At 38.7% G+C, this 144,179-nt stretch overlaps 1 protein-coding gene across 4 annotated transcripts; it reads left to right on the top strand.

The window, feature by feature from the left end:
• Window positions 1-44,846: 44,846 nt before the first annotated feature.
• LOC145993944 (uncharacterized) lies at window positions 44,847-123,983 on the top strand. Of its 4 annotated transcripts, none has more exons than XM_083129914.1 (19): window positions 44,847-44,966; window positions 50,009-50,315; window positions 55,388-55,685; window positions 62,999-63,136; window positions 73,077-73,189; window positions 77,035-77,123; window positions 78,479-79,577; window positions 82,693-82,813; window positions 83,994-84,295; window positions 85,687-85,778; window positions 88,513-89,215; window positions 90,020-90,214; window positions 98,649-98,705; window positions 107,920-108,053; window positions 112,028-112,194; window positions 113,886-114,023; window positions 115,681-116,534; window positions 118,241-118,372; window positions 121,617-123,983. In XM_083129914.1, the coding sequence occupies exons 2-19, from the start codon at window positions 50,102-50,104 to the stop codon at window positions 121,742-121,744; spliced, it is 4,974 nt and encodes a 1,657-aa protein (XP_082986040.1). In that variant the 5' UTR covers window positions 44,847-44,966; window positions 50,009-50,101; the 3' UTR covers window positions 121,745-123,983. The 4 variants fall into 4 exon arrangements, with proteins under 4 accessions (XP_082986040.1, XP_082986037.1, XP_082986041.1 ...); XM_083129911.1 differs by having other exon boundaries at window positions 118,238-118,372; XM_083129912.1 differs by lacking the exon at window positions 44,847-44,966 and adding an exon at window positions 45,053-45,109 and having other exon boundaries at window positions 118,238-118,372.
• Window positions 123,984-144,179: the final 20,196 nt, after the last annotated feature.

Genomic DNA, 144,179 nt, shown 5'->3' with positions numbered 1-144,179 from the left:
AAGCTGCGTAAAGGTTGTTTTAATCAACATATTTTAATGTTGGTGAAGGTTGTGTGTGCTGGGCGCATTTTCCCCACTTTTCATTGTGGTTACTCTTGAGAGGGCGCATTTTTCCCACTTTTATTGCGAGAGCGCAATTTTCCCGGGCGCATTTTTCCCGACACCGTAGACTTACTGGGGGATGATGTGAATACAATTAAGAATAATGCTAAAATATTTTTCAAAACTGCTAAAGAGATAGGTTTGGAAGTTAACAAAGAGAAAACTAAATATATGCTTACAGGTCGAAACCAAGTGTTAGGTAATAATCAAAATCTAATTATTGATAACAACTCGTTTGAACCAGTTTCCAAATTCAAATACTTAGGAGTAATATTAACAAATGAAAATTATATTAAAGAGGAAATAAAAAGTAGGCTTAATTCAGGAAACGCATGTTACTTCTCTCTTCATAAACTTTTGTCTTCTCGTTTAGTATCTAAGAAACTAAAAGTTAAAATATACAAAACAGTAATTTTGCCTGTAGTATTATATGGATGTGAAACTTGGTCCCTTACATTGAAAGAGGAACATAAATTGAGTGTATTTGAAAATAAGATCCTTAGGAAAATCTTTGAACCTAAAAGGGATGAGGTGACAGGTGAATGGAGAAGGTTACATAATTTAGAACTACATAATTTGTATTCATGTCCAGATATTATTAGAATAATTAAATCAAGAAGACTTAGGTGGGCAGGCCATGTGGCACGAATGGGAGAGGAAAGAGGAGTTTACAGGATTCTTGTTGGGAAATCTGATGGTAAGAGACCTGTAGGAAGGCCAAGACGAAGATGGAGGGACAACGTTGAGATGGACCTAAAGGAAATCGGTAGGGATGGAAAAGAGTATATAGAACTTGCTCAAGATAGGGAAAGATGGAAGGCCTGTGTTGCTGCAGCCATGAACCATAAGAAGGCTAGGGAGTTAGTTAGTTAGTTAGTTAATAATATTATTATTATTTCGAATAAAATTTATTTTTGTTAGTTTATAATATTTATTATTGTATAATAACATTTATAACCGTGGCAATAATACTTATTATATATCTACTATTCAAATATTATCATTTGCCCAACCCCCCTGCAAAAATTTCTGGCGACGCCCTGTCATTTAAGAGATACATTTAAAGAATATATGGACACTAGCTTGTCTTCTTTGAAATATCTGGAAGAAGTTCATGTAATTCGAGCCGTGAAATTGTATTGACATTTTATGACAAATACTATTGTTTTCTGTGATTTACAGTCTGTACGTTACAGCAATCCTAGTAATCACTGCTATGTCCAACAAAATTACGAGATAGCGTTTCACCAGACCTTTGTTCACTGCACACTAAGGTTGTGCGGGACAGAATTTTTTGGGTCGGGACGGGAAAAATTCGCAATTTTCCGACAAAGTCGTCTACACCTAATTTTTACCTCCCTTTCTGGTACAAAAACTAACAAATTTCCCATACGCTCCAGACATTTACAATGCATAAAACGTCAAGAATTAATGACTTTCTAAAATGACCATTCGGTATTTCCCGACTAAGTCATTTCCCGAAGTAGGAATCGGGACGCGAATTTTTTTCCCGATCCCGGTCCCGACTTTTCGGGATCCCGCACACTCCCGCACACCCCTAGTGTGCGGAATGCAAAATTTTTAGTCGGGATAAGATTGGGAAGGGAATTTTTCTTTAGGTCGGTATTGCTGCTACAACCATTTTTCGTCGTCTTCTCCTTCTTCTTCTTCTTCTTCTAAGAGAACCAAACCCAACAAGCCTAACCCAATTGGCCTAACCTAACCACCACAGATTATTTACTACCCCAAAAATCTACCAGCCAATGGGAATGCTTGAAACAGTTGTAGCAGCAATCACTAGCTCTATCTAAATCCCAACGTACTGAAGAAAATCGTCATTTCTTGACTAAGTTGGGAATTTTTCGATATGACAATGACCTTCCATGTAACGAGTTGGATTTACATTTTTCTGAATTTACGTCGCTTTTTTACCTATCCAGGCTAACCGCGACGATCAGTGTGGATGATGATGATCAGATGAAAATGAAGAAGGGGTATTCACTACAACACGCTCATGCCCAAGACAGAATTCGAAATTAGGTCCGTCCGGTGACAATTCTAGTTATAACACTATCATTGATTAGTACTGGTTTAAGTCACCTGGCGACTGTTCTGGAAAACCATATTATTTGTAATAAAATATTGAATTTCACCATTCGGATTACATGATTTTTTCAGATTTCTCAGGGTGGCACGTAACTCCCTCTGATCCCCCCACACACACTGTACGAGTGCGGGTGCCCTTAACTTGACACCTGAGGTATTTAAAAAATAAGCTGCTATTTTCCTCGTTAAAACCGTAAATATGCAACACGGTCATGTCTTTTATTGAGAGGTGGCGGATAGTAGGGGGAAATTAGAGAGGAAGGCAAGATAGAAATTATGGGGGGGAGAGCCAAAAATTCACGTCGCCTGCGTGCCCGGCATAGTCTGCACTTCGTAAATTTGCGATCGACGAATCAGGATATTTGCACTCCTTCCATCACACAGAGGCAAGTAATATAACCTATTTCTAATTCTAACCTATGGAGGTAATCAGGTATACTTGTCGAATATGTTATTGTCAGGCCCGTAGCTAGATGGGGGGCAGAGGGGCAACTGCCCTCCTGAGATCCTGCTTTGCCCCCCCCCCTTCTGTGAAAAATATAGAACACATTCCTATCCGGAATTGTCACTATTCTTTATATACGTATATCGTATATTGCTCTAGCATTTCAACAAAAATACACTTATGGATTTGATGATTTATTAATGTAGGCATGTTGGATTCCGTAATGTTGTACCAGAATTGGGAAAAAATCCTTTCCAGATCCAGATTTCGGAAAATGTTTTCCCCATTTTCAGTATCTAGAAGAGTTGGGACATTCTGAATGGTCTTGTCTCGTATTATTAAAGGTGAATGATGTGTTTTCTTGAATGTATTTTAATGAAGCAGGGTGCGAAATCATTAACAACTGCTGGGGGGGGAGAAAGTTCTTATTCTACAAAGGCCCCCTTCCCACAAACATATGTGTAAATTATACGATATACATATTTGCAATGTTATTAAAATTAAAAATAAATTATTCAATTAGAATATATTATGATTATTAATTACATAAAGGAAATTAATTTGTTACTTTTATACATATCAGATAGTGTAAAGCAGCTAACTAATTCGTTCTAGTTTTTGGACTTTTAATCACAGTTATTTTTTAAAAGAGATTTACCTACGTTTCGGAGGCTGAATCTGCCTCCATCTTTAGGGTAGCGTGTAGTCTGTTAGATCAGTGGTTTCCAACTTCAGAAGGTCCGAGGGCCAAAATTATATCCAGCAGTTGATTGGCGGGCCGCATTTTTTTGGGGGGGGGAGGGGACGGGGATTAAAAATTACAAAAATTGTAAGTACTGAACTGAAAATGTAGTGCTTTCGCATGACCTAAGTTTCTAAAATGAGGCAAAAAAACAATGGAATCACAAATCAAAATTGTATAATTACAATTTATTTAAAAAAAAAAAACAATACTTATGGATGAATTGAAAGAAATGAAAAACACACCATACAAATAAGAATCCTTCATAGTAAGTGTTCAATGTGAAAATTGAGGCCGATCTGCTTCTTTTATTAAAGTTGGAATGACCACTTCAATTTCTGTATTTGAAAGTCTGAGATGGTGAAGCAGTGAAGAATCTACCAGTCGACTTCTGTAACGGTTCTTGATGAACTTCATTGAAGAGAAAACACTTTCACACGTGTATGTGCTGCCGAACACCGATGTCATTCTTTGCCCGAAACTACGAAGGTTTGAAAAGCGTTCCTTTGAAAGGTATTTGAAAAACTCTGGTTTCTTATCTTGCCTGGTTTGCAGGAACACATCGCCTTGCAAATCACACAATTCAAGTTGGAGAGAAGCTTCTTGTTCTTCGATATTAACGCCAAGAGGATTGCTAAATAGCTGGATGCTGCTTTTAAGTTCTTCAAAATCTTTAAATCTGGAATCAAACACATCCATTATTTCTTTAATATTTTCACTGAATTCAGAAAATTCCAGTGTTACTTCATCTTCTGCTAGCCACCGACAGCTTGGAAAATGGACCAGGTTGAAAATCTTTAGTTTATTACGAAACCCATTTATGTTTCCCATTAAATCTGACACCAGCTGGTTTCTTCCCTGCAGTTTCAAGTTCAGTTCGTTCAGATGACCTGTGATATCTGTTAGAAACGCCAGTTGTTTAAGGAAATCCATAAATAGAACGCATTTTAATAAAAATACATAAAGTTAATGTATTTTGCAAACTGGTTTCGCGGGCCGCCAGTTGGAAACCCCTGTGTTAGATCATATAAATGACCTATAAATGGTTGCCTTGGAGGATTATCCTTGGTGGCCTAGGCTCCACCACATCTGTCGGTCACAAGGACCTCTATATAGTACATTAAGTTGCAGGGATTATCAGTGGCACGTCAAGGTCATCAACATTTATATGATCTAACAGACTACACGCTACTCTGAAGACGGAGACAGATTCAGCCTCCGAAACGTAGGTAAATATCTTTTAAAAAATAACAGTGGTTAAAAGTACAAAAACTAGAATGAATAAATCACCACTGATTAGCTACAAAGAAGCTAACTAATTCCTTTACTAATCGGTTAAAGATGTTAATAAATTATGAAATAGTTCAAGTGGTTTTATTATGTGTAAGTTTTTGTTTAGTTTGTGCTTTATGTTAATATAAATCAATTAGATTTCATAGTTATTATTGTTTTACTTTTATTGTGCATATTGATGTAGATTTGTTAGTGATCTCTTGTGAGAGAATGCATTCAATACTCACAACAACACTAATTTGTGTGCGTTTTCGATATTATTCTTAGTACAATATATTTTAAATTAAAAGTAATTACTTATCTTTTGTTTGTTATAACAACTCCCCCCCCCGGAAATTTTTGGTGAGGGGATTTTTCAGGCCAAGATTGTTGGTGAGGGAAATTCCCCGTCCTCCCCTCCCAGGATGATTTCGCACCCTGCTATGAAGTTTGAACTGCTCAATTTTTTGTTTTCCACGTCTACCTTTTGATAATAGCGATGCATGTTGTAGAGAAGAGGGAGTGAATATTCCATTTTTGTTACTTAACATCCCTTTTCTGCAACTTATAGTTAATCACAACGTTGAGAATAAGTGATGATATGAAATTGATGAAGAGAGACTCACAAACAACACCCATGCCAGGCTGGGGTTCGAACAGGAACTCCTGTCGTCGCAGTGCGTTGTGTAACCACCCCACCACGGAGGTCGGGTAGCGAAGGATGTAGGACTCCTTTTACTGGGTCAATTATCAAACGTGACGAGAATGTGATAGTGTTTCCCATTTATTATTTCTGTTAGAAAGCAATAAAAATTGTGGCGTGATATGAGTTACGCCACAGGTATCTTTTGGAGTGTAAATAGAAAAGGTACTAGGAAAGTTTTGCAATACACCTTTCATTTTCAAAAGCTTTCAAAATATTTTCCACCACACACTACACAATACACACTTCTTCATCCTTCAAAATCAGTCGTCGAACCAATTCTTCCATATCTCCTCAGGAAACTGGGCACACTCGTCATCCCATGCCCTTAGAAGGTTCTCTTCATTGGAAAACCTATTCCTTTTAGCCTGTTACTGACGTGAGGAAACAGTGCAGAGTCGCATGGAGCGAGGTCTGCACTATAGGAAGGATGCTCCCGCACTTTCAGTCCCGTACTCGTTTCATACTTGGGAGCGGTGGGCAGGATCGTTGTTATGGTGGAAAAGCTAAGCATCTGCCCTTGAGCGTGGACGAATGTATTTGAGAGCTTGAACTACTCTGGGCAGGCACTCCTCAGTGTACCACTTCGCGGTGACGGTCTTCTGTGTTAATAGCACCATGTCCTCCACAACTCCCCTTACAGTAAAGAAGGCGGCCCCATTCTCTTCTTTACTGATCAAGATTTTTGCACAGACACGGGCGTGTTTTCATCGTCCAAGACCCAGCTTTAGTGGGAACGTCATAATAATAAAGTCAGGTTTCATCACCTGTTAAGATGCTGTTGACGTTGCGAGATGTTGCATTTTCCTCAACACGCTTCAACTTGTCACAACGTGCGACTTCGGTTGCACCATATTACAAGACTTTCCTAGTACACTTTGTATCAATTTCAAATCTTGTAACTTATTTATCTTATGCAAACGCATCAAATATGATAAGCAACATGGTTGTGTGTTAGCCTATGCATTTTATAAAGGAAAGGGTAATATTGACTTACTGTTGGCATGATATCGTTTCCATAGCATGCTATTGCTTTTAGAATTTTAAGCGGCAGTAAAAATTAATGTCATTTGCAACAGTGAAGCTAATTGCATATGGGATTGCATAGACTAAGAATAGAAGATGATGCCATTTTTCGATGGCTTGTATTGTAGCATCGAAACAAGAACTTTCTTTTATTATTTGATTTATTTTACTTCGCTTCTTGTGCCACTTTTGGCTAATTTGCGAAGATGGGGATGAGTGATGATATAATGAAATTGATGAATTGACATCACAAACGTCCATGCCCAAGCCAGGATTCGAACCCGGGACCCCTGGCATCGCAGCGCGATGTGCTAACCACTCCGCCACGGGGGGCCGGTTCGAAACAAGAACTGGACGAGCAAATAGTTATTAAGAAAAGTTGTTCGCCTTGATGTCCTCTACATACATGGCCGTAGGCGGGGGGGGGGGGGGGTCATTCATAATTGTTCCCATGGGCGTCGACAGAAATTTGAATAATAGAAATAATAACAATAATTGTACAATAATAATTAAAATTTCATAATAATAAAACAATTTTATTCCATAATAATAATACTAATAATAATAATTATTATATTATTGTTATATCCTTGAGGGGGCTTACTCAATCCAGCAGATGAGTGAATATCCAGCACAAGTTTCTTTTTGTGTTTTTTACATTTCATACAGTGTGTACTGAAATGCACAATTATTATACTGCGTCATTAAACTTTAGATACCTTCAAGAGAAAAGCTTTAAAAGTTAGATGGAAATTTTAGTCATAAAGTTTTGGTTGTTTGACTTTAACCAGTTATTATTTTTAAAAACTTAGCCTGGTGCATGGATTGTAACCTCAATCGCGAACGTAATGCGCTACAAAACTGGAGATCCTAGGTTTGAACTCCTATCAAGGGAGATTTATTTTCGACTTTATCGGACAGGAATTTAAAAGTTGGAAAGGGAATTTTGGGACAATTATAAGGGAATCTTCAGTCAATATTCCTTGTGACGCAGGAGCAACACTGGAAAGATGACAGCAGAAGTGATAATGGACGGGTCGCGGGTGGGCGTCGATTCTGAGAATAAATCCTGTTTCACTCAAGTTTCAGAATTCCAAATGTATGAAAATTCTAGCTCGATCGTTTCAACATTTTCTCCTTGTATTTTTGTGATGCTTCGAAAAAAAAAATGAAAATTTGTTACAGATTTTGGTTTCTGAACTTCCATTAATCCAACATGTCAGAAGTTTCTGGGGGAGGGCGGTTTGAACCCTAGAAACCCCCCCTAAATACGGCCATGTCTACACACTGTGAAAATTGTCGTTGTTACAGGGTGGCACCCTGTGTATATAGGTTCAAGAAAATGACGCTACGATACCAGAGGTCCAGGGTTCGAATCCTGGTTCGGACAGGATGTTTGCGTTGCCACCCAAAAATGGGGAAAACAGAAAATGTAGCAAAAAAATGACAACCTGAGAAAAAGTTTATAACAGGGCATTCTACCGCTTAGCGGCATTCCTTTCAAGAAAAAAGTCGGTACGGCGTTTGACTGCCACATGGGATACCCGGGTTCGATTCCTAGGGTTGGGTGATCTAAGATAGGAATTTTTCCGGTCTTGTCCCTCATAAAACAGCTTCGGGGCTCACCCAGCCTCAAATCAATGGTTACGTGGGGGCAACCCTGGGGAGTACAGGCTGTCGGAGTATGGTGCTGATCACATCACCTTCAATTTGGCCGAGATCGAGAATGTGTGGGGATTTATCCCCACATCCCCTAAATGTGTCTTCATGGCACGGTGTTATACGCGTATACAGGGAGCTTTACCTTTTTCTTACAACCTAATTTTTTTGAGAAATAATTCTGTCAACTCTTCTGCTGTGGAGTGGATTTTCCTAATTTTATTCATCTTAAGCCATTCTGTTCCTGACAGAAATGAGAATCAGCATTAAATATATATATATATATATATATATATATATATATATATATATATATATATATATATATACATATACATACATACACACACACACGTAGGCGTTTGTACGCTTTGGTGGTGATAGACACCCGTGAGACCTCACGCAGCGAGGATGGAGTAAGGTGAAGGAGGTCCTTTATATAGTTGGTTTCATATTAGAGTCATTAAGGAACATATTTTTTATAATGTAAAGATGATACAAAATTCCCCTCTATGTAACTTAATATTTGAATGACTCCGTAATCCAAGAAGTCATTGAGCAATCAAGGAGTTCCTATTTGTTTGTCGGGTGTCAAAGAAATGTGTTTTCAACAATAAAATTACAATTCATACAATATTTTGCAAATTGGTTAACGTAACCAATAAGCCAACATTTTCTGTAGTGATGTAAGAGAACCTTTGAAGCAAATAGTGTCCGTGGTAAACTAAGAGACTCAAGCTTTAATGAACAAAAAAAGTAACAGACGTTGTACGTTACACATTTTTACAGAATTCATGAAAGTGTAGATAATATGTGACCATTATTATTTAATTAATTCGATTTTTCTTGCTTAACACAACAGATTGGTGTTATTGAATTCTTGTTAGATTCGTTTATGCGTAATAATCATGCATACTGGAAACTACAGGAAAACATTATGAAGCACAATTTATAAAGGGCTCCCTTAATCAGTTCTGAAGGGAGGCCCAAAACTGTTGGTATACGTGATAATCGCCTATTAACATCATCGACCTACAATTTACTTGCCTCAGATTAAATTTAAAGTAGATACAGTCCCGATTAGGTAATTTTTCTTAAATTTTATTGTTATTTGATGTTGCTCGATTATTATTATTATTTTTTTTTGTTCGTTGGAGTTTCACGATATCATCCCTTTCCAGTTAGTTATTGCTTAGTGTGTGTTGTGGGGGAGGGGGGAGCAACGCGTGCTCCTGTCTACCCCACTATATCTGACAATGCGACACAATATATTAAAAACTTGCCCCCCCCCACTAAGAATTCCTGGCTACAGGCCTGGTTATACTATAAAACTTTTGCGAGCAGGCCTCATCTCCAGGAAGCTATCAACTCGGGACAAGCCCTGGCACCTAACGACCTGTTGGGTGAGATGAGTCACATCAAGGCAGTGTTTCTGCAGGACGTACGTAGTATGTGTGACATTAAAATGTTCAAGATGTACAGCATTTTCTGTTGTTCACCATCTGAACCTATATGGCTGTCTTCGTACCACTTTCAGTCCCTTCTTCTTATGTACATGCATTGTTATTTGAATTATTGTTGCCTGTCTTAGATAACAGGAACGTGTTAATTTCACGTTGCATATAGAAATAATAATAATAAAATATATATGCACATAATAGTGAAACCTATAGGTTATGCAAAGCCAATTAAATTATGTACCAAAAACTAAATCATATATCTACTAGATATTTAAAAAAAACTCATTAATATCATAAAATGGGTGTATAACTAACCAGTTGTACAATTTGTTTTTAAAACCCTGTAACGATTCATTATGCAAGTAGAATGGAATTTTGTTGAAAAGTTTTTGACCAATTACTTCATAAGTATTTTTGACTCAGACAATCTATGATGAGATAAGTAAAGTTCTCTGTTATACCTTGTATTGTAATTATGTACATTTTTTTTATATTTCAATTCAGGCAACCTATTTTTAGTAGCTATAAATCAAAACAGAGTAAATATATACATTTATTACAGTCATTATTTTGTAATGAATAAACAAAGGTCTACAATGTTCTGAATGAAACACCCTCCCTTGCCCGGGAAGACAAATGCTACCACTACCTAGATAGAGGCGGCAAAATCTCCCTCGGACAAGCGAAATAGCGTTACGGTCCAGGTTAAGTTCGTGTGTAGGAACCGGTGACCAACAGTGCATAGTAATAAGCCATATCGAATAAAAACAAAGATATATGTACTTTCAAATTACCACCTCTTTACCTGTAGCCGGGAAGCGGCTAGCTGCATACCTGAAAATCACGGGTAGCGACATGCATACGAAAATGATATAGCCCAAAATTAACATGAAAATAAATAATATATTCTATTTGTAACCAACAAAAATGGAATTGTTACAGGTCCCCACACTTGCACTCTCACATTCTCTCTCAGATTCAATCCTCATGGGGTCATCGACACAAGAAATTATACATGACATGTACAGGTTTTATGACGACAAGCCCTAATTATTGCATTCTCAATTAATTTTATCATACTTTTTGTCTAATCAGGTCATTTGTGATTTTGCTCCAGTGCTACTTAAATCCTAGCCAGCCCTTACTCAAGTTCACCTTTTGTTTTTAAAAAAGAAACTAGTCGGCGCGGTGACCATACATTACTTGACCAGTATAAACAAAGGCGTCTCAACGGCAATTACGTTCACGTGGGCGGACGTTTTCCTTTTACCAGACCTCACGTGGTTCAAACATAACAAATAACCTCCGTTGAGTGACGCAAACATGTACTCTCTAGCAGGCGGGACTTAAACACTTCGCCGCGACGAGCAATTCACATTACCAGGCAAATACTTTAACAAATAATCACATATGCGACCGGACATAGCTAGCAGCGACACAGCGCTGACACATAAAAATGAACAAACCTCAAGTAGAATATGCAATTAAGCGGGCGGCGCTTTACTCTAATAGTACGCACTTTAAACAAATACAGAGGAGCACAAACAACAATGAATTTAAGATCATAAAAAAATATCACAAGGAATAAGAAAAATTGACCTGAGACGAATAGATTACAAATGACAAGCGCGACGGGAGTTTGATGTAAAATTTCGAGTTGAGTGGGCGTTTTCCAAATGTCGACGAATTTCAAGGGCGTTCTCTAAATCAATCGGGCGTCACGTGTTAAGGTTCACACAGATGAATACTTTACCATCTCTCAGCTTCCGGGGTGCATCCTGGCGTCTTTATGGGCGATTGAAAAACACATAGTATTCACACGGAAGGTTTCCTTGGTCGCGACGATGGAGATGCGAAGAGGATCCAAACACCTAGTTCCCCGGCTCCTCTTCCTCTCGGGATCGGTGGATCTCCGTGGTATGACGCGGTTCGGACGTCGCATCTGAGCGGTCGTTGTAGGCGTCGTCGGCGTCGACATCTCTCTCTACGTCTCTCTGTCGCGGCTGGTAAGCGTCGTCGGGACGTCAACGTGGCGGATGGTAGGCATCGTCGGCGTATCAATAGGGCGGCGTTCGACGTTCTCTCTCTCTCCATGGCGGCGGATAGGCATCATGGGCGTATCAATAGGGCGGCGTTCGACGTTCTCTCTCTCTCCATGGCGGCGGATAGGCATCATGGGCGTATCAATGGGGCGGCGTTCGACGTTCTCTCTCTCTCCATGGCGGCGGATAGGCATCAGGGGCGTAGTTTCTTCTGACCTCGGGCGAATCGACGTAACGCCCTCATCTCCTTTCTTCCTCTAGCCCGCCATAGTTTCCGGTGTTCCTTGTTTCTCAAAAATTATAAATGGCGTAAGGTAATCACGGAAGCACGTTTCGCTTCAACTTCCCCCAGCGGTTGAGGTAGGCGCACTCGTGTAGACTTACTGCCTATCACACACACTGGTGTTCGCACAACACAACAAAGTCCACTGTACACGGAAGGTAGCACAAAGGTGCTCTCGTTCCAAGAATCGCGGCAAAAACTGTATATGGAGAGGTAGCACGGAGCTGCTCTCCCTACAAGGATCGCGGTAAGACTGTGTGTCGAAAAACCATGTCCTTCGTTTTATTTAGATTTTGAAAAACGACGCTATGCGCACGTTGGAGTGACGCTTCCGAAGGGGTCAGTCCACTTTGCTCTATTGTCTCCAAACTAGGACGTACCGTGTCCGAAGTTGACTTGCGCGGATTAAGCTTCCGCCTGGCTGTCGCCCATAGCTCAATTGCAATCGCTGTCCACAAACTGATCAATTAGAACCGATTTGATCTGGCGTCCGTAATTGTCGCTTGATCGTGACGAAACTCCACATATCTGTCCTTGCACACATGCCGCTGCGCTGGTATAAGTTTCACCTGAATCTGACCGTTGGAAACCGAGATATTTAAATGTTTGTCATTACGGTCGAATTTCCTAAGCTTTAGACGCATAGCGTGACCCTTCAGGTGCTCGCCCTTAACACAAGCGGATGTCCCGTTCCTCCCGTCGGCTTGGCAAAAATCAAATATGTAATCTTACAAATTAAAACACTTAACACTTTGAATCAGCTCGTCTTTTTACCGCTACATACATGAATAATAATGATAATAATAATGACGGTAAATCTGACTGTCACAACCTCGCCCTTCTTCTTCTTCCAAGGATTTCGTAAGCGTGAAATATTCGCTCTACACAGGGACAGATTTTTTTTTGTTACAAATCCTTGAACACTCTGTATATAAAAATTGGCAAACAAATATATGAACACCCTGTATATAAAAATTGACAAGCAAATACATGAACACCCTGTATATAAAAATTTACTCTCTGAACGGCACGGACACTGTGACCTTCCAGATACATAACATATATAATAACACCCTGAATATCAAATTAATATGAAGATTATATGTACAAAACAAGGACAAGATGTGAGCATTTTACGTGTCAGCTTGCATTCCTACGTCGCTCTTACTCTCGTACAGTGCTGTCCACTCTCTGCGCTTCTCATCGGAACAGTTCCACCTCTTGCAGTTCTCTATATGTTGGGGTGCTATGGTCTTCCCAGACGTGCAGTCCACTAACTCCAGAATATTGGCGGCGAGCTTGCTCTTGCAGAAGTACGGACCATCATACATGAAAAAGAGCTTCTTGATTTTCCCTTCAATTTGAGAGCTAAGTCCGTGATTTTTTACGAATGCGAGGTCTCCAGTTCGAATCTCGGCGCCGTCTCTTGCCTGTCTTTCATTGGCCTTCCTCCTGGTTTCTCTCGTCCGTTCGACGGCCATCAGGATCTTTTGTTTGACAGTTGGGTCGCGGTTGTCCTCCTTCAATCCAAAGTGACGAATTACGTCTCTCCGAGGTGTGCTGCCGAATTGTAGCTCTGCTGGTGTGAACCCAAGGGTGTCGGATTCTGTGTTGTTTAGGAGGAGTACAATCGAGGTAACGTGCTTGCTCCATTCCTGATGCTGTTTATGGCAAAATAATCTCAAGAGGCGGTTCATTTCACAGTGCATGCGTTCGACCTTGTTTGCCTGCGGCCTGTAGCTCGGGGTCCATATGGGCTTCACTGCGTATGCTTCCAAAGTGTCCCTCCAGAGGTTACTTGTGAACTGAGCTCCGCGGTCCGTGAGAATGTAGCGCGGAGTTCCGAGGTGTACAAAGTAATTTTCTGTAAGCTTACGGAGCAGCACTCTCGTCGCGGTTGACCTGACTGGATACGCAACCAGAAAACGACTGCATCCATCCATGACTGTGAATAGGTACTTCATGCCGTCCTTGCTTTTCGGGAGTGGTCCCACGCAGTCTGCGAACAACACTTCCCGCGGTTTCTCTGCCACAAACGATGTTGGGTTTTTTGCTGCTCTGACGCGGTTAGGCTTAGTTTGCATACAAATGACGCAATCGCGCACCCATTTCTTAGCGTCTTTCCGCATCCCTTTCCAATAATAGGTACTCTCGAGGTATCTCCACATTTTCCTCCCCCCGAAGTGACCTGATTTGTCATGCGCTTCCTCCAAGATTTTCTTTCTCGCTTCAGCTGGCACATATACCCTCAGGCGCTCCGGGTTGTGGACATCCGTCTTGCACAGGATCCCGTTCGCGACGACAAAATGCTCTTTCACGCGTCGCTGGCGACGTGGATCTGCGGGTTGCTGGTCTTCCAGGATACTGAAGTACTGTGCGAGCTCGGCATCTTCGTGTTGCATTTCTATAAACCGCCCGCGGCTGAAGGTGGTCAGGTACAGGGAATCGAACTGCATCAAATTTACGTGCACTTTTGTTAATCCTTTCCCCCCAACGTATCTTGACAGGGCATCAGGCACAACATTCTCTCGCCCTTTCACATACTCCACCTCGAACGAGTAGCGCTGAAGGCGATTGCTCCACCTCGTTAGTCTCCCACTCCAGTTTTTTGCGCGGTGCAGCCATTGGAGATTCCGGTGGTCTGTTCTCACAATAAAGTGTCCTCCGGCCAGATAAACATGAAAGGTTTCGATGGCCCACACCACGGCCAGGCACTCGAGTTCTCCGACGGTGTAATTTCTCTCTGCCCCCCGCAGGGAACGACTGGCGTACTGAATCACACGTTTCTCCCCCTCCTTTTCTTGATAGAGTACTGCGCCCACGGCCGTGATTGAAGCGTCGCACTGGACATAAAAAACGTCAGAAAAATCAGCGTGGTAGAGGCGAAGCTGTTCACAGACGGCGTCCTTCAGTTTATCTAGGGCTCCTTGGTGTTGATCCGTCCACTTCCATGCCTTTCCTTGTTTCAGCAGTTCAAATAGGGGTGACGCAAGTTCGCTGAAGTTCTGTATGAAGCGCCGGTGCCACGTAAATATCCCTAGAAGGCGCTGGACTCCTTTCCTTGATGTCGGGGGCTCGAGCTTCCTTATCGTGTCAAACTTAACTGGGTCCTGCCTCACGCCTTGCGCGTCTATGATGTGGCCCAAAAATTGCACTTCCGGTTGAAAGAAAGCCGATTTCTCGAGTTTAATTGTCATTCCCGCATCTCGTAATTTACTGAGGATCAGGTTTAGATGTTCAAAATGTTCTTCCACGTTTCTTGAAAAGCACAAGATGTCATCAACATACCACAGACAGAAATCTTTCACTTCGTCTCCGAGTACTTCCGCCATGGCGTTCGTGAAAGCTTGCACGCCGTTAGAGATTCCGAACGGAACGACGGTAAACTCATATAAGTTATCCTCGAATCCGAAGGCTGTATAAGGCATGCTCTGTTCGCACAAGGGGACCTGCCAGAATCCTGATAACATATCGATTTTTGAGAACACGTGTTTTCCATGGAACAGTTGTAGGGTGTCCTGTAGTTTTAATGTTCTGACGCGTTCCAGCTTACACCTCGTATTTAGCGCGCGAAAATCTCCGCAAATTCTGAGGCTATTGTCAAATTTCTTCACCACGAGTAGAGGATTCAAATGTACTGAGCGTGATTTCCTAATTACGCCCCACTCCAGCATCTGCTGCAGCTGCCGACGCACTTCCGGTCGATGTGTAAACGCTATCGGGTAAGGCTTACTGACAACTGGACCTTCTCCCTCGACGCGGATTTCATGCGTATACTTCTGGCACTTTCCTGGCCTTTCATCAAGAACGACGGCATTATCCCTCAAAAGATTGGCGAAAACTTGCTTTTGACTCGCCGAGAGATTCTCACATGAAGCAACTGCGGCGTGCAATCTTTCCTGTACTCCTTTGTCGCGGTCGACCTCCGAACATAAAGCGACGACGGGCTGGAACTCGCCATCTTCTCCTGCGCCTGACCTCCAGAATTCGACGTTAAACTCTTCGTCGCGATTATTCAAGGTTACAAAGTGTCGACCGATGTTGAGCACAGACGCATACCGGCTCAGGAAATCCATTCCTAGCAGCAGGTCCACGGACAATGACTGGACCACCAGAACCTCAACCTCAACGTGGTGTTCATCCAGCGTTGCCTGCAGAATGGTGTGACCGAGGGGCCTCTCTCTCGCTTTGCCCGAGAAATCGATGAGTCTAAAGTCTCGTACGTGCCGAAGTTGTGGCCTGCGCACTCCCTTTGTCACGCGCCGCCAAGTTGCCTCCGAGCATAAGCTTGCCTCACTTCCCGTGTCCAGGAGCCCCATCACAATTTCATCGCCCACTCGCAGTTGTACACGTGGCGATTTCGAAGGCCAGCGGTCCTCGTGACTTTCCTCGGCTTCTTCGTCGGCGTGGATCTCCTCGTCCAGCCAAGCGGCACGAATCCTGATCGGCGTGTTCTTTGTTTCATCCGGGTGGTTCGGCTCAAGCGAAGGTGGATCAGGTGTAGTCTGCCCCGCATCCGAGCCCTGACGCGAGACTTTTATTAGTTTCCCGGATGCTGGTATCCCGACGGTCCTGGCCTGGGCGAACCGCGTCTGGAATTCGGCCTGGTCTCTTCTCTCGCTGGGCTCCGTTGCGTCCTCGCTCCACGGCGTCCTGCATCTCCCCGATCTGACTCCGGGCTGACCGACCTGCTATCCGCGTGGCGCTGATAAAATCCATCCCGGACTTGGCCGTTCTGAAAGAAGCTGTCGTTCCTCCTTGGCGACGCACGAGTCGGACCTCCACGCCGTCTCCTGCCTCTGAACGGGCGTCTTCGTTGCGGTGAAGGCGGATCTTGCAGCTGGCGGTTCCTTTCAGCCCCTGGAGCGTGGTGCTGTCCTCTCCATCCCTGCTGGACTAGATGAACGCGCGGGTGTTTATTCCGGTGCGACGAATCATCTTCCGGTCGGCGCCGCTTGCTAAACTTCTCACCCCTGGTTTTCTGCCTCTCCTCCTCGCACTGAAACAGGTTTTCCAGTGTGAGGGACATCGCGTCGGCGTCAAACACGCATGCTCCATTGAGGTGACGACGAATCTCGTGTGGAAAATGGTACACCAGAGCGGCTATTATCTCCGCCGTGGTCATTTGGGGTTGCAGAGACTTGAATTCATTGTAACGTTTCCAAAAGTACTGGGCATACGTGAGTCCTCCGCCCCTGTCGTATCGTTCGTTTCGCACCTGCATTAGCATCCTCTCGACCTGCAGGGGACGTTGAAAATAAGTGAGAAACGCTTCTTTGAACTCCTCATATGAATTGAAGTTCCCCTCGTTCCTGTCCATCCAGTTCTTGGCCCGGTCCTGCATTAAACCTTTCAGAATCAGAAGCCTATCCTCGTCTGTCAGACCTAACTCACGGGCGGTAGAATTAAATTCCTCGAGGTACGTGGAAGGAAGGATTCTGTCAGCACCCGAAAATTTTTTGAAGTGCTTCCGGTATTCGGGCGGAAACAGAGCTCTTCTGGCGGACGGTTGTAGTAACTGTAAATCCTCGTCCCTCTGCTCGCGGCGCGGACTCACCCGTGGTGACGCAGTGTCCTCTCTTCGAAGGGGGCGGGGCGTTTCTGGAGCTCGCTGGTCGCTTTCCCCGTTCGAACAAGTGGCGACGTCGGCTGCCGGTGGTGACGTCAATCTGGGCTGCCGCGACGATTGTGAAGTGCCGCTGCTAGTCACGCTCAGTTGACGCACTTTCATCTCGAGGTCCTCAATTCGTTCGGAGTTTCCTTCGGCTTGAACTAAAATTTCTCTCACTTGTCGCCCCAGGGAGTCTATGCCACGGTCACATGTCGCTTCCAGCTGCACGCATTGTCGGGCCATCTGCTGCATACCTTCCTCCTGGTCGCGCACGCTCTGAGACAGTGTTGCCATCTGGTTCTCTTGCCGGTCGATCCGCAAGTTGGTTTCGGTGATTTTGGCTTCGACACGGGATTCGCATTCCTGTACCCGAGTGACGAGTTCTTGCGTTATCACCTCACCGGAAGTACGGATGGTTTCCTGGAGGCGGTCTTCCGTCACTCGCATCTGGGTGCTGATGGCCTCTATCTTGCTTTGGGTCGCCTCCATCTTGGCTTCGATTCCGCTTCGCGTAGCTTCCATCTTTGATTCTAGCGAGGCTTCGATTCCGCTTCGCGTAGCCTCCATCTTGGCTTCGAGCGAGGCTCCCATCCGCAGTAGCATCTCGATGATCTGTTGGGAGTTGGTACCACTGAGGCTAGCTGCTTCGTTGACCCGTTCTGCACCTCCCGGAGAAACCTGTTGCGCGCTGGTCTCATTGGCTTGCCCCCCGCTGTTCGGTAGACTGGTTTCTTCTCGCGGACTTAACGGGACATCGCACCGGGAGCAAACGAGGCTAGCTGTGCCGACATTTTCACTTTCTGGGAACTCCTCGCTGCAGACATCGCAAATCACCCTTACGTCACTCATGTTCAAGTTCTCGATGCGGCGGTTGCGCAATCTCATGAAATCAAAAATTCAACCCTCGGTCGATTCTCAATGCTCGCTGACAAGCGTAAACGTGAGCGCTCACAATATATACCAATATATATTTAAACAATTCACAAACGAAAAAAGATAAGGGCGGTCGATTCCCCTTTTGCCAGAACTCAACTTAACGCCTAATGCCATATGCCAAACAAAAATTTTAAAATGCCTAACGCCTTAAGTAGCTGCCCTACTACCTTGACAAAAATAAACGCCTAATGTCTCAATTACCACCTCACGTCAAAATAAAACAATAAAATCTCACAATGAAACACAGTTACATGACACCAAAATACGCCTGACGTAGCCCTTACAAAAACGACATATGCACCTGCACTGAGGGTGCTTTCGATTTAAAATATACCGGTCCCCGTGTTCGCGGCGCCAAAAGTTGTATGATCACCTGCACTGATGATGCTTTCGATTTAAAGAAAAAACCGGTCCCCTGTTCGCGGCGCCAAAAGTTGTATGATTGAATGAAACACCCTCCCTTGCCCGGGAAGACAAATGCTACCACTACCTAGATAGAGGCGGCAAAATCTCCCTCGGACAAGCGAAATAGCGTTACGGTCCAGGTTAAGTTCGTGTGTAGGAACCGGTGACCAACAGTGCATAGTAATAAGCCATATCGAATAAAAACAAAGACATATGTACTTTCAAATTACCACCTCTTTACCTGTAGCCGGGAAGCGGCTAGCTGCATACCTGAAAATCACGGGTAGCGACATGCATACGAAAATGATATAGCCCAAAATTAACATGAAAATAAATAATATATTCTATTTGTAACCAACAAAAATGGAATTGTTACAGGTCCCCACACTTGCACTCTCACATTCTCTCTCAGATTCAATCCTCATGGGGTTATCGACATTAGAAATTATACATGACATGTACAGGTTTTATGACGACAAGCCCTAATTATTGCATTCTCAATTAATTTTATCATACTTTTTGTCTAATCAGGTCATTTGTGATTTTGCTCCAGTGCTACTTAAATCCTAGCCAGCCCTTACTCAAGTTCACCTTTTGTTTTTAAAAAAGAAACTAGTCGGCGCGGTGACCATACATTACTTGACCAGTATAAACAAAGGCGTCTCAACGGCAATTACGTTCACGTGGGCGGACGTTTTCCTTTTACCAGACCTCACGTGGTTCAAACATAACAAATAACCTCCGTTGAGTGACGCAAACATGTACTCTCTAGCAGGCGGGACTTAAACACTTCGCCGCGACGAGCAATTCACATTACCAGGCAAATACTTTAACAAATAATCACATATGCGACCGGACATAGCTAGCAGCGACACAGCGCTGACACATAAAAATGAACAAACCTCAAGTAGAATATGCAATTAAGCGGGCGGCGCTTTACTCTAATAGTACGCACTTTAAACAAATACAGAGGAGCACAAACAACAATGAATTTAAGATCATAAAAAAATATCACAAGGAATAAGAAAAATTGACCTGAGACGAATAGATTACAAATGACAAGCGCGACGGGAGTTTGATGTAAAATTTCGAGTTGAGTGGGCGTTTTCCAAATGTCGACGAATTTCAAGGGCGTTCTCTAAATCAATCGGGCGTCACGTGTTAAGGTTCACACAGATGAATACTTTACCATCTCTCAGCTTCCGGGGTGCATCCTGGCGTCTTTATGGGCGATTGAAAAACACATAGTATTCACACGGAAGGTTTCCTTGGTCGCGACGATGGAGATGCGAAGAGGATCCAAACACCTAGTTCCCCGGCTCCTCTTCCTCTCGGGATCGGTGGATCTCCGTGGTATGACGCGGTTCGAACGTCGCATCTGAGCGGTCGTTGTAGGCGTCGTCGGCGTCGACATCTCTCTCTACGTCTCTCTGTCGCGGCTGGTAAGCGTCGTCGGGACGTCAACGTGGCGGATGGTAGGCATCGTCGGCGTATCAATAGGGCGGCGTTCGACGTTCTCTCTCTCTCCATGGCGGCGGATAGGCATCATGGGCGTATCAATAGGGCGGCGTTCGACGTTCTCTCTCTCTCCATGGCGGCGGATAGGCATCATGGGCGTATCAATGGGGCGGCGTTCGACGTTCTCTCTCTCTCCATGGCGGCGGATAGGCATCAGGGGCGTAGTTTCTTCTGACCTCGGGCGAATCGACGTAACGCCCTCATCTCCTTTCTTCCTCTAGCCCGCCATAGTTTCCGGTGTTCCTTGTTTCTCAAAAATTATAAATGGCGTAAGGTAATCACGGAAGCACGTTTCGCTTCAACTTCCCCCAGCGGTTGAGGTAGGCGCACTCGTGTAGACTTACTGCCTATCACACACACTGGTGTTCGCACAACACAACAAAGTCCACTGTACACGGAAGGTAGCACAAAGGTGCTCTCGTTCCAAGAATCGCGGCAAAAACTGTATATGGAGAGGTAGCACGGAGCTGCTCTCCCTACAAGGATCGCGGTAAGACTGTGTGTCGAAAAACCATGTCCTTCGTTTTATTTAGATTTTGAAAAACGACGCTATGCGCACGTTGGAGTGACGCTTCCGAAGGGGTCAGTCCACTTTGCTCTATTGTCTCCAAACTAGGACGTACCGTGTCCGAAGTTGACTTGCGCGGATTAAGCTTCCGCCTGGCTGTCGCCCATAGCTCAATTGCAATCGCTGTCCACAAACTGATCAATTAGAACCGATTTGATCTGGCGTCCGTAATTGTCGCTTGATCGTGACGAAACTCCACATATCTGTCCTTGCACACATGCCGCTGCGCTGGTATAAGTTTCACCTGAATCTGACCGTTGGAAACCGAGATATTTAAATGTTTGTCATTACGGTCGAATTTCCTAAGCTTTAGACGCATAGCGTGACCCTTCAGGTGCTCGCCCTTAACACAAGCGGATGTCCCGTTCCTCCCGTCGGCTTGGCAAAAATCAAATATGTAATCTTACAAATTAAAACACTTAACACTTTGAATCAGCTCGTCTTTTTACCGCTACATACATGAATAATAATGATAATAATAATGACGGTAAATCTGACTGTCACAGTTCCTCATAAGAAGAACCAGAAATCTCCCTGATGGCTTTCTTTTGCAATAGCAAAACGTCATTGACCTGACAGGAATTCCCCCAAAGGATTATTCCATAAAGTATTATGCTTTGAAAAAATGAAAAATAAGAAGTTCTAATATAGTCAACAGGTACACAATTTTTTAGACTCCGTAGCAAATAAATAACTCTAGACAACTTACTACTAATATATTTAATGGGTAGATAATGGAGTCAATTATTTTCTTAACAAGGTTACAAGAAATATTATATATATCTACACTATCTGATGGTTTAAAGTTCTTAACTACATCCATAACAGCCCCAGGATAAATTTCAGAGAAGGTAAATATATCTGGCAATGGTAGCGGTGTAATACTATTTTGTACGAGCATGTCTGAGGGAGCCGTATTGGGTCTAACTATTGAACAACTTATTTCATTTAGGCAGATGTCCTTACTTTCTCAGCTCAGCTATTCTTGTTTTGAACTATTCATAACGGATTTCTAACTTTGTGTTAACAAAACATACTGAAATGAACGAATTATTTATATTTTTAAATTAAACCCTTCCAAAATTTCCAAAGCAAAATAGCCAGTCTCTGGCAGAGACGCAGTGTTGCCACAATCTGTAATCCCAATTTCCCTTTTTCGCCCATTCTTCCCCTTCATTTAAAGAATTAATAATAATAATAAAATATCGTTAACCCATCTTCGTATGTACGTACAAAATGTTAAACAATTTAACTTTTAAATGCTACGACACCAGGGGTCCCGGGTTCGAGTGTCCATTCATAAATTTCATCATATCTTCACTCATCCCCATCTTCGCAATTAGCCAAAAGTGGCAGAAAAGCGAAGTAAAATAAACCAAATCAATGAACAATAAAGTCAATAACTTTTAAATGTTGCTTTTTGGGGGGGCTAAACCAAGCCATTTTTTTCGATTTGCGATGAAAGCTAGAACATTACATTAAAGCTGACAACTGAAGATTTTCTTCAGTAAAAAGCAAAACACATGAACAGAGATTGGATTTAGGGAGGACAATGCCCCTTGTCTTCATCACACCATCAGAAGAAAAGGAAAAATATTGTACACAAAATGCTCTTCTAGTAAGACGCAGATGAAACGTCATTTCCTTTAAATATGAAGAGTTTGTGTGGAAAATCACACTTTTTGCCTTCCCATTAAAATTTTTAAATTCGGCGCATATGTATACATGTATTTTTTTTTAAATATATATATATATATAGTACATACCTGAGCAAATGTTCCACTCTGTATCCTATTTCCATTCTGGTAAATTTCACATATTATGTGGAAACTTATAAAACACAGGAAGTCTATTATTAAAATTTAATCCATTGAGTCTGAGAGGTATTGTTGGTCATTTGCACATTGTTGCCCATAACATCTCACATAACATTCTTACGAAACTAAGTTATATACACACACGCACACACACAAAACTCGCTTAAAATGCATTGTAGTTGTCAATATACGTACATTGCTTTACACAAAGCGCGGCACATCACCACTCCGTTCTGCTGTACATGTTTATCTTCAAATGTTCTGGCGTAACTTTAAAGTTTGTGCAATTCACACCTTTAGCCTGGAAAGATGATCGAACAATTGTCACTGCAGACAAAGCCTCGGTTCCAATGCGGTTTCTCTTCTTGTTTTCAACGTATGTCACTATGCTGAAAATCCTCTCGGTCTCAGCATTAGATTGAGGCAGGCTGAGTACCAGAGATGATAATTTTGCAAGGTTGGGAAACTGCACTTTGTCTTCAAAAGTCTTCAGCTGGGATATATATAATGCCTCATTTCATCAACTTCCATTGCACTTATCTTAATTTTTTTGTCTTCGCTGAGGGAATGAGGAAGATTTCTGCATTCAGAGATCACTTCGCATGTGTCAATGTAATCACGAAAGTGATTACGTAGCTGCAGGCGCGTCGCCTGATAATGTTCGCATGAACACGTGAACACACATGTGTACGTTCTAAATTACGTACATATTAAATGCACACATATATTTCTTCGAAATAATACTTTTTTGATGTTCGAGTATAGGGGCTATCCACCGGAAGGAAGTGCCTTCGCGCGAACGCCATACTTGTAGCACAACAACTTCCGGTTCCTAGGCTCACAACATGCCGCTAAAGGGAGCTGAGATTGTGTCATGTATGAAAGGAACGAATGGGTGTGTACAAGGAGGATGTAAACTACGATCAGGGCTAAATAATATTTCACAGATATCACTTCATCCATTTCTTCGAGATCTAGGGCGCCAAAATTATTGCCTTCAATCTGCCAAGCGTGAAAATGGGAAGCCCATTAGCAGGAGTAGACTCCGCAGTTATGACGACGGATGTGCAGGAACCCAAAAAGTCAGGACCGATCCAGACTTCGGAAAATCTAAATAATAGAGTTTAAAAGTAGTATATTCTCTACATACTTTTTGTTCTAAATGTCCGAAATTTATTGAAATTAGCAGTTTTTATTCCAGAAATGCAAAATCATCACCCGAGGGTGGAATTGCGTGTATAATTAACATTTTTTTTTAGTATCGGGCAATTTTGAATATTTTCCGCCCCTATAATCTCCCAATTTAGTCGGGAAATAACATTATTTTTTCCCGTTTTGAACGTGAGGACTTTAAAAATACCCTGTCCTAATTCCTTCCCAACCAAAAATTTTGTGTCCCACACCCTTTGCACTTCATTAAAGGTAGACGAGAAATCATTCAAATCTCGATTTTCGCTCTGTTTTATTCATATCAGCAAAATATTACTTTTCCTTTCAAAATATGCTCGGTCATAGTCAGTTAGGTTTACACGTTACGTTCTTGAAGAACATGCGAACTGTATTAAATTTTTGTGTATCCAGAAAAAAATATTATTTTGTGTAACCAACCAAAATAATAATATTTTTTGTGTAAGTGCGGGTACTATTATTAATTCTCGTCTTTTGCAATGGAAATCTCTTCAATATTGGTAGAGAGTAGGTCCTAGGTTTGAACACTGATCAGGCAATGTTGGTCATTAATTTTTTCAGTTTATTATTCATCTTCATCGTCATGTTTAACACAATTGGCAGAAAATTGACTTAAAATGAAATTAGCGTTTTGTATTTCTGCGTTCAAACGGGAACGAAACAAGTGTGCATTGCCGCTTCCCTCTGACTCGGCCTGACTTAAGAAAGAAGGAAAGAGCTCCTTTTCCGCTCTTTATATGTTCGTACATCTCGCACTTTTTTTTACATAAAACATAAATGTATGCATCCGAATATTTACATGCTTCAAGCGCTCTCGCTCTGTAGGAAAAATTACTTTCTATTAAATATGTAGGCTACAAATATCGCCAATGCAACGACGATCAGCAAATGGATCTCATCCTGGAATAATGCCATATTACTTCCTAGTTGCTCATCCAATTGATATGCAAAGGCCTCTACTTTGCCCTGGAATCTCTTCATCTCCTCGTCGTCAAGGGCTTTTATATGATACATTTCATCCGATATACAAGACGAGAAGAAAAGCCACAAATACGCGCTTGAATTACCCGGCCGCCGTGAACCGGAAGTTGTTGTGCTACAGTTCCACAATCGATTGTGCCGTTCGATATGTTTTTGTTTACTCGTGGATAGCCCCTACACACATGCAAATTACTGACACGACGTCTTTCACGTCTGATAACTTTTTTAGATAGTTGGTAACACTGACTCCCACGGTGTTCCACGGATTGCGATGAACACAATTGCTGTGTTGTGTGTTGTGAACTGGCAGCTAAGGAGCCTGGTTGGCCACTATAGCCCGAAAATGTTCACTGCGCTGTGCGAACATTGTGGTGCGAACCCTGATCCAAGCGGCAATACTTCTTACATTCGGCACCAGGGTGCAGCATATACAAGGCATGTCTAGGAGGACTCGAAAAGATCGGCGCTACATAGTTGCAATCTTTAGTGAGAAGTCGCTAAACCTGCCGGATTTTAAATTCCAGTGAGCGCTAAAATTCACGGAATAGTGAAGAGCGACTTTTCTTTAGAAACTAGTCTGCAGGCGTTACATAATATCTTTCAAAGTTTATATGATTTGCGCATGTGCGTCTAAGGGCAATTCAGACTGTGCAACTTTCTTTAGTATTCGACGTTTTTCATGCCAAGGAAATAACTCTCACCAACTTAAATTGCAAAGGAAAGTGCCGACTACATTTACATCAATTCAACGCGCATTTTTCTGGTAACTATAGTCAGAATAGTATGGGGTCGTATGGCCTAAATAGTTGTTGCCGAAAAAAGTTATCAATTGATATTAGCAATCATTTTTACTATTCTCTACGTTATTAGAATATGCTTATTGTAAAGAACAAAATATAACTTTCAGAAAACTAGAGCTGTATTTTTGCTACATATACGTATATATTTTCTTTTTTGAAGTTAGAACGTTGAAATAATACATGCATTTAAATTATCACAATTGAAATTAAATGCATTTTTAATGTGCATATAAACGCACATACATTGAATAAACCTGGTGTAAGTTGTTCCCCACAGCATTTTTAAAAAATAAATTTTGCATTTTTCACCAGCAAATTTGATTCAGCGATTTTTAGTTAGCGTATGTTGAAGATTTACCAACTTCTGCGTTTCAATTGTTGGCAACACTGCTGCTGTGGAAGAACTGTAAGGGGGCACGTTTGTTTTGGAAAGATGAAGTACCGTTAGTTTTTCGGGGCAAGAAAAGAGCCTATGCTCTTTGGCGACAAGGGGTAAAAGGCGGTTAGTGTCGATGTCGAGAGCAAGATATCTATTGACAAGCGGTTGGGTGAAATTATGTGCACTGGCTTTCAGACGTGCGTGTGTGTGGTGGTGTAGTGTTGTGTTTTGTGAATACTGTTAGGAGTTTGAAAGAAAAGTAATTTTCGCGAGTGAGCGAAGCAGAACGAACTCAAGTAAAAAGGATGGGCCCTAACCAGCCGGAGCTCTACATTGTACAAGAGGTAAGTACTCCCAAATGCGTTATTAAAAGAACATTCAAAAATTACTGGGAAGTACAATTGGTTATGTGGGTGCAACGTTGTGAACGCGCAATTTTGTTTTCCTTGTTTATTGTCTGGAGGCGGCAATTCATGGACAAACACAGGACACATCCTGGGCGTTTGTTACCATTTGCACATGCGACTCGCTTAAAAAGAAATTGCATCTAGATTGGAACGATTCGTTTCGTGCAATGTATAAGATCAAGGATGGTAAATATGTTTGATTGATTGATTTGTTGCTTTAAGTCCACTTTATGCAGAGTAAGGCTAATCGGGACTGTACCTACAATTTTAAGTGGGATCCGAACCACTGTGTGCCTCCACCAGGTTTCGAACCCGACACCCCTCGATTACAAGGCGACGACAGGTAAATATGTTAATGACGACGACGAACAGATGTTACTATACGCTTTAAATCGGTGGTTCCCAAAGTGTGTGCCGCGGCGCCATGGGGCACCGTGATTAGCTTACAGGGGCGGTACGAAATGTTCCAATATTTTCACTGAATCGTTAGTCAATGCTATGAATGTTTCAAATATCTGCTTATTTAGTACTTTTTTTTTACATATAAAATTTTTCTGAATTTGAAATACGTGTTTAATTTTTAACTTAAGACAAGCAATCTTACAAGTAATTGAGGGTTGCAAGTGTTAGAGAGGGCTACATTCTGGGCCCCGCGGTAAAGTCTTGAAAAAACTAAGGGAGCCGTGAAGCAAACAAGTTTGGGAACCCTTGCTTTAAATGTTCGAAAATCAATCTCTCTCTGAACCATGGCTAGGAGGAAAAATACGAAACACTAGGAAAGAAGGAATACAAGCAATGTCACATTGACTGATACTTCAATCACAAACATCACAACCTAGTTATTGTGGGCGGGGCGAGGGGACATCCTGTACAATACCCAAATATCTTATATATACAACATTTTTTTTTCTGGACTGGACGCGTCCTCCTCTCTGTCCCGCTAACAATGCACGTGCTTTCAATGCTGAATGAATGTGGTTGGTTACAAAGTATATTGCGAAGTATGATAATCTTGCGTTGTACATACCTCACATTGCATGTTATACTAATTAGTTTGCACTAGCCATCACTAATTTTAAATAACGTAATTAAAAGGGTGTTAATTGAATAAAAAAGTATTGTATTACTTAAGATATAGCATGGTTTGGGGGGAAATTGTTGAAAATAAGTTGAACTGTTATTCTTACTTGTTCAATATTGAAGATGAAGTTACAAGGGAGAGTAGTAAATCTCCAATCAGCATAAAAAAAATATTGTGAACACCCGTACGTGAACCGCACGCGACGCCACCGCGTAGCTGGTTCAAATCTTGTGCACTTCTTTTAGCACCGAGAGCGACACTTGTATGGAGAAACTGCATTTCTTGGAAGAGAGGATTTGTTATTGGAAGACGGGTCTGAATTTCTGTAGCTGCCACGATGTAGAAATCCAAGCAACGCACCCGAATTTGCTTTGTTCCTTCATCAGGAAGATGTAGTAAAAAGTCTTCGCATTCTTGGCCCTGAAAAACTTCATTCAGCGTCAGAAAATTTCTTGGATCCCAAACATTGCCATTGTAATCATTACTGAATTTCGACTGCAAAAAGTTCTGAGTAAGCGTGCGGAAACCAGTGGCGCAGGAACGGGCGGGTACAGGGGTACAGTCATGGAAAATAGTTCTACGATATCGTAACATCTTAAAGCCTGTTGTCTATGCAACCCAAATAACAAAATTGTCCCTTGGGTTTGCCTGGCGGACCTGGATTCTCGGGAATGATTGAGTCTTGACAGCAGCGTGAGTCATACCCCCAGGCCCAGCCATAACAAACAACAGCTGGGTGCCGTGAGACCACCAGAAAAAGTTTCAGGAATTGGTTTCTTTACAACAGCTATTCGTAAGAAAATGTTCTCTTTACTGATATTAGAGTCATTGTCAAGAAAGTTCACTGAAATGGTGGTTTTCGTCGAATCATCATCGCGCAACACACATGCTGTCAACCCAGAAGTCCTTGAAAAAGGTTGGAGTTAAAAACAACGTCTTGACAAATGATAAGACGAATCGATATTCATTAGTCCCAACTTAGAATTTTGTGTAAGACATGGATCATCATGTCCTATCATCCATTTCATAACTTCATTAATCATCCTCATCGCCTTTGTTGACGCCAAGTGCTAGAAAAACAATATAAAATAAGCAAAATTAAGAAATTAATAAATGACATTTTCAGCGATTTCACGCAGCGACTCAGTTGCATGTAGACAAAGTTTCATTAATCGGGAACCAAGGGCCCCCTCGTTGTGCTTCATTGTCATTTTCCCTCCACTTTGCCGGCCGCGATTAACCTGATGTTGATTAATGCACAATCCACAAATTGCACCAAAGCGGCGCATATTATGAATAGGTAAACTATGTGATATTATGCTAATTTAGAATTTAGTAATAAAATGTGAATTTTGGGGGGTTCAGTTAAGTGGCTGCACATCCATTACGTAATCGCGATATCATCAAATTGTACGAAGCATGTCTACACCTACGTAAAGTGTCAGTCCCCGTCATAGGCGTGCACAGACCCTCTGATTAGGGGGGATAGCCTTGATGATAGTTCAGGTCGGAAAATAATAATGTAATTTCATCTCACTTGTTTAAATTTTATTGCATTGATGGGTGTGTTTATATATACACTCCTCCCCCCGCCCCCCCACACATATAAATACATACATACATATATATATACAACACACACACACACACACACACACACACACACACACACACACACACACACACACACACACATATACATATACCGTATACCAACAGTAAAAATCATATAAATTGTCTCTCAAATCTGCGCGTTCCATTTCCTCGAAACAATTGTTCATGCACTTAAGAGAAAACCTTTTAGAAGCAGTACTTCTCTCCTCGGTAATTTAAAATGCATTACAGAAAAGAAATTGCGAGCGAAGCGACCAATACATTTTCAGATCCAATTTTTTGCAAAATGAAAACAATGTCGATTTAATATGGGGAAAAAATCATGGAGCGCAATATTATTGTCTTTTACAATTTTTTTCATTTAGATCGTTTGGCGTCCAGGGTTAACTCCCGTCGACCCCTAGCTACGGCTCTGAACTTGACTAGACTGCAAGAAAAGCAGACATTGCGAGCGAAGCGAGCAAGAACATTTTACAAAAGGTATTTATATTTGTATAAAATTTGAAATGAAGGGGGCAATTGCAGCTCTGTCCCTCCCCACCCCCACCGCAGGTGCTCTTGGCAGTCTGGAAGAAATAATGCAAGAAAGACGTGAAAACAAAATCCATCTTGAGTATCCTTTTGTCCTGCTACTCTTAGATTCTGCTACTCTTGCTTTCCTTTACTTCCATGTTTGCCCCCTAAAATTGATTTCCGTTCAAGGTTGTGGGGGTGTGTGGTTTCGCCACTGCACCCCTTCCTCCGTAGTTGCTTTGAACTTTCATCGGCTTGAAAATACTTAATTTTCTTTAAGAGTATAATATAGTTTAATAACGGCGATAGGATTCATCTATCCTAAATTTCTAGGTGAAAATATAATAATATAGGGGCATAGATGTCTGGAAGGGGGGCAAGGATTGCCACATCTTCCCCTTAGAAAACGAATGTCAACCAAAAAGTACGTTTTCACATGTATAATTTGATTTCAGTCATAATAATTTACATTAATTATTATAATGAGGATGCAGGAATGCGATAATACAACACTATTATCGGGGTAATATGCCCCATGGAAAAATACCTTGCTTGTCTCTTCGTGGAAAATATCTGCAGACGTCCATGATTAGGGGTGCATTTGCCCTCCCCCTGGCCCCCTGGGCGCACTCCTATGATCCCCGTGATGGAATATGTAGCTCAAAGCCAGGGCTTTAAGATCAAATTTGTTTTGTTATTGTTTTTATTAGTAATTACCTCAGTTTTCTTCCTCTGAAGTTAAATTATTCATGACGACGATTTATGATTACATTAAAGACACGAATGAACATACACAATGAACCCATTTTGGTCGGAACTCGAACTCGGAACCTTGTTTGGCAATAAATACAAATATCCATAAGGCATGAGTGTTTCATTGGAGATGTTCCTCTACTTCCGTCATTTTATCACTAATATATTTCTTTAATATACAATAATAAATCACAACTACCTAAAAATAAATATTATTTTGCATTTTCACATGCATATGTTTTTTTACGGTTAGAGTGTGAACTGGCACCTGTTTATTTAGATTGTTCTTTATGTTTCGTGTGTAGTTAAAGATAGGAAAAATGCTTGAGGAACGATTAGGGCTATAAGAATTCCGCCCGTGACAGAGTGGTTAGCACAGTGCGCTACGATGTCTGATGTCCTGAGTTCGAATCCCGTCGTGCGTATGGGTGTTCTTTGTGAGTGCCCCTTCATCAATTTCATCATATCACTCATCCTCGTCGTCGCGATTAGCAAGAGGTGAAAGAAAAACGACGCTAAATAAGAAAATAAAAATACTTATAAGAATCATTCTTATTTCCGGACGTGTCCTACATTTTATAGTTATGTCTCGCCTCCGGAAGGAATTTGAAAGAAATCTCAAATGTCTTATACGTATTTTGGGCATCACGTAACTTCAAATTAGATGGAGAAACAGAAAATCTGAGGGGAGTCTGAGACAACGCGGTTCCTTGGAGAAGTATGCTTAAATCAAAGAGTGTGCATGTTGCTACTGGATGTTCGGAAAAACAATTGCATTCCCAGCTCAGATATTACTTCCCGATTTTCTAGATCCGGAGAAGTCCGGATATATGTATAAAAATGCTTACTTTGTAAAGTTTTATCGATACTACAAGTGTCAATAATTTGTTCGAAGTAACAAGTTTCGTTCCAGAAATTACATAAACGGTCCTTATTGGAGAAATAAGGCACACAATTCTGTTTTTTCCCAGTGTATAGTAGTTTCTTACATATTAATAAACAAGAACTTCCAGACTTTGTTTACGAAATTGTGAATTTTTTCCTTCCCTAATTCATGGATTGTTTTCACTTCCTGGCCCCATATCGACGAAAAACGTTCTGTCTTACATACACAAGTTGAAATCACATACAGCCGTGCTATTAATTAACAGTTGAGGAATTTTGAACTCAACCGTTCACTTCAACATTAATTTTTCAGCTGAAGATGTGTCATATTCTCGTTATATGCTAAGATGTCCTAGTAACCTATTATATTTACTGCAAATGCGTTCGTGTCCAACATTTTGAGACAATTTGTCCTACTTTCCTCTGAAGAGTGATCTGATAGCACTATGTGTGATGAGAACTGTTTTTACTCAATTTCTGATATAATTTATTCCAGCATTTCCTTCAACTTCTATTACCTTGTTATTACCTCCAATGCTTACACGACTTTTCCTTCGTGCTCGACCTTTGGGTTCAGAAATGTTTACAACACCCCCATCTCCCGCGTGTAAATAGCAGGCAACAACACTCTGGAAGACCATAATGTACGGTATACAACTTGTTTACTACATATTTTACGAAAATATTAGAATGTTAGCTTGATATAACTGTGGATTGTAAGGAACGAAATTAAATACCTGTTTTATACGCAAACTGGAACGAGCGCAGGCCTGCTGTGAGTCACTCTGGCAGTGAAGGTCACTGATCGAAGCAGTTGGTGCTTCTTGCTTGCTACAAGCAGGCGCCTTATCTTTCCTCAAGGAAACACGGAAATCTTCGTTACTTTTTTTCGCCAGACTAATGGTGAACATTTACAGGAACGTAAGGAGTAGTATCGTATTCTATTGGAATTAGATTGATTGATTGATTGATTTAGTTTATTTTACTTCGCGTTTTGTGCCTCTTGGCTAATTTGCGAAGATGAGGATGAGTGATGAAAGGATGAAATTGATGAATGGACATTCACAAACAACCAAGCCCGACCGGGATTCGAACCCGGGACCCTTGGCGTCGCAGCGCGATGTGCTAACCGCTCGGCCACAGGGTCGGGCTATTGGAATTAGATTTCGTGGTGTTTAAAAGATATCATAACAATATGTAAATCTCTTTTGTGACCTACACTGAACTTATTTTAAAGTTTCATTGACAAGTGAAAGCGGAAATTTCGAGATCCTTGTTCCTTACGATTTCTAAACAACCAAAGAGCGTGGTGAACGTGAAACTACTTATTGTTCGCCACAATGGTATGTATTATACAAATGGTGTCTAATCAAAAACCCTATTACATCACAGGAAGTGATATTTAAAACAATTCTACCACGTATCCAACGTAACCAATATTCAGATTGATTCCAAGCTTCTGTTTGGGTTATTTTGTGTCGCATTTTTACCTCTTGCGATAATCGCGACGATGAAGATGATGGGTAATGATACGAATGCAATGCTTCATCTATGCCTCAACAGGTTTCAAAAATGGATCCTCTGACTTTGTAGAGAGTTACGGTGATTTTGATTTTTATTTTCATTTGGTATTTTAAGTCCACTTTATGCACACAAAGGCTAATCGAGACTGCGTCTACAGTTTAAATTGGAATCCTAACCACTGTGTCTCCACCGGGTATCGAACCGGGGACTCCTTGATTACAAGGCGACTCCTCTACTACAGCGCCATCGGGAAGGATGAGAGAGAGAGAGAGAGAGAGAGAGAGAGAGAGAGAGAGAGAGAGAGTTACGGTGACTAAGATAATGAAGAATTGAAAGTAGCAGAACGACTAAGCTATTCTTTTGTCAATATTGGGATAGTTAATGAATGTTATGAATGTCAGTTCAAATTGAAAAAAAATAAACTAAAAAATTTCCAGAGTGCCGTTACAAATCGTTATTTTTTCTCTTTCCACACATTACTTTGCTACTATGTAGATATTTGCATGCTAAGACGTAGAAAGTGCTTCATTTTCAGTGTGTGGAATTGCGATTTATTTCTGAGAATTGAGTGGGTAGTGGGAAAAGGATCACCTCACATGTTTGGATTATACCCCCTTCCCCTACACACACGCACACAAAATATATCGGCTGTTGTTCTTATAAGGAAATATAACACGTATGAATTGTGTCAAGAAATATTGGAGCCTATTCACATCCCTACGGAACTTGGAAGAAAGCCCACGTAGAGTTTGGGAAGTTTTGTTACGACAAAATTGGGATGTATAGTAAATTAAAAAGCAAAGTCCTACTTTGTGCTTTGCACCGAGCCATGAACGTGTATAGGGGGTGTGGAGTTAGGGCCCCACGCTTTCTTCATCAGGCCGAAGATGGGAATGATGTGATCAGCACCACGCCCCTGGCCGCCTTACCCCCCCACCCTTCCCCAGAGTTTCCTCCAGGTACCCACTTTATACGACGCTGGGTGGGCACCGAAGCAGCTTGAACAGGTGGACAAAATCCCGATTATCCCCCGTCGGGGATTGAACCCAGATCTCTCGCATGGTAATAAAACGCCCTACCGACTGTGCTACTGCGGCACATACAGTAATTAAGGCAAGAATTGTTTTAGCGTCTCGTTCAACGTTTTTAGGGGAATCATTTTCGGAGATATAATTTGTAGCTCTTGTCGGTTCTGCGACCTGGCTTGAGAAAAGGCGATTTTCTGACGAACAACATTCCACCTGACAAGTCACGTGACTTTCCTACATTTCCTGTGCCTGTTGGCTTTTGCATGAAAGACGAGTTGCTCTTGAGACAGACAGAATCACCCGATCACCTAATGGTGCAATGTGTGTTGCCTACCCTTCCGGCATTATTTACTGCCATTAAAGTCTTATGGGGAAGAACTTTTTACCACCACTGTACATTGTACCCCCTCAAATTTTTGGAGGGGGTACTGTTGTACCCCCTAAATCCGTAAATCTCGTTGTACCCCTTGTACCCCCCTTAGATAATTTGACAGACGCAAGGTGCTACTGTTAAAAGAACATATTTTCAATTCCCTCGATAAAAAAGATTTAGATATATTGTTTATAACTTACAAGCATTATCTTACTTACCACAGAAATTCAAACCATTGTAAACTTATTCTATTCTACATTGTGCGTGCTACTATAATGTAGTTAGTTCTTGGAAACCTCTTTAAGGAGATGGAAATTGTGTAAAATTTCTGTGAAACATTGGAATCCGATAAAGTTTACTCTCAGAAAATCACGCTCCAGATGAATGCTCCTTTGCGAAAGGAGGGGGGGGGTACACTTTTCAAAAGAAGTTGTCTCGTCGATTCAAAGATAATATATATATCTTCATCAGAAGAGTATATGACTGACCTTTTCTTTTGAATTTCAAATGAAATTTTCCGAAACGAAGCACTTACACAAACGAGATGACACATGATAGACCAACTTGGGGGGTACAATGTACTCCTGTACTTCACCCATAATTTTCATAACTTTGTAAGACAAGGGTCCCGGGTTCGAATCCCGCTTGGGCTTGGTTATTTGTGAATGTCCATTCATCAATTTCATCATTTCATCACTCATCCCCATCTTCGCAAATTAGCCGCCAAGAGGCACAAAACGCGAAGTAAAATAAACTAAATCAATCAATCAATCAATCATAACTTTGTAAGAGGAAAAGCTATACTTAAACCTATATATTAAGAGATTTTTGAACATAGAGATGATACTGAGACAAGAAAAGTCTGTGTTTCCTCTCAAATTTCGAAACGAGACTGAAATAAATATCTGCAAAATCAAATCGAGGCGATACTTAATGTCCTAGATGATCTCATTCAAAACTCTGGTATCATATTTGAAGAAATTGGTACAAATAAATTTAAATTACTGTGTGTCTTATCCAGACATACCGAGTGTATAATTTATTGACTTTTTTTTAAAATGTCGTGAATTTTGTTTACTGTAATTGCAAAGTTAATCCATTAGTGACAATTGCGAGCCTCTGATGCCCGGTTTAATCTATTTAGGATATAATTAAGTATTTCGACGGTTCACAGCATCGAAAAAAGATATAAAGCAGAAAAACGTTATTAAGAAAAGTTTTGCTTTAATGACATATACGTTGTAAAACTTTGAGTGGTGACACAATACTAAACATTTCTTGGGTCAGGACGAGATATCTCGCCTTGTAATTGAAGGGTCCAACATGCACAGAGCTTTGGATTCCACTTTAAACTGCAGATTCAGTCTCGATTAGCCCATGAAGTGAATATACATAGAATACGTTTTAACAACTTCTGAGTGGACACCGAAACTAAAGAAAAGCACGAACAAGAACGAGAAGGACCTCACCACACAGGAGACGAGATGAGGCTGTGACAATTCTCGACTCGTCTCATCTCGATATCATTCCTAGGTAAAACGAAAGGTTTCCCTTTCCTAGACATTAGAACAGGGTGCAATTTGTGATTTTATCAGAGGACGAGAACTTACTTTTACCTAAGTATTAGATATAGTACTTAGAATTGGACATTAATCGCTTAAAATCTAATTTTGATATCGAATGCAACACAAACACAACGCCATTTGAAGTTAAACCCTAAAGTCAAACTGGAAGAAAATTACATTAGTCAAACGAATGCAGGAGATAAATGAGACTCCTATGGTTTGCCAGTTGGCTTGTCAATGGCACAGTGTTATATAGACTTGCTTCAATTTTCTGCATTTTTTCTGCATGAAAGCAATGCACTGGGGGTATAAGGAAAGTAATAATATGTTTAAAACTTCTAAATGATTTTTCTAATCAGTTAAGTTTAGGTTTATGACATTTCACACTCGGCTGGTATAGGTATATTGGTAGATTTTGGATTGAATTCACAAGGTCTTTGAGCGAGATGAGAAATTTTGATTGAGTGATTTGGTTCATTTTATTTCGCATTTCTGCCACTTTTGGCTAATCGCGAAGATCAGGATGAGATGATGAAATTGATGAAGGGACACTTACAAATAACACCCATGCCTAGTGTTGCCCACGGGACGAGACGGGACAGGCTTTTAAAAATTCGAGACGAGACGAGATTGATCATGTGTCCTGAGACAAACGAATATTTTCGAGACGAGACAGCATTTCACAGCATTTCCACGAGACGAGACAGGCCAAAGTCTCGTCTCGTGGGCAACACTACCCATGCCCAGGACGGGATTCGAACCGGGGACCTCTGGCGTGGTAGAACGCTATGCCACGGAGGCCGGCGAGGTGGGAATGTTTTGGATTTTCTTTGTAGATGCGAAAATCTTTAACTGTGATGCGCACATGCTTTTGCTTACATTAAAGTTCACCTTTTCATGTAAACGAGGAATTGACAGTCACCTTAAAACACGCATATATCTGCATTTAATACTACTACATACGAAAAGAAACCTTCATATTGTCCACCGAAGATTGAAAAGAAAAAAGAAAACAACTTTCGAGCGTTTGGCTTTCCTTGCTTGCTCTGAGATCTGAACTATTTCGGTTTTGTATATGTAATTATAGTACTTTCAGTGGTTCAAGAGCGTCATTATGTACAACTAATTATGTTACAAATCACATGCATAACTTGGTGTGGGCAAGGGGGGCACTTATCTCCCCCCCCCAAAAAAAATATTCAGATTTATTGAAATCTACAGGTTTGGGGACCTGAGGAGCAAAGTAGCAATATTTGTGATTTCGCAAACGCCACAGTTATTTAGCAATTGCGTAATCCTGGATGCTGATTTTATGGGATGGAAAACTTTTAGTCTCTATTCCACCAAAGTTAAGCCCCAGGTTTGATTTGTTGAATGATTTGTGTTTTTTAAGTCCACTTTATGCACAGAAAGGCTCATTGGGACTGGACCTACAGTTTAAAGTGGGATCCGAACCACTGTGTGCTTCCACCGGGTATCGAACCCGGGATCCCTTGATTACAAGGCAATGACGCTACCACTGCGCCATCGGGGAGACCCTCCAAGGTTTGATTTTAACTTCTCAAAATTAGACCCAATGTCTTATTTTTCCATCTCAAAATTAGGCCCCAAGTCTTGATCTTCCCCCTTCAAAATCAGGCCACAAGTCTGATTTTATCCCCTCAAAATTAGGTCCAAGTCTGATTCTGCCCCTCAAACTTAGGCCATAGTTTGATTCTATCCCCTCAAAATTACGTCCCAATCAGTGACGTACACTGAGGAGTAGCTAGTCTAGCAGAGATAGATTAATCAATCTCACATCTCTAATTATTTTCAAATCACAATATTTTTTGTCTTGTTAAAGCCACAGTTCATATGCAACACTTTCTTTTTCACGCGCTTCTTGTCCCTCGGTGTGATCCGCGGGCAAAACTGGCCTAGCTCGCTCTTCTTCCGCCTTAGCAGTTCCAGGTAGAAACAGGTTTCCTAAGGAAAAAGGAAGATTTCTGCCTCTACCTCCCTTGTCCCCTCGCCCCCGCTGCAATGGTTAAAAGCCCCTGCTTTCAGGTCCCCCAGTCTATCTCCTATAGGACAGATAGGGGATTGGTTTCCCTTCGATTTCTTTGTAAATCCTCTAAAGAACTCAAGGGAAAATTGTCTGCAGTACTTACTTATGTTATCTGTATTTACAGAATCTTTTACACGTTGTACAATATGTATGTATAATATGGGATGTAGTTTTATTATTTATGAAATGGGAACGTGTTATGTGCAGACAATAATGTTTCTTTATTTTATTTTATTTTTTTCAAACATGGAATATATAATCATTAAATTACAAATTTTGCTCAGGCTCTGTCTCGCTTTCGTTTTAGTAGTGTTTTATTTAAATATACTAATCTCTTGGCCTGTAAGGGATGTATTTATTTGGGCAAGAGAAAACGCGTTCATATTGTTGTTGGTTTGGTTTATTTTACTTCGCTTTTCTGCCACATTTGGTTATCGCGAAAATGAGGATTGAGTGATGATATGATGAAATTGGTGAAGGGACCTCATATGAACAATCCAGGCCAGGATTCGAACCCGTGATGAGTGCGCATTCTTGTTCTATGTGTTGCAGTGAATAATGAAATAATTTGGAATGAAAAATGTATCTCAGAACTCAAGAAGTCAAATGAATATTATTGAAGAAACTACAAAAAAGTGTGTTTTGTTTCTGTGCATACAGTGGACTTAAAACACCAAATCAACCAACCGTGGGGGAGTGGTTATCACAGCGCGCTACGACACCAGGAGTTCCGGGTTCGAACTCCGACCTGGGCATGGGTGTTCTTTGTGTTTTGTCCCTTCATTAATTTATCGTATCATCTTCGCAATTAACCAAATGTGAGAAAAAAGCGACACTAAGTAACAAAAATCAGTTCAAATCATTGATTGATTGCTTGATTTTACTTCGCTTTTCCGCTACTTCTGGCTAATCGCGAAGATAATAAAATATAATTGATGAAGGGACACACTCAAAGAATACCCATGGCCAAGCCGAGATTCGAACCCAGGATCTCTGGATTAGTAGTCAAATCAAATATTTTTTATTTTCGAATGGGGGTGGGGGTTATGTGTACTTTTTTTAGTACTCATTCATCATTTTGCAATCTTTTCCTGTTATTTACGTTCTATTTTTAGGAATACTGGGTCCTAAAGGGGGGAGGGGTATGACCCACACCAACCCCCTCCCCCTTGATCACGCCACTGATTGCTACCCCAAGTGTCGACGTCACCGCACGTCACTGGTCCCAAGTTACGCCCATGTTACAAATAAATGCTTTGTCAAATGTTTTACAAATATTCCAGACTTAGACCTTTTACGAGTTGATGGGGAACCATCTCAACTCAGTATTTTAAAAAAATACAACACCCTATAGATGTCTGAGGAAATACCGAATACAATTTTCACATTTCGAACTCCTGATTTTCCGTTTCGTTAAATTCAAAATGAGCCCATGAACAAGGTCCAGAGCTTTATATTTTTCGAAATTGGTATCTGGTTAAAATCTGCTTTTAAAATGACCATAGATACTAAGAAAAATAAAGAAATAAATATTATTTATGCAAATGTTTAATAAAGAAAACCCAGGAAATTCGTGTGCTGTTCTAAAATGGAATATTTCCCATGCCTTCACATTATACCTAGGTACTACCTTTGAAGTAGTATGCATAGTATATATATATATATATATATATATATATATATATATATATATATATATGCATGTGTGTGTGTGTGTGTATGTATGTAATATATATGAGAGGCTGAATTTTGTACCCCCCAAATGAAAAACGTTCCTGCGCCACTGGCGGAAACATTGTCTCGAATTTTCAGCAAGGAGTGGAATAAGGACTTTTCTAGATTGGAAAAGGGGATTGAACGTGTTGAAATAGTTTAAGACGTGTTTTAGAAACAACAAATACGCTTTAGTCTATTGATTGTTTAGTTCTGCTGAAATAAATTCAGCCGATTTAAGCTTATCTTCGAAAACTGCAACACGAAAGTAGCTTTGAAGAACAGTCCAGTTCTAAAATTCTAGTAACACATTGTTGCAAGGAAAGCCACCGCGTTGCAGACAATTTCAAGATTTTTTTCTTTTCAGTCCATATATTCTTGAAATGCAACAAGTTCTGCGTAACGTTTCGCACTATGAGAAAAATATGACGCTATGGCACGAAGATCTTCTGGAGTTCGCGGAAGCTTTTCACGTGCTTTTCTTGCTCAATCGTCGGAGAATGGCAAATGCAGCGCATGAGAATTAATTTATTGCAGTCCTTTTCAAGCAGAGTCGAGAATGATTTTTTCGATCCGACCATGACACTCGCTCCATCACACGCTAGGCCAATGACATTCTTTGCAGGAATATCATTTTGCTCCAGGCAGTTCCTGAACGCAGTGTATATTTGTTCAGCGGAACAATTCTTCGCGTCTAGTTGTACTAGTTCTAACAACTGTGTCCTAACTCGGCCATTGATAGGAGACACATATTGGGCCATGACACACATTGTCTTCCCAGACGAAATGTCCGTGCTCTCATCTACTAAAACTGAAAACGGAACTTTTCACGCGAGCCACTACATTTTTTACTAGAGCCGTGCACTTCGTCCTTTTCAGAGTCAAATCTGCAATTTTGGAGTCGCGAAACACGTCTTTCAATACCGGAACTAAGTGATCAACAACATGAAACGCTACGTTATGTTCGGCAAAAAAAGTAGTAATTTTTATTTCCGCCTCCTTTACCGCGTTATCGTGGTCACTAGTCTTGAATTTTTTTACAAAAGATTTCATGGAGGCTGTACTTCGGAACATTTTCACGTTGTTGCTATGTTTCTGTCCTTTAGCATGCTTTTCTAATTCACTCTTCCCACAATTTAGCACAACATTCCATGCTACGCATTTACACTTGCAGTCATCGTTTTTCACTGAAGCCAACCTTTGAATTGCGGATCTTCTTGCCACTCCGCACGGAATTTTTAAACTTGTTTCCGCGGTGTTTTTTCATCTTCCGATAATTCCCCACGACGTTTTCTAACATATTCTGGAGTTGCAGATCGTTTCCTTTGCTTCCCTTGACCTTCCATCGTCTAAGACGGGTACAACCTTCCACCAAACACTCGCACACGAATAACCCAGTGTCCAATGCAGACCAGTGTTGCCACAATCTCTAAGCACAATTTCCCTTTGCAAGGGGTAAAATTTCCCTTTTTCGCCCATTTTTTCCCTTCATCTAAATTGATTGATTGATTGAATTGGTGTTTTAAGTCCACTTTATGCACAGTAAGGCTAATCGGGACTGGACCTACAGTTTAAAGTGGGATCCGAACCACTATGTGCCTCCACCGGGTATCGAACCCGGGACCCCTTGATTACAAGGCGACAACGCTACCACTGCGCCATCGGGGAGCCCCCTTCATCTAAAGAATTAATAATAATAATAATAATAAATATTATCGTTGACCCATGTTCGTATGTATGTATAAAATGTTAAACAATTTAACTTTGAAATGCTACGACGCCAGTCGTCCAGGATTCGAATCTCGGCCTGGGATGGCTGTTTGTGAGTGTCCATTCATAAATTTCATCATATCACCACTCATCCCCATCTTTGCAATTAGCCACCCACTCCCAAAGCCGGGACATAAGGGTGAATGGTCAATAACCTCCAGCCCCAAACGGTAGCCAGATGTGGACCAACCAAAATTCCACCCTTCTTCTCAGAACAAAGTATACGACAATTTTTTTTTTATATCTCATTTTCAAAACTGGAATCTCTTATAATGTTCAATGTAATTAATAGACGGTGTTAAAGGCGGAGCTACTACGGAGCATGCGCACTCGTGTTTCCCCTCGAACATCCGGTTACGCTTACGGTGCTATGGACGTTCATATGAAAGGGCAAAGAGGAGATTATTTTACAAGAAAATAGGGTGTCAGCTGTGTAGCATATGGTTGCACAGTTTGATCGGGAACAAATTTATTGAGTCAAGTATCATTTCGTAGGTTTCCGAAGGACGTAGAGAGACGAAACCTGTGGATACAAGCAGAACGAAGAAAGGATTGTTACCCGGAAAGGATTTGTACGACTTGCATTTTGTTACAAGCATGTTGACCTTTTATCTGCGTATTGTGTTGTGGTGAAAAGCACGCCTCTTGGTGAGGTTTCAAACCGAAGCGACACGCGACAGCAGTGGTTCATACTGTAGTGACAAGCGACACACGCCCATTTAATCTATAAATAAGCATTTACCACTCATGGGAAATCAAGTCTCAGGCGACACAATACACGCAATTGGGGATCTGAGCGACACGACAAATTGTAGATGTCACTTGTCGCTTTCATGTCGCTCGGACTGGGCTGTTTTATCAATACCGTGCATTGTCTTGCCCCGGGCTGTTATTTGCGCAAGCGTGACTGGTGAATACTTTGCTTTAGATCGAATGCTTCTGTACGAAATCCCGATATCGCTTGTCGCTTCAGTCTGAAAACTCCTTTGTTGTTTGAAGTAAATTCGGGCAAGTAAAAGTGGCATGCCATATCATAGATTTTCCCTAAATCCCTCAGGCAGAAAGGCGAAGATGAAAGCACACATATTTACTAGCATTTGTATGTGTCATTACTTCTGCAGATTTGTTGCCAAAGATTCACTTAAGCATACTTTATAATACAGGGTGGAGCATTTTCGACTACCTATTTTATAATTAAGACAGATGATTTGCTGATTACATTTACTTTTATTTTTCATTTCTAGAACAAACATTGCACCTTTGGATTACAGAAAATGTATACATGAACAATGTGCACACAATTATTTCTTGAAAATAACATCTTTCAAATTATGGCCCTTGCCGAACGCCGAGGACTGTGAACCACAGCAACGCACACACGTTCAATGTTCTCTGGTGTTCCGAGTTTTCTTTTTTCTCCCATGCGGTTTATTTTGAACACTTCCAACTTCACGCCATTGTTTCCACCATTCATTGATTGATTGTTTTCCTGTTAGGAACTCGTCCACGACATTGTTGATCACCATACTCCCTGCAGAATGTAAGCTGCACCGCTACAATTGACTTCGTTAACACGAACTGCTCCACACAAAACATACGTTGCTGTACAGGCCAATGCTCCATTTCTACTGAAATCCAGTCACAGTGTACACAAGGCAGGAGGAAACCGCCCTCCCAATTCATTTGTTTTGCAGTGTTGCAAACCTCAAACTGTGTAGTCGAAAATGCTCCACCCTGTATAATAATATCACTAGTTTTATAGAATTCTCTTTCCCTCACTTTTCCATTTACAAAATAATTGAATATATCTAAACTTTCGTACGTTTTGAGTTCGTCGTGCGTGTACATGAGCTACTTGTATATAGTATGCTATACAACTGGCGGCCACAAGACACGTCATATTTTAATAATCTGCTCTGCAGTTGATCATCCGACTGATTCTAGACGTCCACTCCTTCATAGTAGAACTTTAACAAATACCTTTCTTGACTATCGTCGCGCAACTGATGAAAACAAGCGCTCATTTCTTACTTCCTTGCCGGTGAATCTGCACTGGCAGCAACGGGGACTGGCCTAAACCGGAAGTTCCGGGGGGACCGGGCAAGACCTCACCAATGTTTATGTTTACATTTTTAACACGGTCCATATTGATTCTGTCTTAAAATTTCCCTGAAAATTCGCTATTTTTAATCGAATTTCCCTTTTCCCTTTTCACTTAAAATTAGCTCCAAATTTCCCTTCAAAAAGGGAAATTTCCCTTCATGTGGCAACACTGATGCAGACTGAAGTAAAGATAGTTTGCGACAAATGGAACATTATGGTTTGCACGTGCAGTGTTTGAGGCAAAATTCAGAGAACCGTGGAAAGCTTTACATAAACAATACCCTCAGACTCCCACTCCCAAAGCCGGCACATAAGGGTGAATGGTCAATGACCTCCGGCTCCAAAGGGTAGCCAGATATGGACCACCCTTCCTCTCAGAACAAATTATCCGACAAAATAAAAAAAATGAAGTTCTCACTTTCAAAACTGAAATCCCTTATAATGTTTTATATAATTAATGTTGAGTCTGTCTTAAAATTTCCCTGAAAATTAGCTGTTTTTAATCGAATTTCCCTTTTCACTTACAATTAGCTCCAAATTTCCCTTCAAAAAGGGAAATTTCCCTTCATGTGGCAACACTGCAGAGACGAAGCCAGTGAATAGTGACCGTTCAAGCCTTGCTGCTGCCATCTCTCGAGAGACAGGAAAACTATGTACAAAATGCGTATCACGTCAGCAATGTTGCAATCTATCAAATAATACTTTCAAAAATTACTGGTTATTGATTCTACAGCGGGCTTCCCCGATGGCGTAGTAGAAACTTCGTCGCCTCGTTATCAAAGGGCCCCGGGTTCGATACACTGTGGATTCACATATTGATTCAGATCTCACTGTAGATCTAGTCCCTAAAATTTGTTAAATTGAAACAAAATTTTGACCCCTGATTTTCATTGGGATTTTTTGTTATTTATTATCATAGGAAAACTTTGTCCTAGTTAAAGTCTATCTCTGGACAAAACTGAGAGAAAAAACAACATTATGTTTGCCATAATGTGGCGTAAATTGATGTTAGCCTATTAATATAGCATAGACCGAGAAGAACTCTGATGTTTGATTTGAATTCTGTTATGTATTGTCCCTTTTCTTCCGTTTTGGCTAATAGCAACGATTAAGAAGAGTGATGATATAATAAAATTGATGAATGGAGTTTGTGAGTCACAAAGAATAGCCCTGCGTATGCCGGGATTCGAATCAGGAACCCCTGTCGGCAGTCTGGTGGAATTTGAATAATGTACAAAATGTAGAAAATAAAAAAAATCTATGCAATGAATTTGTAATGCTTTGATTTAACATTTATGAAAACATATTGAAGTACACGTTTTTACAAAATATAGTATAAAAATATCAACATCATGAAGGGCTATGAAATTTCGTAACTTCTACTAGTGAATTTCATCGTACGAGCACTGGCAACACTGCCACCACGTTGGAGGTTAATGGCGTTTATTGTGGTTAAAAACAAGAAAGAGAAGAAAAATAAAAATCAAGTTATCTGCAACCTGAATTATCAAGTGAAATAGTGCATCATTGCGCTATACATTATAAAGGTATTGAAACTTCGTATTATAGTTACTATGTTATAGGCAATACGTTTTTAAGGAATGTTGAGGAAATAATTTTCATGACTAATAGAGGCGTTTTCTCGACAGTTTCCATTGTGCGATTCATGGTATACTTTGTGGAAAAATGTGTGAGTAGAAGTTGCAGTCGTCGTTTTCCGAAATATCGTACAATTTATGAAATTTTGCTTTAATATTTATGCCGTTATTGTAAAACGTTGATTGCGTTAAACTAGAATAGCTACTTAGTATGAAAATTATCAATTGTGATAAGATTTGGAAGAGCCAATGTTGCAAAGGCTCATTTCAGTTCAACTGTCATTTTATGCACGTACATTATGCTGAAACTAAAGTAGATTTTGGGAGGATTCATTTTTCCCTTTCTTGTGTACTCGATTCTTGAATTTTTTCCTCTTGACGCTGAGACACAGACTAAGAAAAATGTTAGGCCTATAATAGTTTTAGGACAAACCAAGACCAGTACTCATTATGGAGTGGTATTAACAAGTTGAATGAAACTTTTATTTGGTTTTGTCATTAAAGAGTATTGCCTAATCGTTTACAAGCTCTTTACAACAGTGAATGCTGTGCATTGTTAGTTCTCTGGCAGTACGCAATAGTACACCATACTGGCACCACTCTCATATTTGAGAATAAAATCAAATGATTGTTTTGAAATGTAGGTAAACATGTGAGGAAGAATAAAATTACTCATGAATATTCCATAGTCATTTTTAGTAGCTCTTGAATTTGCAAGATTTTCATTCATTTACAAAACCAATTTATGATGATCAAGGTTTCAATCCCCACTGGAAGCACATTGCACAATGGTTCAGATCCCACTTTAATCTATAGGTCAGCCAGCCGAGTGGTTAACACATCGTGCTACGATTCCAGGGGTCTTGGGTTCGAATCTCGACCTGGGCATGGATGTTTGTGAGTATCCAGTCATCAATCTCATCACTTATCCCCATTTTCGAAATTAGCCAAAATTGGCACAAAAGCGAAGTAAAATAAAGCAAATCAATCGATCAATCATAAACTATAGGCCAGTTGACCCGATTATTTTATCTGAGAGTGAAGTAGACGTAAGCTTTCATTTCAAGTGATTCAAGTAATAGCATATTTGAGGCAGAAGTTTAGAACCTATATTCCACACTGATAACATATTAATCTTCTGAATTTACTATACAGTTGGTGTAGCTTTTTGGATGCTTTTCACTCTCTGTACACCTGCGTGGAAACTTTTGCATGATTTATGGAGATTGTTTTTCATATGAATGCTGCCATCTTTGGTAACAGTTTCATAGATCGGAGAGACATTAAAATCGGATATTTTGTGTTTTGCATGGTCCGTACCTACCAATTGTGTATTGCGGAACATAGTTCAAGGTGCCATTATGCTTTTTACACGAAAACAAACACTATTTCTACTAAAATAACGCATTTTTCTAAGTGCTACCGAATGCACGTAACAGTGGGATATCGCTTACTTTGCGAATTATATCGCTTCTTTTGTTTCGAATATCAGTGTTTCCAACCTTCACTGAAAAATACCTACTATTGTGTTCGTCACGTGTGCAAATTGTACATTATGCACGACTAGCTGACGGATAGCACCACAAACCATTCCGATAAGGTTAGGTTAGGTTTGGTTAGGCAAGCATAATTTAAAAAGGGGGGGGGGGGTGGTGGTTTGAAACACTTGACATGATTTTCCGGTCAAATAGATACCACGATGAAAGAAAATATCTCGACTAACATTGGGAACCTTAGAGAAACTCATTTCTGTAAGTAGTTTCTTCTGTAAAAATGAAGAAATGTGTCTCCGATGTATGAAACTGTTACCCCATCTTTGTAGGAGACATGTTGAATCTGAGTAATTTGTGATTTTATGTGGTATCATTCATGACATGACAAAGTATTTTTAAAATTAACCCTAGAACACAAACATGTCGTAATTTTTTATGCCCTCAGTTGTCAGAACTTGCTGTTTTGAACAAGGCGTGTTTTCCTGCATGCCCCCCTTCTGTGAACATCCTAACTTAGGAATAATAATAATAATTATTATTTCCGTAAACCTGCAATGCATAGGTATGGAAAACGTCAAGGATTACATGTGTATTATTGAGAGTTTTTCTACAAATAGTTTAAGATACATGATTGTTAAGAATATGATATATCCTTAAAAAGTTACATAAAAAATTTCATAGACAAAAAGAGATATTACTGAACAGAATTTCATACATGAGGGCATATATGTTACAACTAGTACAAAATAAAGTATATATATGTATATAAAATGAGTAAATATGGTGTAATTACATATGATAAAATTAGAGGTATCATTAGTTAATTTCTTGACCGGGATTTTCTAAAAATTCAGTTAGACTATACAGTGCTTTGTTTAGCAAATACTCTTTTATAGCTTTTGTCTGTTTAATTTGGGGTGTGAGTATTTTAATATTGTTTGGGAGATTATTATAGTACCATATTCCAGAATTCAGTGGTCTGTTTCTTGATAAGTGTAGTTTTTTTTTTTAGGTGGTAGTCATTTTTGCTTCTAGTGTTATGGTCATGTATTTGGTAATTTTTGGTCGCTAGACCAGTATTTAAAACAAATAAGATGACTTTGTATATGTATAGAGAGAAAACAGTCATTCTTCGTTGCTCTTTAAAAGTTTTTTTTACAGGAAGTTCTATAACCTAATTTAAACATATTTCTCAGTACACTTTTTTGAAGTCTTAGTATTCTGGAGATTTTAATATGAGAACCTCTACCCCATGCTACAATACCATATTCAATATGAGGGTAAATAATGTCCATAATAGATAGTTTTATTGATTTCAGTTACGTTATAATGTGCTAGCTGCTTCAAAAGATAAAGATTTGTGGCTAGTTTACTACATATATTGTTAATCTGCTCGTCCCATGTTAAATCATTGTCTATGATAACACCCAATAATTTGGTAGAATATTCTCCTTCTATTTCTATATTATCAATCTATGCCGAGCTAACATCTCAATGGGTTGCACATGTTGTCATGAGCTGTGGAGGGTGGCGTAAATTTTACAAAGGGTTAGTGACTATGTATGTTTTACTTGTGTGATCTATACGGGTATTGTTATTGCTGTGAGTCCAAGCACCAGACTTAATACAGAAAAATAATAAACAAAATCGGTCAATCAGTTAATCATGGTTTAAGAGGTTCAAGTGCCGTTAAAAAGGAAAACAAAGATTAAGGACAAATTGCAGTCAGACATAATTTCTTTTAATGGTAAGTTCAATTTAAACTCTAATTAATAAAAACAATTTTACATTTTGTATGTTAGAGAGCATTTTTTTGCAATTTTTACAAAGAAAATGATTAATTTGCAAAATTTATATTTTTTAAATCAACTTTCTGATGCGATATTTCGGAAAAAAGGAAGAAGGAAATTTTCAAGTGTGTATGATTTGTCATTGACAGGGGTAGACAAATACAGGGTGCTCAGTTGACGTAGCACCTGAAAATTTTCATCTGGTGCCTGAATTTACAAAATCAGTTATTATTATTATTATTATTTTAATGATAAGAGTTCACTTATGGAAATGTTCATTACCCATTCTTAAGTAATGAGTACAATATATGTTTTTAAACTTTTGTGTTATTTTCCTGTAGTTTACTGTTATTACAAGCATAACAGTTTTTCTTTGTGACGTTTCAGGAGAACACACGCTCCCTTCATGAGACATTTATTTTAATTTTGACTAAAGATACAGTTATAACAATGGTTAGTCTGTTAGCGTGTGTTCTCCTGAAACGTCACAAAGAAAAACTATTTTCTTATGCTTGTAATAACAGTAAACTACAGGAAAATAATTCTACAATGCAAGCAATGCGTACATACAAGAAAAACTTTTGTGTGTTGTCTGTATCACATATATCATTAAACCAGAATAATGAACATGCCATTATGATTTTCTTCATTGTTGCTAACCGAATTTTAAAATCTACAGCAGTATGGTAGAGCCAGCCATATATTAAAATGGGTACTAGTTTACTATCCTTCGGACAGATTTCTTCATTTCTACAGAAGAAACTACTTACCGTAATAAGTTCCTGTAGTATTGTCTAACATCTGGAAGGTGTTTTGTGTGATGTGGGAATGTTTCATAGCGGAAATTCAACCACTGACGCATAGCCCCACGAACCATTCATACATAGCCCCACAAACCATTTCCGGTAAGGTTAGGTTAGGTAGGGTCACAATAGGTTACAATAGTTAAAAATTGGTTTCGAAAAAATGTGTAGCCCCACACACCATTCTCGCATAGCCCCACACACCATTCTTGCATAGCCCCACGAACCATTGACACATAGCCCCACAAACCATTTGCGGAAACGTACGTTCTTCAGTTACAAAAACACTTTTTTTTAAAGAAATGATCAAAAAACGTGAATACACGTTAAAAAATGATCCGCGAAGCAGATAGGTAAGTAGAAATGTTAAAAATTGACGAAACTCAGAAGTTATAGGTGTCCGAAGGATAGTAAACATTTACCTTTACTTTTAATCCAATGTTACATTCATTAATAAATTATATGTTTTAAGGTCACATTTAAAAATGTGTTGGAAAACAGTAAAAACTGGCTCCTTAGAGAAAGGACCTGGTGCCTGAATTATATTTAGTGTTGTCTACCCCTGGTCACTGGCTTCAGTTTTTGCAGATGCAAAAAATAGCCCTGAGGCTATTCACACCACCAGGCAAAAGTAGACGTTCCATTATATTATATACTGATATACTCGTTGTTACTAGTATTGGTTGATATATATTATGTTGGTGATATATGTCGTGTCAGCGATATAAAGTACCGATATTTGGCAATATTTGGTATATCATGGAGATGATATATCACCGATATCACGATATAAAAAAAGTCATATCCTCTGTGACAATATTTTCTTGACGATATATCACAATATCAAATTTCCAATGTCCATCCCTAGCTGTTACCTATGTTTTTTACATGATTCAATTTTGCAGGTTATTGGAAGAAAATAATTGACCAATTTTCTGCTCAACATTGTTACAACTAAGATAAGTTGAGCAGAGTACTCCCCTTCAAGTTATTCTGAAATGGTAAAAGAAGAAACTCATCTTAGAACAAGGAATGTCAGATTAAGCAGAGGGAAACCAAACACGAAACCAGTGCATAACGTAAGGGACACCAGAACATCGAAGTCACTTGACAGATTAGATCAAGTAAGGAAGAGAAACCAGAAAGATCTACGGTTATCAGGAGAGAGAAAAACAATCAGAAGTAAAGATGATGCACAGAAGGACAATTCAGGTATAGTTATCTATTATTATGTGTTTTATTTTGATTATACAGGGTGACTATTCACCGACAATTCCTGGAATTCTACGTGAAATACTGCAACTCTCATTAATCCAAATCCCTTTGAATTTATACACATATTTATTAATGCCCTGAGGCAAGTTTTTCACAGTTCAGCTTTTATTTTTATCGAGGAAGGAAAAGAAAAGATAGCTGCATGGAAGTTAAAAGACAATTCTCTATAAGACATAACAATCTATCTGAAAATTATTGCAAGATATCTTAAGTTGATAAGGTAAATGTAGACTTGAAATTCGTATACAATTAACAATTATTTGTAGACTAATATAGCCACTAACATTTGTGACCTGTGTTTGAAGATGTATTATGAGTTTGAGTATGTTAAATGGCAAATGTAAACTTTGCAATTTAAATTAAATATTATTTACACACACACCGTTTAATTGAATTAGAATATTTTTATAAATTGGAATCGCACAGACCCTTTATATTGTTAATATATTTGTGTTTTTAGGGGGGTGGGGTGAGAGGCGGTGATGTGAAAGTTTAAATAGAGAGCACATCTGCTTGTACCCTTGAATTTTTGGGGAAGTTCGCCTTGAAGACCGGGAATTATACTTGAATTTTATTATGGTCCTAGAGTGGCCACCCTGTTATAATCTTAACCTGTGATCCGTCGCAGGCGAGCGTCACCCTCACTTTAAATTTGAATTAAATGCCATTTAACCTTTTGACGCCCAAGACCTTTTTCACAAGTAAGCCTCTGGGTACCGAGCCGATTTTGAGCAAAATGCAGAGTTTCAATTAAATAAGTGTAGATCGGAAGCTAATTGCCCTAGAGAGATGAGTGATATACCGTTGTACGCAGAATGAACCAGAGATTCAGACTATATGAAATTTTTGCAAATTCGGCATATATATGTGGCAAGGGGGAGGGGGCTAACTCAAAATTCCAAGATTTCGGGAAAAAAAATTGTGTTCCCCCACCCTCCCCTCAAGCAAAAAGTACATGACAGTGTCGACATGCATATGGAAATGATCGCTAACATGTAAGGAACACAAAAATATTTGCATTATTATCATATGACCAATGTAACTTGAGTTATACCCCCAAAAGGAATTGTCGGCACGCCACTGATTCAAGCTTCAAAATGCAGCGTTACCTTGAAATAACTTTAGCTCAGAGACTATTTGCCCTGGAGATATGAACGATATACCGTTGTATGCAGAATGAATCACAGATTCAGACGATATATAATTTATTCACATTCGGCGCACATGTGGAGGGTGAAAGGGGGGAAATCCCCTGAAATTTTTTTTTTTAAAAAAATGGGTTTCTCCCCCCCCCCGCCGCCCCGCCCCCCCCGAAAAAAAAGGATATGAAAAGTTCAAAATGCACATAGAAATTATCGCTGGCATGTAAGAAACAGAAAAATATTTGCATCAGAGCTGTATGACCAATGTAACGCGAGCTGTACCACTGAAACGAAAAAAATCCTCGCACTTCGGCACAAAACGACACACATGTACGCACAACTTGCACGGACGAAAAGCTAGAACGCACTGAAAAATTAACGCAGATTCTTGCAGCTGCTTGACATTCTATTTTTAGACAATGCTTTGTGACCTCTGTTCAACATTTGTGGAACACTTGTGCTCACAAACAAAGGTTTCCTTCAGCGCGCTTCAAATTCCCATTCTCACAACGCAGATTCAACAACCAGTTTTCCCCCTCCCCCCTCACCCCCTCCCCCTGCTTCCGCCCTCGCGGAAAACTTTCATTTTGACATCGGATACTTATAAACAAGCTTCCTTCGAACGCAGATAGCAGGAGGACGTGAAAAGCATTGCTTTAGAACAACAAAGCTGGTCTTCGTTTGTCGGCAAAAATTTGACGTTGAAAAGAGCCGCAAAAGAGACGTACCTTTTCCCACCTTTCCCCCTCCATTTTCATGAAGACAAAAAAAAATGCAAAAAACAATTTCTGTTAAATACATGTGTTAGGAACAATATAAAAAAATAAAATCGATATTCTAGCCAAAAATAGAAAAGTTATAACGTAAAAACTACGACCTTGACACAGCGTCTCGATCGAGATGCTTGGGCACCAAAAGGTTAACAGTATTTATAGCATTGGTCTATGGTTCTCTTTAGCTGACTTACGAGTGACCTAATCAGATTCTAATGAGATGACATAAGGGGCAGCACGAGAGAGACCACTGTTGTGGAAGGAGTGGTGTCTGAGTGAACGCAGAGTTCACCAGCGACTGATTACATTACTTTTTTAAAATTTTGATTGGTGCATTATTTAGTCAATAAGCCTAGGCTGTTTTTAGTGAGTTTACATAGCTGTATGTTTTTGTCATGCTAATATAAAATACGGAAAGTGTCTTTAAGTGAATTTTTATTAAATCAGCTTTGTGGAGCACAGATGGACCAGCTCCATAGTTCTTCAGGGCAGCTTTGAGGAACATGTGATTTTTGTTAGCTTTGAGAGATCTTCGCTTTGACAATGTATTACTCAGTTTGAAGAGAAATAAATGTTTTGAAACAAAAAAGAAGATATGACAATCCATGTCATAAATGCTATTTTCAAGTGCATTTAATTGGCTTAACAATCAAATGTGTGTTGATCAAATTATGATCACATTGACCATTCATGACAATCCATGTCATAAATGCTATTTTCAAGTGTATTTAATTGGTTTAACGATTGTACAGCTGACGGAATGGTTTAAAGAACCATTCACAGACAGTTCGACACTGCTCACCGGGTGACTCAAATCAGCACAGTTCTTGTTTTTCTATTAAGTTGTCTGTGAATACTATTATTGTGTCATCAACCATTGTGTACAAGAAACATGATTGATACTATAAATACAAATTTATATATTGATGTGTATGTAAACATGCACGGGATAATGAATCCAACATTGCTGAACTGAACTAAGGAATCACTTGCATGAGCAGGTTGATGGAACTGTTCAAAAAGGACTCGCGTCTCGTTGTACAAGATGAACAGGACAGTGGGGGTGTAAGGGGTGACCTTCCATGTAGTACACCCAAATGTCAACCTCACTTCCACATTAGTACACCCTGGACTGAAGACTAACGAGGCTCTGGCAACTGGCCCCATGGCCAGTATAATTTTGTTTGTGTTGTCCTGTGTTTTGTTCTTATGTGTGCTGAGTGCCCGTTTACAGCCTCAGCTTTTAACAGAAGTCAGAACATTTTAAGATTTTTAATTCTGCAATGTTAGAGTTTTTCTTGGTAATGATAAGGGGCTGGCCCCCGTATAATGTGACGGGAGCAAAATAGCCTAAGTGTTGATGCTCCCACAATTTTAAAATCAAATTCAAATTCAAATGAACAGGACAGTGGATGTCTCATTGGAATAAGCCAAAAGGAATCGGCTTACATCACGTTCATCGAAGGATTGCCAGTTTGCAATTGCACAAAATGTCAACTAAAGACAGTGGATGGTGTTACGATTCGTATATCGAATTTTAAATCAAAGTGAAGCCCAATATTTGGAAATTTACGATGGCCGTCACGAACTCTTGGTGGGTATACACAGTAAAATGTAAGTACCTATATCACCTTCTATTCGAGTGACATTCAGTACATTGCAACTGAAAAGTGACTTCAACTAATCATCATTACAATTCATAATCTGCTAGCATGCGGGTGATAACATTTATGGCCATAAATCGCGATTACGTGTTCTCGTAAAACGTGGTTCGGGACAATGAACGTCGTATAGGCATTTTGGGCAAATACAGCTGACTAGTCTTAAACAAACATATCATAAGGGTTATTGAAACCTTTCTGACTAATTATTACATGAAGTATAAAGAACTTCACTTGTAAGAACAATAAATTATGTTATAGCAGGTTGTAAGTTAAGGTCATGTGACATTGTTTACATTCAATAATTCGCTTATTGAAGGGGTGATTATTATCTCCTCAGCTAATATCATTCTTTGTGATATGGATCTTTAGTTTGACGGTTAAATATTGTCAATTTAATTATTTTGAAAACCGTCCAATTTTCACTTATTTTATTTTCAAAATAGTTTCTCGGTTACCAAGGGAAGTATTGAGTCTAATGATAGTTTGGGTAAAGACACCGTGTTAAGTGGTTACAGATTGCAGCCTTAAGAGTACTCACATTGGAAGTACCGAATGAGTCTGTATTATTCAGTTGTGTAGTTGCTTGCTGATGTTGGCTGTGCAAATATTAAATTGTGAAAGATAAAATTGATTATTCATATGCAAAGTTAATGTTCATCCTTCCTATTGTTTAATAAAAACTCATGTTCTAAACTATGGTGTTACAATTTAACCTGGAAGAGCTCCTCAGAGTGATTGAATGTTGATAAATGTGTACTAATGCCAGTATTCCTTTACAGAGAGTAGCCTGTGATCATTACACCATTTAGGGCATATTTAAAAAGGGGCTCATCTCTTGGGATTTGGGAGTGCATTGCATTTGGAGTAGTGATTTAATTAGTGTCTTTACATTTAAGCTAATTGAATATTTACGGCTGAATCTTTGATTTTGTTGGCAACCTATTTTAATCACTGTTAGCACCTGTCATGCACAACCAGCGCTATCGGGAAAATGGGCAATACTGATACTTAGGGGTAGGCAACAGTGATTTCAGCATCTAAATTAATTGTAAGAGTGACGTATTAATCCGCTTCTATTCAGTTTCCATCTCACAAGGCATCGAGACACTGTTATTTAAGTCATCAAATCACAGTCTCGTAAAAAAAAAGATTAAGATGACTTAGATTGGAGTTTTGATGTCACAAAGACACAAAATAAACAGATCACTAGAAATAAAAAAAAAATGAAAAAAGTCAAATGCAGTGAAATATGCCTTAAGAGCAAGGGTGAGCTCAGCCACCCTCGCCTGCGACCAACGCCATGGCTAGTAAAACATTAGTAAATCTGTGAATTTATAAACTATATTTTCTTCTTAGTTTACCCAGAGAGGTGGTGCACTGTCACACTAAATGTATTCATGACGTTTCTCACAATGTTGCTTTTTCCGCAGGACCGTCAAACCAAAGTGCACCGAGAAAGATTACCAGACACAGCAGCACTCATGTAAAAGCTGAGTTTGAAGGCCAGCCAAAGTACATGCAGGCAAGGAATCTTGGGGCGCAACAGCTGAAACAATCAGACATGTGCGAGTCGCCGAGCAAATCTGATTCGGACCAGGGGAGCATGTCCTCCACTTCATCCGGAAACTTTAATGTCGGAGGTTCCTCGCCACCGAAGAAGTACTACCGCTCTGGCTTCAACTTCTGCTTGGGTGCGAGGCTCGAAGCAAGGGACTTCACTGAGAAATGGTATGAGAGATGTTTTGTGATTATTATTCATGGTGCTACTTTTTTATTTTAATTGTGTGCTTTCCGAAAGCAGTGGGTGCCAGATCCATAATCTCACTTTGGTCTTTGAATTGTATTCTGACCTGTGGCGAAGCGTAGATTTCCTAGCAGGGTAGGCACAAAAGTGTGATAATTTCCATTAGTTGCTTAAATATGTAAAAAGAAAGGGAGGGGGGCTATGTCATGGAGAGTGGTTCAATGTCTCTCCAGGCCGCTTCTTTACTTGCCAGTGGCGTCACGTTTTCGAAAGTGTTGTTACCGGCCATCAATACGATAATTATGTCTTAGACGTTCTCCTCCCGCCCACCAGATGCCATCGATAGATTTTGTTAATTTCGTTTTTTTTTTATTTGTTTGTATTTTTTCAACCCCTGATTTATGCACACACCTCCAGAAAGAACTACCAATCATGGGACATCGCGAAAATCCAACGAATAGTGCTCGAGCCCTGTTGTCAATTCTTCATCACTTTTTTTTCTAAATTTATTTTGCAATTGAGGTGAAAAGGGGTAGAAACCTCGCCCCCATAATTTTCGGGTCAGTCTGACGTTTGTGCCGTGAGCAGACGACAGAATTCCACACTTTCAGCGACTGTCAGTTTGGTACGTTCTACTGCTGCCAACTTAGTTTTTTTAGCAAGACTTCCTCGCACCGAGGAAAACACTATTGTTATCTGTTGTCTAACTAATGGAATGGTTGTAGTTAATTCCGGTCTTGGCTTTCTAGATAAATGAATTTCTGACACCTGTATGTGCAAGTAAACATAATTTAACTTTTGAATATTTTCGTCTCATTTGTTCTGCTCTATGTTAATCGTGACGACGAGAATGTATGGAGAATGAATTAAAGATGATCAGGAAACATTGGCATGACCACAATTAGGTCACCTGGCTTCGTAACGTGTTAGGAAGACCACCACGGGGCTTTCAAGGAAAACACATAAGTAAAGGTGACCTCTCTCATTCAGTGTGTATACTTCGCATCCTAATTTGTTCTACCCCTTGTGTTAGTAGACACCTTTACGTGATAATAGAACACAGGATCCTTGTTTGGGACCCGGCAACACGACAGGTTACGATGTAACATAAACAGGTTATAATAAATGTAGTTGCTTGAGATAATAGAATCACAATTTTTAGGCGCAATTCAGCTCTTTTCTGCCAATCCAATGTGACAACACTGGCCTGTTCCGCCAGACCTGAAACAGACATGGCCCGCGCAATAATCCCATAACACAACACCCTTTGTCCTAAACCCAAAAAAAGTCTTCCCTTGCATTGTACTCTCATTGAACGCCCTCTTCTCTTGTTATCCCTTCAGGGTAAACGAAACTGCCTACCTCTTCGCTTGTGTCGGCTGCATAAAAAAAATGTCTGCTTGTAATATTTATTCAACGACAGTGTTAACGCATTAAATAACGTTTCAACAACTTTGAATTTTTTAAAATATTTTGCTGTCACTTGCCACTGCTACTTGCAAAGAAAAATATAGTTGAAAACATTTTAGAAATGATTATTATAAGAAGGAAACATGAAAGACCAAAAGTGGGTCCTACCTTACCGATGATTACATCTTCACTCAATTAAGAACTCGATTGTTCTTGCATTTCAGTCCGGCACTTCTTGCATAAATCTGATCGCTGCACAAGACACGAATCACAAACAAAGCTCTACCTTCACGAAACTCGCGCTCCAAGCCACGCTCCCTTGTAGCATCCTGAGCAGGAGGCAAGTTTTCACAGAGAGGGAACGAGCGGGGAAATCCCCGTTCACGATAAAAGTAAATTATTCTATTTCCAGTGAAAGTAAAACTACTTTGTAAATATAAGGCGTAACTAGCATATTAATTTACATAATTTGGTATGAAGACTTACTTTACAAATATAAGTTCTTTGGACTTTCTGTTTACGCTACGGTGTTGGGTGAATCGACAAGACCATCAGCACTTTGACCAGAAAACGAAGTCAGAAATACACCTACTCCGTAATTTTCAATTTCACTTACACTTGTCGATGAAAGGAAGGAAAACCTAAGTTTCGTACACAATATGGAGAATGTACAATGAAATAGAAATATCTCTGCACGAACACAAGCTAATGTTTATAAAAAATGCCGGTACACCACAAATTTCCAACCCTGGCGGAAATGCAGTGTTGCTGATATTCTGTTCGTTCTAGTAGGTAACACCGCGAGGCCGGCCTCAGGAGCACGTTATAAGCATACGTACAGTACTCGTAAGATTAGGCTTCCCGCATATACGACCGTACGACAGAATGTCAAGAGAAGAGGCCCCAGCAAATGTGCCTCACTCCGTGGAAAGTTCGTATACTGGACAGGGTTAGAATTTTTTTGTAATTATCATAAATGAAAATTCCAAACTTTTCCATTGCATCACATGTGTTTTGACGAAATAAGTAAATACACCTTTAAAAGAGTGATGGCGTGGGTAGGCCCGGCCTCTTGGCCTCATAGGACGCTTCGCCACTGATTCTGACAGACTTTGAGCTTGCCTCACCAATTTCTAGAGGTGCATATTTTTGGTAAATAAAAAAGCAAAATTTTGGTACAAAAACAGTCAATTTTGGGTTCAAAAGCGGTAAAATTTCACTGTTATAGTGGTGAAAAAGCGGTATATAAAATGACCTTTTGGTTTTAAAAATGTGAATATAAGCCTTAATTTAATTTAAAAACTGCACTATTACACAAAATAAACATATTCTTTGTAATAGCACATTAAATCATTACCAGAATGTTAAGTTCATTCCTGTATAAAGGAGTCCATTTTTGCTTCTCAAATGTTTGTAGCAAAATTAATCAAATTTCCGTGAATTGCATAACTCACAGGATAATTCAGACTTCAGAAAGTGTCACGTCGGTATATAAACGCTAAATTTAATGTTTTAAGAGCCTATTTTGCAGTTCATTTCGCATTATTTCGTGACAAAATATGGTTGGAAAATGCACCTCACACCTTTCAGAAACATGAAAAATTAACATTACAATGTGTTATTTCACATTTCGTGGTTTCGTCAAAAACGAAATATGCATGCCTCTACCAATTCCTTTTGCCAAAATACCTTTTATTTGTGTTGCATTTCGTAATTAAAAACTGGACTGACTATATACATTATTTAATTTACACTAACACTGGACTATGTTGGAGAGGAGTCGACCACCGTGTAGCAGTCTCTCTCGCTATTCTCTTGTTAAGTACGGTACGATATTTCCCGATACGTACCATGTCCTGAACAATCTCCGAAGAAGAGAGAGTGCATCGTCCTGCCACCTTGTGGCAACAAGTCAATCTCCGAAGAAGAGAGAGTGCATCGTCCTGCCACCTTGTGGCAACAAGTACCGTGCGTCCATTTCGATCTGCAGCCGAGAGATCGGTAGAAGCGTGGCGGGCGGCACTGACGGAGATGCCGACATTTGCGGTTTGAAATGCCCGCTTATTTTTATGGACATATGCAGACATTTATATAAATATTGCAAAACGAGCACTAACCTGTGTTATAAGAGTATGGTTTTAATTTTAGTAGCTTAGTGACTGTATGTGCCGATGATTTTGACACGCCCACCTCTTGTAAAACACGGCGTAGAGGTTTGTTTGGAGAACGTTCTAACGCTGCACCAATATCATTGAGTTTTGCTTCAGTTAGAATCCGTCGTTTTTGCTTAGGTGTTTTAAAATTTAACGATACAGTTTCTCGTAATTTAAGGACAAGATATCTAACCGTATCTCTGTGTGGAGTTGAAACGCATGGGAATTTCTGTACAAATTACCTACACACGTCTCTACACGAGTTTGTTTTCACGTAGGTACGTGTCATACATAAAAAATCTTTGTTCTAACGTGAATCTTGCGGCTGGCATTCCAATCGTCTCACTGACACGTCACACATACACACTACAATAACACAAACAAGTAACTGCAAGTAACCAAGAATAACACTCTTGCGCACAGTATGAAATTAACACGCTCTTGGTTTACATTGCTCGCCACTATATTTACAACTCTGTCTTCATCTAGTCGCGAAGGAACAAAAAACTCGAGCTCGGATATTTCGGATTGCGAGGAAGCTCACGAAAACCATTCACTTTTATCGGTTTCGTCTGCAGTGTAATCCTGATACAGTGTTGCACATTTGAAACCTCCAAACGATTCCCATGGCCACAAAACTCTTTCAAGGATATAAACTTAAGCAGGACGTTACTGATCAAAACCATGATTAAAATGCTTTTTTATCTGTGGCTCTTAACATCGTTTCTATAGCGTATTTATTTGTGTATATAAGAGCAGAACTTGGATGAATTACAGAAGAACTTTTGCGTGTTAAAACACAGGTTAGTGCTCGTTTTGCAATATTTATATAAATGTCTGCATATGTCTATAAAAATAAGCGGGCATTACAGGCCGCAAATGTCGGCTTCTCCGTCAGCACCGCCAGCCACGCTTCTCCCGATCTCTCGGCTGCAGATCGAAATGGACGCACGGTATAATGAACACTGAAATATACAAATTCTCCCACATTCATAACACAATGATAATACATACACTAGGTAATCTATCCCAAACAATTTGAAAAATAAAAAAATATTGGTGAGCGGATGCCACTTTGATGGGTGGGGTGTTATATATACACCAAGCACTTAAGACATTGTTTTCGCTCGCTCATACTCATTTGAATCTCCCACCCTCGAGCGTGCTATGCTCGAGCACATACAATGGAATATTGTTTTAATGTGACAATAATCCTGGACACACACATGTAAAATATCCACTTGTTAGTTTCAGCCCACAATTGTCTTTTTCATTTTCATATATCACTCTGTATTGGTAAGGGTAGACTAAAGTACATTTTAACATGGAGTTGATGACTATGTTCAGTTACGTTTCAATTTCACTGCATCTTTCACTTCATGATCTGTATTTGAGGGCCCGTTGCCACAGGCAAATTACGGTTACATGTGTACTACTCTAGTCTTCGAGCATAACCACTCGTTTGGCCTGTTCGAGGAAGGATGTTCTCGAATTCATACACTATGTAGTGTCGTCCGTGCAAACTATTTGGCACCCAAGCAAAATCCTCTCCCCGCAACACCAGTTCCCACACACCTGGAAAATGTGGGGATCCTGGAAATATCAGCAAATTTGAGGAGGATAGAAACCTCATAGGAACCTCATGAAAAATCTTCGTTGTTCGTTGTATCCTAGTGAAGCACATCAGAGGGACTAGAACGTGCTCCTGCCTGCTGATAATAATGACTACTAAGAAGTACTAATGAATGCAACTACAACCCATACTGAATCTCCTACCGATATTGATTCAAATGCTTGAAATTTGTAACAATTAAAAGTTATTCAAAATATTGATTAATATTAGTATGCAAGTATTCCATTCGAATTATATGCCTGAATTTACCAAGCGTTTTGCTTTAAAATATTCAAGAATCACATGTTATGTAATCATAAAATCAAATTTTTCGCACACAACTTCAAATTTTGCTTAATTTACCAGGATAATTACACTACGAAAGTGTCTTGCAGCATTTTTGCAAACTCCGTAAAAGATGAATATGCCCAAAAAGCATTGGTAGTATTTGGTATATGAATTCCAGCCGATACAGTCCGATATTGATACCTCAGCATCAGCATGGGCTCGGCTATAAAAATAATACTCTTGAAGGTTCCAAGTCACCGGGAAAATGTGGAGAAGTCTTGGAATATTAAATAATGGTGATTTCTTGAATGCATGCATAACCACTGGTGCTGATTATGAGAAGTGAAATACAGTTTTTACTTTCATGTGCCTTATAAGTTTCTTTTCAAAAACTGACAAAGCAAGTTATAGGAAAGGATTTTTTTAAATTATTTTTTTTTGTGGTGGACCCAAAATGTCTGTTTTTGATAGAAAAATTAAGTGGTTGTATTTGATGGTGTAGAGATTTGTACAAGTGTGGTCCAAGGGTCCTGGATTCAAATCTTGGTCTGGGCATAGGTATTTTTTTCTTTGTTAGTGTCCCTTCATCAATTGCATCATCCTCATCTTCATTATTAGCCAAAAGTGGCAGAAAAGCGAAGTAAAATAAACCATATTAATCCCTCAATGTGGTGGATTTAAAAGAAATGTTGATGCCACTAGAGAGAAGCATTGTGGAAAACTGACTGAAATGCCATTCTGGTGATACATAACAAACATTAATGAGGTGTTTTAGATGAATTTGCAAATATTTCCTAAACTTTGACCGAACATGTGATCTACAGTTGAGACAGCTTTATATGTAACTCAGTTCTGGGTAATTCTGTTTTGTACGTAAATTACCATAGGTCCTGATAAAATGTAATTTAAAAACGTGCTAATTAAACCTTATTTGTACGTAATACATTTATACGTAATTCGGTGTTATAAGTATTAATTTTCATAAAGTACAGTTAATTTGTACATAACCAAGCTACAACAATGTCACAGAAATATTCATTTCTTGTCATTACAAAAAACACAAGACAAGTTTCAAATACAAAACAGGATAGGCAGGCATGGTGGCCGACGGTCTCGATTTGTGAGAAAGACGAGTCCGACACGGCAGTGTCACACAAGGCAAGTAGAGGCGGCGCGTGGCATGAAATCGGAGGAGAAAGATTTGCCGCATTTTTTAGGAACACTAGATACATTTTCTTTTGTATGTAATTGCGATAACAAAGTATACACATTAAAAGGATGCTGAAAGCTAATGTTCGCAGTGTTAGAAACACAACAGCTGTTCTTTCAGTAAATGTTTCCATTTGCTACTGGTCGGCCATGGTGAACAGAAAGAGGAAAAGTTACATAATTGACCAGAAAGTAAGATGTGTATGGGAGGTGGATGCTAAGCCACATAATACTTAAGAATCAAACTTTTAGATTCATTAATTTACCACTTTATGACAGAAATAACCTGCATTATATATATCTTGTTCCTCAAAATAGATTCATTTACAGTATTTTAATAATGATATAACATAGTATCTAAATCTGATTTGTAAGTACTTCTGAGTTAGTATACATATTATTTTCTCTTCACCTTGACATAGAACACTGCTAGTGCAATAATATACAACAGGGAGGAAAACTAGGAAGAAAAAAATTTAAACCAACTTTTGAACTTCTTGAATTTCTTTGATTTATTGTTGTTCCAGTCCTGATTGTTGATATCTTCCATCTCTAATAAAAATACTTGTAAATCCATGTATTTTTAAAAAGGATATTCATAATTTTTCAACTGTTTTCTCCATAGGTATGCAGCAAAGGTGGTGGAAGTTGATTGGGATGAAAAGGAGATCCTAATTCACTTTGAGAAGTGGTCTTCTCGCTATGATGAGTGGATATCCATGGATAGTCCGAGGCTCAGGCCTCCAACTCAGCTGTCTGTTAAGTAAGTTAGTTGTGTAAATTTTATGGATATGAATGAATGTTGACGTTGACAACAATAATGTAATGCTATAAACAATAACAACTAACAAACGAGCCTTCCCGATTGCATAGTGGTAACTTTGTTGCCTTGTAATTAAGTGGTCCCAGGTTCAATACCCAATGGAGGCACCTGACACAGTGGTTCAGATCCAGTCCCAGTTAGCCTTTCTATGCATAAAGTGGACTTAAACCAACAATTCAAATAACTAACAGGCTCTGTTACAACCCACCTTCTTTTCTCATTATGTATTCTGCTTTCAGATCGAGAGGAGTGGAGGTTTGTTTCCTTACATGGATTTATACTTTCCAAGCATTTAATGCACTACACAATTACATTTCAAGTTTCAAAAGACAGTCAAAAGTTAGTAATGTTCATGCTTTTATTTGTTGAACATGCAAGACATGTTAAATACCTTTTGAGAAGGAAAGGTGGATGACATGCGTCCAGAAATGCCATCACCCCACTCCACCACACAAGAATTATAATTTCTGCTGTAAATATTTGAGAAGCAAAAATGGACTCCTTTACACAGAAATGAAATTAATACTCTACATAGATGTGCTTCAGTTTGGTCCAAAAATATATCCCTACCCAAAGGTTTTATTGAAAGCACATGAGAATGAAAACTAACCAAATTTAATCAATAATTTTGAAGTTTACTGATAGAGAACTACCTATACTTTGTCTTGGGGATCCGTGGAGCAAGACCATGTGGTACTGAAGGGGAGAAAGCGAGTGGGCAGTGCAAAGCAGTGCATGCTGATGCAAAGGGATGGTAGCTGCAGCCACATTTTCCCCTCCATGCCCTCGCTTCCACTCTCGTGCGTTAATTGGTTGCATCAGTACTTGTCCAGATGCATGTACACATGCAAGAAAATTACTCTCGGGTGTTGAAATAAAATTGTTTAGCAGAAATAAAAAGAAGCACAACCATCTACAACATTGCCATCAAATATATACATAATAAAATACCATTCAATACTTGTCTATGTATGATGTAATTCACGTCCATTATCTGTGTGAAAGGATGTCAATAATAGGCATTCTTATCTACAGTCACCAGTTAATTGATACTTGCTTCTAAAATAAATAATATTGGCGTTCCTATGACATTGAAACAGATTTAAGTTGAAATATATGAAGAAATAAACAAATATTGCAAGTGGGGATATTTTTTGGACCAAACTGTTTTAGAAGGGATCATATCTCGGCAACAGGAAACAACGTGTGAAATATCGGGAACCGGAAGTCACATACTCTAAATGGTTAGTTGTTCAACAAGGCGTCCCTCAAGGAAGTATATTGGGTCCACTACTATACATGATTTACGTAACTGATTTCGACAGCGCTGTCCAATATTGCCACTACCATCAGTATGCTGACGATTCGCAAATCTATATTCAGTGTAATACAGAAAACTATGATAATGCGATGACCAAACTTCAATTCGACCTTGATGCTATAACAAATTGGTCACGGAGGAACTCCCTTCAATTAAATCCAACAAAATCTTGCTTCATGACCATAGGAACTCATGGTACACTTAAGAAACTTCACAAAAACGCACCTTCTCCTCCAACTCTTGGCAGTATACCGCTATGCGAAGTGGATACAAGCAAAAACTTGGGGATTGTGTTCGATAGACACTTAAATTGGGAGCCACAAGTCGAATTTATTGTGAAAAACTGTATGGGGAAACTTAAATCTTTGTATCATTTAAAACATGCTCTGGACGCTAATGTTAAAGATCGTCTTATGCAATCACTCGTCCTATCCACGTTAGACTATTGCGCTCCAGTGTACAGTAATATATCCCAGGGCTTAAACTATAAACTTCAAAAAATTCAGAATTGTTGTATACGTTTCATATTTAACCTAAACAGAAAGGAACATGTATCCCCCTATTTAAAGAAACTTTCTTGGCTAAACATTAGCAATAGAAGAAAATACTTAACACTCACCTTGATGCACAAAATACTTAAGAGTGGCTCCCCAAAATACTTATCCGATAAGATCTGTTCTCGTAGAACATCAGCCGAACATAATATCCGCAACAAGCACAATCTAAAAATCCCCAAACATAAAACCGCCACATATAACAAGTCCATCATTGTTACAGGGATCAGGGAATGGAACAAACTGCCTGCACCATTGACTAACATTATTTGCCATCAAAGTTTTAAGAAAAATCTGAAGAACTTACTATTGTCCCAACAACTTAATTAACCTTCATATGTTAACAATTGCACCTGCATATGTTATGCATACCTAACCTACCCCCCCCCCCCCCCCCCGGCATACACATTGAACTACCGAAGACTTATTACTTATCTTTACTCAACAGTATATATACTAATCTATTCAATGTATTATTTTATCATTGTATAATCTTTATATTTTCTTTATTGTATTATCATGATCATTATGTGTTTTTTTTCTTTCTTTTTGTTTTTATTCATTTATTGTATCTTTGACAAGGGTTGGTTGTAAGAACGGCCCATGAGGCCGAAACACGCCTGCTTAAATAAAGACCATTCTATTCTATTATATTCTAGTTATATTCACCATTTTAACACCACAATGCCATTTTATGCACTGCTTTTGATCCCGAAATGTGCTCAGTTTGTGTACAACACTCCTTTCTCGGAATATGTCACGTGTTTGGGCTCACACTTGACAGACACAATGAATGCTTGGTATTTACGATGTTGTTTTCCTCCAAGCTTCCAACGCTGTGATTTAGTACTGATAAGGCACACATTCTTCTTTGTGTTTAGACCTGGTGATCCAGCTGAAAGTAGTAGCAAGGGGGGGGGGGTCAAGGAGAGGCTGGATTGGAAGAGGTTTAGCGGTGTCATCTTTCTGTCGCCTCTATGTTAGAAATGCAATGAAGCCTGACGACAGCCCGAGGCCAGAAGCCAGAATCATGAGTCTATCCAGAAGTATAGACAAAACAAAGGATTGCAAAGGTTCCCTCCCCTCCTCTGTTTAGGAAAGGCCTCGCCATAGACGTTCACAACAGTGGCTGTGAAAGACCATGTTTTGTGCTTTCCGATTGTGTGCCCTTGAGCTGTGTTGAACTTGTGTTGGGTAATTTTTTTGTGATATGTGCTTCTGATTTTTTTCGTTCGCACTTGCATCTTGTGTAGCTACTGTGAATCCATTTGTTCCCTGTTGACTCGACTCTTTGTGGAAATATGTCTGGAAGGAAACGATTATGCGTTAGGGAGATCGATGAGCTTTTATATGATACGGACAATGAATGTGAGAGCATGGGATCAGATGTTGATCAAGATGATGACTTTGATGATGATGTTGATGTGGGAGGGATATCTGATTCTTCTTCGGATGAAAATGACTCTCCTCTCCCAACAGCATCATCATCGACGTCATCAAGTTAGTCAACCTGGGGCCTGCACACCTCTCATGTTCAGGGTCCAACTCCTTTACCTTTTACTGGCCGGCCCGGACCCAAGACCTCAGATTTGACCCCTGATTCTTTCTGCCTATTCTGGACGGATGCTCTTCTCGACATTATTCTGGTAGAATCTAACCGATACTACCAGCAATTTGTCGATGAGAATAATCCGTCCAGGGTAGAACCCCCCATCACCCTTGGAGAATTATTCCTTTTCTTTGCCCTCTGGATCTATTTTGGACATAACAAGCACGACTACATGTACTCTTACTGGCAGACAAAATTCCTTCCACAACACCTTGGGTCCGGCATGTTATGTCACACAACCGTTTCCGACACATCCTAGCTTTCCTGCACTTTGCTGACAACTCTTCCCCTCCTCAAGACAACACCGATCGACTTTGGAAACTACGACAGGTTCTAGAACATCTGAGACAACGTTACTTCGACTTGTATCACCCGACGGAACACGTAGCCAAAGACGAGGCTATTGTTCTTTACAAGGGAAGGGTGCTTTTCAAGCAGTATATCCCAAAGAAGCACCAGCGATTTGGCATAAAGCTGTACTTGCTTTGTGATGCTTTGGGATATACTGTTGATATGTTAGATTACCTTGGAAAGGACAGTGCCAGACAGACTCCAACTGTGACAGCCACCCATGCCCTGGTCATGGAAATAAGTAAGAGAGTACAAGGAATTGGTCATAAACTTTTTATGGACAATTACTTTCCCTCTCCCGAACTTTCTGATGATCTCGCAACAAAGGGCACCCAATGTTGTGGAACTGTCAATAAGAATCGGCGTTCCATGCCCACTGACTTGAAAACGGGGAACACCAAACGTGCTGACCTGGACGTGTATACAAAGGGGGACCTGACAGCTATACGTCAGAAGGAAACTTCACTGACGACCATGGCAACCCTTTGAAGCCCCAGATCATACTAGACTACAATAGGAATATGGGTTACTTGGATATGGCAGACAGAATGACATGTATATACCTGACTGACAGAAGGACGATAAAGTGGACCAATAAACTGTTTTTCTACCTTCTAAACCAAAGCATCCTCAATGCATACATCCTCCTCAGCCAGGTCTCCCGGACTCGCAGACATCGAGACTTCCGGATAGCTTTGTATGAAGAGTTGGTTCAGCGGGGATCTATGGAGCAGGCTGGTCCTTCTAGACCTTTGATTGTTGATCATCCACCTCCCCCTGAGATGGTAAGATTGGAAGTTTCTGCTAGCAAGCATTGGCCTAGAAAGACCAGCAAGCGCATGAGATGCAAAGTGTGCAACAAGAAAAAAGTTTTCCGCCGCACGTTTATTCAGTGCAAGAAGTGTCTTGTTTTTCTGTGCCTTGATCCCTGTTTTGAGAAGTATCACACAGTACAATAGATGGTGAGTACCTACTTATATAACCCTAATTATTTTGCTGTGTTATATATATCTAACTAGCCCTCGATCATGTCTTTTTTTCGAACGGTTTGCCAAATATTGTAACCCAACATAATATTTTAGTCATTGCAATGTTCCACATAGTGAGACTTATTTCACTTTGTATGGCAGCTAGGAACATGAAACAAGTTTCATTATGTTGCGAAAGGTCCATTCTTTGAAAAAAAGCAAAAGTTCCGGTTTTCTCCCCAAAGTAGCTGGAGAAGAGGGGGCAAACTCCACATTTTATGTTTTTTCATTGAAATTCGGGGGATGCAGCCCCCGCCCGTAACCCCCCCGTGGTTGGGGCATCCAAATTTTACATGGTTGCATGCATTGATGTTCTACCTGCAAAACAAAAGTTATCCGAAGTACATTGGTCCCATAGTGTCCGAGTTATAACAGTTTTATGAATAATATGCAAATTCACTGTTTTGAGGGGAAAAACAGAGTTTTACATTTTGCCTTATTATTCAAATTGTATAGACGGTGTTAAAGGCAGAGCTACTGCGGAGCATGCGCACTCGTCTGTTTCCCCTCGAACATCCGGTTACGCTTACAGTGCTATGGACGTTCATATGAAAGGGCAAAGTGGAGATTCTTTTACAAGGAAATAGGGTGCCAGCTGTGTAGCATATGGTTGCACAGTTCGATCGGGAACAAATTTATTGAGTCAAGTATCATTTCGTAGGTTTCCGAAGGACGTAGAGACACGAAACCTGTTGATACAAGGAGAACGAGAAAGATTGGTACCCGGAAAGGATTTTACGACTTGCATTTTGTTACAAGCATGTTCATCGTTTATCTGTGTATTGTGTTGTGGTGAAAAGCACGCCTCTTAGTGAGGTTTCAAACCAAAGTGACACGAGACAGCAGTGGTTCGTACCGAAGTGACAAGCGACACAGACCCATTTAGTCTATAAATAAGCATTTACCGCTCATGGGAAATCAAGTCTCAGGCGGCACAATACACGCCATTATTTCATTGATCACTGAGGATTCACTTTATTTTAAGTGGCACGGAGATTACACACAACAGCCCCTTTACTCTAAAGGAAACAATTCACCTTGCATACGAGTACAACAGAGCGAGGTGACACGATCACAGGCGTAGCTAGAACTTTATATTTGGGTGTGCACAAAGAAAAAAATGAGGTCTCGCACCTTTTTAATAGCATATTTTGCAACACAATCACTTGACTCTTTAACTGCACTGATGTTTGTAAAGGAATATAAATTCACTAAATGACAGTGTTGGAAATTTCTGAATATATGTAGTAGAAAAAAATTAAATTGCATACAAATTACACACACACAAAATGTTCATAAATGTTACAAACAAATACATCAAAATACACGTCATCTATAACAAGAGACGTCTGTCAAAAGGTACAATGTTCTTAAACTCATCAATAACTTCATTTACATCAATAGACGAAGCTTTTTCCTGTTCCACAAATAGCAAGAGCAGGGCTTCCAATCTATCCTGCTTCTGAGTTGCTCTTAATTTAGTTTTAACTTGGGTAAGCTTGGAGAAAGCTCTCTCACACGTGCAGCATGTGACAGGTATAAAAGAAAAGCGCCGTAGTACAGAGTAGAATGCAGTAAATATCTTCTTTCTCCAATGACATAAAAAAATCGAAAAACTATAGACACTTGTTTCATCAGCGATAATGCACACGTTTGTACCAAGTAATGACATTTTCAACTTACTGCCGCTTATTTTCTCTCTTATTGAAATATCTGTCTTTAATTCTCTTTGATAAAGCAGCCCATTAGGGTGTGCCTAGGCACACCCGGCACACCCCGTAGCTACGCTATGGCTGAGAAAACAACAGTCCAGTCCAAGCGACACGTTCATTTTCTTGTGGTGAATTGGTTCGAAAGGAAGCTTTCAGACTGCAGCAATACGTCTCTCTTGGAAATCAATATTAAAAAATAAACAACACCTTCCGAACGACAAATTGCAGGTGTCGCTTGTCGCTCGGACTGGGCCGTTTTATCAATACCGTGCATTTTGTTGCCCCGGTCTGTTATTTGCGCAAGCGTGACTGGTGAGTGGTTTGCTTTAGATCGAATGCTTCTGTGCGAAATCCCGATATCACTTGTCGCTTCAATCTGAAAACTCCCTTGTTGCTTGAAGTAAATTTGTGCAAGTGAAAGTGGCATGCCATGTCATAGGTTTTCCCTAAATCTCTCAGGCGGAAAGGCAACGTTGAAAGCACATATATTAACTAGCATTTGTTGTGTCATTACTTCTGCGGATTTGTTGGCAAAGATTCACTTAAGGATACTTTATAATATAATAAATATCACTAGTTTTATAGAAATATCTTTCCCTCACATTTCCATTTACAAAATAATTAAATATATCTAAACGTTCGTCGTGCGTGTACACGAGATACTTGTATGTGCATAGATTCTGTGGTACGTAGTGAGCTTTATATCTGGCGGCCACAAAGACACGTCATATTTTAATAATCTGCTCTGCAGTTGATCATCCGACGGATTCTAGACGTCCACCCCTTCATAGTAGAAATTTAACATGACTATCGTCGCATAACTGATGAAAACAAGCGCTCATTTCTTACTTCGTATGCCGGTGAATCTGCACTGGCAACAACAGGGACTGGCCTAAACCGGAAGTTCCGGGGGGACCGGGCAAGACCTCACCAATGTTTATGTTTACATTTTTAACACGGTCTATTGCACCCACGAACATGAATCAAGTTTCATTCTGTTGCGAGAGGTCCATTCTTTGAAGAAAAAAAAAAGCAAAAGTTCTGGTTTTTCCCCAAAGTAGCTGGAGAAGAGGGGGCAAACTCCACATTTTATGTTTTTTTCATTGAAATTCGGGGGATGCAGCCCCCGCCCGTAACCCCCCCCCCCCCACGTTTGGGGCATCCAAATTTTACATGGTTGCATGCATTGATGTTCTACCTTTAAAACAAAAGTTATCCGAAGTAGATTGTTCCCATACTGTCCGAGTTATAACAATTTTATGAATAATATGCAAATTGACTAAAATTCGCTGTTTTGAGGAAAAAAACAGAGTTTTACGTTTTGCCTTATTATTCAAATTGTATTGCACCCACGAACATGAATCAAGTTTCATTCTGTTGCGAAAGGTCCATTCTTTGAAAAAAAAGCAAAAGTTCCGGTTTTTCCCCAAAGTAGCTGGAGAAGAGGGGGCAAACTCCACATTTTATGTTTTTTTCATTAAAATTCGGGGGATGCAGCCCCTGCCCGTAACCCCCCCACGGTTGGGGCATCCAAATTTTACATGGTTGCATGCACCGATGAATTACCTGCAAAACAAATGTTATCCGAAGTAGATTGGTTCCATAGTGCCAGAGTTATTACGATTTTTCTCCATTATGTATACGAATTCAAATTTCGCGCTCAAAGCCTCAGCGACACTGGGCTTACTTTCGTCAGACCGCGCGGTGTACTAAAGGTTAACCAGTAGACCTACATTAAAATGAGTTACATCAAAATTTAGCTTATTCTATTCTGCTTTAATCTATGCTAACCAATTTTTTTTCCGAGTATGCCTTTTTATTTTTTTATGATCGTGAAAACAAAAAAAGGGCTGGTTTTTTTGAGTTTTGCAAACAGTCACTATCTTTGAAATTCTGTAAATCAAAAACTGGTTGTCCGATCATTATGAAATTTTTGTAGGGTGCAGGCAGATTTTATACAAATTTTTATTCAGCGAAGCTGTTCGCGAAATGTGGCAACACGGTACACAGCGACATCCGTTGAACCACGGAAACTGCCACCAGGGTGCTGCGAGTCAATGCTGGCGGTATTGCCACGTTCCACGTACAACTTTAGTCTGCTGAATAAAAATTTGTATAAAATCGGTTTTGCAATGTGAATTCACAATAACAATGCATTTTAAAAACAGATGCAAAGAGCTTCAAAACAATACCAATATTGTATTTGCAGGACTACCCAATATTAAGAAAATGTCTCGTAAAATTGCTAAAAGCTTTTTTTTTTAAAAAAAAAAAAACAACCTGAAAATTAATAGTTGTGTTAAAAACCTTTCTGCCTGCACCCTACTAAAATTTCATAATGATCGGACAACCAGTTTTTGATGTACTGAATTTCAAAGATAGCGATTATTTGCAAAACTCAAAAAAACAGGCCCTTTTTTTGTTTTCACGACAATAAAAAATATAAGACATACTCAAAAAAAATGGTTAGCATAGATTAACGCAGAATTGAATAAGCTAAATTTTGATGTAACTCATTTTAATGTAGCTCTACTGGTTAATTTTTAATTAAGAGTCCAAACTCTAGTATCTATAATTTTTAATCCGACAGTTGGCTCAAGCTTTCCTATATATCTAATGGAAAAGATGTTGTTTGTTAGAACACTGAAATTACCAAGATAATAATAATCTGTCATGTTTGTGTGTGTGGAAAGTGTTACAAATTTTTATGAACGTTTTACTTCATTTGCCTTACCATAAAACTTGAATTTTGTTTGTGTAAATTGAATGGACCATGTTAGTGTGATGTCACGCTGGAAGATTGAGTCCAAACAAAGCAGTCACATGGTTTTAGCCTACTCAATAACATTGAATTTTCCATCGGAATGGGTAGCTTTAAGATTGTGACAGCAGTTACGAAGCAAAATTGTGATGTGTATCGTACATCAATGTAAATATGAGATTTTGTAGAATACGTCTATACATAACACATGCCTTACAGATGAAAATGTAAAGAATAAATGTAATAGGAAATCAAGTACAGCGAGCGGCAGCATGATTACACTTGAGATTGGCTGAGCTTCGGGCCAGATTCGGCTGTGCTCAGAACTGGAATATCTAGATTTTCTTTAAAAATGTATGATATCACAATTTTGTTTCATAACTGCTACCCCTTCCGATGGAAAATTCAATGCTTCATATAAGAGAAAAGCAAGTGTCAAATTTGTTTAGACTCTAATCGTGCTCTGTCGTCTGCAGTGACATCACTACTAATATGGTCCATTTCCCTTGTAACTGCATGATACGATTGCTTTCTTTTATTATAGGGCAGAACTCAGTAGTCCAACTAAAAAAGCATTCAGAGTGAATGACCACGTGATGGCAACATGGAGTGATAGTCGAAAATACCCAGCCAAAGTGGTGGCATCTCTGGCAAATGGTAAGTGTTCAATGATGTGTATTTGTGCAATGATGGTATATGTGTATTGTTGACCTCCTTCGAATTTGTGTGATGGTATTTTTAAACGAACTAAATTGCATTCTTTGTTCAACTAACCAGGAGTAATAAATAAAATGTCGATATTAAGACGAAGAAAGAGTTTCACACCAGTTGTGCATTTATTTCAGTATCGTCGGAATGGGCACTGCTACAAAAAAAAAGTTGATTATTAATCTAGACAAGATGTTTAAAAAAATATGTGCAGAATCCCGTGTATTCCTTATGAGGAATCAACTTCCAAGTTACGGCTATTTGATTGATTGAATTAAAATTGTTGAATGCATCGACACCTATGTCACAGCTAATCAAATGAGAGTTAAGACTTTTCGTACGACCAAGAAATTGTTCAACGTGTCCTTTTTCCATCCATGTACCTTTCTATGCCATTGGATGTTTGATATTCCCGAGAAAGCAAATAAGGGGATGCCCCGTTAGTGTAATACTTTTCTCCTTTCCTTCTAGGGCCATCTTGGCAGTGTTGCCAAACCTGATGCACATAAAAAGAGCTAAAGTTGACTTTGAAGGAGCTAGATATTTATTAAGGCTGGATAAAGTGCCTCCTAGGATAATTTAGTTGTCAAAGGAGGAGGGGTTGGGAGCTGTCGTTACCGTTAACTTTTAAGTGATGACAATTTATTCTTATTTCTCTTGTAGTCTATGGTTATTACTAACATAAAAAAACAGTTTTTCATTGTGACATTTCAGGAGAACACACACTCCCTCCATCAGACATTTATCTTCATTTTGACTAAAGATACAGTTACAACAATGGTTAGCAATTTTTTAAACAAAAAGAATCCATTATATAATGGATGTTGTCAATGTTACATTGTTGCAATATAGCAACTTAACTGTGAAAAGAAGCAGCCTGTTTTATTTTTATTTCAGATAAAAAACATATATATATATATATATATATATATTGATCACAACGAAAACTGTTTTTTTTATGCTTGTAATAACCGTAAACTACAGGAAAATAGATCTAAAAACAATTTTGAAATTAAATCTTCTAAAATTTTTTTGCAATTTTATGTGAGAATCCCTTGTGGAATGGAATACAAACAAATTTCTTTTCAACATATTTCTCATTCTTGTCCTCTTTTCTTCTTTTTTCTCTTAGTTTTCTTGTAACTCGTTTTTTTATTTGGTTTATTCTGTTAGTGCTAGAGCCATTGTCTTTCGCTGTACTGAAATGCTTTTGTTCTTCATTTTTGAGCTCACGGGAAAGAATTAAAAAATACGTTATCCATTGTTATATGAGAATGTTCTGAATTGGCATGGATGTATTTTTCCCATGCTATTTTTTTTCTTTGGACTGATATTTGAATTGTTGTGTCAGTTGTCTTGATTTTCAGATCCAGAAATTACATTGTTATTCATGGGTTCACAAGTGAATGAATGTTATGCAAGGATGTGGTTCATTCATGCTGTTCTCATTTTTAGCAATAGTTAGCAAATCGTCTACATATCTGGCGTAGAGTATGATATCTGCACCTATCTGATTAACATTTGGAGATTCTATGTAATGATGTTGAGTAGGCCACCATCTTTAAAATTTAATGTAACGGAAAACATCAAGAATATCTGTGAAAGCAATGATGATTTTGAATTGCTTGATGATATTTGGGATTCATAATTTTTAGAAAAAAGGTGATCAAATTTTTTTATGTGAAATAATAATAAAACAGACTACTTTCAGAGTTAAGTTGCTATATTACAACAATGTAACATTGACAACATCCATTGTATAACTGATTCATTTTTGTTTAAAAATTTTAACCATTATTATAAGTGTATCTTTGATTGATTTCTTGTTTTAAGTCCACTTTGTGCACAGTAAGACTACTATGTGCCTTCCCTGGGTATCAAACCCCGGACCACTTGATTACAAGGTGAAGACCACTGCACCATTGGGGAGGCTCAGTGTATCTTTAATCAAACTAAAAATAAATGTCTGATGAAGGGAGCATGAGTTCTCCTGAAACATCACAATGAAAAACTGCATTTTTATGCTTGTAATAACCGTAGACTACAAGAGAAATAATTATACAATGCAAGCAATGCGTACATACAAGAAAAATTTCTTCTTAGTTTTCACCAACTAGATATGTCGGTATCACCATTCTCAATAATCCACTGCTGGTCTTGTGAAGTCGAAAATAAATAATACCCGGATAACAATATTGTTATCTTCACCTCAGCCATGGTGCTTAAAAAAGTAGCTGAGTAGGCAAGAGGGGATGGGGCAACACAGTCAATATAACAATATCACGTCACGTACAAAACAAACAGTCATGGCAAAAGTTTGTCTATGGGGCTGTATCCAGTTGATGACATCATAGGGGAGCAGGTGCCCGGTTTCACAATCAAAGGAGTGCATGAAAGAGCCAGATCTAGCTCCAAAAGAGCTAAGTTAGCAACAGTGCACAATGGGCCGAAGGAAAAATCTTAGATTCTAAGTTGATGCTGGTAAGGGAAAGCGTTGGTTGGAATTTAATCGCCGATGCTGGCCCATACTTTTCTGGAGTTTAAATTCATGGGCAAGAAATGGATTTTGTGGCTTAATGATTGGCATCGCCAGAAATTTTTGTGGGGAGGTCTGACCATTGATAAAACTTGAATGGTAGAAATAATAACAATAATAATTATTAATATCATGCTCATGATTGCTATTATAAACTACTAAAACAAACCAATTTTATTACAAATTTATTATTAATAATGTTGTTATATTCTGACAGTAGATAACTTCTTACGTCTCGTGCCGGCAACATATTTGTTAAAAACACTAAAAACACACAAACAGCACGATAAAAAACACTTTAGGAGTTCTTCCGAGCTTTCGATTCCTTCTTGGAATCATCATCAGGGCTGTTCGAGGTTCCTACCAAAATGCATCAGAAGCGCCAGCGGAACTTCAACCGCCTCCCTTCCGTCGCCACTCGACCACCGCTGATGATGATTCTGAGAAGGAATCGAAAGCTCGGAAGAACTCCTAAAGTGTTTTTTATCGTGCTGTTTGTGTGTTTTTAACAAATTTTTATATTCTTCGGGACTTTTCGAATACCCAGCAGTACTTTTGTTTGATATTTCATATACTTGGTGCATGGAAATGAATACTTCGTTATTAGCTTTTACACACCTTGTTCAAGACCAAAGTGTGAAGGTTAAGAGGAAATTTTAGTCATTTTGTTTATGTTGTGTTACGTCACCACAAATCTCAAATTTTAGAATTCTGAAAATTCAAACCATTTATTGTTTGGTTTAAATGGTAGAATATGAAAGCACACTATTTCTTGGATTTTGCACTAAATTTTTTCGATTGAACACCATTTGTACTTTGTTATTCTGTTCAAATAATAACTAAATGAACTTTATTTCCATTAGTAACTACTGTATGATAATAACCAGCTTTCTGATTTTTTTTGTAACGAGGTCGATGAACCTATTCGATCCCCCCTTCCCTTGCTGATGCCTGTGGATTAAATTATTACCTTTTGTGAAATTAGAAATATTTTGAAACAAAACTTGGTTAAATTGCAATCATATAGTTCCCATGAAAAAATATATTTTTATCTTGAAATTTATAAATATTTTTTATTTACAAATAGTTACAATCTATAAATACGTATCAGTTGAAAGTAGTATCTGCTCAGTCCCAATAAATATACGAGGGCTGCTCAAGAATTGGGTAACAAGATCTTTCACGTGAATGCAATGTATTGGAAAACTTTCTTACATAGGTCATAGCATAAATAAATGTTTATATTTACTAATTTCAGATAGGTACGAAGTACTATTTTTTGATGGATTTAAGAAGACCATACATGCCATGAAAATGACTAAGTTGAAAGAAGGGATGTTACCACAGGTACGTAATGGCAATGTCCAAGCATTTACTACATATAAAGTGACAACGAAACTTACCCTATTGTTATTTACATTTAATTTGGATTTAGGGATAGGTTAGATTAATCAGCACACTATTTATTGGATTATCAAGTGATGGATATATTGACGTATCAGTTTATCAGTAAAATATTTAATTTTGCTGATTCTATATTTCTACAAATAGTGCACAATTGAATGAAAACTTATTTTATTCAAATCTCAATTGTACATTCCCAGATTTTACATTCTCCCACATTATACGAGGGAGAGTGAAATGAAATCAAACATATCATATGATACACAGGTTGTTCAAAAAGTAATGCCTCTCTTTTTTTACCTCTCTTCCAGAGCAAGAATCAGGGGGGAGAATTTGTATCCAGCAAGTTGGACTTCTGCGCATACATGTCCTTAATTTCATGGTTGTCCCGCAGCTAATGTGACTGAAGCAAGATACACGTGTCACAGATAGCGAGTCATCATTGAATTTTGAGTAGCAGGAAATGAAAGTGTAAACACTTTCATTTCCCGCCACTAAAAATTGAATGACGGCTCTCTATCAATGACGGTTGTATCTCACTTCTGCGATTGTGTTCTGTCTAGGAAAGTGATGCATTCGATAGGAGTACAGTCGGACGTTGGGCTTAGCAAATCAAAAGTCAAAATGGAGAGAAGCAGAGCTGGATGATTTTCCAAGATTGGAGCTACCATCTTTTGGGAATCCATAGAGTTGTACTTGTGGATGTGCTGACATGAGGTGTGACGGTTAACTCTGACCTGTACATCAGCAAACTCCAGAAGCAACTCCGACTAATGTACCCTAACAGGTATCCCGGAGACATCTTGCTCCTCATGCTCACTCTCACACAAATCTGAGGACAATGGATGCAATCAATAAACTTGGTTAGGCTGTGCTTCCCCATCCACCATACAGCCCGATTCGTGCCACATCAGATACCCTGTTAGGGCCCAATGAAGGGCATAATGCATGGAACAAGGTTTGAAGATGATGAAAGAGTTGTTGTTAAGATATGGCTACGGGAACAAGATAGGACCTGGTACAGGGAGGACATACATGCCTTCAATCCACAATGCTGGAAGGCCATAGAACTGAATGGAGAGTTTCTATAAAAATAACACATGTAGCTGAAACATGTACCTTTGCTGAGTGTGAATTTCCATCATGTTCAATCAATAGATTTCAACATAGAAAATGCAGGGCATCACTTTTTGAACAACCCTAGTAATTTGTGTGTGTGTAAATTAAGATTTTCCTCCCACCACAATTTTTGAACGATTTCACACCCTGGTGCTAATTACTTTCTTCTTGTGTTGCAGATGGAAATGGTACCAAGCAGAAGGCCACCAGCCAAACCCCTTTTTAACCAGCCAATCGTGGAAAACACGGAACAGAGCAAGGAGGAAAGGAGACAACGCAAGAGAAAATTGGATTTTTCAGAACTTTTCCACGGAAAGAAGCGCCGTTTCGATGAGAAGAAGTCTATTTCTCCCGCACGCAGTTCAAAAGGAGAAGTCGAAAAACGCGTAGAGCCAAAGGGAAGAAGTCACGTAGAAGGTGCTAGTGAGAATAATGCAAAGAGCGACATTGCAAGTGATCAGAACAGAGGTGTTAAATCCGAAGCTAGTCAGAAGAGGAATGCGAAGAATAATGACAGAGGACCGGAAGCAGGAACTCCCAATAGTGCTAGGAATGTCGGACTGGACGTTGCCAGAAAAAGAAGATCATACGTGGGGAGCAGAGGAGGTAGGGGTAACAGATCAATAGTGAGACAAGTAAGTGATAAAGCGATAGGTGCCGCACAAGGTAAACTCTACATTACCGCAAGAAAACAAGTGAAGCAAGAGAGCATTGATGAAGGACCAGCTCGTGAATCTCCGAACAACAAGGAAGCTGATCACGAAATCTTGAAGGCTCGTCTGTCGAGTGACGTGGGAGGTGGCACGAAAGCCGATCTTGCAGAAGCTGTCCTCGGTGATGTCAAGAAGGAAACCCAAGATCCTGAAGCTAGTCGTAGTTCTCCTGGTGATGAAGTAACTAAAAGAAACAAAATTAGAACATTGAAGAGAGAGTCAAGCGCTGCAGATGGTGAGCCAGTCACGAGTCCTAGAATCCGGGAAAACAGCAGCGATGAGAAAATAGATGATAGTAAAAAGGGCACGACCACAGCAACAAGTAACGCAAACCCTGCTGACAGTGAAATTTGTAAGCAGCCAACGAGTAGCACGAACGAGGGTAAAGAAGCCGGTCATATGCAGAGACTAGATTCAAAGCAAGCTGAGGCAGAAACCGTACCTGAAAATCATGGAGACACGTTATCACCAAAGGCCAGAAAAGGACCACACTTATCTCCAGTGAAGTTAGAAGATGAATTTACCGAAGATATTGAAAAGCTGGAGGAACTAGCTGCAGCCAAAGGTATGTAGTTCTTTTATGTTACGACGTATACTTATTACTTACTTGAAATTTTGTATTTCCGCTTTGCACAATGGTTATATCCTATTAATTTCGAAGACTCTCTGTCTTCATTCACGAAGGGTACGCCATATGGAGGGGAGATGGTACCGCGTCACTGCTTTGTTTGTTCCTGGGCGGCTGTAGTTGCAGTTTCTCCTGTTTGTCGATGCTGGAGTGTGTATCCTGGTTTGCGTCGTCTGCTGTGCTTTCTGCCTCCTGTTGTCAGGTGGTGCTGCTGGGTGGTGGTTTGGAAGCTGGGCTGTGCTGCTCGGTGCAGTGCAGTTCCTGTTCCCCGCATGGCTGGCGGGGGGTCGAGTATGCACAACGTGGAAATACAAAATTTCACGTAAATAATTTTAAACCACGTTTGCCGTATCCATCATGAAATACTTATTGGTGTCTTGTGAACCTGATGCAGTATTAGTAAAATATTAAACCGTAATTTAGAAATGTACTTTTTGGGGTTATCCTTTTTCATTTGTTCGATATTTGAAGACATATCTAGTCTGTTCTGGAAAGAGCACTTAAAGTCGAATTATGCAATTTTACAACACACATTTATGTTTATATTTTAATAGCAAACATTACAGACATGTTGGATCGTCACTGTTTTCGCATGCTCAATATTGTTTTCGTTTATTTTACTTCACATTCTTCCACTTTTGGCTAATTGCGTAGATGTGGATTAGTGATGATATGATGAAATGAATAAATCAACACTTAAAGAACACGCATGCCTAGATTTCGAACCCAGAACCTGGCATTGTAGCACGCTGTGCTAACCACATGCCAAATATAACATTATAAATATATTATTTTCATTAATCGATTCAATGTGACTTACATTTAAAAAAAGAAAACAGAAAATCTCAGTTTGTGAAGTGCCTTTTCCTGAACACCCTAGAAATACACATGTATCTTCGTCAAGGCAAAGAATGAATTTGATTTTTTTTAAAGTACGCTCTATGCACAGAAAGGTTAATTGGGCCTGGACCTACAATTTAAAGTGGAATCTGAACTACTATGTGCCTCCAATGGTTATTGGACCCAGGACCCTTTGGTTACAACGTGACGATGTTACCACTATGCCATTGGGGAGGCTTCAAGACCAAATAATGGTTTAAAAGTATAACAATACATAAGAAATACCAAAGCAATCAGAATTGACAGAAATCAGTTGGAATGCTTTATTTGTAAGTGTGCTTTCTTTCTATCTTCCCTCCGTCGTATATATTATATTAGCAGTCTATTGAAAAATCAAAATTCATTCTAATTAAATTAGATCGTACATTTGGTCTGAAGTTAGGGAACTTTATATATTGGTTCCTACCGCAGCCTAACCAATTTTTTTTCTTACCATCCTTGATGTATGTCAATGCCCTGAGCCATGTACCCATGGCGGAGTAGTTGCACAGCACACTATGATCCCAGAGGTCCCTGATTCAGATCCTGGCCTGGGCACGAGTGTTCTTTGTGAATGTCCCTTCATCAGTTTCATAATAATCTCATTCATCCTTATCGTCGTGCTTAACCAAAAGTGACTGAAAAGTGAAGTAAAATAAACCAAATCAATCAATCAAGTCAATGCCCTCTTTATAGCATAAATCAGTCTTTGTGTCATTTTGTGGAGTTTTTAATATTTTTACTATTAATCAAATGACCTTTATGTATCCCAGTTTTCTGTGTTTCTTGTCTGACATTATCAAAATTTTGCATAGGTGATGTTCCAGATGCAGTAACTTTTGTATGTGTAGGCAGTAGTCCTTCAAAATTAATCAGAAAAAAAAAACAAGCAACAATTACCGCAATGTGCAAATACTGAACATCACCAATACAACATTAAAACTGTGTTTATCACACCACGAAGTGTAACATGTTCTGTAAACCTTTTACTCAGGTTGGTTCTTTTTATTCTCTAACATACCATTTATCACAGCCACAGCATTTGTTAAATATGCCCCTGGATATAATAGAGGTATTCACCTTGGCACATTTCCCTGATGGCGCAGCGGTAGCGTCATCATCTTGTTATCAAGGTTTCAATACCTGGTGGAGGCTCATAGTATTTCGTATCCCACTTTAAACTGTAGGTCCAGTCCCGATTAGCCTTACTGTCCATAAAGTGGACTTAAAACACCTAGTCAACCAACCAACCAACCTTGGCACATTGTAAGGTCATAATTTATTTTGTTTTGATTACTGACTTATGAGAGATACTTTATTACTATAGGAGACAGGCTTATGGTTGTCAACATACCACAGTTTGTGCTAGAAGATGCTGAGAAAACAAAAGAAGAAAAAATATTGCATGCAGAAGCAGTGCAGAAAAGTGAACGAGTTTGTTAATAATTTATTTTCACTAGAAACAAAACAAAATAAAGACAATCATTATATTTTGTTCTCACTGTGATCATTTTTAAAATGGAATATGTTTTACCTTAAATAGTTTAGTAAGGTAATGAAAACACATTTTAGCTTCATAAGAACATTAATTTTTGTGTTCAATCAAAAAATGTAGGATGGCTGTCTATAGGGATATGGAGGCTGGATAATATATTTTTAATGAAATTCAAGGTTTCTTTGAAAATGCTAATTTATCAGTAGGCTTTATTTGGTCAGTTTTTTAAAAGAATTCCTCAGTTAAGCTTGCAAATTTTGATCGAAGAGGTCCTGGATTCGAATCCTGACCTGGGCATGGGCATTCTTTGCGAGTGTCCGTTCATCATATCATCACTCAACCTCATTGTCACGATTATCCAAAAGTGGCAGAGAAGCAACACTAAATAACAAAATTCTAATCAAATTTTCAATTTCATTAGTTTCACCAATTTTCTCTACATTCATATATTGAGAATCGGATTGATCACATCATGATTGCAATCAATTCAATAACAGGTCTGAAAACTTTTATTATATGTATCTTGAAAGTCCATTCCCTGAATTTTATATTTCTTGCATTATACATGTTCGCATAAGGTCTTTAAAAAGTCCAACATCTGAAGGACGAGTGTAAAATACATAGTTTTATTGAATTTTACGTGTGCATGTGTACTGAATGAAGAGTTTTGCCTTCTAGGTGGAGCATATCGAAAAGCAATAAACGTACCTGACAAGAATTTACCTAACGGCTGGGCAAAGAATGCAATTCAACGGCAAAGCGGTTCATCAATGGGAAAATGGGATGTTTATCTAGTTAGGTATGTGTGGAATAAATGCTGTAATTACTATGTAGAAATTAAAGAATTCACCAATAGACTGATCCAAGCATAAGTTAATAAAATGCATTGAATTGACACTTCTCGCTGAGACAAATGAGTATATTATGAAGAAATATACAGTGGAGCCCCAATTTTATGTTTTCCCTACATTGTACATTCAATCTTTATGGTCCCAACATATCAAAATGATGTATAAATATCCAAGATTTTAGATTTGCGCATTTAAGTTGTTGAGCTTGTCCCATGAGAAACGTAAAATTGAGGTGCCACTGTATATGTAACAGGTTATCTACCAGTCTGAAAAACCTGGAAACCCTGCAATTTACTTTTTGTGGAAATGTCGGGGAAATTTACTGTTTTTGTGGAAAAATAATATCGCGTATTACTGGTAATTACAGTAGAAATTTTTATGTTAAGTACTCGAGGAGATTTGGTCATGTTTTGAACTATTTTCAGTTAGAAATCTACTACACTAAGTGGATATTGGCATTTAACACTCCCTTATTGCGATTTTTGTTTTTATTTTGCTCGCTGTTAATAAATTTTACTCTAATTACACATTATTTATGATTTTTTATGTAAAAATAAATCTTTGTTTAATCGCAAGTATTACGTAAAAACTCACCCCGGATGCCCCTATTAAACGCAATTTCTGTTCAGTTTTCTTATTTCTTTTAACATGTGAAATGAATATTCTAGAAGTTTCGTTAAGTAGGATTCTAAGTCTGGTGTTGAGCTATAATGTTGTGACCTTCTTACACACACGTCAAATTTAGTTTTTTACAAAATTGTAGACACCCTGATGTAAGTATGAAGAAACTCTGTGAAAATGATTTAATTTTTAAGATAAATACGAACACCATGTACAGTATTACCCCTTAACCACGCAAATTCTTTTAAGTTAAGACATGGAAGGCTTTTCCGTCTATTGGAACAAAACACAAGTGCATTGTTCAGTATAATATGTTTTCCATGCAATTGTAATTACGTTGTTATGTAAAATATCCGTAACATATTTCCGTACATAGTGTATACCTTGTCGTTAGTCCATTGTTGATGCAATAAAATTAATTCTCATAGCCTACTTGGTTCCCTTAAGAGTAATTTACTAGCGTATTAATGTCAGAAATTTGATTACAAAACTATTTTTTTCTTTCAGTCCGGAAGGTCGAAAGTTCAGGTCTCGTAATGAGCTGAGGAACTACTTTGAGGAGAAACACATCAACTTAGATGCTGACAAATTAGACTTTTCACTTGGGAAACGTAATGCTAGAGTCCTGGCACCCGGTCAACACAGGCAGAAAGCCGAGAAAGCAGATGGACGACCCCAGCAGGCTTCTATGGAAAAGAGGATCAAAACTCTTCTGCCTAGAGTTCGCCAGAGGCCACCGTCAGACTCCGACTCTGAATCCACTGTATCGGAAGACTCATCAACACCCCTGGCTACCGAAATAGAAGACAGTAAGCTCTCTTATCAGAAATTTCCATCTTCTTTTGTATTGCAAGTGAGAATTAAAATTTTGCATGTCTGTTGTGCATGCATAGTGTGGAACTATTAGCAAGTTCCTACTGGGCTGGGAAAACCTGTAAGAGTGAGGGAAGTCGACGGATGAATACAAAAGTCTTGGGAAAATTTGGTGAATTACTTCAAAATATTCACAAACCCAGTTGCTAGAAGTAACCGTTACTTTTTGAAGTGCATCTTTTATGTTAAATACAAGGGATGGGACAGATTAATTGATACTTTCTCAGTATCGGTAAATATAGGTAGATCGGTATCTGATTTACCGATTATTCTACCAATCCAATATATCTATAAATATGTTATTATTTAGTGCAAAATTCTGCCATTTTGTTATAATGTTAATGGTTAATCTCCATGCTGTACTTTTTAAAAAAGTAAATGTCTAAATGAGCAACTAATTTTGCATTGCAGTCACCTGGAAACAAAGATTTAAGAAGGTCAATGAACGAACCATTTAGGTTATTGAAAGACCACATGGAATTTTAAATCGGATCGGTAGAATATTGGTTATTGGTATCAGCCAAAATTTCATATTCCATTCCTACTAAATACTAAGGATGGGACAGATTAAAGGTCCCGGGTTTGAATCTCGGCTTGAACATGGGTGTTCTTTGTGAGTGTCCCTTCATCAATTTCATCATATTATCTCTCATTGTCATCTTTGCTATTAGCCAAAGGTGGCAGGAAAGCGAAGTAAAATAAATCAATCAATCTGCGTGGTAGTTATGTTTGACGCTATTTAAGTGAACAGTTGCAGTATTTGTTATATTTGCTAGGTGGTGTGGTTTCAAAGAGATTTGTAATGTGGATAATATGTAGAGGCATGCATAGTTCGTTTTGATGGAAACATGAAATGTGAAATAGCACATTGTAATATTAATTTTTCATGTTTCTGAATGGTGTGAGGTGCATTTTCTTACTATGTTTTGTCACGAAATGATGCAAAATGAGAAATAAACATTTAAAGAAAAAAATTAGATTTTTTTTTACCGACCTAATGTTTTTTGAGGTTTGAATTATCCTGTGTGCTATGCTAATCATGGAAAATTGATCAATTCTGCTGTAAATATTTTTGAGAGGAAAAAATGGACCCCTTTACACAGGAATAAATTTAATACTCTGATAGATACACAAATGTGCTATTAGAAGGAAATGTTTACTTTGTGTAATAAGCATAGTTTTGAAAATCAAATTTAGGGTTTTATTCACCATTTTAGCACCAAAATGCCATGTTATATACAGTTTTGGATCCTTTATTCACCATAAATATGTGAGACTAAGAATATGTATTCTATAAAGTGATAGATTTATTTCCTCTTTCTTTCAGATCCCCCAAAGATTATTCCAGTAGATCACAGTAACCTTACATGTCCGAAAGAAGGCTGTGGGAAAAGTTTCCGAAGAGAAAATCTGCTTCAGGTAACTTATGTGTCTTAACTTTTTTATATAATTGTAGACTGTAGTGTGCAAGCAATACTGAAAAACTTTGCCTAACACCAATGCAAACTGTATATTGTTGAGCTCCATGAGATGTTCAACTCAGCATTGAGCATGTAGCCCTTGTACGTCTGTAGTATACAGCATGTCCCAAAATAATGTTTACACTCTTTGAACGTTAATAGCAGGAACACTAATAACAGCAAGTATGCACTTCTTTTAGTGTCACATATCCTTAAGTTATAGATGTTTAAAATGACTGCCAGTGGCAGGAATACATAATCTGCAACGCTGAACAAATCTACAAACAGCAGATATAGTTTCCACTGGAAGGGAAATACAGTGCCTGTGGCTGTGTGGCATACATATTCCATTCAAAGTTTCCCACATGTAGAAATGTAATGGTAATAAAGTGGGAGATGTGGGTGGATATTCGACACTTCTTACATTTCTCAAAGGAGAAATTGCTCACCTCTACCATTTTTGTGTGCACTAATGCCTACCTCACGTAGCTAAAAACAACAGAATGCTCATGCACTCAATGTAGACATTGCAGCTTCAAATACAGGGTGGTGCAAAATAAGCTAATGGATTTGTTTTCTGTGTAATTGTTGAAAGAAGTAAGATAAAGAAATCGGTCAAATGACCTTGCCCTTCTTGTTTGCAAACACATGCTCTTCTCATGATATTTTCCATGACCACTCTCAGTTTCAGGAGGTAAAGCGGCTATCTCATGTCTTCAATTCCACTTTGGTTTGTTGACATAAACTTTGTTCTTTAGATATCCCAAAAGAAAGAAGTCGAATGGAGTTAAATCTTCAATTGCTGAATTGCCACCTCACAATTGCCATTTTTCGATATGATGCGATAAGCAAATGCTGGCTGAGGAGGTCCATTGTGTTTCTAGCTGTGGCCCCTTCTTGCTGAAACCGCTACAAGGTGTTCCAGTATGCCTAGCATCTCGTACAGTTCCAGTCTCTTGACTTTTTAACTAGATTGTTAATTTCTTTCCTAGTTGGTGAAATTTCCTCTCCTTGCAAAAACCCACTTTGATATTCGAAAATCTAAAAAAAATTGTATCTGCTTAGAATTTCTCTAAAACATTCATGTGAATTTTGGTGTGATTTTCTTTCACTGTTGTTTAGATATCCCCAATAGTTTCATCGCTATGTAACCCTATTAAACTACTGCATGGAATAGTTGATTTTATGGGTTCAGTAGACTAATGTGAAATGTGGAAAGACGTAAAATTGGAGAAACATTTATGACATTTTGCTAATTGGGACAATGAAAATAAAATGTATAATGAAGGAATGTGAGTTATTTTATAGTTTGTTCTTTTAATTTCAACAATGAAGTAACACTTAGACTTTGGTTCAAACTGTCTACCAGTCTGGAAATCCCGGAAAAGTCAGGGAATTTAACTCTTTTTATAGAAAAATCATCATTTTTTGTTCTAGTGCAGTAAGTAGCAGGTTTGGAACAAACAAGAATTTCTAATTCGTTGGGACAAAATGTACAGGGTGCTGCATGAAAATCTAGCCCCATTCCTATTAGTATACATAATGTACATTTCATGTAATTTGTATACTAGGGTACTGCATCAGACAGAATGTGTCAACCTGTGCTCCACCAGTTGCAGATGCGGGCCTATCATGTGACTAGTGCATGAATGAAAGCCACCTGACAATGTAAAGCAAGTCAGATATGGCAATTGGCTCAATCAGATGATAGTGGACAGTCGTCTGTACCCAACTTTCTTGTTTATGAGTAATGAAGCATGGTTTCATCCAGAATACGAAATACTGGTCCCAAGACAATCCCTGACTTTAATATGAGCAACCTCTGCATCCACAGAAAGTGGGGGTGTGGTACGCAGTGTCCACCCAGCGCATCATTGGCCCTATCTTCTTTCATGAAACAGTGAACACCACTAAATATATCTTGGAATATTCTAAGAATTCTACGCACAGTTGACAGATTACGAAAAGGAGTACTGCCATTTCCAACAAGACGGGGCAACATGCCACACCTCCATGTTGTCCATGGAGTGGCTCGGCACTGTGTTTCCAGAAGACCGTTTGATCAGCAAGGACTTGTGGCCGCCTCAGTCTCTGGACCTATCCACATGAGATTTTTACCTTTGGGGAAACCTGAAAGGGAAGGTGTATGCAAAAAAATCCCCATACCTTGCATCAGCTGAAGGACAATATCACACGTTCAGTATGCAGCATTTCTCATGCAGAACTGCAAGCAGTCCTGCGAAACATGTTATCCCGTACACAAATGTGTCTTCAGCTTAATGGTAACCACTTTCAACATCTATTGTAAACAGCAAGTACAGTGAAACCCCCATTTTACATTCCTCGATCTTACATTTTCCCGCATTATACAGTCAAGCTTGATGGTCCCAACATTACAAAATGTTACGAAATTTTCCTCGATATTACATTTTCCCGCATTTAAAATTTTTCAGCTTAGTCCCCTGAAACGTAAAATCGAGGTTGGCCTGTACATGTTTCACTATTATTTCAACTGTACTGTACATATAGTATACTGACTGGAACGGGGCTAGTTTTTCGTGCTGCACCCTGTACTTTGTGAGATGCTGGAGAGCATGTCATGGGAAGTTGGGTGATTTGCAATTCAGTCTCAACATTTCACCTGCCATTCTATTTCTTGAAAGATGAAAACAATTTTTTATTTTTATTTACAGATGCATATAAAACACTACCATCCAGAGTATAACAAGTTCGTAGGCTCTGCACCAAATGTGGCTGATCTAGCGTATGCACGCACCATTGGAGAATCATTGGAGGACATCCTCCCCAAATCAAAGACCTCCTTTTTGGAAAAGATAAACAGATTTGAAGCCAAGAAAGCAGCGGCAGCGAAGAACCATCACAGTCCGGAGAGGAAGAAGCATTCCGTGCCTCAGTTCAGTAAAGTGAAGGACGAGAGCTCCGTTCAAGGTAGCATGGAGGAGGCATCTCACGGTACTCCGTCGACGGATGACAAGCAGGGCTTGAAATATGCGTTGCTGGAACAGTCAAAAGTTGACGAGAGAGGCGACCGGAAGGATGACCACCCACCTGTCAGGGAGGAAAAGACAATCAAGACACTCTTGCCCGTTAGACCGCCAGTTCAAGATGGAGAGGGTGCTAAATCTTCAGATAAGAGTCACGATCCTTCGATTTTGTCCAGGGTGCCGACAAAAATGAGTAAGAACCTGTCAAAATTCCCCACGGAAGAAGGGGAGGAGTACATTGAGGTTATCGATGTTCAGAAGAAAGAAGTTGTGCACAGAGAGAAACACAAAAAGGATTTCAAACCTAAGGATATGGAGGAAGTGAAATCAAGGAAGAAACGATTGTCATTCGATTATCCTGCGGGAAGTGTACCAAAGAAGCGCAAGTTTGGTAAGTTTATCATCATTCATTGAAGTAGCATGAAGTGGCACTTGCTAAATACGAGTATTGAGGCATATGTAATGGCAACTATTTTTTTTTCACTAGAATGCGGACCAGCACGAAAATCAAAAATATACAAATGGAAGAGGGAAGTGTGTAGTATTGTGGAATGTATGAACAATGCAGATCACATGTACCAGGTATAGGATAGTAAAGTGAGCAAACATTCTTATCCCTAGAACAGGCACGCCAGCATTTGTTACACTATTAGTCACATGGGATACATAGTTAGCCCATGACTTACTTTCTTTTCTTTTTTTTTAAAAAAAATGAACGATTAATTTCAAAATTTAAATGAAAACAGTTTCATTACAATTTTTGGTCCTTTTGAACAGGTTGAATGGCGACTTCAACAAACTGGTATCGTGCTATGATAATTGATTGAATGTGCATGGTGAATATGTAGAAAAGTAGAGTAAGAAGTGTAGTTTCTCTACCGTAATTTTTTTACACACATCATTTGTCATTTATGTTTTACACCAAAACATCCCTTTTTTTTCTGGATGACCCCCGTATAACAAATTTTATTCTAACTTTGTAACATATTTTAAATTTTCATACCTATAGTATGGTAACACAACTTCAGTTGTAATTTCTGCATGAACAAGTGCACAAGTGGCAGGAATGCCCAGGCTGCTATGAGATATTTTAAAAAACTGCATGTCTTAGATATAATATTATATTAACTGAATATTTATTTTTTAAAAAATATATTAATTATGTAAATAGTTATGGATACTTATTGCTTCACAGGAAAAACTGATTTGCTGCATTCAAGTGTTGGAAAAGATGAAGCAGATGAAAGTACATCGGCAAGTTCTACAAAGCAAGATGTAATAAGATCACCTCCTAGTTTTAAAGGAAACAAGCGCCGTATTTCACCACTGGTGGATAAGAAGGGACCTGTCGTACATCTGGAGAAACTACCTGTTACGAAGGATGCCAATGGTGAGTTTTTCTGTAACTGAAACAGGCATACATTTTTCACATATATCCAAATACATACATAGTGAGTTTTACAAATACAGCAAAACCTTGATTTATATGTTCTTCAAGACCCTGAAGCCAAAACTTAATGTAAATCAGGCCTCCACTGTAGATATGTGTACATACATTTCATGTAAAATTGGCCGTCATGTACCATTGGTATAGCAAGTGTTCTAATGATGATGATCTGTTTAGTGAGGACCTACATCACCCTTAGAGCTAGTAGCTTTGTGAAAGTAGTTAAATGACAGACAAAACTAGAGCTGAACCAATATCACTGTGATGTTTACATTGATCTCCTCTGATACTAATAATGTAGTTCAGAGTATTTGTAAATGCAGTTGAACGTGAGTTATATGTATGCCAAAATGAAGAGAAAATAATACATATAACTGAGAACTACTTACAAATCAGATTTAGATACCATGTCATATCATTATTAAAATACTGTAATTGTGTATATTTTGAAGAACAAAATATGTGTAATGCAGGTTATTTCTGTCATAAAGTGGTAAATTAACGAATCTATAAGTTTGACTCTTTAATACACTACATTTCCCACTTTATTAGTGAACACTTTAATACTGAAATATCGAATCCAATTTTAAAGAGTCTTCTAAAATAGCATTTATTTTACTAATCACTGTGCAAAGTGTGGTGTAAGTGATGCCTAGATCTGCAGCTATTAAGTTTTAGTTTTATGTGGATTATCTCCCCTCACTTCCCATATAAATTTTACTTTCTGGTCCAGCATGCAATTTTTCCTCTATTTTCTCCATGGCCGACCATTAGCAACTGAAACTGTCACTTCTGTGACATTGTTGTAGCTTGGTTACTTACAAATGAACTGTATTTTATGAAAATTATATAACACCGAATTACGTATGAATGCATTACGTACAAATAAGGTTTAATTAACATCTTTTTAAATTATATTTTGCTGGGATCTGCCGTAATTTGTGTACAAAACAGAATTACGCAGAACTGAGTTACGTATAAAGCAGTCTCAACTGTATTAATACAGTTGAACCTCGACTTGACATTCACACAATTTTCATTTCCTGTATTGTACCAGGTTCTCAGAATTAAAATTCCTCTACTCGGAGCTATCTGGATCCCGTTTGAGGCATCAGTTTGCGGTGAAACTTGGTTAGCACTGAAATAACAACCAGAAATAAGAAATGCAGAACTTTATTTTTAGTTGATGTCAGTACAGATGTGTTCAGTATGTCCAATGTCAGTGTGAATGACCCTTTGGAAGTATAAGACAGCATTATTAATGATTCAACAGCAGGATGTTGTTCACTGTGCAGCAGATTTCAGCACTAGATTTCTACCTGCTGGTGAAAATTTGAACTAATTTTTGTATCAGCATTCGGTGCTCTCCGTACCCCCTGTACCAAGATGCACTGCAACCTGAACCTTCAAATGGGCTCCAAATGGTTCTGAGTAAGGGAACTAATAATCATAGCCACCTGGTACATTTAGTTTTCATGGTGAAAAAGTCATAAAATTTTCGTATAACTAAAAAAACTGAAGCTTGCCATATAAAATAAAAATATGAAAAGATAGAAGTATGGTCATTCTTCCTAGTTTACGAAGAATACTTTGTTAATGCCTATATACAGATGGTTATCAACATAATGAAACACCTATGTTCAGCAACACGGCATCTGTGTGGGCTGGCAACACTGTTCAGTTTGTGCAGCTCGCTTTGGAGCATGAGTGTAGAAACAGGTTGGTTGAGATGATTGAGTTCTGACATCACTTGTGTTGCATTAGCTTGACGGTTCTTTTGAGACAATCCTCTTCAATGTTCTGTGGTCCTGATCACGGAGGATGAGTTTACGTCCACTATGACCCTTACCTGACGATGTCTTGCCACGAGTTGTGTATGCCACCATCACCTTGAACACTGTTGCTCTCAATACATCTAACACACTGGCCATCTTCGGTACACTTGCAACAACAATCTGCCCTTGTTGAAAGTCCACAATTTTGCCTCACCTACACGTGGCCAATTGCACGCACTGTTTGTTGCCTGCCCCCCACACTTTACCGCCACACTCGAGGTTCGGTGCACTCCAAACTTGGCTCTGATTTGTCTAGGGGTATCTTTCTTTGTACGACAATGCACGTGGGTTGCAACAAGTCAACATGAAGATATAATTAACTACAAAATACCAAGAGATAACCTTTGCGAAACCTTTTTGACCAGGGGGATAAATTACCTTGTCCAGCAACTGTGAAATTAAAAACAGAATTTTTTTCATTTTTTCTAAAGTTTAATTATCGTAAATTTAATTATATACAAGTTGTATCCAAACGTTCATTTATCTTATTATCGGGCCAAATTTTGATGTTGGAAATCTCTATTGTTTGCACATGGATGCTTTACATTTCATGAATTACATCGGGAGTACGCTTGTCACAAAGTAAACTTGCGTTACTCCAAGAAACGTCTTAACAGGCACGAGGTTGTGTAAATTTCTCAACACCCCATGGTGACAAGGCACTAGGCTGTCCGGTGCACCGTAATTACTTCAAAATAACATCCAGTGCAAAACTACCTTTTATCTGTAAATTGGACACAAGGCACTAGATTGCCCGGCAATCCAATCTCTTACAGCATCAGTTACGGGAGATCTGTTCTCCAATCCGAGCTGACCGAATCGAAACAGCCTCTCCCTTCCAAGTCACAGGTCCAACAACCGACCTCCCCCACTCTCATCTGGGAGAGTATATATATGTTTGGTTGGCGTCTGTTGCCAAAATTTTCAAAATTTTTGATCTTGAACAGCTAAACTGCACGCCTTTTCCTTGAACATTCGAAACACGAAGAAAGAACAGAGAGCTACATTGTTTTTTATACATGGGATATATACGAACCTAAAAATACATAATTAATAGAGTAACACTTATAACATATACATATTTTACACACGTAATTAACTAATTTGATTAACATATTAATAAAATATTTCAATAAGAAAATAAACTTGCCCTGATTCGGTTGCAGGGTAACAGCACGAATACATACTATACCGCGCCTATCCTACTGTGACTACCATCCTTCACCGCAAAAACAAATGCCAGTCACAGTGCACAACTGATCAGGCTTGCCAGCCCACACAGATGCTGTGTTGGTGGACATAGGTGTTTCCATTATTTTGATAACCATCTGTATTAGTGGTGGGACAGAATATTCAATACTTCTTTAGTATCGATGGATGTAGGCATATTGGTTTACTGGTAAAATCAGTGATAATTCATGATAATTATATATATATATATATATATATAAAAAAATCAAATAAGGTAAAAGGAAACACTCACCGGACAGTAGGAAAATTCAAAATTTTCGCTAATTTATAGCATCATCGGTGTGAGAAGAAACAGAAGACGGAACCGGAAGTTGGGGTCCTGCAGAGTTGCCAGGTCCCCATTGAAGAAGAAGCGGTGCGTAGAACGAAAAAACACTGTTTCGTCACCAGGCTCGTCGTAAACTGTGAGTGTGTAGGATGAGTTGGGAGGGAGGGCGGGAGGGTGGGTGAGGGTTGGGCATTACTGGGTGGCCTTGTTCAGGCCAGGTGGAGTGGTTGCACTCGTGGCCGATATATAGGCCCTCTCCCATCTTTTGCGAACAGAGGTGTTGGCTGGTTGGGGTAGGAGGTGGATGATCGCTACCCGGAAGCAGTCGTTGAAACTGATGTTGTGGTGGTTGGTGTGGACGGCGACAGTGAAGTCCAGGTTGTGGGTGGAGGAGCTCCGGTTCCGTCTTCTGTTTCTTCTCACACCGATGATGCTATAAATTAGCGAAAATTTTGAATTTTCCTACTGTCCGGTGAGTGTTTCCTTTTACCTTATTTGATTTATATATATATATATATAGCCTTAAATTAATGCAAAATCTGCAATTTTGTTATTTTTATAAATACTAACATACTGAGTCATCCAATTACTTGCTGATCGGGCTGCGGCGGGAATGCACCCTGCCGATATGCTGTCACTTCCCACCGGTCGGGCAATACATGAGCCCATGGTCCAGGGCAGAGAAACATTTTTTCCGGCGGAATTTAAATACAATCCAGGAACATTTACTCTGGAAGAATTTAAATACGGCCCAGGAACCCTTTTTCCGATGGAATTTAAATATGGCTATAAACTTTTTTTCTGGTGGAATTTAAATACGGCCTAGGAACATTTTTTCTGGAAAAATTTAAATACGGTCCAGGAACCCTTTTTCCGGTGGAATTTAAATACAGCCCAGGAACATTTTTTCTGGAAGAATTTAAATACGGCCTAGGAACCTTTTCTAAATTTCGCCGGAAAAGATGATCCTTTACTATATTTAAATTTCTCTGGAAAAAGGTTCCTGGGCCATTTTTAAATTCCGTCGGAAAAAGGTTCCTGGGCCGTATTTAAATTCTGGCTGAAAAAATATTGGGTCGTATTTAATTTTTTTCCTAAAAAAATTTTCCTGGACCGTATTTAAATTCCACCGGAAAAAGGGTTCCTGGACCTTATTTAAATTCTTCCGGAAAAGATGTTCCTGGACCTTATTTAAATTCTTCCAGAAAAGATGTTCCTGGATTGTATTTAAATTCCACCAGGAAAAAGGGTTCCTGGACTGTATTTAAATTATTCCGTAAAAAATGTTCCTGGACCGTATTTAAATTCCACCGGGAAAAAGGGTTCCTGGACTGTATTTAAATTATTCCGTAAAAAATGTTCCTGGACCATATTTAAATTCCACCGGGAAAAAGGGTTCCTGGACCTTATTTAAATTCTTCCGGAAAAAATGTTCCTGGATTGTATTTAAATTCCACCGGGAAAAAGGGTTCCTGGACTGTATTTAAATTATTCCGTAAAAAATGTTCCTGGACCGTATTTAAATTCCACCGGGAAAAAGGGTTCCTGGACCTTATTTAAATTATTCCGTAAAAAATGTTCCTGGATTGTATTTAAATTCCACCGGGAAAAAGGGTTCCTGGACTGTATTTAAATTATTCCGTAAAAAATGTTCCTGGACCGTATTTAAATTCCACCGGGAAAAAGGGTTCCTGGACTGTATTTAAATTATTCCGTAAAAAATGTTCCTGGACCGTATTTAAATTCCACCGGGAAAAAGGGTTCCTGGACTGTATTTAAATTATTCCGTAAAAAATGTTCCTGGATTGTATTTAAATTCCACCGGGAAAAAGGGTTCCTGGACCTTATTTAAATTATTCCGTAAAAAATGTTCCTGGATTGTATTTAAATTGCACCGGGAAAAAGGGTTCCTGGACCTTATTTAAATTATTCCGTAAAAAATGTTCCTGGATTGTATTTAAATTCCACCGGGAAAAAAGGTTCCTGGACTGTATTTAAATTATTCCGTAAAAAATGTTCCTGGACCGTATTTAAATTCCACCGGGAAAAAGGGTTCCTGGACTGTATTTAAATTATTCCGTAAAAAATGTTCCTGGACCATATTTAAATTCCACCGGGAAAAAGGGTTCCTGGACCTTATTTAAATTCTTCCGGAAAAAATGTTCCTGGATTGTATTTAAATTCCACCGGGAAAAAGGGTTCCTGGACTGTATTTAAATTATTCCGTAAAAAATGTTCCTGGACCGTATTTAAATTCCACCGGGAAAAAGGGTTCCTGGACCTTATTTAAATTATTCCGTAAAAAATGTTCCTGGATTGTATTTAAATTGCACCGGGAAAAAGGGTTCCTGGACTGTATTTAAATTATTCCGTAAAAAATGTTCCTGGACCGTATTTAAATTCCACCGGGAAAAAGGGTTCCTGGACTGTATTTAAATTATTCCGTAAAAAATGTTCCTGGACCGTATTTAAATTCCACCGGGAAAAAGGGTTCCTGGACCTTATTTAAATTCTTCCGGAAAAAATGTTCCTGGATTGTATTTAAATTCCACCGGGAAAAAGGGTTCCTGGACTGTATTTAAATTATTCCGTAAAAAATGTTCCTGGATTGTATTTAAATTGCACCGGGAAAAAGGGTTCCTGGACCTTATTTAAATTATTCCGTAAAAAATGTTCCTGGATTGTATTTAAATTCCACCGGGAAAAAGGGTTCCTGGACTGTATTTAAATTATTCCGTAAAAAATGTTCCTGGATTGTATTTAAATTGCACCGGGAAAAAGGGTTCCTGGACTGTATTTAAATTATTCCGTAAAAAATGTTCCTGGACCGTATTTAAATTCCACCGGGAAAAAGGGTTCCTGGACTATATTTAAATTATTCCGTAAAAAATGTTCCTGGATTGTATTTAAATTCCACCGGGAAAAAGGGTTCCTGGACTGTATTTAAATTATTCCGTAAAAAATGTTCCTGGACCGTATTTAAATTCCACCGGGAAAAAGGGTTCCTGGACTGTATTTAAATTATTCCGTAAAAAATGTTCCTGGACCGTATTTAAATTCCACCGGGAAAAAGGGTTCCTGGACCTTATTTAAATTATTCCGTAAAAAATGTTCCTGGATTGTATTTAAATTGCACCGGGAAAAAGGGTTCCTGGACTGTATTTAAATTATTCCGTAAAAAATGTTCCTGGACCGTATTTAAATTCCACCGGGAAAAAGGGTTCCTGGACTGTATTTAAATTATTCCGTAAAAAATGTTCCTGGACCATATTTAAATTCCACCGGGAAAAAGGGTTCCTGGACCTTATTTAAATTCTTCCGGAAAAAATGTTCCTGGATTGTATTTAAATTCCACCGGGAAAAAGGGTTCCTGGACTGTATTTAAATTATTCCGTAAAAAATGTTCCTGGACCGTATTTAAATTCCACCGGGAAAAAGGGTTCCTGGACTGTGTTTAAATTATTCCGTAAAAAATGTTCCTGGATTGTATTTAAATTCCACCGGGAAAAAGGGTTCCTGGACTGTATTTAAATTATTCCGTAAAAAATGTTCCTGGACCGTATTTAAATTCCACCGGGAAAAAGGGTTCCTGGACTGTATTTAAATTATTCCGTAAAAAATGTTCCTGGACCATATTTAAATTCCACCAGAAAAAGGGTTCCTGGACCTTATTTAAATTCTTCCGGAAAAAATGTTTCTCGGTCGCTGAACCACGGGCTCATGTATTGCCTGACCGGCAGGAAGCGACAGCGTATCGGCTGGGTGCAGTCCCGCCGCAGCCCGGTCAGCAAGTAATTGGATGACCCAGTATAAGCCATATGCCCTGGTTATGTGAAGTAAATGTACACATATGCAGTGTCCTTTTTAAAATGATAAACGTTGGTTCTTTCTTGGTATCTGAAAAAAAAAAATTTATTTGGTCCATTACTACTGTATGTAATGCCCAGTTCATGGGGGATTAAAATCCTTTTGGTTCCTTATCTTTCTAAGGTGGCCTGAAATTATTTTCTTAATGCAACTGTATTATTGTTTAAGTGCACTTACAATTATATACTTTTATTTATATGCAGGGTGGCTTCAAAGGAACTCCTTACAGAAAAATACTTATAACTTTTGTAAATGGTACTGCATTTGCATGAAATGAAATGTGTTATTCCCGAAGTGGCAGATTTTAATTGCTAATTTTCGCTTTCTCAAGATCAGCCCAGATAATCACCCTATGTCTCACACTGCTTGAACATGCTCAGCCAGCATCCCGAAACTAAATGTGGCAGTCCATGGTAAAGGTGCAGAAATGGTGGCGGGGTTTTCACAGACCTCATGCTTCAGTGGATGCCAAGAGCATCAGAAACTTCCATTCCAAGCTGATGACTATGCAATCTGTAATAGATACATGGGTCATCCATCAGCATCTAGGTTGAAGGCAAATGTGCAAGTGATGCGGAATACCGGTATGTTTGTTTGAAGTCCCGTAAACATCAGCCTGGAATGGTAGTTTGCTTTTCTGCCACTTTTGGCTAATCGCAAAGATGAAGATGAGTGATGATATGATGAAATTGAAGAAGGGACATTCACATGCCCTGGCCAGGATTTGAACCTGCGACCCCTAGCATCTTAGTGCAATATGCTAACCACTCTGCTACGAATGTCAAATATAGGTCATTATGAGCTGCTCTTGTCACTGTGAGGTGAAAGCACAAATTAGCAATTAAATTCTACCACTTCAAGGATTACAATACATTTTGTTTCATGCAAATGAAGGTGCTATTTACAAAAGTTATAAATATTGACCAACTTTCAAGCCACCCTGTATATAGTTTACCCTTGACTTCACTACTGTTAATTTTTGCATATTCTTGACTGCATGCATGCTTCTAGTGTAAAATATGCCCATTTGGTAAGCTTGAGTCGTATATTATGTTTGTAGTGTGTCTTTGTAGTGATTTTTACTTTTGCATTGCATGTTGGTTTACCTTTCTGTTGGCTGCTTGTTACATTTTATTTTTTCCTAACCCCTTTTTAGGTTGTTTGGTTCTCACAAAGTCTGCCAGGGAACTTCTTGCCAAATCATTGAAAACAGGTATTGAACCATATAATGCTGTTTCTTTTTTAATTTTTTTTTCCTGGTTGAAAATTTTTTTTAAAGCAATTGTTACTTGATATCTGTGGAATAATTAAAGAGTACCTGTTGGTGGTTCTCTAACATTTTAACCTCTAGGTGTCCAATGTTTTACCTTTTCTTACCGATGCCAAATGGACTGGTTAAGAGATGACGTCCCTAGCAGACGATGTCCTGGATGTATGTTTCCAAGCAAACCTTTTGACCCACTTGCTCATATCCTTTTGCATTGACAATACAGTATAACGTAAAGGGATTAAGTTTTGTAACAGTGAGAGCAGTTAGTATGCAAAATAGTAATGAGTATCGCTAATGAGTAGAGATTCTGGTGAATATATGATGAGATATAATGAGTGAGGATAGAGAAGAGGCTCGTTTAATGCTCTCTTTACACTTTTCATTAACCTATCGTCTCCTTCCACTGCCTTTAGCTGTCCCAAGAATGTGCTGGTTTCCTAATGCCTCCGTGCAGAGGTTGTATGGGATTTGACGAAAGTACACCTCGCCGATAGAGGACTGGAGTAGTAATAACCGCTAGTCCGGCAGGAGTATAAAGCATAAGGTCCGGAATGACATCGCGCTCAGTCAACACAATAATTCAAACGATACACTTGGCGCGGGATAATGGAGGAAAGTTGATCAGAGTCAATGTACAAACTCGGACAAGTTATGGACACAACTTACGTATTCGTCTAGGACAGGACTCTTCAAGAACAACGGGCAGGTATGATAAGTGTGGAGAGAGCATTCTCACTCAGTTATAACTCATCGTTTCCTTTATGACTGGGGCGGGCCCCTTTTGCAGTAGTTATGAACCGTAAACCTCGTTTTATAATTTGCTACATCCCAGTGACTTGATCCCCGACCTTTATTTAAGTCACACTTCAATATAGATATTTTACTAAATTATTACAGATGAGGTGTTAATTAAATAATGACTTAAGAAAATCTGGTATTTTTTTAGAAAACTTGTGAAAAAGTGAAGCCCTCGGAACATTGGTGGTTATAGCCCGTAAAAACTGATCGTAGAACATTATGGTTTGTTACTGTGACCACAGTTACGAAACAAAATACTAATGTCTATCATATATTGATGTAAAGACTATATAAATGTTCCTATAGTAAATTGTTGACATGTTTCTACCCAATTTTCTTATGTTATTTCTTCACTAACCTGTTATTCCAATGAACATACATTGATGTATGATCCACACCGTCTTTCTGTTTACTAACTACTGTCATTGTAATAAAAGTCGCACCTTCGCGATAATTTTTCAATGCCAAAACATAGGGGCTTCGCCACGTGTAAGTTTGTTTGGAAACATGTATCCGGTACACTGGCTCTGGTGACGTCACACTTAGCCAGTCAATTCCATCATACCAGATGGTTAAAGTTTATCTACTCGGAGCCCTCAGGATCCTGTTTGGAGCAACAGATTTGCAGTGAAAGATGGTATAGAGGCTATGCAGACCATGGGGAAGTAAATGCCAATGAAATAGAACGTTCTAATTTTTGCCACCAGGTGGTGGTGAAATTCTGACAGCCATAAGTCAGATATGCAAAAAATAATTTTTAGTTGATGTCAGTGCAGCACAGTTCAGTATGTTCACTGTTAATGTGAATGACCCTTTGGAAGCAGAAGACAGGTTGATCAGTGATCACACAACGGGTTTCCTGAGGAATGGTAGGGACATAATGTTGTATGCTTACTTTGAACTCTGGCAACTCCTCTGCTCGCCCATACTCTTTGAAATCTCTCACCCTCGAGCATATACAATTGAAGATCATTTAACAATAAACGTAGACACATGTATGTAAAATATCCACCTTAGTAGTTTCAGCCCACAATCATCTATTTCATTTTCATTTATCATTGTGTATTGGTAAGAAATACGAAAGTACATTTTAATATGGAGATGGTGACTGTTCACTTAAGTTTCAATTCACTGTGCCTTTCATGCCATGGTCCATATTTGAGGGTCCAGTATGATACGTTCTAAACACAACTATTTAGATGCGTCATATTATTTTACTATTAATATTAACTTAATAATACGCAGCGGTGAACGATGAGACTCGGTGAAGTACACAGACTCCTCTCAGGTACAGGGATAGTGTTAGGCAAAGACAATATTCACAGCACAGAGAAATGAAACCACATTACTGCCGTATGTATAAACTGAAAAGTTTTATTCTTTATTTATTGCAATTACAATGCAACTATACTTGAGATGAGGGCGAGGATTTCGCTTTGTCGATGAATTGACTCAATTAAAACGCATAAACTCAATGCGTGGCTATCGGCAAGCCTATGATCACATAGACCTAGCTTGCGCCCCGAACTACCAGACCAAGAGATATGCAATGATAACTGAGCCAATATTTGCTCTTTAGCCTTTTATTTCCAAATTAATCCTTAGGCTAACTTTATTATTTGATGTAGAATGGTTGCAGTATTGTGCATATCATCAATGCATGGGTATCGGCGTACCTATGATCACATAGGCCTAGCTTGCGCCCCGAACTACCATACCAAGATGTATGCACAACACCGAGGAGTTCTTTTTAAGTTTAAAAGCTTCGTCGATCCGTGGCGAAAAAGTGTGTTAATTCTTACGCGATATCCTCGCTTTTATACTATTTTTGAGAACACAGATTAAAGTACAGATGAATCATTCACTATCTACAAAAGGATACTATCAACAAAACTGACATCTATACATCTTTAGAAATACAAATTCGTATAGTGCACTCTTGCAAACATGAAGATACATTAAACTACTCATAACAGAGCATAAAATACAATAAACATTAAACAAAATATATATATTACAAACAGGGTGCAATATTACATATAAAACAAAGATATTACGCTTTCTTTTACAAAAATAAATACATTAGTGACATATCTTCTACTGGTGACGTCACAAAAATATGGATCATATCAAGTACCACAGACAAATTATGGTTATACTTGTACTACCGGGCTTCAAGCACATACTGCTCTTTATGCCGCTCAAGCGAAGAAGCTGTCAATTCCGTACCCTATCTAGCATCATCCGTGCAAACTATTTGATGCTCGAGCAAAATCCTCTCCCTGCACACTACTGTACCCACCCTTGATGAACGCAATATTCCAGGAATCCCCACAGCCAGAAATTGCATGGGTTCAATCCCATGCAGTGAGGTGGCGAACCATCTGGAAAACCTCTGGGGCTGACACGATCATCAGCAATGTTTGTAGGAAGCAGGTCACTTGTCAATCAACATGCAGAGATGTTCCACCTTGCATGAAGACAAGGGTCTCTAAATATCATCGTTTTTGCAGGCAGGAACCAATGCTGTGCAAAGAGTTGGATGCCACATTCACTCGTAACGGAACTTTGTGGTATCAGCTGATGAAAGCAAAAGGGTCCCAGAATGAAATCTGCAGTAAATTCACACCACACAGTAACGTAATTGAAATGTTCCAATGCCACATTTCCACCTGGTAGCGAAAATTTGACTTTTTTTTTTCTTCTTCAACAGTGGCTTTCCCATGGTCTTGATAACCAATACACCAAGTTTCACCACAATCTGTTACTTCAAGTGGGTTCCAGAGGGCTCTTGAGTAGGGATCTTTAATTCCAGTCACCGGTTACCCTGATTCTACCTCCCCATGACTTTCCAATGGCTGCATTCTGTTCACTGGAGCTACCCCAGAGTGGCTCACTGTGGGTGATCTTTGAGGTATTCCAAGCTTCATGGTGTAATGAAAATGTATGAGAAAAGTTCCTTGTTCTTACAATGAATTAACTTTGAAGGTCCGCCACCTTTGTGAACAAGTTTGTCAAAAATCTTTGGCTCAGTAAACAAATTAAGCTTGGCAAATTAAGCTGTCATGACAATTAGTGGATTTGTATTGTGCACCGAGTGGATGTCTTTTCAGATTATGGGGAATGGTTATGGTTCTTGCCGACTTGGAAAATTCAGGGAATTTTGTATAAAAAAAAAATATACAGAAGTCACCGAAACTTCATGCTTTTTGTGCTCACCAGGGTTACCAAGTGAAAAAAAAAATTAAAATTAAACAATTTTTTTTAAAATTTTATTTTACTAAATTTATTTTCAGTAATTTACAATTATATAGTATTCATCTTGCTACAGACAGGGTGTTTCCGTGAAATTGATTCAAACTTGCAGGGTGGATAAAGACTGACCTAAGTACCAATATGAAATGAGGAAACCTGGTCCAGAAATTCAAAATTTAAAACTTATGAGCCAAAACTATTAGCGGCTTCCTATGACAGTGGAATAAGATAACTGAAAGTTGCAGCTTGTAGATTTAATACAGACATTACTACAATGGATCGTAACACTCTACAATAAAAGCGTTAGTAGGTGTTCAAAATGGCAGCCCCCAGCGTCAATGCAATCACGACAGCATCGCAAAAGCAAGAAGCTCTGTCGCATCCGCTCTAACATGCGTGGAGTCGTTCTGATACCAGGGAAGCTCAGTCGTTAGGTCATCTGACTACCATGCGAGAGACCCGGGTTCGATTCCCAGCGGGGGAGAACCGGGATTTTTTCCACCTGTTCCAAGCGGCTCCGGTGCCCACCCAGCATCGTATAAAGTGGGTACCTGGAGGAAACTCAGGGCGGGGGGTAAAGATGGCCAGGGGCGTGGTGCTGATCACATCACCCCCACCTTCACCCGTGATGAAGAAATTGTGGTGCCCTAACTCCACACCCTCTATACGCCTTCATGGCGGGGTGCTAAGCACAGGGGAGCACTTTACCTTTTTATTAAGATTATCTGGATATCTGCATTATTTGGTTTGGTTTGAGTTGCTGTTTTAAGTCCACTTTGTGCACAGTAAGGCTAATCGGGACTGGACCTACAGTTTAAAGTGGGATCCGAACCACTTGTACCTCCACCGGGTATCGAACCCGGGACCCCTTGATTACAAGGCAATGACGCTACCACTGCGCCATGGGGGAGGCCCTGCATTATTTGGATATTGGATAATTTGAAATCCGGAAATCTATTATCTCGATTTTGTGGCCATCCCTAACAGCAACCACCTTGCACTCTGTTAATGTTAGCTTTTGCTGCATGCATTTTCTTGTTAAATTTATATGAAATTGTGTTGTCAGCTCCATTCTTGTCTGCCATGATAATAAATGGATTTGCTAGAAAGCATGTGTTTACAGATACAACATCTGATAACTGAACATACTGCTAAGAGCTGCCAAGGAGGCATATTGCATATAAATAATTCGTTTAAAAACATAGATGTGTGTGTGTTGGGGATGATGCTGGTTATTCCATTATCAATGAGTGCTAGATTCAAGTAGCTTGGCAAATTACCATTATTTTTATTGCTTGTAGTGAAGCTTTCTTAACAGTTTTTTATATTGTTGACAAACTATACATTTTTGCATTTTGTCTCTGACATCCCTCAGCTATTTTAACCCATAAACACCCAGCCTGTTTCTGGGGTATTAGCCACACTGCCTAGCATGTTTTCAGTGTGAAATTTGAATTTTTTTACCTATTTAAATTAAATGTAATGTCTTATTTGAAGATATATGGTATATTCTTTTTTTATTGATCACTTTCTTAAAGAACAATTAAGGTCAAAACAGCCATACCTCCACGGTACAACATATTGCTGTTGCTAAAATTTCCACCACATCTTATTGTTTTTTAAAATTATTATTCTTGGGCACATGTAATGTAAGTGTAATTACAGTGCATCTCTGGTTGTACACTCTCCTGCATTTTAATGTTTTTCACCTTGGTGTTAAATCGAGGTTCACTTCAATCTGTTTTGTTTATTGTGTGAAACAAAAGTAACACATCATACTAATGTATTTTCTCTCACAATGAAGCTATATGAATAAAAGTGCAGTTTTCAATTAATCTTATCGAAAATGGATAGTTGCTTGATTGATTGATTTAAAAGTTTTGTGTGCGTTGGCATGCATGGCCATTTTGCACCCTTCAATTAAGTAAAACCCTTACCTCAAAAGTAAAAAAGGGCTGTAAAAAGCCCCTTGAGAAAGCTTAAAAATTGATGTTGTAAATGGACCTGCATAGACCAAAACTACACATTAAAAAAGGTAAGGATATTTTAAAATTACATACTTCAGAAACAGAAGACCTGCTTTTCTCAAAAATCTAAAAACATTGGCTAAAACACTGTCATCGTCTCCCAACATAGAAGACAAATCGTGTGGGAAGTTAAAACCCTGTCTGAGGGAATTAAAAATGGTACATTCGAGAAGAATGTGCGGAACACTTGTTGCAAGTGTGACACAACTGAGGTTCCAGTCCTTGTAGCAAATGATGATGTGCGAGATGGCTGTGTCCCATTCGGAGCCACGTTAAGATGACTTCTCGGCAGATGGGACGGTTAATTGTAAACTATATTTTGTCTTACTAGTTGCTTTTTGAGATTGCTGTCAGCGGCAAAGCATGTTCACCGGTTGACTCACAGTATCACTACGGAAGGTTCCTGGGTCAAGTCCTCACCTATGTGTGGGTGTTTGGATGTGCCCTTGCATCATTTTTATGTAGCATGATATGTTGTCATTCTGATTAGCCAAAAGTGGCACAAAATATGGAAAATACACAGTACAAAATAAGACACTTAAAGTATGTATTTTCATAATTTTTCAGTATTTTCAGAAATGTGTCTTAAGTAAGTTAAAACATTGCATTTTTCTTATACTCTTAGTGAGTCTGAAAGTACGAATAACAAATGTGGGAAACATGAAAATTTGTAACTTTTGTATGATTTGCTGTGTGTGGTTATAAATAATAAATAGTGCAGCTGAGCTGATCCCAATGTATCGTTATTGGGTGATGCCAGGTGTATTGCTTTCAGAAACTAGGTTGGAATTTATTCACCAATATCAGCCAAGACTTTTTTATAGTTTGGGCATTTTGCAATATCTTACTTATCCCGAAAATTATGCAAAAAAAAAAACCATTTTCAATTTTTTTGCACCAGTATTGTTCCAAAAAAGTTGAATTTGTTATTAAATTACAGCTATTTTAATAACCTGATATAAATGCAATTGATCTTGCATTCTAGTTGAAATATTACACTTGTGAAAAAATCTTTTGCATCCAAAGATTCTGTTTCTATCATTGGTTTCGTTATCAGATGTGATGATTATATGATGAAAGGTTATAGACCAATTTTTGAACTGAAGAAACAGGTTGTGACGATTATACAGTGAAATACAGTAATTGTTAGGCCCACTTTAGACGGAAGCATTTCCTCTAACATTTTTGCTAGCATAAATGCTATGTAAATGCTTCCAAAAATGTCATAGCAGATAGTTCTTTAACTGAAGCATTTCATGGAACATTTCGGTTATCTTTTGCGATTTACACCATCTATGGTGAGTCCACAGTGGTTTCAATTGAAACAACTAAAATATTCTTCCGTACGTGTACTGTAGAAGTTATAAAGCATGTATGTAAGCAGCGCCATTGCTTTGTACCTAGAACCTTTTTGTAGGAAACTTTATTCCTTGCCTGAATAGTTATAGGCTTTTAAAAATGAGAAGTGATACGTTCTTTACATCTTGCTTTACATCCCTCATTGCATCTGAACTTGTAACTTAGAGCTTGCTTCTTATTAGTTATGCTACGAAAAATGCTACGGAAATAGGACAGATTGTATCCTTGAAAAATGCCATGAAATATGCCATGTCACCTGAAATGCCATAAGATTTTTCACTTTACACGGTAACTTTGTGGTCATGGCATGAATGTTAAGAAAAATGCTTTCGTCTAAAGTGCACCGTGTAGTTTTCAAGTATCGGCTCAGCCCTAATGAATAATGATTACATCTTACAAACCTAGTGCAAGACTTACAACAGTGTGTATAATTCATTACACTGCCAAGTTCCTCCCCACTTATTTGATTTGCCGGACTTATATAAATTTGCAGTTACATAATAACTGTACGTAGCTGTCACAAGACATTTTTTTATTTGAAAAGTCCGATTTCAGTTTGTTTTTATATTCTTTTATATATGTTTCATACTTTTAGACTTTATATCTGAGTAAATACTGTTGCATGATGTTTCATTTATAAAATAATACTGGAAATAATATACAGGGTGGGGCACGAACAGTTGACACATTTAATATTTGAACAGCACCTTCATTGTAGATGGGAAATGAATAATACTTGATACACAGGTAGCTTGGTCCTTGCAAAATACACTGCACTACATCACATGTTCAGTGTGTCTCCATGGTGGCGTACAACCTCTTCCAGGCGAGTAGACCTGTTCCTGACAACTTTCCTGCATAGATCTTCATGAATTTCACTACACAACTTATGCATGTTCATAAGAGTTTGAGGCCGTAATACCCTCACTGAAAAAAAATCGCAAGAATTTATTTAAATCTGGGCATAAGTGTGGCCAAAGGAATCCATCATGATGGCGCTGTGAGTACCTGTGGGACATCACGCGACCACCAAACATTGTTCGTAGTATGAGGTGTGACCCCGTCTTGCATAAACCACTGGGTGTTCATTATCAGATTAGTGGCAAGAAGATAACGCACAAATTCATTCTCCAACATAGCCTTATCACACAGTGCCATCATGATGGATTGGCCACCCTTAAGCCCAGATTTAAATCCTTGCAATTTTTTTCTGTGGAGCTATTTGAAAGAGAGACTGTCCCCTTTACGGCCTCAAACTCTCATCTCGGATCACATAGTTGTGTGGTGAAATTCATGAATATCTGTGCAGGAAAGTTGTCAGGAACATGTCTACTCGCCTGGAAGAGGTTGTATGCCACCATGGAGACACATTGAACATGTGATGTAGTGCAGTGTATTTTGCAAGGACCAAGTTAACCTGTGTATCAGATGTTATTCATTTCCCTTCTGCAATGAAGGTGCTGTTCAAAGATTAAATGTGTCAACTGTTCATGCCCCACCATGTACATACATACATACATATATTAATAATCAGTTTCTTACGAAGTTACACTTAAGCAATTTACAAATTCGACTTATGTAAAATTCAAGTTGCGTAAAGGTTTACGGAACGCATTACTTACGTAACTTGTATGGGGGGGAGGGTTACTGTAAAAGTAATATTCCTGAGTAATAATACCTGATCCAACACAGGGATTTATGTAAATTTATCTTCTCAGCAAATGAAGAAGTGGTCAAAGAGAAGAAACCCCCTGTGGAGAAGAGAAGGAAGGTGGAACACAGGCAGCAGCGAAGACAGGAAATTATAAACTGTACCTGCGGCTCTACAGAAGAGGATGGGCTCATGATACAGGTAAGTTTTCATCCTCTTGTGGAATATCACAGAACCTTTTTAATTTCCTTCACTGCAGACTCATCTAGTTACTGACCACAGGGCCCTTTTCATTCTCAACTATCTTTGAGTGGAGTTCGGTCCAAGGTCTGATTTGTATGACAGGGTGCCTGCCTACTGACCAGAAATTCCTTGCCAATAGGTAAAGTTCTTATTTTCATTACACCGTTCCATGAAGACACGTGAGGGAATGTGAACGTAGGGTCCAACGTGTTCACTATCTCTGCTTTTTGAGGTGATGTGATAATCACCATGCTCTGCATACCTTTATCCTCAGACAAGGGTAGACTAAAAAATAATTTAGAAACCAGTAAATATGGGGTGAATCTAACTAAGATAGGCTACAGAATGTGATCTTGAAACATTAAATTTATTAATTAATATAAGATTGGATTAAAAGTAATTAATTCTTTCACCGAAGGGTCCTTCCTGAAGAGGGCTCAATTGGTAACAGCATGAATAACTATGCAATACATTCTAATATATGGCCATCTCTACCATAATACAGCAGATTTTAAAATTCAGCTAGCAACAGTGGAAAGATTTTAAAATTGCAAGTCTATTATTCTGATGTAATGATACGGGGCCTTCCCGATGGCACAGCGGTAGCATCGCCACATTGTAATCCCATGTCCGATACCTGGTGTAGGCACATAGTTGTTCGGATCCCACTTTAAACTGCACGTTAGCCTTTCTGTGCATAACGTGGACTTAAAACAACAATTTAATGATGTAATGATACAGAAAACACACAAACATTAAAAACACATACTGCACTCATTATTTTTAAAGAAGTAATTGAAATTTCCGTTACTGAACTAAATATTTTTTTTTTTAGAACTGTACAGGGTGAGTCATTAGTCTCCATACAAATGTTGAAAACTGTGACTAATGTTTATTTTTCCTTTTCAGGCAGGTGAACCAAAGAAAAGAGATGCCACTAAAGAAGGAAGAACGGATTGACATCATTCTGTTGGCTGGGAGTGGTACCACTCGTCATGTAGCATGTACATTCAATGCAACCCACAGAACGCAGATAACCCAGGACACCGTGACACCTGCGTTACCCTCCTTTCATCTGTTGCTGTCTTTGGTCTTCCAGGCCTGCTTTCGTCAGCAACAGAACCTGTCTTTCTGAATTTCTTGATAAGTTTGGCCACGGTATCATGGGTAATCTGCGTTCTGTGGTTTGCATGGAATGTACGTGCTACATGACAGGTGGTACCACTCCCAGCCAACAGAATGATGTCAATCCGTTCTTTCTTCATTAGTGGCATCTCTTTTCATTGGTTCACCTGCCTGAAAAGGAAAAATAAACATTAGTCACCGTTTTCACCATTTGTATGGAGACTTATGACTCACCCTGTATATAAGAATTCAGTTGCCAGGTGAAGATTTTCAGCAAATTTTTCTACCCCTGCCCCCCAGATATTAATTTATGAGAGGCTGGATTAACTCCAGAGCTGCTTTTACAGGGTTTCCACACACTGGATTACCTGAAAATCTCAGACTTGAAAAAGTACAAATCGAGTAAAGTATTCTACTAATCTAGTATAAAATTGTAGATGTTCTTCAACTTGAATGTCTCGTTCACCTCCTTTATTAACAAACTGTGCACATGTGATGGCATAAGCTACTCTTTGCTATACATTTATATTGCCATATTCACACCATGTGCAACGGTATTGTCACCACTTCTTTCAAATTCCAACTGTTTGATGGTAATTTACTCTGATGAGCTTACTTTTCATTTTACCACGTAAATTTTTCTTGCGATTGATTTTGCCACCCGTCTGGTGGCTTCGTCAGGCGTGTACTGTCTTGCTGCGGGCAGCGTGGTTCCTTCTTCCGCTTGTGCTCGTGGCAGCACTAGTTGACGTGGTCCTTTCACTTTCTGCCGTTCTTGTGTGGGTGTAATGCTTCCTTCCTTTACTGCGCATGGGGGTTATGGTGTCATACGCGACTGTTCTCAGTCTCGTCGTCTGCTTTCGTGGAACGGCACTTGTTCGCATGCACAGGTGGGCTTTTTTTGGAACGCTTGAGGCCCATGCTTGGTTTCTTGTCGGAGGGGAGGAGCAGGTTGGGTGGGTGTGCATGTTCCTGATAGCAGGAAGCCAGGTTTTATTGAAGGCCATGGGGTTAGTGTGGAGGTCTGCGGGCATGGTCACTTTTGCATGGGTTTCTTTTGAAAACCTTTGCAGTGTGGATTTTGGTTGCATTACTATTTCGGCAGAGTCTATGTCATGGTTTTTGTCTATGAGGTGGCAGGAAAGACCTGTTCTTCTCCAAAGTTGGTGGTCAGCATCATGCTCCTTGAGCCTATCATCAAGTTGGCACTTTGTCATACCTACATACTTGCTTCCACATGTGCAGGTGATCATGCAGATGCCACTTCTTGCATTGGGGTTGCAGTAATATTGTTTGAAATAGGTTAGGTGGGAGGCTACGGAAGGAGCGGGTTGGTCTGCCATCTTGAAGCTGTGCCTGGTTAGAACTTTTTGAATTTTCTTGGTTAGGTCAGAATGTCGGGGGAGGCCGATCCATTTTTCTTTCATCTTTTCTTTCTGGGGACATGGCTGGTTCATTTTTCGTTTGGTAGTGTCCAGGAGGTGGAGGAATTCCTGTCAGCTGTACGTACCCATTGCTGATGTCAAGGGAGATGATATGATCGAATTCAGTTTCCAGGTCTTCAGGTTCCGAGGTAAGGTTGACGGCCCTCTGGAAGAAGTTGATCCAAATGTTTTTGCCATGCAGAGTGACCAGAAAGTTTGTGGATGTATTGCATTCCGGAGTTGGGTTTTCTGTATACATTGGTCTTGAATTTGTCATTCTTCTTGCTTATGGCGAATATCCAGGTAGTTTAGTATGCCACTTGCAGCAAGACAGTACATGCCTGACGAAGTCACCAAACAGGTGGCGAAATCGATCGCGAGGAAAATTTACTTAAAAAAATTAAAAGGAAGCTTATCAGAGTAAATTACCCATCTCCGCGTAACCGCCAAACAGATATCTTTAGATACAAAGTGTTTGATGATGTGAATTGCTTTCGTCACAGCTGAGTTTTACTTGGTCTCGTGTTGAATTACTTCGAGCTTTACTGTATGTTCATAAGAATGGTATTGTACAGATAAGTCACAAAGTAGACATACCTTCCCTTTATTTTTGACACTACGACGACAGTTATGGTTGAATGCTTGATATGGACACACACCTAATGGTTTAAGAGTCCAGAATATCGCCATGGAGACCATTATTTTCATAGCACCATGTTCTGGCATATGTTTTGTGGAGATTACTATTGGATCACATACATCTTTCACAGCTGTTCATAACTCTTGTGTTGTGTGATATGGGTTATTTCTGACTGTCATTCATGAATCCCTGGAGATGAGTTCGGAACTTCTTGGAGATAAGGTTAAGGGAGCTGGAGAATCTTCAGAACCTCTTCCAATCTACCATCAGGGAAAGGTCTTATTCAGGTAATGATGACACACTTGCAACGCGAAGTGTGACAGAACATGACACAGAATTTAGCTATGCTACGATAATGACACACTATGCCGATGTTCCGGACTCTCAAACAATGAGGTACGTGTCCATATCAAGCATTCAACCATAACAATCGTAGTATCGAAAATAAAGGGAGGTACCGTCACTTTGTGACCTTTCTGTACAATTTAGATGCAGATAACATTGTGAAGGATTCTATTTTAGATTCTAACACATATATCTGGGAAAAAAATACATTTTACATTTTTCAGAAATGTTTGGCGAATAACAATAACTTGGAAACTTTTTTAGAAACGGCAATTTTGAAATTTGGAAATTTATGCCGGAAAAACTTGGCATTTTATTTTAACTTTGGCTGGTGTCATAGTAGTTACACTGTGGTTGTTTATATTCAGTACAGTAAACATTTCTCTCCTGTTCAACAGTGTGATTTGTGTCTTTGCTGGCAACATGGAGCTTGCAACAAAATAGAGAAGGAGAACGACGTTCCGGAGAAATATGTGTGCCAAATATGTCTCAATCCTACAAGAGAGAGGAAATCGAAAAAATACACACACAACCAAGATTGGCTAAAGGAAGGCAAACTTCCCAGGTAAGTTCACAACGCTTACAACTTTTTTAATAGTGGATGAATATTCTAACAATTCCCAAAATATAAAATCTATACATAGGGTGTAAGGAATAACCCTTTCTGAAGAGAGACAAATGTCAACCTCACTTCCACATAGTATTTCTGGACCTACAGTCATTATAAATCCTCTGTTGGGTTGTGTGTTGTCATGTGGTTTGTCTTTATATGTCCTGGGGGCCTCCTTTATGACCTCAGTTTTAGTTCTGACACACACATGTTGAATTTAGCTGTGGTAAGAGCCTTGGCGGGATGCACAAAAGTCCGAGTCTCCTGGGGGGAAGCATGACATCTTTTCTCCTGAGATCTCTTCCTGTGTAGGAGATCGTTGTCCACCCATCATTATCAGGAAATTTGGGAGCTACGAATGAGTAGCGTAACTCAGTTATGAAAACCTACAACAATGACTGGGGGTTTGTGGTGCTGACCACACATCACTAGTTGGATGATCTTCCACGTGTGGTGGGAGTCAGGCTGGTAGTCGGCACGTAGGCATTGGCCCTCACAGACTGTTATGCCACAGGTTATTTATTAAAATTATTTCACAATTTTTCTGCTGTATTTTGGATGATTTTTTTTAAGGGAATACAAGGAAGGTTCCTAGAGATGATTTACAAGGAAGGTTCCTAGAGATGATTTATTTCCCTTGTGGAAAGGTGTGTGTTCTAATGTTGTTTCCTGAAATGACCACTCTTGTCAGATCACATTGCTCAATTCAGAGACTTTCATTGGAATACACACCTTTCCAACAGAGAATCAGATTGTCTCTGTAAACTTCCCTTGAATCCCCCGGAAATAAAATTCAAGATACAGCTGAAAATTATGAAATAATTCTTTGGTGTAATTTTGGATCAGTTCTATAAGTTCCCAAAATAATGGAGAAGTTTTATATATAGTACATGAATTAGTTTCCATGAAGCAAGAGTGTGTAAGATCTACTGGTAGTGTGTAAGCCCAGTTTGCTATGAAAGTTCAACTTATGTACTGGGACCCACAGTTGGCCAGAAAAGTTTGTAGATCCTGAAATAAGGTGACCTGTCAGGTTCCCAGAATTGAAAATGTCGCACATCATGGTGTGTGTGCGTCCATATGCATGTGTGTTTTTTGTTTTTTTTGTTTGTTTTTCATTGCACAACATCCCTGGCTTTCTAGAAGAGCATCTTCTTTTTGAAATGCCAATGCTTGGCGCACCCAAATGTCAACCTCACTTCATAGTAAGCCCAGTAAACTACACTTCTGCAGGCCAACGAGGCTCTAGCATCTCGCAGTCAGTATAACCCTCTGTAGGGTTGTGTTGTGTGATGTCCTGTGTTTTTTGCCTTTATATCTGCAGAGTGCCCCTTTACAGCCTCGGCTCTCAACCGATTAAGGATATGTTAGTCCTCAGTGGCACTTGTTGATTTTTGCTGTGGTAAGGGGCTTGGGCCTATATGTCATAATGGCTGAAAATAGTACAAGTGGACGCACCCAGAATTCCCACTTCAATCAATCAATCTGGAACTCCCAGTCGGGATTAAACCAGGGACCCCTTTCCACGCAGTATTCATCAATTTATCATTCAACCTCATATTTATGATTAACATGTAGACATAGATAAACAAAATTAGATAATTAATACATACAAATAAATGCTCATTTTTTTCTTTTCTTCCCAGTTTATCATTTATTACCAGAGATAATACCAAGAAAACCAAGACGGAAGCTATGCTGAAGAAATCTCATGATCTAACTGGAAGTGTGTTGGAGCTGCAGTGGGCACTTCACAGTTTACGAGTAAAAGTGAACATGGCAGAGTATGTATGATAATGATAATTTATTTGAAACTTGTAAAGGAAATGACAACATATAAAGTTTATCTATTATCAACCTATCAATATTTGCATCCAGTGTAAGAGTATATTTGGCAATGTTCTGCGCTCTACTTTTATTGCACAGATGATTTTACAGTAACTAAATGAGAAGTTAATAAAAATTATGGCTCAACAAATTCAGAGCACTTGAAAACTTTTGTTACAATTTTCACTGTTTTTCACATGGCAGCATTGAACATGTAATTCAGATTTTTTATTGGTTAAGAATTTGAAATTGTTGGCTCTGGCATCTGTACCTGCAGCCAGTATATTCCTCTGTAGGGTTAGTTATTGAAACTAGTTTTCCTTCTACAATTCTTTTATGCAGCAGCGCACATTGAAAACATGCAATAAGACTGGTCTAGTGTGAAAGTTATTTAAAAGTACCTTAACTTGAAAAGTCAGAGAATTTGATTCTGCAAAATGAGTGTGAACTCTCATTTCATAAGAAATGCTAGGAATTTTTAAGTAGTTAACATTCACTTTTACGACAATGTTTAAGCAAAATGAAATAAAATTATGGAAATTTGCACGATGTACATAAAAGTGTTGCAACATTTTTGTGGACACAAGGATATATCAGTGATTAAGTTTGAATTTTTGTACCGCTACATTGGCCGTAGTCAAAACCAATCATGTTTTCATGAAGTAGGTGTTACTTCAAGTCAGATTAATAGAGTATTGGTATCATCAGTAAATTTCATAAGTGAATTTTTTAAGTATTGATAATTGTCATATTACCCATACATTTTGCACATTAGTATAACAACTAATAGCATGGCACAAATAACTATGTAAGTGCTCCTTATGCAAATCTCAGACTGGTAAAATTATTTGCAATTTTCAGATATATATACTGATTTGTGAGCTTGTTCGCTTGTACAGATACAATATTAATTGATATATCCCATCCCTACAATGCATTAATAGTTGTAAAGCACAGTATCCTCACAGTCTTCTTGGCTCATGCGTTAATGTACACTATATAGCCAAAGGTCACTGGACACCCAGTGCTGTTTGTTCCAAAGACACCAGCCAGGTAACTAATGTCGGACCTCCCTTCGCTATTGTCACAGCATTTACTCTTCAGGGCAGGCTATCCACTAAGTTCTGGTATATTGCTGGTGATTTTTTTTCCATTCGTCCTGTAGCCTCGTAGCCTCGTGAATAGTTGATGGGTGGTTTTCGGTCAAGTGAGTGGCACTCAGCCTACGCTCCAGTTCATCCCAATGATGTTCTGTGGGGTTCCAGTTTGGGCTTTGAGCAGGCCAGCTAAGCACACCCACCTGATTGTCCTCAAACCACAATTCAATGGACCTTGCTTTATGGGCAGGGCCATTATCATGCTGATAGAGAAAGGCCCCATTCCGAACTGTTCCCACAGTGTGGGCAGCATGTTATTGTCTACAGTGTCCTCATAAACACCACTGTTCATGTTGCTGTTGACCAAAACTAATGACCCAAGCCCAAACCAGGAAAAACAGCCCCAGACCATGACTACCACCATGTTCACTTGGGTGTCCGGTGACTTTTGGCTATACAGTGTATCTTTAACAACGATAACCGCATGTTCATTCCGGTGTCTTATTTTTACTTTCAGGAAAAAAGATCATCCCAAATTGTACTTGTGGGCCAAGAACTGGGAATCATCTCCCTCAACTGAAACCTCACATCAGACATCTTCAAATTTGCCGGATGGTGTGAAAGTCGAACCTAAACCTCAGGGTGAAGTGAAATTGGAGCCTGGTTCAGATGTGCCAAGTGCAGAAACCATAAAGAGCGAGAGTAATATCTCTAATGCGACTGGGGGTATTCCTGGCTCATCAGAACTGTTACAAAGTGGTGCTGAGAAATCTCAGGAAGAATCGGCAGGGAATGCTTCAAATAGTTGGTTGGAATCGGAGAAGTTAGTTACGACACAGGATGGTAACCCTTCCTTGCACCAACCAAATGTGACGGATGCTTCTGCTAGCAATTCAGTACCTGAGCAAGAACAGTTGTGTGTAAACAATAGTGATGTGGGAGTTAATGGTAAAGAGGTACAAAGCATCGAGAAAGTGGACGTGAAAGAGACCAGTAATGTTGATTCGTCTGTAAGTGATACGCCGCCTCTTCCAACAGCATCCGGAATGAAACTCGAGCCAAAATGTACCAGTGATGGAGGAGAAGTCGTAACTGAGCATTCGACAGACTCCTCAAATGGAAAGATCTGCAGTGCAGAGAACAGGGAAGCCAAAGCAAGTGACACGAAAGAATCAATGCAAAGTGGAGACACGAAAAGTGTTAAGGAAGAAGTTCCGGAGGAGGATTCAGTGCCACAAGTGAACAAACTGGAAGACGTGAAGTCTGGTTCTAGTGATGTGAATCTGGATACTGTCGGACTGGAGTTGCCGTTAAGCCAGTCAGATTTGGAGCAGTTGGCAAGAACGATGGATGAGAAGCTGATGCCTCCAGGTAATTAGTCTGTGCTCATGTGTGTTGGATGCCATGTTCCAAACCACTAATCAAAATCATGATTCTAAGAATCTGATTTTCGTGAAACTGTATACAAAAGTTGGTAATTTAAAGCTGCCAATATAGTAATGAAATAAACTAATAATCTCTGAGCATACATGAATATAAAAAAGTATCTGATTGTATAACATGGTGTGGAATTAAGCACAGCTCAGCTAAGAAAAATGCAGAGTTTAATTCCAGACTTCAACATATAGGAGCCACTTTGTGACCAATGCATAACATTTATTAATGTTTGGGGAATGAAAGACGCAGTAGTATAATAAATACACAAGGAAATTAGTAACTTTTCCCACACAACTTACATATAACATGGTTCCATTAATTTTGCAAGTGTCATTTCATCATATCATATCACCAGGAAACAGATTTATATGTAGTAAAAATGTGCTAAATATGTTAGTACGTATTTAAAAAAGCAAAGAAGGAGAAAGGAAACACTCACCAGATGGTTGAAAAAATTCGAATTTTCGCAGACTCTATCGCTGCATCATCAGTGTTAGGAGAAAGATGGAAGTTCCAATTTCGAAATTTTTTCCACCGTCTGGTGAGATTTTCCTTTGTCCTTCTTTGCTTTTTATTTACTCGTTTTGGCCCTCTTTTCTTGTATCCATTAATACGTATTTAGTTATTTTCACCAAAATATGTGGTTAAATATGGACTTAAAATTGTAAAAAAAATTACCTTCTTAATTATATAAAACATTGCATGAACTTCATAAAAAATAGTATCAGTGTTGCAACTATTACCGTGATTCTTTTGAAGAAGCGAACCCTGTACGTGTGCCAAAAAATCATTGCTTCCGGTGCTGCTGTTAAGCACACAACTAGTAGCAAGGGAGGGGTTAGCTGTGCGATGCTTGACTAGGGACTCTCTTCCAACATGAGCAAAATAATGTTTGCAACAACCAGGAGCTGATGCTTGAGCCCTCAGTCTCTATTGTCAGAAAACTTGTAATTAACGTAATTGGAGGGCATAAGAAATGTAAATTTTCTTTTCTTTAACATCGCTTCGGACTTTGTCAGTTATTCACAAGAAATTCGGTCACACACCAACATGTAGTTATTGCAGGAATATTGAAATATGGAAATAATATGTAATAATATGAGCCAAAACCTAATATATGTACATGTATGGAAAGCAAAAACTGAATTTCTCGAGACTGCATGCCATAATGTGCAAAGATATAACAAAATATAACTGATTTCAGCTTCATACATAAATATGCATTTACATGTAGATCCATTCCCTGATCATCACTCATCCTCATCTTTGCAATTAGCCAAAAGTGGCAGAAAAGCGAAGTATGATAAACTAAATCAAACAATCATGATCTTGCTGATAAATTCTCAGATTGGAGACCCTCCTAACAAGGGTGCTTCTTTGTGAGGGTCCCTTTCATAAATTACATCTAGTCATCGTTAATCAAAAGTTGCAGAAAATTATGATACCTGCAGGCCACTCTTAATAAGCTAGAATGGCCAGAACATGGTGCTGACCACTATACCTGCTATGGCCAAGATTGAGAATGTCTGGTTCTACCTCCACACATCTAAAGCACAGGGAAGTTTAAGGAAGAAAGTTAATGTACATATAGTACTCCCATATTTTTCTAAAGCACTCTTTTATCTGATTTCATTTAGCAGAACCACCTCGTGCCCCGCAACCAGAAGCTCCAATTGATCCCTTTGAATGCCGCCTCGCCCTCCTGGACCATATAGAGTGTGTACAGCAGCAAGTGGAGTCCAGGTTAATGAATATCGAAGCACAAATAGCTGGTAAGTGTTTCCTATTGTTTCATTTCCTAGCCGTATTCCTAAACGTAAGAATGATGGTTGGTTCTATGTCATCTCTTTATTTTGAAGGCTTCATTATGATGCCATGGTGTCTACTGACAGTGGATTCCTTGAATTCTGGTATTTATGCATGATTTTTTTCTCAGACATGAAAAAGTAACATATTCAGTCGATTTGGACTTTTTCACTTCCTTTCGCTTCTGCCTTCTAAGGGATGGAACACATTAATTGATACTGTATTGGAATCGGCTGATATAGGCATATTGGTGTATCAATTTATTGCTAAATTACAGATAATTTTACTGATCCAATGCATCCAAATATCGTATATTTTTTTGCAATATTCTGCCATTTGGTTATTATTTTTATTATGCTCTACATTTAGAAAAAAATAAATGTCTAAGTATGCAGCTTCTTTTGTATTGCACACATCTTGTAACATGCATTTGTTGAGGTCAATGAACCATTGAGTTTCTTCAAGGACCATGTGGATTTTATATTGGATTGGTAGAATATCTGTTATCAATATCAGTAAATTGTTTATTCTTACTTTATCGGTGTCAGTCAAAATTTCATATTGGCCCATTTTTAATTTATATTATTATTTCAAGACTTTGTCGAGGGGCTGGGCACTTTATTGTAGACAACAAAAGAAAAGTATTTACTCTTCCTTTAACCTATTGATCAGTATGGATGTTCATTTACATCATCCGGTGACCTGGCCTGCTGTAGTACGGACATACATGTACGATTTGAACTTTATGCCAAAGCGGTAGTCACATAACGTGACTTTCATTTTCAGCTTTATTTTTTAAGTGTTCTGACATCTGTCGGCCACAAGGAATATTGTTCTCCATTTAATTTTACTTTCAACAGGATACAGATGTAATTTCTCATAATTTGGAATATCATAGCAGGTTTTTGAAAACAGGAATCCGCCAAAGCTCCTGTTCAGCCTTAACCATTAGTGGTTCGCGTGATAAAAATTGCTCACACAGGGTTTCAGAGACCGGGTTCTTAAAATGTGTTCAATTAAAGGTCTAAAATGCCAAATCCCAATTAAATTTCATTTGCAAACAATTGAGATTCTATAAAACTATGAAATGTACATTTTGGTTAATAAAATAAATACACAGGACAAAATAAGTATAACTCACATAATGAAAATTTCAATGTTGTATGTGCAACCATAAAATTGATAAGTTAATCAGGACTGCACCTACAGTTTAAAGTGGGTAGAATCTCTTATGTGCCTCCACAAGGCATCGAACGTGGGACCCTTTGATTACAATAGGTTACCACTGCTACATTAGGGAGGCAGAAAGATGAGTTTCTTTTGCAAATAAACTAACTGGGTGTTTGAAGATCTTTTTCATTTTTCACGGCACTTTTTCAAATGTTACGCTGATGGGTTTCAATGAATCAAACTGTCCATATATTGAGCTACTTTCCCAGGGAATTTTCAGGAATAGGTGTCTTATCCACTCTTCTTTTCTTATGTCCATCTTATTACACCAACTGTTCAGTTATTTCACTAGTGTCACAGTTTAATAGAAATCACAAACACACAAATAAACAAAAAGGCACTCTTTGATAGTCATGCACCAAACGGCAGACTGGGTTTTCAGTAAAAATTCTGTGCACTGTTAGTCATGCATGAACACATTCACTAGGGCTTGTACGATATCCCCCCACCACCACCCTAGTGGCTCGAAAATCTGATTAATACTGAAGACAAATTGATGGGATATAGGAAGTAGGTCAGATAGTCAGCTAGACATAGGGAGGGTGTTGACAAAACAATCATTGATAATTGATAACTACCCAGAACTAAAGATGCGACCAATGTAGGGTTAAGTGTTAAATAGAGCCACGTATTTATGTTGAATAAAAGATCAAGATAACTACAAAACCTGGTCGTATTTCGGGATCAAAAGCTGTATGTAAAATTGCATTTCAGTGTTCAAATGGTGAATAAAACCCTACATTTGATTTAAAAACTACACTAATTACACAAAATTAACATTTCACTTTTGATAGCATATTTATATAGTTATGAGAGTATTAAGTTTATTCCTGCGTAAAGGAATCCATTTTTGCTTCTCGAATATTTACAGCAGAATTAATCAATTTTCCGTGATTTGCATAACTTGCAGGATAATTCAGACCTCAGAAGGTGTTGTGTCGGTAAATAAACCTTAAATTTTGTGTTAAATAGTTTATTTTGCATCATTTTATGACAAAACATGCCAACAAAATGCACCTCACACCTTTCAAAAACATGAAAAATTAACATTACAATGTGTTATTTCACATTTCGTGTTTTCGTCAAAAACAAAATATGTACCCTACCCCCCCAGTGTTAAGTTTTGATGTCTCGGTGTCACATAAAAATAGATAATACAGTAGAGCGTCGATTATCCGAACGTCGGTCAACCGAATGACCGCTTAACCGAACTGTGTACTCGCTCACTTTCAGATATCTGTAATGAAAAAAGTACGTGACTTAGCTGCTCGTAAGCGTGTAGGCTTGCTTAGACAGACCAAAATAAAGGATTTTTTTAAACGTTAATTTTGTGTACTGTGTGTATTGTTCATGCAAAATGCGTATATAATATGTACATATTTTTGTTTAATAAACTGTACCACATACTATATATTCCTACTAAAGTTGCCTTTGTACGTTACTTTGTAATACATACGGGGTGTAAGGGGTGACCTTCCACATAGTACACCCAAATGTCAACCTCACTTCCACGCTAGTACACCCTGGACTGAAAACTAACGAGGCTCTGGCGACTGGCCCCATGGCCAGTATAATTTTGTTTGTGTTGTCCTGTTTTTTTTGTCCTTATGTGTGCTGAGTGCCCCTTTGCAGCCTCGGCTTTTAACGAAAGTCAGAACATTTTAATATTTTATGATTTTAGTTGCAACGATAGAGTTGTTATTTGTAACGATAAGGGGCTGGACCCCGTATAATGTGACGGGTACAAAATAGCCTTAGTGCTGACGCAGCCACAATTTTAAATTCAAATTCAAATTTGTAATACATACTTAAAGAGATGCCTGTTTTTATGAATAAATTTACTGTACAGTACTTCTTTTTGGCAAATAAACATGTACAGTTCGATTATCCGAACAAACCAGTTTTCCGAACACCCATGTCCCCCAATTACTTCGGATAATCGACGCTCTACTGTACTTACATTTTGTATTATTATTCCAGCCCTTGAATCTGATGATCCGGACATAGCTACAGACGAGGGGCCAGACTTTTATCCACATACTAAAGAAACTGTTCAGATGTTTTTACGGGATTTTCTAATACTACGTCGTATTTCTATGTTTAAGTAAATTAATGATTTTTACCACGTTGCACTTTATGTGTAAGCTGTTGTAAAGATTTGCGTGCAGTACAAGGAAATTGCATTGCACATAGCTTATTCATATTCATGTGTTCTCATAGATGAGAGTTTTTATGAAATACATCAGCATGCAAACATGCAGAGAATGTAAGGTATGTTACAAATGAAAGATCTCATAAGGCAAAAAATGTAGAAGAAATTTAGATAGCAATTTTAATTTATTTCTCCCATTTAACTATTTAAAAATAAGTCTAGAGGATTTAAGATAATGTTATGTTGACGCAGGAATTGTGTCATGCCTCTTAAAATTGGGTTGTGGATCTGCAATAAGTTTAGCAGATCAGTTTTTTTTTATTCATCATTCAACTATTTAAAGTGGTAAGTAAATTCAAAATAAACTCATGGCTTTATAAACATATTGTAAAGGTAATTTTAAGCAAAACTCCATAACAATCATTTCTTCATCAACAGTCAGCAATACTAATCACTTGGTTTTTTTTTTTTAAAAAAAAAGTATGTATAAGGTTGAAACAAGTAGGACTGAATTATTGAATATATCGCAACACATAATAAGTTGCAAACTTGTCATGTTAATCGAGGTTCTGTTTTGGATATACATCATTGCTATTTTGCACCAGAAAGTGTAATGTAAAGATGGCTACTGTGTCTAGAAAATTCCATTTTGACCATGCATTATTGTTTTATGGCAATATTCATAACTCTGAGAACCAATCTCCGTTACGCAATGAACTCAATGCCAATAAAAATTAAGCAAACTTCATCTGAATATATACTATTATGGTTTAGGCTTCTTTTAATAGAAATTGTAATGATATATTTTGTGTTGCTTGTGTATTTAGGAGGTTTCATCTATGCTATTTTGGTCTGTTTACAACTGTATTTACGGTGTATTATGGTATCGCTTTGGCAGTAAAAAATATAAAAATAAAAAAAAAATGGAGATTTCCCAATGTAATTTCTATCTTATATTTCAAACAGAATTCAGAACTTGTATCTGGAATTTTTGTAGATGTAGTGTTATCACATTTTCTTTAAATGTATGATAAGTGATAATTCAAGCAAGCAGGGAATTCTGGGATTCCCAGGAAACCTATTATTCCCGATTGAATATTTCCTATACTTCCTTAATTTTACGTACATATACCTTATTTCAGGCCACAGAACAATTTCCTAAAACTATGCCAACCCCCTGCTTCAGTGCCCATCAATGTGTTAATGCAACTGTACACAATATTTTCGTTCACGTTGGTAATGTCGAGTTCCATCTCAATATAAGCATGTTTGTGAACGTATGTTAATAAGTATATGTATGCTAATGTCATATACTAATTGCTGTAAGAGTAAAAATAATCAGAAAAACTAAAGATTGCAGTTTGTAGTGTTTATTTTGGAAAATCACAAGTGATTGCTGTTGGGGGAAGTGACACACACAATTGTTTCTTGAACTCTTGTTCACATAAAGTGGCACATTTTATAAGGTTGGACAGTTGAAGTGTGTGCCACTTTATCTGAACAGGTGTGTACAAAATTAATTTTCCTTCATATGTTTTTCATTTTCATTAATGTGATTTAAGCACTTGATATAAGTTTTGTTTGGGATAAGTAGAAGTGATGGCATAGGCTAGTTGATTTGTATGCATTAGAAATGGTGAAATATTGTAGTAATAGTGTCATTTGTTATTGGTGTCAGTTGAGCAACAAGCTTTAGGTTTTTGCTTCACCCAGTGAACCTCTTGCCAAGTACCATGAGAATGTCAGGAATCTAAATACATGACAAAGGAAAAAAAAGCACAAGAAACCTATTTTTTCACTTGCTTGTAGGTGTTTAAAAATTCGGCAGTGTTCAATCAAGTTCCTCTCAAATGTTCCACGAAATTATTGCCAAATTCTTTACACTGACCCATACATATGTGAAAAGTTATTTTTGTGGCTATTAAAGCATTTCAGAAAATGAAAATTTGTAAACCAAATATTTCATATTGAGGTATTTAGTGTACAACATTTGTGTCCCCACCTGAGTTTTGCTAAAATTAGGTATTCACATTTAAGTATTGTTCACTTTTAACATTTTCCCCAGAATTTGATTATGGTGCTGTTTCTAGTTCAATGTGTATATAATGTGTAAATATGTTGTATATTGAGATTTTTTTAACCCAAAAAAATTATATATAATGGAACAAATTTATACTGGTAAAATAAAAATGTAAACTACCAAACAGTGTTTTCAATTTGTTGAATCCTTAATGATATTTTGATTGTAAGCTCTGAATTTGCTTTCCATTGTCCTGCATTCAGCTTAAGGTGAAGAGTGACACTTTCACACCAGATGTGCATTTCTTTCAATATCGTTGGAATGGGCAATGCTACTGAAAATAACCCTGACTATACAAGAGAGTACGAATTTCACTCTCCTGTTGCAAGTGGAAGAAGTTTCTCAAGTTGATTATTAAGCTAGACATGATGTTTGAAAGATATGATGAAGTATTTTCAGAATCCCATGCATTCCTTATGGAGGTAAAAGTCACAACCTCTTCAACTTCAAGATACGGCTAATCAAATGGGAATTTTCTATTTTTCCGATGACAGATCTTCAGTATGTCCTCTTTCTGATCGTCTGCTTTTCTATGCCATGGGAAGTTTGATATTCCCAAGAGGACAACTAAAATGAAACTGTCACAAGCATAATGCTAAGTTTTCTCCCCCTCCTACAACCATCCAGCGCACAGAGGGGAAAGGTTGGTGGCATTTAGGGTCTTTCCACCGAAACTGTTCCTCCTGGCCTTAATATCCCCCACAACAGCACAACGAAAATAAGGTTCAAGAGTGGGTGAGGTGAGGGCATACCTGCTTACCTTGGCTGCTGTCCATACCATATGTCTCCCTTGGTGAGGGGGAGAGGTGCATCGGGAGAATGCCTGCCACTGAAACAACAACATATTTCACTGCATAATCTCCGCACCCTGCTTTTCAGTCCAAAAGTTGGTTTATAGCCTGTCATTGCACATCCGCATGTAAGGTAACTAAAACAATGAAAGCGGTGCAGAATCTTTAGACACAGAAGATTCAGTTTTGTAAGTCTGTACTTTGCAACACTATAATAAATTTTCTCAAGTGTAATATGTTGACTGTAATGCACAAATTGATGACGCAGAATTTAAAAATGTGTTAACTTTTTTCTCTTAGACCGGAAAAATGTTTGCTAAACTGTAACGAAGAAATGATGTATTGATTTGTACTGTATTCAATTTTAATCTATATTCATGAGTATTCCATGCATCCTAATATTGCACAAAAGACAGTTTAGTAATAAATTATTATTTATACCCAGTAATACTGTATCATACCCTTACATATGGGGGAATCTTATTGGGAATGTAGCTCACCAGTCATCATTCATCCTTGATGGTAGAGCAACTTGCTGCTCATAGTGAGCTTGGTGGTAACGAGCAAAAGTACTAAAGTAAAAGGTACACTAATAAAGAACTAGAAATAGAAATGGCAAACAGTTAACACTTCGATTTTAAAACCTTCGAACCTGAATCATACATGGTAGGGTAGGCTAATTGCCTGTCTAGATGAAGTCTGATGAAGTTATAGAACGAAGTGTAAGCCTGTACTCCAAGCTTGTTTGTCAGGCTAAGTCAGCAACACTGACTTTGTTCGCAGACCAAAATCGAAGAGCTGTTGCTTATTCTCCAAGGATCCAAAGAGTGATCCTTGTACCTTTCTCCTCTGTCCCTGTTGCCAGTGGAGTCTTCCTCCACGCCGATTTGTCAAGTTGTCACTTCCTATTACCTTAGCATAATTACTCCTGTTTACCTGTGAGCTGAACCAATACTCCAGGAAGTCTCTTTACACTTGATTCTGCATATTTGACATGCCTAAGAAGAGCAAGTGGCTGGTAGAATAAGTGAACGACCCTTGGTCCGATTGTAGCTTTGAAACTTTAGAAAATGTACAGGCTTCCGCTTTGTTACATTCCGTCGCTCTGGGGAAAATTTTCCCACTTTGAAAATTTAATTATTTTGAACATAGCTCATGATGATTCAAATTCTAGGGTTGGTTTATTAATAAAAAGGGAAAATATGAGAATGGAAGGAGTAAAAATAAATGTAAACAACTGAATATATAATTTATTTTGCCCTTATCAAAATTTTCTATCAACAAAACCTTCATTTTCAAAATTTTCCTATCACCAAATTAACCAACGCAACTACTACTGTGATGTAAAATCATAAAATTGAATATATGAATTAATTTGTAAAATAGAATAAGTATGAGTCCTTTTGCACATGCATCTCAACAAAGTCCATCTTTTCCAATTGAGTAAAATATTATGTAATTTTTACATGACTTATAAACACAAAGAGTTCAGTTTCATTCTGTAAATGTCATAATTTCTCAAGATATGAAACGCTGAGCACTAGTTTGCATGACATAACGTGTGAAGTCAATATTATTGTTCAACCAAGATCGCAGAAAAACATTGTTTTTCATTTGATGTAAGCACAAAACGCAACTTCCAATAATTTTTTGGGATGTTGTGCCTGAAGATATTTGTGAAGATTTCATAGACTTCATCAATGTTCATGAGAGAGCATCAACAATGAGAAATCTTCTGATTTCATTGAAAGTGTAGACCCAAAGATTTCTGAGAAATCTGCAGGCCAGATAATACTAAGAATAATTTCGGAGGACTGGATTCCCAAGTGTGGACATTGGTACAGATGGATGTTCTATGATGACTTCAGAGGTATGCGGTACAGTTAAAGAATTCAGACAGTGTAGATATTTTGTCGTCTTTGCTTGAATTGTGTGCTTAACTTATCTTTGGGAAAAACATCCAGAATTCAAAGTTTGAGGAATGCCATGGGAATACTGAAAAAAGTGCACACTTTCTTTACTTCTTCGGCTAATGCCAGCTACACACCCGATCTGACACGATGTAACAAGGCGAGTCAATTCGTTGGCTAAAATCTGATAGATTTCGTTCATTATGCCAGGGATCGTCAAACTGTCGATTGCGAGCTACCGATCAGTAGATCGGCAAGGATTTGCTAGGTTACATTGTGGATAAGTGGAGCAGTAATTAGGTAAACTTTGGCAACATCGTGTCTTCATACTGATTCATCACCTTGAAGTTATGGCTGATTACATCCCCACCTATATTCCACTGACCCAGGAAAACTTTCTCTCTTTGTAGTTTTGATGTGGCTTCACAGTACAAATGAAGCGCGTGTGTCTAAACGTTTGTGGAATGTTGGTTAGTTCAAAGTGATATGTCTTATGTCTGGTATAAGGTTAACGCAATAATGTTGAGTGCAAGTAAAAACAGATGATCTATCAATGTGACATTTTGAACCAGTTGGTAAAGGAATTTGTTTGTAAACGTCTACACACAATTCATGATTATAACGTCAGAGCTTATTAAGATAAATTTAAATTATTAAAATTTAAAATAAGCTACACACGTGAATAATTTTGTTTGTCAAACACCTATTTCCAGCCATGGCTGGAAACACGAAGCAATAGAATTTGCAAACATCAAGAATCATTTTGTTCACTATTTATTCGGACGCAGTCTTTCAATGCCTTCCTTCAATTTGTCGACTCTTGCTGATTTTGTACTGTAAAAGTTATCTGTTATGTATCCATATACATGAAGTCTAGTACTGGTGAACACTGACGCTATTCTTCTGAAACTCTTCATCCAATCCATCTGTTCGGCACATTTTTCCAAGTACCACTCCAAAAACAGCACTCTCCGGTCCGGATAATCTGCACGGACTCCTCTTGGAATGTAACTCTTCGGATGCTAGTTGTTTAAAATGCATAGGAGGTAGACGTATTATAAAAATAATAACTGGTCTTGGAAGATTATATGAGTAGTATCAAGGTTTATTTTGTGAATGTTCTACATACCATTCATATATATTGCCCGTGGATTGAAATTGTTCCATACACCACTGTTTCCATTTATCTTGAAGTTTATATTTAACTTTGGGAGAAGATCCGTGTATGGAAGTCTCGCAAGTGAGGTAGATTCCGATGATCGGGCAGCTTTGGCATATATGTCCACACTTTCATTTCCCATATTTACTTGGTGAGCCTTTACGTAATTAAACTGAACGTTGATATTTCTTCCATTAGCATACTGGGTTTGTTGGATTATAAGGATGATAAATAAAGAATGTTTACAAATCTGAGGATATGAGGAATTCTGCACCATTAATACGCTTAAAGCATCTGTTATGATAAGAATTTTTGTTTAATTTTTATGAATAGCGTATGTGAGAGCTTTATATATTGCGTAACTTTCTGCAGTGAAAATAGAGGTGGTAAACGGAATTGTTTGTTTATATTTTGATCTGGAATGAAATATGCACAACCCACACTTAGGTGATCTTTGGATCCATCAGTAGCCTATATATGATTAGGTGTGTTGGCCATTTCTCTTTATACATGATATGCCTTAACCTACAGCGTTCATACTTTCACTGCACTCGGAAAAAAGAAAAACGAGGGGATGAAATTCAATAGATGAAGATACAAGGGAAGGAATTTCAAAATGTCACAATGAGAGGATTCTTGCCGCCGTGCCATGGCACAACCCTCAGAAGAAATGCATACCTAGCCCAAGTATTGTTAAATTAATACATTGATAGTTTACACACAAGGAGATTCGAATCTTGCAATCGGTCAAGCTGACGTGACGACCGCCCCAACCGCAGACTTGATATGAACCGCCCCAACCTCCTCACTGCATCGCCCGCTGTTTCGTACCCTCCGTGAGGCAGCGGTCCGCGCCACCCAAGAGCTGGCCTAACCAAGTTGAAACACGTGCAGAGGGTTGGAGAAGTCTCAGCGAGTAACATTTCCACCATGAGCCGGGAAGAAGGTGGCAGGGGGTGGTGTTAGCCAATGGGGTTAGCCCATAAGACACCAGCCGTGCCCTTTTTCGCCTGGCACAGCGAGGGAACTTTCGCAGTGTTGCTAAATACGACGGATTTATAAGACCCGTTGGGGAAGTAATTCGTGAAAAAGGTACTATCTACTTTTCTGCCAACTTTTGGAGAAACGAACCTAGTATTTTTCCAAAGTTAAGTGAACATTTTGATAATAGATTGATGCGCTTAGAGGGCCATCCAGACTTTTTAAAAATATAAAAGTAAAAAATCCGATGGTGATGCGAGTTTCCTTTGGCATTTCGACAATTTCTTTTTACATCAAATGTCTAGAATATTTTCAACATCCAGTTGGAATACGTGTGCATGGGGGAGGAGAAGGTGAGAAGATGTGTTTTCCCTTCCTCTTCTTTTTAGTGAAGTGTCCTGTAGTGTATAAAGATAGGTGAAGATGAATCATATTAGTGTGTTATTACTTAAACACACACTGTTTCCCAAGTTACCAAACGAGGATAAATATCTTGGCCAGTGGGACAACCTCAAGGAGGGGGCGGGGGCATTGCGGAGGTTTTTTTCTTTTTCGATTTCTTGATCACGTTGGCACTGCCCATCATACTTGCCGCCGGCCGCCACTGCCTAATCTCATTCAATTCCAGTGTTCTATCTGGTAGATAGATATATCACGCTTTTCAATGATATAAACTTTCAGTGCAATGGCGACAAAGGTTCAATAACTATAATGTCAAATTTTAAAGGTTTCCTGAAAAAAATAAAAATGGACAGAACATTTATATTCTCAATGGACATGTTGAAAAATACTGTAATTTTCGAATTTTTTATTTCTTTTTTAGCGTAGTTTTTATGACAATTTTGGGTAATCGCGACGTTGAGGATGAGTAACGATATGATGAAGGGACACTCGCAAAGAATACCCATGCCGGGATTAGAACCCGGAACCTCTGGCGTCATAGTGCGCTGTGCTAACCACTCCTCCACAGAGGTCAATTTTCACAGAACCTTACACATCTTCCTTACATATAGAATAGAATATTCATTTCTGAAATGCGAGTCCTCAGGCTGTACGCATACATACCAGGTGTTAATTTAGAGCGACCACAAACAAAAGAACCTTCGACTAAAATCCTTCGCGCACGTTTCTGTCCATCCGTTCAGCTCGGGCCATAAGGAAGCATACTCTACTCTCCCCCTCCCCTCCTCTCGGGAGTACTGTGCATAGGAGTCGCGGACCTATTCATTTGCTGGTGGTTCCACTATACCTACTACACTTCCGGCCACTCTTATAGTGAATATTAATCCCTCATTTCAATTATAGTCAATTTGCGCGTATAATTTATTATACGCGCAAATCGCTTGAACGCAGTTAGAAAGTATCGGAAAGGTACGGCACACGATAGTGTTTTGTCGTTTCGAGCAATCTGCGAGTTCTTGCGCATAGCGTTCGTCTTCTGTTTTTTCCCCGACGGTGCTGCCGTCGGTGGTCGCGAGGAAACGACCTTCCTGTGCCGCCATACTGTCAACCATTTTTAACCCGCAGCTGTAACATCTTGAACTATAACTACTTTTCCGGATTCTCTGGAGTAGCGACGCGCAGAGGGGTAAGCTTGTGGGCGGGGCCAGACTGAGTGGGGAAGGGTGCGGGATGAAAGCAACGAAGTGCTGCGCTGTATAACGGCCGTAAAGCTAAACGCTTTCTGCTGCCAATTTCTTATCTTATTCTCAACAATGGCCAGTCAGGCCCGTAGCCAAAAATTCTTAGTAGGGGGGGGGGGCGAAGTTAATCCTAGAGGGGGCAAATTTTTAATATATTGTGTCGCATTGGCAGCTAAAGCAGGGTACACAGAGGCACTTGCCCCCTCCCCCAAAAGAGATAAGTAACAGAAACTGCAACAAACAAACAAAAAAAAAAACTTCGAGCAACATCAAATAGCAATATTTCGATAATGACCTTTCCATTTTGCCAAAGAATTTAGAATATTGTATAAGTTTAACATAAATAGGCTAATAAGGACTGTATGTACTTGATATTTACAGGTCGATAATGTTAATAGATGATTAATATGTACAGTGGGATCCATGAGTATTATTGTGCAAATTGTCCATGACTATTTTCATTAATTTTTCTCTTACATCCTGTGTGTTTTTAAGCGATAGATTTTTATGTATGCTGATGCAGAAGTTGTCAACAGCTTATTTTGAGTTTTCTTTTAATTCTTGAAGCTCTTATTGGGTCAAATAAACTGCACGAACATGGTGATGGACAATTTGCACGGTAATACTTAAGGATCCCACTGTACCAACAGCTTTGGGCCTCTGTCTCAAAACACACTCATGTACTGTTTTACCACCTCGTTCAAATAGGTTCTCGAACACATTCAACACTATGTGGCGCTCTCCTGAATGCAGAGTTCCCCTAGACTTCCGAGCTGACATGTTTACTATGGAACTACTGGACCAAGAATGAGCAGTCGAATCGCACCCTCCCGTGGATGCCCCTCCCCTCCGCGCGGTCATTGGACGAGGCGCACACCCTTCAACATGCGCCGAGAACGCGAACGCGTTCTCTTACTCCAGGGAATCCGGGAAAGGAATATAGTATGTCTATGGCCAAGACATATTGACTGGGCTGCCTGAGCGCATCGCCAGCGCCTCTAGTGGATTCTCGTAAACTACGAGAGCGCTGCTTATTATTGAGTGCCATCTATACGGGATAACAATAAACTATTAAAAGAGTAACGCTCCCTGGTGAGATGCGGTAGAACTTCGTTGTCTACCAAGCATTGCAGTGAATACATTTGCAGAGCGATAACACAATAGATTCATTCATTCATTCCTTTATTTGGAACCTAACAGCTTTTATGCCGTTTTTTGTCCATAACAATACACACACAATTGTTTTACAATAAAATTATCAGTCCATCCCCCCTATTTTACAGACATTAGATTTTTTTTTTTAAGAACATTTTGCCTTTTACAATTGTATGTTACACTTCCTTAAAAATGATAACAAACTATAACCAATTCTCACATCTGGATTAACAACTAAACTTAACAAATTTGTTGGAAACAACCTTTAGATTATTTAAAGTTTTATACAAGATATTTCTCTCTCTATTATATTTTGAGCATTCCAGTATTATATGTTGTGCATCTGCACTTTCCCAGCCACATTCACATTTCTTATTGTTCGTTATTCCAATTCTGGATAAATGTTGCCTAGTACACAAATGGCCCGTTCTCAGTCTATTAATTAATACAATTACATTTCTTGTAGCACTTACATGATGAAACCGTGGTTTCTGTGTTTTGAATTCAGCAAATGGTCTGTATGATTCTCCAACTGTTGTAAGTTCATTTCGACACCAGTCAAACCATTCATTCAGAATTTTCTTCTTTACTCTAGGGAGAAGATCCGTATAGTATAATGATAAGTTCGTAATATTTGGAAGGCGCACTGCTTTCTTTGCACATTCATCTACATGAGAATTACCTGTAATATTGCTATGAGCTTTAACCCAAGAAAACTCAATGGTTTTTCCAGATTTTTGTATTGTTTGAACTAATTGTATGCAATTTATAATATAAGGGGATAATTTGTAAAGACTTTTGTAAGAAGATTTAAGAGCCTGTAATACTCTTTGCGAGTCAGTAAGTATTAAGAACTTTCGTAAATTTAATTTTTGGACATATATTAAAGCTTGGTAAATTGCGTAAGATTCTGCCGTAAATATTGAACAGTCTTGTGGAAGCCGAAATAATTGGTCTGTTTTATGTTGTGGATCGTACACTGCACATCCAACTCCTGACTCACTTTTAGATCCATCTGTGTATATGAAATAAAAACTTGGCCATTGAGTAAAATATTCCGATATGTGCGAATAACGAGGGAAATGAATATTATCCAGAGACTGTTGAGGATAATCTAATGAAAAAACAGGCCGTGAACGCATCTGTAGAACATCCTGATATTCTTGACAAAACGAATTATATAATTCTATCCACATAACAGATTTTCTGTTTGTTATTTTTCCTGTCTCATGTAAGTGTATCATATTTGTTAGTACATTGTTGAAAGGATGCTCACGATATGATTTCACTTTGAAGAGCATATTTGCTGCTAACATCTTCTGTCTACATGAAATGGAACATTCACCCGCTTCCATGTATACTGCTACGTTTGGAGTGCTGTTCATAACGCCTAAGCATCTTCTCAAGAATTTCCTCTGTATGAGATCAATGGAATTCAATTTTCCTTCTGTCAAGTTACACATTGCCAGTAGAGAATAATCTATCATAGGCCGAAAATAATTCTTGTAAAATAAAAGCATAACTCGAGGATGACATCCCCACTGAGTATTTGCTATTGCTTTGAACAAATTAAACACTTTTTCTGATTTGACTTGTATTGCTTTAATTTGGTCCTTCCAAGTTAGTTTTTCATCCAAGATGACACCTAAATATTTTACTCTGGATGTAATGGGAATTCTTGTTTTTCGGGACATTGAGTGAACTATTGGAGGTGTTCCCTTTTTACTAAAAATTGTAATATTATATTTTTCCATTGAAATGGAGAGTTTTTTACTTTCAAGCCACTTTTGCACTTCCAATATCTGTTCCTCTAAAACAGGAAAATCAGTATGAATTTGTGTCGTGGACATATAGATACAGATATCATCTGCATATTGAAGATAATTGACTGTTGGAATTAATTTCCTTTTCATCCCGATCATATATATGTTGAATAACAAAGGACTTAAAGGACTTCCTTGAGGTAACCCTTTGCAGGCTGAATACGGTCCTCTACTTTCACTGAAAAAGTGGAAATATACAGATCTTTTACTGAGTAACTTCCATAATATCAAAACATAGTTGTGAGGTATTTTTAGCTGTTGTATTGTTTGGATTAGGATATTAATGTCTACATTATCATAAGCTGCGCTTACATCTAAGAATGCAGCTAATACAATTCTGTTTCTTTTCAGTGAGTCGAAAATATACGAGGAAAGAGTGATTAATCCGTCTTGGCATCCTAATCCCTTTCGAAATCCTATTTGTTCGAACTGAAATATATTTTGGCTTTCTAAAAACCATTCTATTCTCTTTTGTATCAGTTTCTCAAATATCTTTCCTATAACTGACGTCAAAGCTATAGGTCTATATGATTTACCTACTTGAGGGTCCTTGCCTGTTTTTAAAATTGGAATAATCAACTGTTTGGACCAATCTTCTGGTACTTTTCCATTATTTAAGAATTTATTAAAAATTGTGCACATCGCCGTTAACGCTACATCTGGAAGGTGATTAATCATAGAATAAGTAATTCCATCCATCCCTGGAGCAGATTCTTTACTGTTGCCGATGATTTCATAGATTTCCTCTTTTGAAATTGGAGTTGCAAAACCTTTCGCCGAACGTAGTTTTGATGTGTAACTACATAATTCATTTGGTGTTTCAATTACTCCGTCTGACCCTGCAGGTATGAGTTTCTGAATAACAGTCTTCCAATTTGATTTCAAAGGGACCACATTTGCTGTACGAGGATTTTTGAGCGACCTAAACTTATTCCACACATATCCTAATTTCATACTTGGGTGTAAATTTTCACAAAATAATTTCCATGATTTTCTTTTTGCTTTTATGCATAATCTCTTTGATTTGGCCACAGAGCGTCTGAATGCTATCCAGTTCTCCGGATTTGGTTGACGTGAGTATATTCTTGCTAATTCGACTCTATGTAGTTTTGCTTCAGCACACTCTTCTGTCCACCAGTATATCTTTGGGAAGTGTTGCTGACTACTTTTTATCACCCTGGGACAGCTCAAGTCCATCGCAGCCGAAATGATTCTTATAAACTTCTCGTATGTAATAGTATCAGGTTTTAATCCATCATCCTCTGAGAAATAAATATTTAAAAGTTTAGTATAATTAGACCAATTAGCTTTGAATACTTTCCATTTACGAATAGTTAATATTCTTTCATTTGTTGCATGGCAATAAGCCAGATAAAAATAACATGGATAATGATCGCTTGTTCTCAAGTCCACATCGGCTTCCCATGTAAAGTCTGCACAATACTTTTCTGAAATTAATGTTAAGTCTATAGATGACGGATTACTTCCATTTCTAGGCATATGAGTAGGTGAACCATCATTTATTATAGTTAACTGTTCCGCCTCCATCCATTCAACAAGAGTTCGACCCAACTTATCTGCTGCCTGTCGACCCCACAATGGGTGGTGGCAATTGAAATCTCCAGTTATGATTAATGGAGTCTTGAATGAACTAATCATAGACCTTAAATGTTTCACTGCAATTTTTTGCGATGTATAGGAAGATGGTATATAGATCGAGATAACGGTAAATATTTTATTCAAAATTTGCACTTGTACTCCCACTACTTCCACCCGATATTCTCGAAGAATCACTAAATTGGGATTAAATGATATGGGTTGGAATGCCAGACTTTCATGTACAAATATACCCACTCCTTTTCCGCCTTTTTGATTAATTACTGCGTGATAATTTTTTATTTCAATTGAAACTCTTCCATCCCCCCATACTTCACACACACATATAATGAGAGGATGATGCTCTTCTATCAGTTTCATGAGTTCAAGTTTTCTTGAAGGAAACGAGCATAAATTCCATTGCACAAACAAAAACATATTTTGCATGTGATAACTTACTGATTATTATATTTAATGTTGAGCATCTTCATATGATTCAAGCTCTTCAATAAATTTCAATAACTGTGAAGTAATATTTGCACAATCGACTAGAATATTTTTAATTCTCTGAAGATTATCATCCACAGTTATGTTCGACGTTAGTTTTGCCATAACTTGTAACAAACTAATCATTATTTGCTTTTGAGAGTCATATTGTGGGATGCTAGTTCTTAATTTTCGTTTTTCCGTTGTTGTCACTGACGTTGGACTGCTTTGGGAATTTAGTAATACATAATCTGGTCTTTCTTGTTCGTTTTGGGTTTGAGGATTGTCACACGACTTTAGATTTTGCATACCTTTATTTTTCATAACTTCTTTACTTTTAAATATCTTCCCAAGTCTTCGATCAGCATAACTATTGTTCATGTTGTAAAGATGAGGTTGAGAATATTTCCACGAATATAAGTTTCTTGATGTCCCTGATTCCTCATCTCTTAGAGTGGCCAACACCTCATATCTGTTACCTGTTGTAATTGCTGAACTTGGAGCTTGTACAAAGGAAGACTCTGCTTTAGTTGTTTTTAACTCTGGGAAATCTTGTAGTATGTTTGCATAAGAATAATCGTCTCTTTCGGTCATAAATGAACTACTAGAACTAACTTTTCTCTTTGCTTCTTGATATGAACAGCCCTCATATGCTATCACCTTCTGAATTTCTCTTTCCTCTTCCCACTTACTGCACGACCTCTCAGTTGCAAGATGATTTCCTGAGCAATTTATGCATTTAGGTACTGCAGCACATATATCATCATGTTCATAATCACCGCAACTTGGACATATCGCTTTGGACTTACAAACATCCTTTGTGTGAGAGAAACGGAAACAATTCCTGCACTGCATAACAGATTTTATTTTAGGTTGTACCTGAAATATGTTACTGAGTAGCTTTACATGCGAGGGCAACTTTTGTGATTGAAACGTTACGCTGAGCAATTTGGTCGGTTTGAACACAAATTCCCCATTTTCTTGATAAATCTTCTTCTTCATTCTTTCCATTTTGATTATTGGAATATTTCTCTCAGCCTCTGCTTCATCTTGTACTTCTTCTAAATTTATATGTAACGGTAACCCATATATTAGTCCCATTCTGTGTAAAAGACTCTTCTGGATCTTGACATTTACTTTATACTTCTTCTGAAACTCTTTGTTCAAGTAAAAGTCATTTGCATCATTGGATGTTAAAAAGTAAACCTTTGCACGATTAGGACCCGATGCCTCAACATAATTCACCTTAATTCTAGCTTCTCTTAAGTGACTACCTAACATAATAGCACTAAAGCTACCAACGTTGTGTTCCGCTCCTTCAACAAGCACAATATATGGGCCATCGTGCCCAGGATAGAATAAGTAATTTCTATTCACATTGTCCTTTGATTGCATTGTACGCTCTAATACGTTTGCTTTGAAAATTTTTGGAGCATTTATAGATTCCTCCTTTCCACTAACTTTTGCTCGATTTCGTTTTGCGTTCTGACTTTTTGGTTGCTTAGCAACCAATTCAACATCCATATTTTCTCCGTCTTTATTTGAAGACGTGTCCTTTTTTACTTCCACTACTTCATTCATCTCCATTTGGACGTCATCTCTGCTTTGATTAATAATTTCCTCGCTAGACATTTTCCCTCACTTGAATGAAATTTTAATGAATTTCTTACAAGCAGGAAACTTTATCTGGATGGCCCAGAGCCTTCCATGCTATCTAGATTTAACACTGATTTATCTTCTAAATCACAAGATTATTTAATATTAACTTACGTTTCAATAAATGTACTGTCTTGTAATGACACAGAACACTTTTACAATAAAAACGATGATTAAATCCACAATTTAAGCTTGAATTTGTCTGTAACTATATATTACGCAACTAGCTAATATTTCACCACAGACTATCTCCTAACACAATAGATACGCTTACACAATGCGATTCTCAACAATGACAAGGAAAAGAACATATGCATAACCTTGTATCGATCAGTGGCGTAGCATGGACATTTCGGGTGGGAACGCCAAGTCCGGAGGAAGAGTCGGCCCTTTCTTGCTTAATAATTTACTTATGGTATTAGTCGCCACAGGTATTATTTGCCTGAAGTAAGCTGGGTTTTCAATAAAACATCATCATTGCATGTTTTAGCTAGAAAATTAGATGCCTCACTATGCCACAGATGTTTTGAACTCTGGTGTTCTATACCTTTTTTATATCTTTCTGCATGACGCAAGTCATTAAAAACCTACCTGAATCACAAGCGCCTCTGCACAACAGTAGACGTCATTGTTGTGGGCGATCCAACTACTGATTGATTTGGTTTATTTTACTTCGCTTTTCTACCACTTTTGGTTAGTTGCGAATATGAATATGAGTGATGATATTGATGAAGGGACACTGACAAAGAACACCCGTGCTCACGCCGGGATTCGAACCAGGGACCTCTGTCGTCTTGGCGCACTGTGAAAAGCAGAGTGGATGATCCAAATATCGTACACTCTACTGACGTAACAGTGCCGATTAGTAATTCAGACCACTGTTTATTACATCTTGAGAATGCTGATAAACATTTTAAAATAATTTTCTCCAGAGACCATTCGATGTTAAGAGTTTTCAAATGAATGCTAAACATTTCCATTCACACAATATTAAGTAGTTAGATAATAACAAAAAAATACAATAAGAAAATAATAGTTTTGCGGGTTAAGTGGTAGAGCAGCCACAGGCTGAATTTCTATCACGAGGACTTCACCAACTTATTTGACAAAAACTGTGTTGATGTTTTAGTTTCTAATACACATAGCTGTTCGTGCGATAAATTATACAATGCAGTGGCCATTAAGAAGCAGTATATTTGAGATTGGTAAAGTTACGTCAGTCAATATTGCGTATTGTAGCATCACACAGCACGAGTTGCATGAGCGCGAAGAGCGAAGAACCGGGTAGGAATTCTGCCGCTGTGGTCTGCTTCAGAAGGCAGGAAGGGTCACATGAACCAATCACGGTAGACCTCTCGTACGCCGGCGTAAGAGAGCCTATTTACGCGCGTGCTATAGAAATGGAAGCTTTCCCTCCATAAAGGCAGCAAGGAATATAGGAGTCCTGTACGCCGAACCTGCTCGGCGTCCGGCCGGGAAAGGCATTGAAAAGAGATGCTAGAACGAGTGTTGAGAGTGGAGCGTTGCAAGCGGATCGCGAAAAATAGCCATTATAATGCCATGAAGGTCAAACATATATGAAATTAGTCACGTTTTACTTTATAATCACAGCATTTAAGCATTTTTGAAATTTTAAATCTGGGAACGCCGGGCGTACGGGCGTACTATAACGCTACGCCACTGGTATCGATCTCTCAGGATCGTTGCACACGTTTTGGGTTATGTGTGCAGTGACTTCAGAGGCCTCGACCAATGAACATATGCGAAGGAACGGGATTGCATGGAATGGTAAAAGCGATAGCAGCTGCCAGCTGTTTACAGTTGCGTTTACTGCTTCCCTTCGGCCACTAGTTTTCACCCCTTCTCTACCGTTAAATGCTACCTTCTTCACAGATTCCCTGGATACGGTATAAATGTCGTGTATACATTTTTCTTGCTTGCTTCGCTCACAATACAGCCATTTCTGTGACAGTGGCTTCAGATTTATTTATTGGTCAAAAACAGTAATTATACGTACAACGATTATTAAATATAGTATGTCCAGGGCATTTTCAAAATTGGAAACTGGCAAAACTGGGAAATACATGTTTGACGTTTTTATGACGTTGTTGTATGTTGTGTGTGTGTGTGTGTGTGTGTGTGTGTGTGTGTGTGTGTGTGTGTGTGTGTGTGTATGTTTGTTCCGGCATAACTCTCGAACGCCTGGAGCAATTTCAACCAAACTTGGTCCACAAATGACTTACAATATGGAAATTATTATTGTGGGGGTAAGACACCCCTGGCACCTCTAGGGGTGGGGTTGGGAAGGGGGTGTCATGTAAAAATAATCGAAAACGGCTGATATTAGTGTCGAATCCATAGTTTTGGGAGTCGCTAAGCTAATGGTGACATTCACGATGAAATTTAACAGGAAAGGGAAAGGGTGAAACAGTTTTTATCCAACGCATACCACTCATTCCGACGGATCTCCCTTTTAACTTTAAGAGATTGCAATTTCCAGTGAGACTTGCTTTCTCTATCACGATCAACAAGTCACAGGCGCAGTCTATTAAGTACTGCGGAGTGGATTTAAGATCGCCTAAATTTATTTATCTTGCTTGCTCAAGCGTGGGTTCGCCAAAGAATTTATTCTTACTCCTGCAGGTGAAACTAAAAATGTTGTTTATAATCAGGTTTTGAGTTACATTAATATTATAGTGAATTTGTAAAAGATTTTACTTTATAATTTGAATACTGTACTTACACTTTAAAATACCTGTAAATAAAATTAATTACATTTTACACTAAAATTGGGATAAATAAATACCCGGGCAACGCTGTGTAATCAGCTAGTTAATGTATAAAGTTAAAAGGATTAGAAAGACGCATGTAATATTAATCAGGAACTTACATTTCGTTCGTCATCTGGATGTAACATCCTTTTTCGTTACTTCATAAATATTCAGTTATTTATCTCTTTTACATTAATTTCTTTGCTAGGACAGTTGTTTTTATCCAAATATTGGCGATCATAACTACACATAAGCTAGAAAATAAATACGTGCTGTTATACTTCCATTCTTATCCCATCTTTTTAACTATTCGTGAAATAATAAAAATTCATTATTATTTAATTTACATATTATGAATAGACATATACATTGTATTAACGTATTAATTTTGAAATGTATATTATTAACTAACTAACTAACTCTCTAGCCTTCTTATACCATCTTTTTATTTAACGCACATGAACAATTTTTTACACTGCGACAATAATTGCACTCAATGTATTGCAATAGAAATTTGGTCAAGTTTTCTGTGTTACTAATTTGATAGCTTCTTTTGTATGTGAGAGTTGGGGGTTTTCTTAGAATATAAATAACTATGCTGTTTCTAAATTACGCGTAAATGTTATTATAAGATAGATACATCTAGGTTAGAACCAATGCTCTAAGGTACTTAGAACCGCAAGTCAAAAGTTTAGTTTACTTAGTGGTAACATACAGGGTGCTTCTGTGACCGTGTTACAGACTTGCACGGATGATGGAAGGAAACAAACTCAACAAAATGAGATAGGGAACCCTCGTCCGGAAATGCTCCAGTCAAGAGTTACAAGCAAAAAACCTTCGAAGGGTAGGCAACCACGCACAACGCGGAGGGGAACCGTAAAACATGTGGGCGGGTATTGTTGGCGAACATTTATACCGCCACGATTAACTGGAGCAGTATACACTCTGTTTCTGAGAGACATTCTCCCCAATTTATTGGAACATGTCCTACTTCTCGTTCGTCAACGCATGTGGTTTCAGCACGATGGGGTTCAAGCCCACTTCGTACGTGGCGCTTGTGATATACTGACGCAGACCTTCCCTCTGCGGTGGATATGGAGAGGTGGACCTGTTGCTTAGCCTGCTCGTTACCCTGATCCGACCTCACTTGATATATTTTTTTTGTAGATCATGTCAAAAGTGTTGTCTACGAGACACCTGAGAGTAATGTAGAGGAACTCTTGGCAAGAATCCTTGCAGTCTGTGATCTGGTCCGAACGGCTCCTGGGATATTTGAGCGGATGCGACGGAGCTTATTGGGACGCTGTCATGCCTGCATCGAGGCAGGGGCGTCACTTTGAACAACTGCTGTAATGATGGTTGCAGTTACAACTCATTAAAGCCACTACAGTGATTCTTCAGTGTATGTTTTTCACTTTCCAAAACATCGTTTATGGTTCCCCTCCGCGTTGTGCGTGGTTGCCTGCCCTTCGATGGTTTCTGCTTGTAACTCTTGACTAGAGCATTTCCGGACGAGGGTTCCCTACTTCATTTTGTTGCGTTTGTTCCTTTCCATCATCCCTGCAAATCTGAAACACGGTCACAGAAACACCCTGTAGTTTTATTGTGAACTTCTACACATTGACTCATATGCCTGTGTGTGTATACAGACACTAAATGTAAAGAAGAAAAAGAAACAAACTTACTATAGCCTTGTAATATGTATAATCGACCTACAGTTTGAACTATGTGTTTGACTGTTTACCTTGCGCTAGCTTCGTTGAGTATGTACTGAATACACAAGATCAAGACTTATCATGGCTGGTTAAGATATATTGAAGTTTCAACAACTTTTTGCCCTGTCTTCTAGTTCGCCAGGACATGACAGAAGTAATAATGGCGATTTTGCATTTTTCTTCTGGTTTCGACAGCATTAGTTTCCCTGTCTTCTAGTTTTATTTTTGTGGCCTATCTTTCCCTGTCTTACGTTGCTCTATTTCGATATTTTTACCGTTCGAAGTACCATCGTTCTAATAGGGCATTTCGTGCTGAGGCCTTATCAAATATAAGAAATGATTGAATCGTTGACTGATTTTTCCACTTTATGTACAGCATGGCTAATCGAGACTGAACCTACAATTTAAAGTGGGATCAGAACCACTGCCTACCCCGGGTATAGAACTCTGGACCCCTAGATTACAAGGCGAAGACGAAATATGAGAAATGATTTCAGCTTTTATACTATACTTGAATGTTGCCTTATGAGAGTACGTCTCCCAGAAACATATATTGTTTTTTATTATTAATAATGTGAATGGAAACATTGTTCTCCTTTGTATTATTTTAGCACATGTGGTTGAACACAAAGAATAATATTTGTTGACATATTCGTGACATTTACTTCCATTTCTAGGTTACGGTTGGTTTGTTGGCACAATAATAATAAATGTATCATTGAGACCACTTAAATTCGTACTGCACATGCAAAAGTAGATATAGTAAAGTGAACATTTATGACATTCATGAAATATCTTTTGTGATTTAGTCACTGATGGTGAATTTTTCCTGATAAAAGCGGATATGCGTGCGAATTCCGAATCTAACTTTCATTTGTTTCGCTATGAAGCTTTCCGAATTTCACCAAATTGACGTCACTCCTGGTGTACCAGTCTGATGCACGCATGTAAAATCTGGAAAGCGCGGGAAGTCTGTACTTTGTACATTTCGGCCAGAGCCATTAATGGATGCCTTCCGAAAGCTATAACGAAAGGAACGAAAGTAACTGGGCTCGTTAACCTGGTGAAACAAGTTATTTTAGAGACTTATTGGACGCTCTAGACGAAAGCGCAGGCGCAGCGTTTTGTTTATGGAAAGCTTCCGAACGGCGACCAGCGGAAGGCAGAAGCAAACCACAGATAAGGGTGTATATATATACACCCTTATCTGTGCAAGAACTCAACTGCGGACACTGTTACTCATTTTAATCACATTTTATGAACAGTTGAGGCACACTCATTTTGTGCATGTTGCTTCATATCGCTCTCAGTTAAAATTATAATACATTTTCCGAATTTGTGCAGTTTGAAGCCATCATGCACTCACGTTGTCTGCAGGCAGCAGACGATTCTAAACGAATTCCATTTACGACGAGTTTATCGTTTCGCAAGTGCACGACGTACATATCTTTTCTTGCTTGCACCAAATGAGGTTTCACCTTTTCCCTAGTTTTTGCATGCAGTCTGAATAATGTTAAGATACTGCCACACCAATCGTTTTGATTTGGCTCGATTTCCTAAGGACCTCTTGTCGCGTTTTACAAAGAGTAGAAACGCACGAAGATCGGCTTCCTCCCACGTACTTGCCCAATCTGTGAGCTCTCTCCACCATATCTCGAGACATATTCATGTCCGTTTTCTTCTTGATGAGAGCAATCACTTTTTCTTCCGAATCTTCCCAGCTTTCACTTTTTTTCCCGTTCTTTCTTCCACGCTGTAAAAGATGATGTTTCTCTTTGACTGCCCTTCGAGATAGTCTACCTTCTCAAGCAAAGACAGATTGCCTTTCCTCAATTGCTCCACGTCTCTTTCCGCCTCCACCACTTGATTTTCGAGAGCAGAGATTTTTCCGATCACGTTTTTTAGCTACATCCGGAAATGCCTTATCTCTCCCTTGAGGCCCGTCCTTCAGGTCTGGCAGCATCTTCATTACATCGTCCATCTCGGGGCCTGGATTTGCATCAATCCCCTGTGCCAGGAGCAACATGATGAGAAGGACTGCACTTATAATACAACACTTCCCACTGAAATGATATTCCGATCCATGTCCACTTGTATTTGTCGATGTAATACAGAAACGTATGCGGAAGCAGCCTGTGGAGGCTCTCCGTTCTTCCGTATTTATTTCAATTCCTTCAAAATTCGTGATTGTATTTAAAATAAGATAATAAAAATCTCACGGTGGGGTGGCTAGTCTGTCCTCCCACCTCCTCCACCCACTTTGCCTTAAGGGATCAACGTATAACTTTCAACATTATTCCATCTTACAACAAAATGTAATTGGTGTGATGAAAATTTCAAAAATTAATCGAGAATATTGTGTGAGAAGATTTTAAGTCTTTATTTCCTCAGATTTCTAATCCTAATTAATTATTTTATTTTCGATTACGATACTTTTGCACACAGGAAGTTTGCATAGAAACAGGTGGTAAATTTAGCAGAATTATCTTTCGAAATGGGCATAGTAACAATGTGGAATTTACCACCCAATCGAGTCTTTGTTTTCTAGTGTCCAGCATGTCTGTGCGTTTGCTCTAATTCATTATTTTTCTTTCGAACACACATTGAATCTTGAATAATGCATGT

This window comes from Lepisma saccharinum, chromosome 10 (genome assembly GCF_977018435.1).
Source record: "Lepisma saccharinum chromosome 10, izLepSacc3.1, whole genome shotgun sequence".
Classification (NCBI taxonomy): Eukaryota; Metazoa; Arthropoda; class Insecta; order Zygentoma; family Lepismatidae; genus Lepisma; species Lepisma saccharinum.
Note: the sequence above shows the minus strand (reverse complement) of the source record. Positions and strands in the feature narration are given on the sequence as shown.

Excerpts from the sequence above, each read along its gene's own strand:
- LOC145993944 (XM_083129911.1), top strand. The coding sequence starts at position 50,102 with ATGGTAAAAGAAGAAACTCATCTTAGAACAAGGAATGTCAGATTAAGC. Across the intron at positions 63,137-73,076 it reads CCAACTCAGCTGTCTGTTAA|GGCAGAACTCAGTAGTCCAA; the intron begins GTAAGTTAGTTG and ends CTTTTATTATAG. Across the intron at positions 73,190-77,034 it reads GGTGGCATCTCTGGCAAATG|ATAGGTACGAAGTACTATTT; the intron begins GTAAGTGTTCAA and ends TACTAATTTCAG.